General features: G+C 44.3%; 4 protein-coding genes across 5 annotated transcripts; 2 read left to right on the forward strand and 2 right to left on the reverse strand.

Annotated features, from left to right (window-relative positions):
• Positions 1 to 5,347: 5,347 nt before the first annotated feature.
• NDUFB4 (NADH:ubiquinone oxidoreductase subunit B4) lies at positions 5,348 to 7,692 on the forward strand. The gene is made up of 3 exons (XM_063148401.1): positions 5,348 to 5,583; positions 5,831 to 5,977; positions 7,528 to 7,692. The coding sequence occupies exons 1-3, from the start codon at positions 5,383 to 5,385 to the stop codon at positions 7,591 to 7,593; spliced, it is 414 nt and encodes a 137-aa protein (XP_063004471.1). The 5' UTR covers positions 5,348 to 5,382; the 3' UTR covers positions 7,594 to 7,692.
• A 3,362-nt stretch (positions 7,693 to 11,054) lies between these two features.
• On the reverse strand, positions 11,055 to 34,875 carry HGD (homogentisate 1,2-dioxygenase). Its single transcript, XM_063148400.1, has 14 exons — positions 34,716 to 34,875; positions 29,472 to 29,543; positions 26,531 to 26,619; positions 24,737 to 24,842; positions 22,559 to 22,618; positions 21,993 to 22,084; positions 21,367 to 21,401; positions 20,176 to 20,255; positions 19,947 to 20,046; positions 17,497 to 17,621; positions 16,830 to 16,934; positions 15,569 to 15,695; positions 12,019 to 12,200; positions 11,055 to 11,441 (listed from the first exon to the last, which is right to left on the reverse strand). Exons 1-14 carry the CDS (start codon positions 34,728 to 34,730, stop codon positions 11,310 to 11,312), a joined length of 1,320 nt encoding a protein of 439 aa, XP_063004470.1. The 5' UTR covers positions 34,731 to 34,875; the 3' UTR covers positions 11,055 to 11,309.
• Positions 34,876 to 42,840: 7,965 nt separating this feature from the next.
• Positions 42,841 to 54,102, reverse strand: RABL3 (RAB, member of RAS oncogene family like 3). 2 transcript variants are annotated; one of them, XM_063148403.1, is made up of 8 exons: positions 53,998 to 54,102; positions 53,722 to 53,813; positions 52,022 to 52,151; positions 49,067 to 49,181; positions 47,775 to 47,949; positions 47,104 to 47,175; positions 46,247 to 46,285; positions 42,841 to 43,650 (listed from the first exon to the last, which is right to left on the reverse strand). In XM_063148403.1, the coding sequence occupies exons 1-8, from the start codon at positions 54,041 to 54,043 to the stop codon at positions 43,585 to 43,587; spliced, it is 735 nt and encodes a 244-aa protein (XP_063004473.1). In that variant the 5' UTR covers positions 54,044 to 54,102; the 3' UTR covers positions 42,841 to 43,584. The 2 variants fall into 2 exon arrangements, with proteins under 2 accessions (XP_063004473.1, XP_063004474.1); XM_063148404.1 differs by having other exon boundaries at positions 47,775 to 47,928; positions 53,998 to 54,101.
• Positions 54,103 to 54,278: 176 nt separating this feature from the next.
• On the forward strand, positions 54,279 to 103,514 carry GTF2E1 (general transcription factor IIE subunit 1). The gene is made up of 5 exons (XM_063148405.1): positions 54,279 to 54,361; positions 62,177 to 62,654; positions 93,696 to 93,897; positions 98,543 to 98,790; positions 101,756 to 103,514. Exons 2-5 carry the CDS (start codon positions 62,207 to 62,209, stop codon positions 102,184 to 102,186), a joined length of 1,329 nt encoding a protein of 442 aa, XP_063004475.1. The 5' UTR covers positions 54,279 to 54,361; positions 62,177 to 62,206; the 3' UTR covers positions 102,187 to 103,514.
• Positions 103,515 to 108,179: the final 4,665 nt, after the last annotated feature.

Genomic DNA, 108,179 nt, shown 5'->3' on the forward strand with positions numbered 1-108,179 from the left:
ACATGGGTTTGGGAATTGCTGGGCAGTGCTAGCACAGTGCCAGGGCTTTCTCTCCAACAGCCCACCAACAACTTTGGAGGTCTGTAGGCTGGAGATGAGCAAGAGATTGGGAGGGGGAATAACCAGGACAGCTGACTCACATAACCCAAGGGATATCCCATGCCATATGATGGCCTTCTTAGAAATAAAAGTTGAAGGAAAGGAGAATGATGGGAGAACGTTTGTGGTGGTGCCATCTGTCTTCCCAAGCAACTGCTATGCCTATTGAGGCCTTGCTTCCCAAAAAACAGCTGGACATCTGCCTGCTGATGGGTTGTAGTGAATTAATTCCTCTTTTTACTTTGCTTCCATGTGCAGTGTTTGCTTTTCTTAACAACTGCACTTTTATCAAACCATGAGATTTTCTATGTCACTTTCTCCCCCAGCCTTTTCAAGGAGAGGAGTGAGAAAGCAGCTGGGTAGATGTCTGGCAGTCAGTCAAGGCCAACCCTCCATGGGGTTCTGGACAAAGATTAATTTTCTTGACTGTTCTTTCCATTTTGGTTACTGCTGATGGCAAAGAAAACAGATGATGTAAACTTCAAAGGCATTTTCATAGGAGAATTGTCAATTTCATTTAATACTGCCAGCCTTGAACAGTCAATAAACATCAGTCCTAATTAAAAAGAAGAAAAACCACTTGGGGTCTTACCTGTTAAGCTTTGGTGTGTGAGCCCATGAGGGTGTGGTTTTATGACCAGCATATTCTAGCTCAAGCCTGTGCTGCCCTACTGAGACTGGCCCCACCCTTACTGGAGCCTATTTTATATTCCTGCTGCTTGCCTTAGGTCAACACTAGCAGTCAGGAGAAGAGTCAAAGGAGCTTCAAGATCTGGCTGACAAAACAGAGGCAAGAAGGGTCTTGTTCATTCTTGCAAAATCTTTTGTTTCAGAGGTGGTTTGCAGCAGCAGCAAGGCTGTGTTCAGCAGCTGCCATAGGGTGGTCCAGGAGGAGCAGATGATGCAGGAGGTCTGCACAGGAGGACAGTTTGTCACCACAGCATTTCTCCCAGGGTGCAGCAGTTCCTGTCAGCAGGAGAAAAAACAATCACTGATTTCAGTCAAGTGCTTTGTCTGCAGTGTTTTTGTCTTTGTCCTGCATTGCTTTATGCAAGGGTGAGACACTGACTATTGGTGACTCAGGCTTTTGCTGAAGGATGTGGTTTAAAGTTAGAAACATGGCTGTTACAAAACAAAGAAAGTGCACAAATTCACCCCTGGAAGAGTGAAAACAACAAATTGCAATGCACAAGCTTCTGTGTCAGAGAATATTTTTCTCAGGAAGGGATTTAGTTATTTTCTTACCCCATGAAACAAGTGCCATCTTTCAGAAAAGACTTCCTGTGAGGATTTTGATCCTTTTGGAAGGAGGATGAGTTAGCAGCTAGAGATGAAATGCAAAGGTGTTTTCAGCATAGCAGCTGGCTGCTCGGTTTTCTAATACAGTACATTACATTGTTAATGGAAATGTTGCTTTGTACCTTCTGTTTTTCTCCCAGTAGAATTAATCCCAGCACTGTTTGCATGCCAAGCATGCACACTCACAGCTATGAGCTCTGGGGAGAGGCACAGCTTGGACCTGCACTGATAGGATCACAAAGATTCTGCAACAGGGCTGGAGGTGAACCCGCTGCCTTTGCCAAGTGACTTCACCACGAGACCACCTCTGCTCCTGCCCACAGGAGCCATCACACACCACTACAGACAGCCTCAGGAGTCAGTGGATTGGGGCAGAGACATCTGGCTGTTTGGAAGTCCTTTGGGAGAGCTGCAGGAACAGGAGTCTTCTGTTCCACTCTGTGATGCAGCAAAGAGGGAAAAAACCCACCACTTCCCACAGAGCAGCTAACCCTTCCCAGTTTGCTAATCCAATTGCACTCCTGCTTCTGCCAGGAATCAATCTGTTTCAAGGCTGCACGTGTCCTTTTATTAAGAAATAAGAGAGAGCAGGGAGGAGCAGCTTTTAAAGCAGCAAGCCATGCAGGGGCTGGGAGGCACAGGCTGCCAAGTCCTTGGGAACACTCAGAGATGAAAGTACCACAGGAGTGCCACATGGCAGTGCTGCTGGTATAGGTACTGTGCTGCTAAAGCAGCTCTCTACATACTGGTTACGAAGAGAGACACAAATCATGGAGCTGGAGACACTGAGCTCACTAAATCCAATGGTCACAAAATGGGAAGTAAAGGGAGCATATTTTTCCATGCTTTAGGAGCCACTGACCCAAGCTGAAAGCCCTGGGAGAAAAAGGAACAAGGCATATTAGGTACTTCCCTGGGAGCTGGCTGTGAATGAAGCAGCTTGGTTTTCACTTGGATTTTCAGACACATGCTTGTGAAGAAAATGGGGGTGCAAAAGCTGGAGAGATTTCTGAGATGCCTATAGGCTTGTACTTGAGAGAGGGAAATGCACCTAATGCTGTGTGTTATGGTGGGGATGCTCAAGGTACACAAACTGCAGAAACATCCAACTTGTATTTCATCCTGCTGAAAGCAAGTCACAACTCCTAATTAGCTGTTCGGACCAAAAGGAGGTCATTTATTTTCTAAGTGCTTAGGAAAAAAGAGTGAAATTGTAGGATGTGAGGAAGAGCTTGTGCTCTATTATTGCAGTGCCAAAACACAGTATCTTAAATAAAGTCAGCAGTATTATTTTGTGTATGCTTAGGAGGAAATTGTAATCCCTTATCCAACGTTACCTGAGTCTGCAGTTAGCACAGAGCAAATCAGGCCATAACTACCTCTGCACAGCAACTTACTGGGTCCCAATCAGCATAACTATCACTGTTTTGTAGACTAGAAGAAGAAAACACGACAGTAAACTTGTTTATTTGCTACTTTGTTTCCAGAAAGGCAACTTGCATTGTTTTTACATCACTGGAAACCAAAGTTCTTAATACCAACAAGATAAAAACCTCTTTAAGACAAAGCTGAAGAATCATTAAGGTTGTAAAATAACTCTAAGATCATCAGGTCCAATGATTAACCCAGCACTGCCAAGTCCATCACTAGACAGTGTCCCCACATGCCACATCTTTTGAATATCTATGGAGAAGGTTCACTACTTCCTGGAGCAGCAGCCTGTTCCAGTGCTGGATAATCCTTTTGGTGAAAAAATTTTTCTTAATATCCAATCTAAACCTTCCCTGGCACAACCTGAGGCCATTTTCCCTTGTCCAGTCACTTGCTGTATGGGACCAGAGACCAACTCCACATCTGGCCACAACCTCCTTTCACACAGTTACTGAGAGCAATAAGGTCTCCCCTGAGCCTCCTTTTCTCCAGGCTAAACAACCCCAGCTGCTCCTCACAGGACTTGTGCTCCAGACCCTTCCCCAGCTCTGTTGCCCTTCTCTGGGCACTCTCCAGCACCTCAGCGTCCTTCTTGTACAGAGGGCCCCAGAACTGGGCACAGCACTCGAGGTGTGGCCTCACCAGTGCCGAGCACAGGGGGACAATCCCTGCCCTGCTCCTGCTGGCCCCACCATTGCTGATCCAGGCCAGGATGCCATTGGCCTTCACACTGGCCAAAAGCAGTGCAAGGTCAAACCCCTGTTTTCTTTGCCCAGTGTTCACCAAGCAGAGGGTGAATCCTGAACATGTCAGTAGTGTCTGTCAAGGTAGTGAGTCACCTCTTGAGAATCCTGGAGGTTACCTGGCAGCTTGTCCAGTCAGCTCAGCCTTGGTTAAAGAATCAAAGGGACAATTTGAAGCTGAAAGCCAGAAACGGTGAGATTTGCAAATACCAGTCTGCCTGCAACATATCTCTTGTGCAACATGGAATACTGTTCCAATGTTGGGATTTTTTATTCAGTTCAAAAATTAATTAATGTTCAAGTATAGCTATAACAAAGCTCTCTGTAGCACCGAGAGTGTAAATTAATTGCCATCCTTCCTTGTGAGGGGAGGTGGAGGGGCAGGCACTGATCTCTTCTCTCTGGTGAACAATGACAGGACCTGAGGGAATGGCCTAAAGTCGACCACGGGGAGGTTTAGGTTGGATATTAGGAAAAGGTTCTTCCCCCAGAGGGTGGCTGGGCACTGGAACAGGCTCCCCAGGGAAGTGGTCACAGCACCCAGCCTGACAGAGTTCAATAAGTGTTTGGACAATGCCCTCAGGCACAGGGTGTGACTCTTGGGGATGAATCTGTGCAGGGCTAAGTTGGACTCATCCTTGTGGGTCACTTCCAACACAGAATATTCTGTGATTTCATGATCCTGTAATTTTAAGAGATTTATTTTCAGCAGTTTGACATACATTAACTACACTTTCTAAAACATAGAAATACTGTTCAAAAGGGCAGTAAACATCCCCACAGCAATGGCACCCCCTTGTCCCAGCAGACTCAAAGAGGTCAACACTCCTGACCTGTAACCCATCCTGAAGGCCATTTTAATTGCAGGGGACAGGAAAAATTTACCTGCTGGGACTGTTGTTATTGTGAGAACAAAACCCTCCCCTGACATGCCCTGAGCCACAGCAGGTGAGGCCGGGTACGGCCAAGACAGGCTGGAGAAGTGGGTACCTGGGAATCTCATGAGGTTTAACAAGACCAAGTGCTGCACCTGGGTCAGAACAACTTTGGTATCAACACAGGATGGGGGGTGAACAGATCGAGAGCAGCTGTGACCAGGGGTGCTGCTGAGTGAGAGGCTGGACATGCTCTGGCCACGGGCACTCACAGCCCAGAAGGCCAAACCTGTCCTGGGCTGCATCCTAAGGACAAGGGAGGGGATTCTGTCCCTGTGCTCTGCGAAATCCTCCTGGAACACTGCATCCAGCTCTGGGGCCCAGCACAGGAAGGACGTGGACCTGCTGGAGCGAGTCCAGAGGAGGCCAACAAGATGATCAGAGGGATGGAGCACCTCTCCCATGAGGAAAGGCTGAGAGAACTGGGGTTGTTCAGCCTGGGAAAGAGAAGGCTTTGAGGTGACCTAAGTGTGGTCTTCCAGTACCTGGAAGGGAGCTCACAGTAAAGATGGGGAAAGATTATTTGCAAGAGAATGTAGTGACAGGAGGTGAGGAAATGGATTCAAATCAAAAGAGTAGGTTTCGGTTAGACATTACAGAAAAAATCCTCTACCCTGAGTGTGGTAAGGCACTGGCACAGGTTCCCCAGAGAAGCTGTGGATGCCCCATCAGGCTGGATGGGGCTCTGTTAACCTGGTCTAGTGGACGTTGTCCCTGCCCACGGCAGCGGCGTTGGAAGAGGACGAACTTTAACATGCCTGCAGCCCAAACCATTCCCGGCTCCGGCTCCGTGAGGGGAGGCGGCCGCTCCCGCAGCGGGCGGGGCGGGGCAGGGCCGGCACCGCCCCCACGGCCGGCACGGCCGGCTCTCCAAGATGGCGTGGGCACCGCCTCCATCGGCGGCCAAGCTCTACAGGCCGAATCGCTACGTCTCGCTGCCCGCCGAGCTCGACCCCGCCACCTTCGACACATCGCCGGAGAAGCTCCGCGCCGAGGCCGAGCGCCTGGCGATCCGCTCCCGGCTCAAGCGGCAGTACCTGCTGCAGCTCAACAACCCCAGCCCGCCCGCCGTCATCGTGAGTGGGGACGGAGGGGCCGAGGGGCGGCGGGGGCAGCGCGGGGCTCGCCCGCCTCACCCGGCGGGTCCCGGAGCGGGGCCCGCTCCTCCGGCCGTGCTGGGGCCGGGGCCGGGGCCTGGCGGCGGGACGCTGCCGCCCTCCCCGTGACCTTGGTGCCCTTCCCGCTGTGCCTCGGCCTCGGTGCCCGGGTGGAGGGGCCAGTGCGGAGCCCCGCGGCCTCACCGCTGTTGTCTTTGCACCCCAGGAAAATCCCGCCTTGATCCGCTGGGCCTATGCGAAGTCGCAGAACGTCTACCCGACATTCCGCCCGACACCCAGGACGTCCTTTCTCGGAGCTGTTTATGGCTTAGGCCCCCTCCTCTTCTGGATCTTTGTCTTAAAAGCTGACAGGGTAAGTCGGCAGAGAACGCTGAACGTCAGCGAACACCACAAACACCAGGTTGTAAAATGTACATCTGCTTGGGAGTCTCATTCTGTGGGATCCTCATGCCCCTAAGAATGATTAATACATTGAAGTAGTGAGGGAAGGAAGGCTTCCTTCCTAGCGAGCCTGCGGTCTCAGAGCCTGTTACTGGTTGCAGAGTCTTGTTTTTCTGAGCGCCGTTTATTGTACCTTGGGACTATGGCCAGTCACAGGTTGCCTGATTAGGCTATTTTGCAGTCACAAAGCTCTCTGGAGCACTGAGTGACAATTAATCCTAAATTACTCTTATTTTCAGCAGTTGACATGCATTAACTATGCATTTTGAACTCAAAATACACAGGAAGCTTATGGATGGCAGACCTAGCGATATCTCTGTGCAGTTGCTTGACCATTTCTCTAATTTAGTGAAGCAAAATGGGAGGAATAATTATGCCAATTGCAGTGTCTGATCTCAGCTGGACACTCTAATAATTTGGAAGGTTTATCTTGCTTCAATTCTTAACTCCTAAACTATGAGTGTCAGAATCTAAGCAATGGTAGATCATTATGAAAAAAACTCAGTTATACATAAAAAATGCTAACAGGCAGACAGTGGCTGTTTTTAGTAGAGAATTTGTGGCTGTTGTAAACCACTTTTATTTCCCTCTTTTGCACAGAAGTAACATTTTAGATCAAATAGTAAACCATGAAGCACTAACATGAATTAACAGAATATTTGTAGGGAATATTGTTTGCCTGAGTGAATTGGAAATTTGGGTTTTAGGAAACATGCTGAGCATCTTGATATAAGTGTTCTTGAGACTTAAGTATTTTGCCATGCTGAAGTCCAGGATAATTCACTTTCCTTTATTGTGGTTCCTTTAGTGATGTTTGGGGATTCTTCTTGTTTTCCTGGTAATACATAAGGCACGGTAGTCATAGTCTCTTCTCTGAGGAATGTTTGCTGTGTGTCTGGGAAGGCAAGAGGTAAATTACCAGGTTTTAAGTAAATCTGGTTTTATCCAGCAGCAGGAATCTGGCCATTATCTGCAGTGCCTGTGTACTGTAATGGTACCTGCCAGAAAGGTACATGACTGCAGAGTGGGGTACAAATGGGTAGGAAGTGAGCCCAGGCACTTTTAGGCAAGTTATTAAGAAGTTTCTCCATAATGAGATCTCTAAGCTGGGTTATTCAGTCAGAAGGAGGAGATAGAAACTCAGGTACCAATGATGAGACACAACTAGTTTGGTGAAAAATGCCTTACAGGAATTGGTCTCTGCTGGCCTGCGAGAGTACCTAGATGTGGGGCCAGTCTGAGCAGGTCTTTAGTGGGTGGAGCTAAGTGCCTTGTTATCTTTTACTCTTAAACAGCTTGTGCCCACAGAATCATTTAGGGTGGAAAACACCCTTAAAATCCTATATGGTGCTGCCTTCATGTAGCCTGTGCTGAAATACTAGAACTGCTCTTCTGTTATCCCAGGCTGATTGGAAGTTCCTCTCTGGTAGGATAATGATAAATATTCTCTCTCTTCCACAGGATCGTAAAGAGAAGCGTATCCAGGAAGGGAAACTCAAGCCATCGCCGATCAGTATATTCTTCTAAGTCCCTGGAATTGCACTGATGTTCTTGGGAGAGAAATAAAATAAGATGCACTATGTGATGACATTTCTCTGTCACAAGAATAAATCTTAATTGCTTGTGGGTTGTCTTGCATCTTTAAAAATAATGGGAAGTGCACAAATGTAGGATCTTTATGCCTAAACCAGATGGATACAGAGAGCGTGTCTGGAACTCAGCCACTGTACTCTTTTGGTGTACATACAGAGGATCTTTTTAAACCATGGAAGTTGCTGTTGTCCAGGAAGGGTGAAGTTTAAAATTAGTAGCAGGCTAAAATGCTAAGCAAGACCAAAGCAGTTTCCTAAAGGAACTACTGCTTGCCTTACAGGTGTTTCTTTTTGGTGTCACTTTGGCTGTGTAGTTTGTCCTAACTGGATAATAGGCAAGTTGTATGATACATTTTTAAGAACTTAGGAGTCTGCCTGACTGCTCTCAATAAGTTGAGTTAATTTTTCTTTTCCCTAATGAACTACAAGCCTAAACCATGTGTTTGTTTATTGCAATAAACTTCTATTTTTTATTAGTACCAGATTTGGAAATAGTGAGCTCAATGTTGTCATGCTGTATGTAACCAGAATTTCCACTAATTCTGTGGTTCCTGTGAATGGGAGACAAGAACTGTAAGATGAGGATTTTTACTTTGACACTGACCATCTTGTAGTACAGGAGAGTACTAGTCCCCCTGTAAGAGGGCTATGTTCAAAGAAAAATCCACCAAGTATAACTGGATCTTATGCCTGCAAAGACACCTTTTCTGTTTATTCTTATAAGAACAAAAGCTTTTCCTGCCCAGATCAACTGGTATAGAGAACTCTGGAATTGTTGCTGCCAGTGTACTGAGGTATGAGTGCAAAGAAAATATTTTTGATGCATACTTGAATTTTTACATGGCCTGTAGGTGCCATCATGTTCCAAGCAACCCTCATTCTTCAGGGACTGGTTTCTTCCCAGGCACTGAGCTTCATGCCAGAAGCTCAGTCTGATACAGAAGTTGAAAAATTCCCTTTGCCTGCTGGGAAAGCAGCCAGTGTGAAGTCAGCAAAACCAGGTCTGCTGCATCCTTTCTTTTCCTGCATGATGAAGATGTAAATGTGGGCCATTTGCAGTCACTCTCCAGCAGAGTGAGTTGATGAGCTTTTCCATATAATCACAAAGTGGCTGAGGTTGGAAGGGGTGTCTGGAGCTCATCTGGGTCCTGCCCTCTGCTCCAGTAGGGCCATCCAAAGTGGGGTGTCCAGGACCACATACGTACAGGTGGCTTTTGAGTGTCTCTAGAGATGAAGACTCCATAACTTCCTGAGCAACCTGTGCTCATGCTCAGTCACCCTCACAATAAAATCACTCTCACTCTGTGGGTTCTTTTTGATGGTGGTTTTGTTGCTTGGATTTTTGTTTGTCTGCTTGCTTGTTTGTTTGTTTGCTTGCTTGTTTGTGTTTTTTGGTTCTTTTGTGTTTTGGTTTTTTTGTTTGGTTGGTTTTTTGGTTGTTTTTTGCTTTTTTTGTTTGGGGTTTTTTTCTTGTTTTTTAAAAAAATTTTTAAAGTGTTTCCTGTTGCAGCTCTTCTTGTGTGGGCCCTGAAACATTCAGGCTGTGTGGAGCTTGGCACTAATGCTTTGTACAGAAACTCGGCTAGTCAGTGCTAGGTTTTGCAATCCCATATGTGCTTCCAGCAACCCTTTTGCACCAGTTTCTGCAGCTTCTTCTGCTAGTTTAACTAAAGCAAACCTGAATTATTCTCTGCAGAATAGCTCCTAAAAGACTGTCACAAATGATATTACAAGATAAGGCTGTGGACCAGTGCAGAGAGGCATCAGTGCATGGAGAGAGTGGTATTTAAGGAAAGAAATAATTGCTTGTCTGAGCATGCTAAATTAGCTATTCTTGCTGCCACAAACTAATTTGATCTCCCAGGACCCATTTCCTCAGCTAATTGGAACTTGAGTTGCCACACATGTAAATTCTCCCTTGCAGCTGTATTTGTTTCAGCCAGCCGAGCAAATGCTTCAGGATGGGCTGTGGATGAGCACAGCGCCTCTGGTCTTTTAGGGCAGCATTGGATTGATGCTCGTGGCACCTGCCACAGCCCTTTCCTTTCCAGCCCTGTGTCTCTGATCCCTGCAGATCTGAGTATGGTGCTTGGGGAAAGGCTGCCCTACTTTTCTCTTGTTTTTTCCAGAGCTCTCCAAGCTGTTTTCTTGCTAGGAACGACATGCCATGCTGCTAGAGGTGGGGTTGATGTTTGGGGCAGTGGTGCTGGGTGCAGTGAGGAAGGAAAGAGAAGTTTCCCTTCAGATATCTAGGGTGGAGGTAGGAAAGTGAATGTGCCTTGTGGAATTTTACCCTTGACTGATGTGTTAGCACCCATATATGCTTTGGTGATGTGTCTGTATGAGAGAAATCCAAGCCTGTAGGTCACTGGATGATAATTAAGGTCCCAAACAGAAAACAAGCTCTTCCCCTCTGCCTGTGAAACATTTAGACCTTATTTATCCCTGGATCAGTCTGATTAAATCAGCTTCTCAGGCAAATTGATTCTCCCAAATGTCCTTTTCTGAATTGGCTATTTTAGACTAAACATCTCTGTGTAGATTTTATAATACTTTGCTCAAAGCTGATGCCTTTTTTTTTCCCCAAGGACCTGGTGCAGATCCAAAATTGATGATGGATGTAACTGACTGATAACTGTGTGTTGCAGGTCTACATTTCCTTCTCTTTGGGAAAATTGCTTCTCTGGGAAAGTAAGAAATCAAAATGTGGTGGCACCAAGTTTAGAAACTTCCATGTGGGTATGTGCTAAAGTACAGGCCTGAAGTGTGGGGTGCCTGGCTGTGCTCCTGGTTCCTGCTCTACTTGGGGCTTTGCTTGCTCCCTCCACCCTATGGAATTCACCAGCTGGGGGTGAGGCTTGCATACTCCAATCAATGTTGAGGTCCCCCATGGTGGCAGTTGAGCTTTTTTCCAGATACCTTCCCAGGAACAAATGCTTGGACTGGCCAGAGAAGCCGTTTCACATTTGCTATGCTGTAGATTAGCACAGAACTAGGGAGAGAATGTGTCAAGTGCTGACAAACAAGTCGATACTGCAGGATGGCCAGAGTGTGGAATAGAAACTTTCCCTCACTTAGCAGTGAAGTGCTTTGGGTTCTCCAACCTTCATGATTTGTGGTCTACTTCTCTGACAACCAAGTCTTTCCTTGGCAGCCCTCCATGGATGAACAGGTTGAAGTGGCTTGCTCTGATAGTGGGCTTAGGCCTGGTAGAGCCTTCAGCCCTGTTTATAAAGTTCTTCCCATACAGACAGCATACAATGCTTTGTCACTCCCTAGCATCTCACACGGGGTTGTATTTTCAGGAGGCCCTGTGAATGGGAGCTAGCTGGCACCTCGTGTCCACACAAGGTGCAGCTTTCACACCAGCTCCATGTGGTGAGAGCCACACAACTATTTCAGTTTCAACATGTCACCAGCTTTAATTGGGTACTTGAAAGTTAAGAGTGATGATGGGTTTTATTGCATCTCCCATGTTACTTAGGGATGATGGTTTTTGTGGCTCAGTGGCTGGTAGAAGTGCTGTTCTGTGCTGGAGCATTTTGCACTGCCCTAGTTGACTGTGCCATCACACATGTAGGTATGCTGGATTTCCATGAGTGCCTTTCCATGAGTGCCTTCACTCATGTTGCATGCAGCAAGCACTTTCCTTTACTTGCATTTAGGGTTGAAATGGCTTTTCAGAGGTTCCCAGCACTTGTAGTAGTTTTTATCTAGGCGATTTGAGGTCTGGAGGCCCCATTTCGTGACAGCAAGGCTGAGGGATGATTCAAACATGAAGGCCTGTTGGGAACAGGAAAGGTAGGTTAGGGTAAAAGGAAAATTTTAAATCCAGGCAAGGTGTCTGCTCTAGCACAAACAGGATTTGTATGCATTGTCCAGTATTTCCAGGTTATCTCTTCAGCCTGACCAACTCAGGGAGAATGCTCTTCAGATCTGTTAATGCAATAGTGGAATTAGTCTCAGGAGTGACTTTGGACTCCCTGCCTGCCTAGGAAAACCAGGTTGTTCCAAAAGCTCTAGTTCAAGGTCTGTTGATGATCATCATTAGATCTTAGGGGGTAGAGACAGGAGGACAGTCAGGGTGTTTGCTTCTTTGCCCATAGGCTAAGACAACAATGAAATTCCCAGCTTCCTGCTCAGGCAGCAGTACATGTGAGCAGATGATCAAAGCTGCCTGGCACTGGATGTCTCCAGGGGAGCTCCTGGGAGCTGAGCAGTGCTCACTGGTAAGGGAGCTGAATGCTGCAGCAGTTGGGTCCAAGTACTTTTCCAGCTTGCCAGCAAGAAGTGACAGTACTAGGCTTTAGTTTAAAAGGGGGCACTACCCCAACTCTTACAAGCTCCCTTGGCTCCTTACCATGGTCCCGTCTGCGACCCGCTCCGGCTCCAGCTTGGCTTTGCTCGCCTTCTCGAAGCAGTCAGCGTCTGGCCCGTGAGGGGTCATCATGCTGTGCAAGCTGCCGCCTCCCGGCTGGAAACCTTCCTCCTTTGCTTCATAGTGGCCTTTGATGAGCCCCATGAACTCACTCATACAGTTCCCTGCAGGAGGCAAAGAGAAGAGGCTGCAAAGAACAGTGGTTGGGAGGGATCACAGACAGGCTGTGAGCTCCTTGAAACCCATGAGCTAAGCTGGGCCAAGCAGAGGGTGGAGTGGAAGTTTCTAGACAGTATCTATCATGCTAGGGGACATCAGGGATCCTACAGGCAATGCTTGTAAAGCTGTACAGGATTTTACTTCCTGAATTCAGAAACACTAAAGAGCTCCCTGATGAAGGAAGTTCATTAGAAATCACCTTAATGAAGGGGGTTCCACCAATCCCTAAATTATGTTGTTAGACCTGTGCTTTTCCTGCCATCTTGAGCTGTGTTCGTAACACACCTGCATAAGGACTGCATGGTGTAACCTAATTTTACAGACTTGGATTAGGGACTGTGAGGCATTGGAAAGGAAGGTCAGGAATCACCCCTGTGTTACAGACACAGTTTACCTGATCAACAGTCTTATGGGAGAGTTTGCTCTGCTGCCCCAGGTTATAAGCAGGAAATTATTTTGATAATCCTCTTCTACCACCTCTAGTGCAGTCAGACACTTCACTACCTTATGCTTTTAATTCATGCATTATCTGCCTATTTCTCTACATCCACTGTATGCCCAAAGACAAGGAGCCAAATCTGTCCTTCCCTGAGGAAGAATAACTTCCAGTAGACCCTCTGAAACCACTAGAGTAACATACCACAAACGTAGGCAAGGATGGTTATATGTAATTGTTCAGTACTTACTGAGTTATGCTCCCTGTAAGGAAACTATTTAACACCTGTCATCCAAGCTTTCAGCTTTCCTACACCTGATGTGACTAAACAATATGGCATCTTTCTGCTCAGCAGTTAGTTTTTGCAAAATCAGGACATGCTTCCATAGCTATTTTATATATAGCCCTTTTTAACCACTAGTTCAATCCTTGTTAAGTACAATCCAGAGTCTGAAATGTTTAACAGCAAAACTAATTTAGCTCAAAGCAGAGTTGGCCTATATATGTATGCAAACATTCATTCATTTTCATTCCAAGTTGTCAGTGTCTCATGTAGGACTGGATAGTTACAAGGTTTTCATTGAACCCGCTCATGTACTGCACTTGACGCATTTAAACTGCAGTACAGACCCTGAGAGCTGGATACCAATTTGTCTGCAACAGAAATTTTAATATCTCTTAGGAAGACTGGGCAGGTAAGTAGGAAACCAGCCTGGAACTGAGGAGATGAGCAGAGTCCAGTCTCTTTCTTGCTTGCAAATTTCATATGTGAACCCAAACATCTTAGGTGTGCCTCTCTTCCCTGTTACTTAAATAGTGTTGTCTACAAGCAGGATGTTGTAAAGTTAAAATCTCTTAGTGGCCAGTAGGTATTAAGGACCCACCATCATGAGAATCACATAAGCACTCTCTCAGACAGAATTTATATATGCCCATGGTATAAAAAGTGTATCAGGGTTTTTCAGTCAAGGTTCAAAAGTACTTAGGAGTAATTCACAGCCTCTAAGGATGTAAATGCAGCCAGGAGAAGTCAGTATTTACAAGCTGTACAACCCCCTTAGTATGTGAAATTGTTACAGTGTCTAAGAGGAATACTTTTGAAACACCATTGCTATACTTGGAGCAAAGTTAATGAAATATAACTCTTGAGTGCATCAAAATTCTCTGAACACAGGCTTTCCACTGCACCTGAGGAGAGGAGGCAACAAAGGATTTCTAGCAAGCAAAATAAGCCCCTGGTGAAATACTTGGAGAGAAGGGACTTCAGCAGAATTGAACTTGTTGGAATCAATATGGCACTTCTACCCCAGAGTTCCTCAGTCCTGCTATTCCTCTCTTAATGCAACAACATTCTTGTCACAGCACTAATTGCAGAAGGAATTAACATGTGCAGTGTCTTGATAGTTGACAATCCAAATGTCTGCCTTACTCACTCAAGCTCTTCCTCTCCATGGCTGGGGTAGAGCAGACAACCAACCTACTCATCCTGAATTTAGTGCTCCAGCTTATGGCTTATGTGCTTGGTCAAGTGAGTAGCTGTGGCAGCCACAGCTGTCCTCATGGGTGCTCTTAGATCATCACTACATGGACAAGAGAAGGAGAGCTCTTTCTGCCTTTTAGCTCAGAAGAAGCAAAGTTGAACAACTTCATATTTGTTGTGGCTCACATCGCATCTGTGTAAAATTAGCACAACTCTGCTGATGAGCAGCAACTTCATTGTAGTTAACCAGCAGTGTGTCTCACCTCCTAGGGTGTAGGAAAAGTGTCTTGGCACTATCCCAGCCACTCAGGAGATGTGTTTTCCTGTCACCCTCATTATTGCAAATGAAAGCAGAATGACAGGGCAGGACTTTGCCTGTGGAATTTACTCAGATGATTGCAGAGCTGACTGCTATGTTTGCAAGTGCCACTAATTCTGCTGGCCTCCAAGGTGTTTGGAAATAATTTAAGTGGCAGAAGGAACTGGCTGTTAAACTGTGGTTAGTAAGTGTGCAAAAATCCTCTCAGCACTTCAAAGTGACCACAGCATGGTCACTTGATATCTTCTGGGATGGAGCCTGTTAGCTGTTGGTGTAAGGAGTGCTGGATGGCCATGCTTTCCTCCTCAATCTCACAGAGCAGGGTGTCTCATCCTCTCCCTGGAAGGGCAGTCCCATGTCAGGAACTGGATTTCTAGGATCCATTCAATGCAACATGTTGCCATGCTCTGCCAAGACGAAGCCAAAAAATTGCCAAAAAGAATCCAGATCTGCAGATGGCAACCAAATCCAAAAAATATCAACCAAATCAAAAAAAATATCAACCAATTCCCTGCCTGAGAAGCCAATTCCTCATCACTGGCTTCTTAAATGTGATCAATACCTCCATCACTGTACAGGTGGTGAAGAAGAGCTGTGGAGAGCCAATTTCCTCCTTTGCTGTAACTCTGATCCCACCATACCAGTGCCAGGTCTACACCCCTCTGGGCTTCTCACTGCTTGCAGTATGATATTTCCCTTTCTCCTGTTCTTTATCTATGTACTCTAATGAGATATTAAGCGATTCACGGCTGGGTGGCAGGACAATATCTGACTCATTTGTACAATGCCAAGTTCAATATGCACCCAGGCTCTGTGGGAGCCCCTCGAGTGCAGACACACACACCTATGCAGAAGCAATGGCCCATCACCTCTGAGTTTTCGTGAGATGCTTTAAATAGGAACATCTTTAGATTTGTCCATTTTCCAGGGTGGACTGACTGACTCCAAGAAGCTGACTAACTGAGCCAAGGACAACAAACCAGGCTGCAGCTTCCCTGCACATGCTCTCAAACAAATGGGGCCTTGTTTCTTTCCTGCAGCCCCGGGCTCAGGCAGAGCCAGGGCGGCGCAGACGTACGGTGGTAGTAGGGGGGGCGGAAGGTGTTGTTGGCCACCCCCCAGCGCGGGGGGAAAATGACAAAGTCAGCGAGTGCCACACCAGCACGGGTCGTCTTGGCTGTCAGGACAGTGAAGATGGAAGGATCCTGGAAAAAAGCAAAGCAAAAAAGCATGAGATGGAGCAGAGCTCAGAGCTGTCTGCTCAGGTCACCCGGGTGGTAAAGCTGACTGATACAGCCTCTCCCTGGCCTAAACACTTTTGTCACCTGCACCCGACAGTGTCCCTGGGGGACAGCACTCAATTCCATGCTGTACAGGCAGGATGAGGAATGGGTCTGGATGGTTCTTCCCTTGAGCAGCTTTGACAATCCTTCCCATCCTGGCCCTCGTAGCTGGCAGCATAGATGAGGAGGGTGGACAACATTGCAATATGAGGTACTGCAATTCCGGGAGCAGTCTCCAACACTCCTACCACAAAACCACACCTTTTCCTTAGCCAGCTATGGAGGACAGGAACGTCCTGCTAGAGGCATTTAGCCTCATGGCCCTCTTAGTTTACAAATGGAGAAGAAATTGCAGAGAAATTGTGGCTTGTTGAAATCTCTAGTCCAGTAAAATGATTTTCTGGGCTTTGATCCCAAACCTGTCCTTCCCCTGGCAGATTTTTCTGGAGTTTTAAACAATACTTTCGGTTGGTTCTCTCAGTAGAAATGCTCCAGTTTCCCTTGCATACCCATTTGCATTGCTGTGGACATCTCATCTCTCCCACTGGATTGGTGTCTTTTTTAGATGAGTTGCTTACATTAGTTTTGGCCTTAGTTATTTTCCATAAAATCTAGAAATTATTGCAATAAAAGCTGCCAGCTCTTCAAAATGAAATTCAGTGCTGGACTCAGAGGAACCAGAGGAAGGAGCCTGTCCAATAGCAAGAAATAAATCAAGGCAAGAATTTGAAGCAACGGTGTTTTTGCTGAGTTGCACAGTGTATGTTGGCATCAGTATTCATTCCTCCTCCAGGGCACAGAAATTCTATGCTAAGCAGCACAGAGGTGTTTAAGAAGCTGATCAACCTCCAGTTATGTCTTTGTACCAAAAAGGAGGATGTCTTCTCCTATGAAATCTTGGTTTGAACCCACAGAAAGCAGCACAAAAGATTTCACACTGTTTCTTAGAGCACAACATGTTTTTTAAGAGGTGCAGAGCCCCTGGAGCTCGGGGTGGGTTTGGGTGGTACGGTGGCCACAAAATTTTACTTTGTCTTGCCCAGTTCCAGAACTTACCGCGTGGTCAAAAGCAACAGCATTAATGACCATGAATTTTTCCAGGTGGTATTTGTATGGCGTGTAGTTCCCATGCCAAGCTACAACATTGTAGGGGGAGTAATCCTAGCAAAGCAAAGAGACAGAGGATTACCACACACAGCCTCCCAACATGCTGCACATATGCAGGATGCTGCTCTTTCCCAAGTGAAAAGTGGGTATAGTACTGATGGGAGGTACACAGGCACCTCTTTAAGCACTGCCCAGTGTTGTGAGGATGAGGTTTTCCTCGGCATTTCTTCTTGGTGAACCTCAGCCTTCCCTCTGGGGTTTGGTCTCTAAGAGCTTTTCAGTGCTCAGGCAGTGTTTGGGCAATGCCAGCTCTGGTAAGGAAACTCTGGATTTTCACAGTAGCATCAGCTCTTCATTTCTACTTTGTTACCATAAACATATGAAGGCAAAGTCACCGTTGAGTTTTTGGACAACCAAGTCTTCACAAACACTTTTTTCCAGACTGAGGATCCTCCGCTGGGAAAATGAATGACCCAAGAAGACAAGGGCTCAGTTCTGCTCCACATAAGTGAGCAGGGCTTAGCGAGATGACATCCCTGCTACTGAGCTGCATATCCCAGGCCATGCACTGGCAGTCACTGCACTTGTGTTACCTGTTCTCCCAGGGCATCCTCACCTGCTGGGCTGCAAACAGCTTGCCCTGGTACTTGCTGATCACTGTGTAGCCCCCTGGCACCTGGCGGTCCTCGTACCACGCCACGGGCACCAGGAAGTCACGCGGGTTGGCCAAGCCATTGGCTCCTGGGAAAGAAGGACAAAAGGTGACAAAGCTCTTTGGGAAATCTGCTGGAGAAGTGAGAGGCTGGTGCCATTTCCTGGCTTTGTGGGTGCCTTTCTGTGTTATGAGTGACCCAACTGCTTCTTGGCCCACCATGGAACCTGAAATAGTCATGTACTTCTTGTGCTCCTATGAGTAGGTGATTGTAATTCATCCTAGCATTCAGGTCCGTGCTCCCTTTGTGACTAAGAGAGGTCCCACCAGTTGCCTTCTGAACAAGATTAGTACGTCATCCTCAATTAAAGGCATGTAACAACCTGGAATTAAGTGAAAAATGGAGGATGAATTGCTCTCTGTTCCTGGACATCCTGCTGACAGGATGCTTACCCATGCAGAAGTTACGAGGCATGTCACAAGGGGGCCAAATGTATTTCTGAATGCTAACAAAGAGAGCAATAAAATAGTGATACCTACAGACTCAGGGCATACTGAGGGGTTGCTTAATGTGAAGAGTGCATTTTCAAAGTGCAAAGCACCATATGGGTGCTGGAGCATTCTTCTCCTCGTTAGTATTATTGTTACAAAGTGGTTTTGAATTTCTTGGATAAAAATGCAGACATTACTACCTGCTGCTAAGGTTTAACAGTCACTGCTTTTCTCCAGCTGTCACTTTTTACAAGTGAAAAGTGAAGTTAAAATAAAGTAAGACTGAAATACAAAGGATCTTGGTCTCTGAGGGGAAGGCGGGTAGATGGTGAGAAGAGGAGCTCTTATAATTACCACCTCCTGAAAAGGTTTACAGGCAAGTGCAGACTTTTTCTTTTCTCCAGAAAGTAAGCCTTATAATAATAGGTTCATGCCTTCTGGAGACAAAAAACCCCAAAAAACTCCAAACCAAAATCCAAAAGAAAGTCTAACTGTGTCTGAAAAACTAGCTAATGGGAAAACTTACTACAAACAGGCTGGGCAACCATATCAATAATCAAGTGGAGCAGGCACAGATAAGTGGGAATGGAAGAAAGCTGCAGCTGGCTAAAAGGCAAGATGCTGAAAAACACTGCAGGCTCTATATGGAAAATGGTGTGCCCAGAATGTCACACAGAAGAGATGCTCAAGTGGGGTTCCACTGAACAGCTGCAGATTGGGTTGGTTCTCCATTGAAAGAAGGACAAGCTTCGCTTTCAACATGGCCATGAGATACAAATGCCCCTGAACACAGATGTGCCACGCCAAGCTTGTTACTGATTGATAATACCACTTCATTTGCTTGAAGCATGGCTAGTCCTCTAGGTCATGCTGAGAACTAAAAATATCTAGTGGGAAAAAAAACCCCAATCCAACCTAAAACTAAACAACCAACCCCAAAACACCAGTCTGAAAGTGGAGAACTGTTAGCACTGGTTTTGTAGTTATTTCAGCTGTTACAAGAGGAGTTTCACTTCCCTTCCCTGGGACAATCTTAGTAGAAGCAACCAGGAGGTGTTTTTCTCAGCAAGATAAATTTGGAGGCCAGTACCCAAGGGCTGAGGAAGGTGACATAACCTGAGCTGAGAGCTGCCAGAAAGCTGACTGGGCAATCACAATGTGGGCAGCAGGCCTTCAGATGCTGTGTCCCCTCACAATATCTTTGTCACGGCAGCAAGAGGCTGTGCCATCATGATCTGTGACTCTGCACAGAGCAGGAGGCATCTGGTACAGAGGATCTGTGATTTCTGAGAGCTAGACCTGCACTCAGTGAAAGCAGATCCTCCCCAGATCCACCACACAGGGATGTGAATGTCTTGCTGGTCCAAGTCCTGTGCTGCTCATTTTATTGGTTTAGAATTCTCCAGAGGAAGCAGTTTCTGACATTAAAGCACTCTAGAGCTTCAAGGTTCCTCTGTTAACAGAAGCAGGGGGGAAAAAACCACTTGATTAAATCTAAAATGGGCCTTCAGGAATATCTCATTTTCAGTTGCATCTGAAATCTGCCCTTCCTTTTACCAGAAAAATTCTCTCCTATCACTCCAGTTTATGCCATTTCTGTAAGTACGAGGCATCAGTGGTGATGGCCTCTTGGGTTTCTTTTGGTAGGAACAGTTTCAGAGCCAGCAGATGGGGACACGCTGACCAGAACTGAAAAGAAAACCATAGGAAAGAGGGTGGGGGACAAATGGTTCCTTCAGTGCCAGGGGAATCTCTGGACAACTAGTGAGTCACATTTTTTTGGCTCTTCTGGGAAATAACAGTGCTGGAATGGAAAACAACTCTTTGAAGGAGCATGTGCATGGGAGGATGTGATGGATTTGGGCTTGTAATTCATGCCTGTCCCTATGGAATTCACTGTAGGTGTAACAGGAGATCATTACCAATGGGTCCCAGGTCAGGCAGCTCGAAGTGTGCCCCATACACCTCCAGGATGTAGCCTCTGGTCTCTCCAAACACCTCCACACTGAAACGCATTCCTTGCTGGAAAATGAAGAAAGATACTAGGATCCTCCCAGGACTTTGCCGACAAACCATGAGCAGCTGAGTGCAGGAGTTGTCTTGCTCCAACCTCTGGCTCTGAGCCACAGACAAGGTGCATTCAGCCCTTACCTGGATGACACAGATTTCATTGGGCTCCACTAGCATCTTCCCAAACTCAGTTGTGATGAGCAGTTTTCCTTGCTGGGGCACTGTGGAAACAAAATGCAGGCAGAGGAGCTGAAGTAGTGTGGTGATTGCCACCTTCTCTCTCCCTGTCAGAGCACCCAGGCTCCAAGGAAGAGCAATGGGCCCTTCTTGGCACAGCTACACAGGGAGTCTGGGCTCCCATGCAGACTCTTGCAGCAGAGACACGTGCACTGGGGTGAAGCTTCCTGGCCAGCTCCATCATCCCCATGTCACAGAAGGTACTTGGATGAGCCAAAGCTTTGTGGCCCCTTGGTGTAAGTTTTGCACCACAGTCCAAATAAATGGGATTTGATACATTTGGGTCCATACCTCTCTGTCTCACAATCTTCATACAAAACAGTGCATGTGCCCATCTTTGTCAGGACTGTGGCAGCGTGAGATGTCTGGGAATAACTGCTTCCCGAGGGTAGAAGCAATACTCTGCTAACATCTGCATTGTCTTCCATGACTGTTCTGGCAGAGGAGAGCTCACATTTTGACTTTAAAAACTAGCAGATTTACGAAACCTGCCCTGGCACTTTTACTTCACAGTAGTGAGGGAGGTGAGTGAGAACAATTTAATAGCTATTTGATGGAACAAATGTTCCTGTTGGTGTCCCGAAGGCATTCCTGTTCCTTACTCAAGAAAGATACAAGCAAATATCTGCCTTCTGATACCACTCAGAATATTTTTCAGCATGTGTGGACTTTATGTGTCAACCTCCACGCTTGCTGTGGCAGTCTGGTTGCCTGAGGCTGGCACAGCATGGGAGCTAAGCTGCGTGCCAAATAATATTGGGCTAAAGCAACAAAGGCATCCAACTGTAAGCGGTTCTGAAATCCTGAGGTTTATGATTTCCAGAAAACCTCTGCCTGTGGCGTGTCTAATACCAGTCTAGGGAGCCCTGGGAAATGATCCCTGAGGAAGCTGGATCACTGCTCAAAAAGCTGAGGTCTGGCACAGGAGCAGAGCTGGTGCCAGACCACCAAATCTGCATGGCATGGGGGTGAAGCCAACCCTCTCCTCCAAATCTTGGCTGTAGAGCCCCAGGCTCTGGAAAAACAAAGAGGCAGGCAGGTGGTAGCCCAGGTAGAACCACCTGGAGGAACAAAGAAGCCAAAGCATCAACTCACCAATCAGGAAGTCGCCATCGGAATTATAAAGGCATCTAAAGAAAAAGGGAAACAGTAAGGTTAAGGTGCCATAAGCCCCACGCATTTGTGCACACCACAGCCACAGCTGGGGAGGTTTGCTCTGGGAGACTGACATGGCAGAATTTCACAAATTCACAGAATATTCTGACTTGGAAGGGACCCACAAGGATCATCAAGTCCAGCTCTTAAGTAAACGGCCCAGCCTGGAAGCAGGATGTTCTCTGACCTCTGCCAGGTCCCTGCCTTTGTACTCATGGGCACATCAGCTATTGTTAGCTGGGGAGTGGGGATCATTTCCCCCCTGAGCTCCTGCAGGGAGCAGCAGTGCCTGCTGCATGTGTGTTGAATTCTGAGGAGCTCCTGGAGGACCTAAATCCAAGACACCTCCTCTTGCTGCACCCCATGTCCAGCTGCCTACTTCTCTTGGTGGTTCCTCAGGCACTCCTCCAGTGTCTGACCACAACCCGCTGTGGACATGGAGAACACGTTTGCCTGTGCACACAGGAGCACAGGACATACAGGGACGCTGGGAGCTGGACTCCAGGTGGTGGCAGACAGACAGACAGCCTGGAGCAGCCTGAGCCACCAGCGCAGCAGGCACTGACCTGTCAGTCATGGAGGTGTTGCAGACAAAAATATGGACGGCGATGCCATTGCGTCCTCGGGGCTCGCCAGCACCACACAGGGTGTGCAGTCCCTGCAGGCAAACCCGAGGCACCAGCAGTGAGCAGAAGGCAGGGCAGCAGGGGCAGCCCTCGTTCCTCCCCTCTCCCCTCCCTCTGGCTGGGCCTCACCTCCTCTCTCACTTCCCACACTGCCCCCAGCCTTCCTCTGCGTGGCCCTTTGTCAAATGCGTTGGATTCTTTTTAATATAATAAAGGTTTCTTAAAATCCATGTGAGCTGGTGTTTTCCAGCCAAAAGTCTGGGGAAAACTGAGGGTTTGGGGCTTTTTTCTTTCTTTAAGAGTTCCTTGAAAGTCAATGAAGAAAATCAAGCCCACTGCCAGTTGCTTGAAATCTGCAATCCTCTCCCCTCCCATAGATGCTCTGCAAGCCCAGTGGTTTCAAACCTGCCAGTATTACCCCAGTTCTGAGCATCTTGTGTGCCCTGCCACCCCCTAAGGGGAAAGAGAGATGGAGGATGCCCAGGTGCCCTGGTTCCCCAACTTACGCTGACAAAGTCCATCTTGTTCTGAGGGGCTTTGGGAATCTCAAAAGGTTTCCATCGCAGCTAGATTGCAGCAAACAAAAAACAAGAAGGAGGTGCCAGTGATCAGAACACAAATAGTGGTAATTCAAAAGAAAGTAGACCCCTGTCCTTCCCCTGCTTCTCCTTGCTGAGTTGTCTCTTTCCTCTCTTTCCTCGTTGCCTTGATCATCTGGTTTACAAGTGGTTTTGTAGTTGCTGTGGGTTTTTTTTTAATTTAAAAAAAATTTATTTGGGGGGCTTTTAAAATTTTTAATCATAATTTTGTAAAGTAATTGGCAGGCCTGTGTAGTGCCAAGGTCAAAAAAAATCCTATTTAAAATCTGTCTCTATTAACAACACTTTTGAGAGTGAAAAAATTCAGATAAGCCAGCTTTCCACAGTCAAATTGTTATGGTCCTGTGCTCCATGCTAAATGATTCAGTCCTTCTGTGACCCAAACGTGACATTTTTGTTTGCTCCACCTCATTTTCCCCACATCCAAAGCAGAAATAGCTCTGCCTGCATGAGCAGGAGCCATGAGCGGCACTAATTACTTCTTGCAAAGCCTATCAAGGTCCTCAGGCAGAAAGTGCCAGAGGAGTCCAAAATATTTGCTGGATTTGGATCCACCTGCATCCTCTCACAAGAAGTTCCACAGTTTATATTTGTCTGGAGCTTTTTTTTTGTTTTGTTGGCTTGTTTTTTGTTTGGCTGGTTTATTACTGTGACATTTGTTATTGGTATTTGTTTTTTCCCTGCCTCTCAATCATAGTTTCCCTTTGTAATCTCTGTTCCTGTGTGGAGAGCTTTCTTCTGTTTCAGCATTTCTTGCTCAGATGTCACCCCATATTTTTTCATCACATTTGACTCTTTTTCAGTTCTGTCATCTTTTATAATTCTGCCATTGTCCTTGGGTAATTTTAAAGGGTCATTTTCCCCATTGACTTCAATGCGCTTTGCATACGGTGCCTCCATATGGCATCTTTTTAGATGGATGAGGACTGCTGAAGCTCCATAAGTACCTGGGTGAAACACAAAGCATCTCAGGGAAGAGTAGGTGCTGTCCAGCAAACTGAACCTTGTCTCTGGCTTTGCTTCAGAGAGGATAAGAAGGAAAGCAGGAGGGTGGCTCCCACTTACTGCCAGGAAATAACTCTCCTGGGTTTGGTGGTTGCCATTGAAAGTGGCAAGAGAGGCAGTGGGCAGAGGCTTTGCTGCTGTTTCTTTAGACAAAAAAAGTACTACACATAAATGGTTTCAAATGCTTGAGAGCTGGGCATCTTGCAATTACTGTAATCATAAATAATCATAAAGGTGCTAAAGGACATCAAGGATGGATGAGGTGATAACAGAAGTCATTGCAGCTTTATCTGGGAAGGAGCACCAGAGGCATGTAAATATGAGCCTGTCACTGCTCCTTGGTCAATGGCTGGAAAACATATTCCAACAGATCCAGGAAATTATTTAGACGAATGGTGAGGCTGCCGGGAGGCTGGAAATTAGCTGATCATGATGCATCAAAGGGCAAAACCTGAGAGAAGTGAAAACCAATGACCATGAGATAATGTTGAGAGGAGAATAGCAACAGATTAGCAAAACCAAATGTTCTGCGGCTGGCAGGGACGAAATCATGATTAAAGACAATGGCAAGGCTGTAGCAGAGGAAGACAAATGCCATCTCTGTTTGAATCTCCAGAATGAAGAGAGATTTCCCACAAGGGCTGCAGAGAAATGGGCTGGCAGCCAGCAGCCTCTCCAAAAGCACAGGGAGGGAGAGGATGGATGGCAGAGACATGCAGCTGCTCTGCTGGCTGAGCTGGGGCACGAGAATTGCATGGGGGGCACTGAAGGAAGGAGAAGAGAGAGCAGATTGAAGGTGGCCAGCAGGAACCCCCAGGGGAGCTGCCAGGTAGCACAGATCTAACCCTGTGGCACTGTAGCCTTGCTGGGAAGCAGCACAAGGATCTTCCAAGATGGGAAGCAACAAGCATGGAGGGCTGTCCTTCCTTGGGGGACCGTGGGGAGGAACAATGGACAGGTGGCAAACAAGGAACCCATGGCTCCCTCAGACCTCTTGCAACTCAGTGCCTTTGCACTTCTGGTTAGTTTGACATTTGACTGAACTCCTGGCAGGACCAGGGCTCCTTCCAGCACGGTTACCTGGTTGGGGTCAGGCTCAATTTCATCCCAGTCGTGTGTCAGGTGGCCCTCCTCGAGAGGTTTGAAGGGTTTGTGGCAGACTGAAGGCAGAATTCGATACAGCCAGCTACAAACAAGGAAAACACCTGGATTAGCCTGGGGAAGAGGTTGAACCCTCTGGGTGGCTGCTGGCTGATTGAGCTCCTAGAATAACATTTACATGGGTGGCAACTGGAACAAGAGGTTTATTAAATATCAAATTAGTAATATTAATATTAAGATTACATAGCAAACAGCAGCTCACAGCCAGAGGTTTCCAGAGAGATGTCTTTTATTATGGGCTCTAAATACAAACATATCCTGCTTTATATAGGTAAATGTCTGTGTGTATTTACGTGTAATTACTTACACATAAATACACACAATTCACATTCACCCAATTGCATAGGAAAAAATAAAGATACAGCCTTTTCTGTTGATTAAATACAGCAATCTCACAGTTGGAAAAAGAAGCTTGTTTAAAGCAGCTACAAAGCAGCTCAGACAAGGCAGGGATGAGCAGTGTCCAATGGAAAGAACAGAGGAGCTCTCTGGAGACAGCCTGTATCTGAATTTGGATGGCTTACAAAAAGTAGCATCCCTTGCTTGGTTGGGCATGCCCATGCAGCAAAGGCCAGAGTTTTATGTGATGTTTCCTGCTGCTGCAGGAGGTCCCCCATGTCTCTGTCACTGCCTGGGACTGTCACTCTCTTTCCTTGCTGCCTGCAGGGGCTGTGGGCCCTGCCAGCACTGCCACTCCAGCATCCCCACACCCTGCATGCTGCAGCCAAGCCCAAAGCTGGGCTTTCAGTCAGGTGAGAGAGCAGAGGGGATCAGAAAAGCCTGAGCTAGGCAGGGCAGCCCATGCTTGTGATGTGCTAACAGTGGTGGTTGCACTTTGGGCAAGTGGGAGAGGGGAGGAGGGAGCTCTCCCTTGAGAGCTTGAAAAATTCCATCAAGGACAACTTCGTGCAGCAAACAATGATTCATCCCTTTCCCACGCACACTGAGAGCTGGCACCAGCCTGGAGAGCAGAGGCATCTCTGATGATGCATTTGCCTTTCATTTGAACAAGCAGCAAAAGGGACAGAAGAGCCACAGTGGGAGCAGCAAAAAGAGAAACCCATCTTCTGCAATCTGGTTATGGCTGGAGCCTGACAACCGGGACAGAGCTCTGGGAAGCTTGCTGCTGGCTGGAACAAGCTGTTCCCAGCACTGCTGAGGTGTTAAAGATCATGCTGGGTCCTGGCACTTTTCTGAGGCCCTGGGCAGCCCCAAAATGGGAACAGACTGATCTAGTAGCTCACTGGCCCCAACCAGTGTGCAGGAACATCCCTCAGGAGGAAAGAATCTTTCTCAGAGGCTTGGCTTTGACACTGTGCATCATCAATTGCTCACCAGTGCCAGGGCCAGGGGTGATCTCTCCATAGAAGCAGCAGGGCTGAAACCCCGATGTTGTTTCACACAGCACTCATAACCCATTCAGGACTCCGTGGTCCCTCTGAACATCCCCCTCCCTCCTCATCTTGCTCAGAAAACCACTTTGTTTCCCACCCCAACCACCCCTTGCTCAGCATTTTTTTAACCCACTTTCCCCACCAATGCCTTTTCTCTCCTCACCCGTGGTCTTCTGTCCTTGCTCCTTTCCCAGAGCACAGCAGAGGTTTTTTACCTTTCTGGGCCTGCAGGAAGCAGTGCTGGCACTGAGGCAGCCTCTCCCCTGCTCCCCAGAGCTCAGCCCAGTGCCACATCCCCCCAGTGCCGGGGTCACGGTACCTTCTCCTGTTGGTGGCGCGGGGGCAGGTGAAGGCAGAGCCCGAGAGCTGCTCCGCGTACAGGCCGTAGGGACACACCTGGGGGTTGTTCTGCAGGGGGACAAGGAAAAAGGAGTGAGGCAGTGCCATGGAACGTGGCTCTGAAGCCTCCAGCAGAGCACTGAGCTGGGCACCTTGGTGCTGTAGGGTGCTGTGCTCTCCTGGGGCTGTGCTTCAGCTCCGGTGCTCGCATTTTCTTGCTCCTCTGAGCACCAGCCAGACCCCAAACACCATTCCCACACACCACAGAAGTGCCCAAGGGAGTCAGCACAGCCACTGAGGCTGCAATAGAGTAAGCTGCAAGGGGCAGTGCTGCACAGGGTTAGAAACAGGATTATCAGGGAAAAGGAAATAATCCCCAGTGAATACAGACTGAAAAGCACACTGGTGTTGGGCACAAACTTTTCTCAGACCAAGTGTTCAGAGGGGCTACCCCAGAGCATCCTGTCTGGCTGCCTTTCCAAAAGGCTAATCAAGACACAGAGGCTGAATGCACTGAATTCTCCCTTCTCCTGCCCTCTGCCTACAGAAGCAGTGCCCAGAGCAGGGGTTTTGGTGTTTTACTGCTTCCTCCTGACACTGCTGCTTGCTGCCCAAGAGCATCAGTGACCTGTGTAGGAGCCTTTGCTTTCCTGCAGCGTTTCTGCACAGTGAGAGTCCTTCTTTGGAGTACAAAGGGGGCATTTCCCCCTTTGCAGAGCTGTGGGTACAACTAGCACAGGTTTTAGCAACCCTTATGAGTTCATAACTGGAGGACAGATTCCTCCTTTTCAGAGAACAGAAACTAAGCATTTTGATCTAAGTAGGCCACCATCTACTTGTTTGAGATCAGCAAGAAGCAAAGACATCTGAGAACTGCAGGAAACACCCCAGTGGGACAGTCATACACCATTTGCTATCCCATCTCCCTCCTGCAAGGTCTACTATAGCATCCTGTATCCTGCTGCTGAGCAGAGCAGCCATCCATACAGCATCAAACCCTGCCCTGAGAGGTGGGCAGAGGGGAGAGCTAAAGCTCTCAGTGTGTGTGTAGCCTCCAGCCCTCCAGCTCCATCTTGTCAGTATGGGCATGCAGTGAAGCAGGGGGATCAATAACCCTTGGAATTTTTAACTTAGCCAGCACTACTGCAGATGCCAGTCTTATAAATACTGCATCGGAGAAAGGATCCACTCCTGGGACTGAAAATCTTTTTTGTCTAACTTGTTTTCAGATTTTTCTATTAACTCTTTTGATACGGAGTCCACACTCTGTCCATGAGAGCACTTCAGCCAGGAGCTGGAGGAGTCTGCTCTGCAAAGTGGTGCTGCTGTGGAAATCCTCAAAGAGCACATCCACCACATCCCACTGCCTTTTCAGCAGTCACTATTATTGATCTTACAGTTTTAAGTGCCTATATCTTACATTTTTTCTAGCCAGCCTCAGTAACAGGACACTGCACCAGCCAAACTACCACCTGAACCAGCACAGCAGCTTGTCTTTCTTGTGAGCACACCGTGGGCTGCCATGCACACCTAGGGGACATTTGCATTCACCATGTCCCTGTGTTGTGTGTTAGTGTCCTCACTGGCACAAACATGCAAAATATCAGAACTGGGGAAATCCAGGAAGCTCAGGAAAAGCAAAAGGTCTCCGTTTGACCTTAATTCTACTGGCTTCTCTGTACAGATGGGGAAGGGGAGCACCAAGGGATTTAATTGGCAATTAGTAATTAATTGGTAATTAGCACCAAGTCATAGAATCCCTAGAATGGTTTGGATTGGAAGGAGGATCCTAAACCAACCTGCCATGGACAGGGTCACTTCCCACTTGAGCAGGCTGTTTAAATCCCCATCCAACCTGATCTAGAACATTTCCAGGGATGGGCTGTTCACAGCTTCTCTGGGCAATCTGTGCCAGTGTTGCACCATTCTTGTAGCAAAGAATTTCTTCTTAATATCTAATCTAAGCCTGCCTTCTCTTGGGCTAAAGGCATTATCCCTTGCCCTATCCACTACATGCCCTTGTGAAAAGTCCCCCTGCAGATCCCTTGTAGCCCCATTTAGGTACTGGAAGGTGCTATAAAATCTCCCTTGAGCCTTCTCTTCTCCAGGCTGAACAGCCCCAACCCTCTAAGCCTGTCTTCATAGAAGATGTGCTGCCATCCAAGTCCCAAGTTTACAGGAGACCCAAGGGAAGCCACAGGCAGCCTCAGAGTGTGTGCTGGTGTAAAGGAGACCAGCACAAAAGGAGGTGAGGGAGGCTTAATTCTTCAGGGTTTCATTTTTCACCTTTGGGCACCAAGAAGGTAGCACCACATTTGTTGCAATTCCTTCCCTTAAAACAGAATGGCCCCATATCATTTATTGTCATCAAACTTGTTCAGAAGTTACTTTTAAAAATTAATCTGTCAGTTTATTACTACAGATATTTATTTATGTCCCCTCCCTACAAAGAAGCTTTTTCCCTGGCAAAGACTTGTATGTCAGCTTCATTGAACCCCATTCCTACAGAAGTTGTGAAATCTGCCTCTCCTGCATGAACATATCTCTCTGCTAATCTTCAAATTTCTGTTCTGGTTTAATCCAGAGCTGGTGGCTTCCTTCTCAGTGTGGCTGAGTCACTTGTATTGCAGACTCCTTTAGGAAAAAACCCCCTGTTGCTGAGCAGAGGTAATTTAGGCAGGTCTTAACACCCAAGGTGAAACTTGGAAGCTCACAAATAACTTAAAATAGAAAGTATTAATGGAAATCTTTAGTTCTGAATTCTGCCAGCATCTTATTATTCCAGTCTTGTATAAAGAAGGCTCCTGGAAATTTTCATGGTGGCAGAGAGAAAGGAAACATGTTTAAATGAAAAGGAGCCAAAGGATTAGATATTCACTCAAGAGTGCATTTTGATAAAGCACTTAAAAAACCCTCAGTACCTGTCCCTCTGGTAAAGCTCCTGGGCAGCGTGGATCCTCAGAAGCATGTTCATTTCCAAATCCAGACATGTACTGTAAAACAAACCACACAGCTCATCACTGTTTTGAAAACACAATCAAAACCTCTCCCAACCACCCACCCATTGCTTTCCCATGCATTTTTCCAGGCTCTTTGTATGCATTAAGACTTTCTCAAGTGAACTGTTTGCATGTTGCCACAGACCATTCTCATAGCTCCTGGATTTGCTTCATTAGCTAACCGTGTGCTGGGCTGGGAAGCACAGACAGGAATTGCTCTCCTAAGGCTGCATGTCTATTTTGACAGCATTCTGCTCCATAAAGGTACTTGAGAAATAACCCAAATATCACATATACTCTCAGAGTCAAGGACAACAGGGTGATGGATAGGAAGAACTGTGCACCAACATTATGGATGTGTGCTAGCACCATTCACGTTCATTCTGACTTTGCTTCAGTCATGGGTGTTCCAAAATCTCCAGACTGCCTTGCAAATTTGTTCACTGGGTCCTCAGATTCTTAGGGAATGAAACTGGGAATCATTTGGTTGGCATGCCTTGTGATAAATCCCCGTGCTCAAAGAAAAGGTCAGGATGTAGATGGGATGGGGGAGGAAGGGAAACACAGCCAAGTTAAACTGTGTCACTGATCTGCCCTACAAAAGCGTTGTCCTGTTGGGCATGAACTGTCCACCATGGTAGTAAGCAAGGATTAATGAATTTCTGGGTGATTGTCTGGGTCTCTAGAGCAGTGAATTCCCAAGATGGAACAGACTTACACATCCTGCCATACCTGCAGCTCTCATGGTCTGAGCATGGCTAAAAGCCACAGGATAGGGTGGGTGCAGATCCCAGCTTTGCAGCACAGGGAAAAGCCCTGCAGCAAGCTTGAAACACATAAGGTAAGCAGGAATAACAGAGACCTTGGCTTTGCACTGTCAGAAATGTAAATACAGTCCCTTCAGATGCTCCAGGAAGCCACAGAGCAGCTCTGTTGAACTCTGCATGAACACAGAGGTGTTTCTTGGCAGCGGCTGGCGGTTCAGCCTCATGGCCCGGGAGGGAGTTAAATATTAATGCTGCCCTCTAACAACTGCAGGAGGAGCGGGGCTGCTCGTCAGCCTTCAGACAGCAGTGCCAGGATGGCAAAGCCCCGGAGCCCTCAGGCTTGGCTGTCACACGTCCTGGCTGTCCCCAGCACTGAGCAGCCCTGGCAGGCACAGGGGCAATCCTCAGCGTGGTATGACCCCCAGGAGGCACAGGTGTGAGATTAAAGTGGACAGACCTGGTTATAGAAGCCCCTATAACCTGGTTTATTTTATATATATATAGCATTACAGTGCCTGGATTATTCTCCCCAGGGGTGCTCAACTTGGGCAATTTGCAGCCTCCTTATAATTTTCCCAGTGTAGCAGACACTCAGAGAGCAAGCCTGAAACCTCCAGAGAAATCATGTGTTTCCCTCAGGCTCCTTTCAGCGACCTGTAAGAGAAGGCTATTCCCAGGGGGCCCAGGCTGGCTGGAAGCCCTGCTCAGCCGAACCTGAAAACATCCCGGTTTCCCTCGGTTCAGGGAGGAAATTTCTCTCGTCTTGTAAATGAATATACATCGCTAGGAGCTGCTCTCCGCTGGGTTCTGCGAGAAGCATATTGATATGCAAAGCAGTAGGTCACCTAAGCAGCCTTGGCAAATGTATTGTATTGGAACATTCTCCCCCCCCGCCCCGTTTTTCTTCCCCCCTCCCTCCTTTTGAACGGAAATGCAGCAATATCTGATGGGACTGCAGCAGTTCCAGAATTAACTGAGACTTCCACACTGCATCCTCCTTCACCGGTAACACTGAGCTTGTCCGAGCATTTGCCTTCGGGCAGCCCTGTGATAAGGGGAGGAAAGAGGGAAGAGGACGAAGAGGGAGCAAGCGGATTGTCTGGAAGCACAGCCAGCAAGGTTCCACAGGCTCTGCTGAATGCTGATGGAGGGCAGGGAGGGGACAGCCAGTGGCTCTTGGGAGGGTTTGTGCCCCTGGCAAGCGCCGTGCGCTCCCCGGCAGCCACACTGCTGGGTGAGGGGGAAAGGAGGCACGGAGATTTTGCTGTGACAAATCCATCCCTTGTCCTTCGGGCTAAAAAGCTGGGGACCCGCACATCCGAGCTGTCCATCCGCATCCCCAAAAGTCCCTTTGCCTCTGCTTGCTGGGCCAGAGGAAAGAAAGCAAACCAGCTCGGCAGCAGCAGCTGCTCTGTGCCCCAGCACAGCGATGCCAGGGGCACTTCCCACCGGGCTGGGAAGGATGCTGGGATGCAGAGCTGCTGCCTCCCCCGGCTGCACCAGGGGCTGCCACTGCCCCGCTGCCTCTGGGGGGGCAGCAGAAGCTGCTGCATCATTGTTGTGTCAAATAAATTCTTTCTTGCCAAGAAAAAAAAAAAAAAAAAAAGACGAATTCTCAGGTAACTGCATCGAGGGCTGAAAAAAAGACATTGGCAGGACTGCAGCCACTGAAGGGGAGACGCCTTGCTGGTGATTCATCACCCTGAGTGTGGCTCCAAGACTTTCGCCTAGAGATTGGATGTGGCTTTTCTTATTCCCTGTTTCATTTTCTCTTTCCCTGTGGCATACCTCCGAGAGGCTTCTCTCCTCTACATGCCCATAGGGAGTTGGTGTCAAACATTATCTGGGCTCCCAAAAAGCTGTGCCACATGTGGTCCCTGCATGCCTTGGAATCATCATGCTCCAGGGCTCTGGGGCACCGTGCAGGGACCCTGCTGATACAGGCTGGTGGGAGCAGTGGTGAAAGGGCCAGGCACATCACGGCCTCTCTCCCTTCCCATCCTCCAAGTCTGTGACATGTAGCCAAAAGTATTATTCTTAGTATTTATTATTTGTTATTTATCTACCTCCCACCTCTCATTTCCCATTTTGTGCTGCACAAGGTGCCCCCAAGCCAAGGGAAATGATCTCTTTCTGCCTGCCCAGCAGCAGAGCATCCTTCCTGGGCTGAAAAATCTGTGAAAATAGAGCCCAACCGTTCTGTGTGAAGTGGTATACCATGATTTGAGTCCCAGAACACTTCCCCCTACATCTCTAACTGGCCTCTACAGTACCTAGGTAACTTATAGAAATCTCCAGGCTGGGTAGGTTGATGGGCACTATTGTAATTGAGCAGCTGGTTTCTCTGTTACACAAAATAGTCTCTGTGGCTCTTTGTTTTCAGCCCTGCTTTTAACTACTGTTGTTATTTTGTTCAAGATCCTGTAGATTTTTATGCCAACAGAACCTTAGGTATTCATCTGACTCCACTTTGGGTTTGTTTTGTAGTTTTTCGATAAAATGAGAGAGATAAAAGCCCAGCACAGCATAAAAAATTCAGCGCAGCTCATTGATTGGAATAACTGGGATGTAAAGCAGAGTGCTCGCAATGGGTGTTGTGCTCTGACCTATAAACCATAACCTTTTGTTCTCCAGATTAGACAGCAGGCATGGGAAAAATGCATTTGAAGTCTGAACACATAGTCTGCAAAGTAATTAAGACCCTTCTTCAAACACTGCATAATATATTTCTCTATCAGCTCCTGCTGCAGGACACAGGGAAACAACATTCCTGTCTCAACAAGAAACATGGCACTTTTTATCAGCTCAGTCCAGTCAGCCCTGCAGTGTTTAACACAAATGCAGAAACATTGACATGAGCATTTGGGGCAATGAGCAGAGTGGGTCTGTCACCCTCTGTGTGGGGCTCCACAGCCTCCTGGCAGGCTGAAGCCAGAGCACACAAACCAGAGTTCTGCCCTGGTGCTGCAGGGCCAATATCCCCAGACAAAGCTGCCACCTCCCCTGACATTTCAACATCTCTGTGCTCCAAAAGTGCTGGAGATGGCCCAGGGCCAGACCTTTCCTGAAAGGACCTGCTCAGCTCTAGGCTGGCACATGACATCTGCAGACAGCAAGAGAGAGGGATGGACGCCAGGGAGTGGAGAGGAAGGGCAAACCAACAGTTTTGGAGGAGAGGTGCCAAGAGAGGGTGAAGCAGGTGAGGTGGTGACGGGGTAGGGACACATGTGACGTCCCAAAGAGGAGCTGCTGGCAGAGCAGCCTGTTCCCATGAGCAGCTCGGGGCAGACCCACACTCAGCCTGCAGCCACAGCCACAATGGCCAACAAGGTGTTAGGGCTGCTAGGAGTGAGGCAGAGATGGACATGGAAGATGCAATCACAGCCATGACATGAACCAGCTGGATCCTCATCTGGAAGGTGCAGGGACAAGGCTGTCCTGCTGCTGAAAGAGGATAGTGAGGGCTGGGAAGTGTCATGGACAGGCAGGGAAGAAGCACGGTGAAATCCTACTGTTTGAGGAGACAGAACTCCTCAGAGGGGAATGAGCACTGCAAGAGCACTGTGTAAAATAATGAGCGTTACAGAAGGTGGGGAAGGAGCACACTCATGTATCTCCAGGACCAGGAACAGGCTTAGTAACAATTACATCCTGAAAGTCCAGGGAGAAATATGATGATCTTACACAAGTTCCTGAGACTCACCATGTCCTGGGGTGAGGCCTTGCCACTCCTGCATGCTGCAGCAGCTCATGCACCCCAGTGGCCCTGGGGCAGCAGGCCCCCCACGACAGTGGTGAGGTGCTGATGAGATTCAGGACTGCAAATCTTGTGTTCCTATTCCTGAGCCACAAACCCCCCTGTCACACCCTTCTCCCAAAGCTGCCCCATGCTCTGGCAAATGGTGCAGGGAAACTCCTGCCAGCTGCCCTGCTGGGGCTGGGAGAGGAGGGCATGGCCACAGCCTGGCTGCTCCAGGTGCCCTGCAAGGGGCCCTGAGGAACAGCCCTGAATGGAGCCGCTCCCGGGGCTGCTGGGGAAGATGGCAGCCAGGATTGCAACATCTGGGCAGGTGTTGCCAGCCAGATTTCATAGGCTGAGGGGGAAACACCCCCTGGCAAACAGGACCGGAGGAGGGGCACATGCCAAAGGTGGGGAAAGGACAACTCCCACCATGAAGAGGTCCTGACCAAGAATGATTTCCAAAGGAGCTGAAGAGGGAGAGAAATGTGTATTTATAGATGAAACACAGCAAAATGCTTCATCCCAAGAAAGCTTTAAAAACACACCTTGGCACACAAAAGTGGCACAATAAAATGAAACAGCCCCAGAAAGTTAGTGTGAGCAGAGAAAGAGATTCTACAGCCAGCACTGGTGGGTTCCAGGCACCCAACCTCTTACCTGCAGGCCCGTCATCCTCTCCTGGTTATCCTCCTCCTGGAGCACACACAAACCCCGAGCAGGTATCTGGCCAAAGCAGCCTGGCAAGCGAAGCCTGCTCACTGATCAACTGAGCTGGGCTGGAGGCAGGCTGACAGTGCTGGGAGTGAGAAAGTCCAAGGGAATTTTCAACCTGTTTGCTCAGCCCAGTGTGTGTTTAACCAAACGCCCTTCTCTGCAGAACCAACCCCAGGATCGATCTGAACAAACAGGGGGTGAGGGGGACTGCGTTTCCTCATCGCCCCTGCTCCCCCTTGGATGTTAAAAAAGGGGTCAGAGCTCCCACATATGGGGAGGGGGAAAGAACAAGGTGTTTAGAACCAAGAAAAGCCATTCTGCAACTGTTTTATAAACTTCTTTTGTAAATTGTACCTCTAGCAATTTTCAGACACAACCCTTAAAATGTGTAACAAATATTTGTTCATTAATGCTTCTGAGCTGGGGGATAGAAGAGATCACATCTTCATCATGGTGAAGGCAGTGATATTTGGGAAACACTGTGTGGCAACATTACACAGCATTTTGGGGCCAAAAGCAAGGGAGAATTTTGTATTCCTGTGATTAGAGCTAGCGTAAAGGGAACTTACAAATTCTGAAATATTAATATTCTTCAAGAAAGCTGTTGCTGGGGAAGAAGTGGCAGCAAGCATTTACCTACAGAATACTAATGAAAGTAGCTCTGCACTCCAGAAGTTGCAGGGGAAAAAAACACAATTGATTTTATTTGATTTTTTTTTTTTTACTTTGAATTCCACATCCCCCTGTAAAAAAAATAAAATAAAATAAAAAGCAGCATTTTTTCCATTTCCATCACCTGCTCTGCTTATATGCCTAGCCAGGAGGAAATTTCTAGGAGGCACCCACTGAAATTTGAATGTGACCCTGAATTAATGCCCCTTCCTCTCCTAGAGCATCCTGGAAGCCTTCCCTCCCCAGAGCAGTTGCCAGCCCCTGTGACCCCCACAGCAGCCCCTGAGCTTGGGCTGCAGGAGGGGCAGGTCCTAAATCACCTTTGCTTCTCTGGAAACTGGTAGCTCCTCTGAGCAACACATTCCAGCCACTGAGAGCTGACACTTTTAGGAGCTGGCAAAATGGTCTGGCTGCCCTGAGGGAGAAAATGGGCTGTGTGAAGAGCCAATGGTTCTGGATGGGGGAGAGGAAGAGAGACTTCTCCTTGGCTCTAGAAGAATATAGACTGAGCAATCTCCAAGTTATAAGTCTTCTTCAGGTCTCTGTTTCTGCACACCAGGAAGGCTCTCTCCATACCCTGGTCTCTCCCAGCTTTGCCATAAAAAATTGCTCCAGCAGAGAGGAATTCTCCAGGACAGGGCAGAGATTGTGAATATGTTAGCTCACCTTGAGCAGTGATTCATCATTGCCAAAGAAATGAAGTACCTGGCACCTGTCACCTACCCTTGAGACTCCTTTTCCACCAGACAAGATTTAAGAGTAAAAAGTTCACCTCACTTATTTTCTGACAGTGAAAAATTACACATTTGACTACAGTTTAGCGAACTGCAGTTGCAGAGTTTCAGGGGTTTCCAAGATCCTCGTTTACTGAGACACACAGCAGGAGAGAGAACATCACATCTGAGCTTACATTTCCCTTTGGGAGCCTCCATTTCACCTTGCTCACATCTCCTTACAGGCTCCATTCTCTCGTTTTCTTCGCATGGGACAGGTAAAAATAAAGGTGCTGCTTTTTAATTATCTGTAGGCCTATATCCTGGTTGTTTTTGTTTCCTAAAACCAGACAAGGTGTTGTCACTTTACTCACTTGATGGCCATAGAATGTTTTAAAGCTGATTAGTCTGCCTAACCTTGCAATTCCATTCCATTCCATTCCATTCCATTCCATTCCATTCCATTCCATTCCATTCCATTCCATTCCATTCCATTCCATTCCATGAAAAACATTATTTAGTAAGATTCTGTTGAAATGCCACTTAAGTTATTGATCTCCAAATTATATGAAATGCAGAAAAAAAATCTTAACACATGTTGTGTTTCTGTTCTAGCCCATACAATTCAAGAGGGAAATAATAAATCCATGCTGATCACTCCAAATCATCTTCATGCTCTTCATGTGTGTGAAAATGTTTTCCAGGATTAGTTGCCTGGAGCATCCCTTCTGAGGGATGGAGGTCAGGCTGACTGGCCTGTAGCTCTGTGGACTTCCCTCCTTGCCCATAAATGTGAATATTAAGTGGTGGTCAAACACTGAAATAGATTGCACAGACAGGTTGTGCATTCTCCACTAGTGAAGCCATTCAAAATCCATCTGGATATGGTCCTGGGCAACCTGCTCCAGCTGACCCTCCTTGACCAGGGGATTGGATGAGATATCTCCAAAGGTCACATCCAGGCTCAGTAATTCTGTGATTTAGCCTAAACACTCCTTTAGTTAGTTGCAGTATAAATCTTGACTATAAATCTTATGTAACATGAAATATAGATGTACTTCATTAATATTTTAGCAACTGTATTCATTGTCATGTAACTATGAAACATGGAAACAGGATGAATTGCTTTTGCATAAAGGTCCTAGGGTGATTTCCTCCCAAACTTGCCCTAAACCAGGACAATAAACATGGGGCATAAACACAATAAATTAAGCCTGGAAGAATGAGGATTAAAAGCATTGAGTGTTTTCTCAGCTACCTTTCTGGGTTTGTGATGTTATCCAGTGCATGTCATTACCTGGCCTTTCCTCCAAAGAGATTCCAGCTGAAAGACACAACAAGACCCAAAAGAGATAAGTCAAAAAGCAAAGACATCCATACCACTGTATTTGCTACATGATGCATGTACAACTGGATGGTACCTGCATACCAGCAGCTTATTACTTGTGAACTGTTCTCAGAGGCATCTGAAGAGGTGTTCAAAGAGCTCTTCTACTTCAGAGAGGCTGCATGAAAATACCAAGGGACTTGCTTGAAAATTTAGCAGCTAGTGTTCAACATCCCAGTGATGAATGAAAGATGAGGAGGAGAATGGAAAATATTTCCTTTCAATGAGAAGTTGAAGCAGCTTGTATTTGATCCAACAGAAAAAGGGGACTAAAAAAAATTTGAATTCACAGCATATGCATTAAAAGGCATTTTGTTTCCTGCTGATTCAGGTAGTGGGGCCATGGTGTGAACTATTATTGGATCACAGCTCACCACTGTGTCCTGCAGCAGGCACTGTCAGGTCCCAAGAGTCAAGCTCTTCCCTCCTGTGGGCAAAAGACGTCACGGGTGACTGAGGCAGATCCTTTCTGATGGATTTGTGCCCCTCCTGTTGCAACAACCTGTTGCTTTTCACAGTGATGCACCCTGCTTCCAAATTGACCAACTTCTCCTATCTTCATCAGCTACAATGCATCAGTGATGTACCTATTAATAAATATCCTCATTCACTTCTGTCTCTGTGATCCCACCTTCCTCAATTTGCATCTGTTCTTTGCTTGTTAACCCTTTACACACTGCTAAATTGGACAGGAGCTCTTGAGAGCAGCTGTCTTTGTTTATCTGATAGTGTACTACTTAGTACCAGGAGAATTAACCTCTTTTTTGAACCTTTCATCACAATATAGCAAAATAAACCAACAATGTTTATAATTTTTTTTTAAATCACTGCCTACAGCAATGTGTTAAAAAAGGCTCTTTTTAATAACATGTACTTTTCTGTAGAGTGGCTCTTATGAAATATGTCCTTGTCATTTTTCTGGGACTGTTCAGCAGGAGATGCCAGACAGGTTAATTATTATCATTTATTTGTGCAGGAAAGATCATAAAAGTTGTCTGCAGCAGAAAGCACACACTTCTTGTTGCCAAAAAGCAGATGCTGCATGAATAGAAGCTGGAGAAGCCACCTGCTCACGTTGCTGTGATGTTTCTGCCTGCAAGCTAGAACCACCACTCTTAGAAGTCAGCAGAAAATTTAGTCACATTGCTTTGTTCTGTTCTTCCTCACTCTGGTGCTAATTTTGGACTGCCACTGAATTTGCAATCTGACCTTATATTCAGCAAGGGTAGCACAGTCCATCAAACCCATGTTAAGCCATAGCAGAACCAGCCTCAGGAAAAGCAGATGGTATCAGACAGAAAGATAGAAGCTCTGACCATAGTTGTAGCCTTCGCAGCTACTGGGCATCCTTGTCCTTTAAACAATTTTTAACCCAAAGCCAGCAGTGCGTTTCCACTGTGCAAACATTAACTTGCAGGTCAAAGGGAACGTAGATGTGCATGGGTTAATCACCCACTATTTCCCTTCATGCTCCTCTTATTCAAAAATATGATTGAATTTTAAGTTGGTTTGCTCATGCAGTCCAGACTTCATTTTGATCTAGTCAAGAAAGAGCACGTGTTTTTATTTATGAGCTGGTCTTGTGTTCAGCATCTTTTTGAGAGAAGTCCATGGTGGTATAAACTGAGAATAAACCTCCCTGTGCAATTTCAGTAGGTATGGAACCAGCATTTCTGTGCACAGGTAAGGCCAAGGGGCACAAGAAGCTGTACCTCAGCAATACAATGCCAAAGTAGGAAAAAGAAACCACATTTCTGTATTTAATGGTATTTGCAGCAGGTGTTGGCTAAACAGCTGAACTGCCAAAGTTACATTTCACAGTCTCTCTGCTGCCACAGACAGTTCTTAACATCTAAATTGTCACAGACATCTTTTGTGAAAAATCCTTTCTTTAGGATTTTTCCCTCTTCTGGGAAGCTGAGGCCCGAGAAAAAGAATGTAAACAATGGTTCTCTGCTGCTGTGGAATGCAACAGGTGCACCTGTGATTGGCCCATGTTGGTTATTTACAATTGAGGGCCAATCAAAGGCCGAGCTCTCTCTGGGACAGAATCAGAGAGAGCTCCTTTGTTTATTCATTTCCTTTCCTAATTTTAGCATAGCAAGCTTCTGAACTTTTCTCTCTATTCCTATTAGCATAGTCATAATGTAACATATATATCATAAAATAATAAATCCAGCCTTCTGATCATGGAGTCAAGATTCTCATCTCTCTCTTCACCCTGAAAGACCCATTTTTAGCCCTGTAACATCTAAATCACCTTCCTTACATGCATGCTGGGGAATTGTCCTCAAAGCTGTGCTAAAGCCTGCCTTTCCCAAAGCAACCAATGCCACTCTGAAAAACTCTAAACATTGACAAATCCACCTTTTTTTCCAATAACTGTTTCAGACATCATCACTCCCACTGTTAGGGAGCTGCATCTCATTTCAAGATCCATTTAGAGTCAGGACCTCAGTATTGCTGTTCATTGCAGCTTTGCCTGCACTACTGGAAATCTCTTATGCTGCTCACATGGCCACTGTTAGTGACAGAGATGCTTCCTAATTTCTCCTGTATGTCCTCATGTCCTCATATAAAGAAATATATTTTCCACACTTGCTGATCAGATGTCAGAATAAAAACAGTAGCACAAAGTGGATAATAAACACTAAGAATAATACTTTTGGCTACATGTCACAGGCCCTCACTAGATGGGAGAGCTTTGACACTGTTACTTGAAATTAAAGATTGGAACTGCTTTTATTTTTCTTCCCTTTTTCCACTTGAAAACTAATTTTTTTCATAAAATCCCTGTGTGTCAGAGGACCTTAACACAGAGTGCTGCAGCAAAGCACACCCTAAGGAAAGCTTTACCTCTGCACACTTCCTGGTAACTTGCCAGCCAGTGACAGGTTCATCAATAATGATAATGGCTTTCTGTCGAAGCAAACTAGTGCACTAAGCCACACACTTGCTCAGCCCTACAAAGGAATCAAAGTAACCAGCATCCTTGTAAGGATAGTGAGACAGAAACATGTTTCTAACAAGAGGAACTGACTAACAAAAGAAATAGAAGGATTAAGCTCCCTTTGCTGAAAAGCAGAAGCAGGTTTTCAATCAGTGAAAACTGTCTCCTTGTTATCCACTGAGAAATGAGAACCTAGACCCTGACTTCACCACAGCTGACTGATACTGACTGCAGGCTACAACTCAGCAGTTCATCCTTCATTTGTGACAAACGGAGCATATTGCAGCTGCCTCTGCAAATATAATCAATAATGAAAATTTGTATTAAGGTTGCACCCAAAATCCCATTACTGGATAGGTTTCACATGCTTAAAAAGCCAGTGGCATCCTTGCTAAGGACATACTCATATTCATTCTGATGATCCCCCCAGTCATCAAAGTGGTCACAGATCAACCAGAAAGCTCTGCCAAGCCCCTTGGGAACAGGGAAAGCTCATGGTTTATTTGCTCTACATTTCACCTGCATGGGAGGTTCAACACATCTCACATGTACCTGCACCAGCCACCTTCACTGACACCTCTGGAACACAGCAGCTGGGCACACATTTCTGTCTGGGAAATAACACAGAGACACTGAGTAGCTTGAATCTAAAGGGACTGGGTAACAATGTTCTGATGTGAAATGTGTGTGCACGTAATACAAACAAGGGACAGAGAGGACCAGAGATGAAGGAAAACAGAGAAACAGAATTTCAGTGGTACAGCAAAAGAGACAATGCATGGCACAGAGGAACAGAGAGGAAAATGGGAAAAAAGGGGAAACCAGAGAGCTGAGCAGGAAACACAAAGAGGAGTCTTTGTGACTTCTTGTGATACAGAGGGGTCAGACAAATGGGGCAAATGGGAAGAGAAAGAGGGATAGAATTTGTGGGAACAGGGAATGAGGTATAGGCAGACAGAGGCAAGACAGACAGAAGGGTGACAGGGCATGGAAGAGGTGTGTGTTTGTGCAGAGAAAAGGAAGGTAAAACACATAAAACAAGTGTGACATAGAAAAGTAAGTTGTCCGGTGTCACATCCCTAAGCTTGCAAGTGAAACATTTTTGGACAGCTGAAACAGGTAAGGTGGAAAAGCAACGTAACTAACTCCAGCTGCTCACATACTCCTGGTTCTGACAAGAAGCTGGAGCTCCCTGCACAAATAAATGTAACATCATCCACATGCACAACTCCATTACTCATCACCTTGTCCTAAGAAGGAAAAAATATACCTAATTGTGGTTACCTGCTGAGATCTAAACAAACAACATACTTACTCTGGGCTAGAGGCCTATTTTAGAACACACAGAGAGGTGAGCTGCAGCCGGGGGTTTGGCACTAAAGGTGAAGGAGGGAACAGCACCACAGTTTGCTTGGTCTGCTCTACAGCTCCTTAGGAACCTGAGGGGGCCCAGACCTGGTTCCCTAAGAGTGCACCTGATCTTAAGAAAACAATTCCAGCTTTCATTGTCAAAGGATCAGAGACAGACACTGGGGCTGTCACGAGCTGCACAGCTCACACATGTGCTCTTTATTATGAATATTTTGGTACCTTGTTTCTTCTGGTTGTAAACTAACAACCTATTTCACACAAGCACCTAAAAACTTATTGCATTCATGCTTACAACTACTCCCAGACCTTTCTGGAAATGGCCTAAGGAAAAGCAAAGCATCCATCTTTTTAATAAGTTTGACTGGTGCCCCCCGCTGTCACTTTTGTGCCTGATTAGTGGCAGTAGGCAGGTTTCCATTTATTTCCAAGCAGCTGCCAGAAGAGCTGCAGGCAGAGGTAATCCAGAAACTGCAGAACTCTGCTCCCTGTCAATTTCACACTGGCATTTTACTTTCTTCTATCCCCATTCATTATTAATCTCTATTTATATCTAACTCCAGCTCTTAGTTGGCCTTTGCCAGAGGCTTAGACATTAGAGGTGACTGTGAGGAAGGTGTGGAAAGAAGGAACAGCTATAAATCAGGCTTTTACCACTCCATGGAATTCTAGCAAAATGAGAAACCGTGCAAAGCTTGGGCTCTTTAGGAAAACAAGACCCTGTGCAGAAGATCAGACCAGATCAAGTCTCCTTTATCCTTAGTGCTAACTATGTAAAGGAAACATCTGTATAACAGAACTCCCAGTCATGCTCAGTTTTTACACAGCTTTATATCCCTTCTAAATTTCTATCCATTCTAATTCAGAGGATGTTCGTACATTCCATGTTTTCTGAATCCACTAAGTCCTCAAGCTCAGTAGGAGCATGTCACACTTGTTTCAAATAAGCACTGTATAAAAACATACTTTTTCCATCAGTTTTCAATGAATTGCCTTTTAATTTAATATAAAAAACAAGACACAATCAATTATGAAAAGATAAACAGGAGAACCTGATTTACTTTGCCCTCTCCAAAGTAAACAATTTTAATTTAAGCAGCAGAACTAACACCAGTTGTTTTCTACTAATGATTTTCTTTTTAAGGCTTCAAATCTTTTTTCATATCTTGCCTATTGCTTTTATCCCTTTTGGATAGGGATGAACAGTGTGCTCTAGGTGAAACAACACTCCATTCATTTAATGAAGGCATTCCATTATTTTCCAGACCACTCCTTACCCATCATTGTTTTGCTCACTTCTTTTGGTCACTTTATTGTACATGAGAGGCCCACTCAATGTCATCTTTCCTTTAGAAGTAAAATGAATGCAAATCATTGCAAAGACTGTCCATAAGTTTTCCAAATGGAGACAAGGATGTCACATATGTGTGCTATGTATGATGAAGTTTCCCACAGCAGTGAGAGGCATTCAATTTATTGCACAGTTTCCCCAGATGTTCCCATAGATGCAGATGGTCTGCAATCCTAAGCAATACTCTAGGCTCCTGATTAGGTTTTTGAAAAACCTTTCCAAGTCTTTTCCAACAACAGAAGCTTCAGCAGGCTAGCCAGCTGTAATATCATTTTACTGTGCTTGACAGAAGCATTACTGTCTTTGAGCATCCAGTGGGAACAGGACTGTCTTTAGGAACTCAGAGAAGTTGTCTTCCACTTCTCCAGCGCTCAGTCATAATGAAGGCTCTTCAGTGTTCCTCCTCCAAACCTCTTCCTTTCAGAGAAGCCAGGAATCTAGAGGCAGGAAAGACAAGTTGTCATGTCAGAACCAGCAGGAGCTCCCTCTAGCCCACACTTGGTTGTTACCAAGCCAACTGCAGCATCTCCCACCTCTGCCATCTCCAGAATCAGAGCCACAGTGCTTCAGCTGACTGCTCGAGGAGCAGCTCTAATTAAACACTGCACAGCTCCACTATGGCTCATCTGTTCTCTGGGGCTCCTTAAGAATTTTGGCAAGGGAAACTGAAAGCCTCAATCCTAACATAGTTAATGACAGATTTCAAAGACAGATTTCAAAGCAGATTCAAGTGCATACAAGAATTTCTCCTCCATTCATTTTTAAAACTATAAAACAATATAAACTAAGTCCTATCAAAGAGCTGTTGAGGCTTTATGCCTTTAAACCCAGGCAGCAGCACTTCAGTGGTAGCTGAAAGTACAGTTTTATCAATGACTGAAAGCTTAAAGAAAATCATTGAGACAGAAATGGCTGCAACAATACAAAGGATTAGCATTCCTGCTTTTGCAGCCCATCTGCAGACACTGTTTACACAGTGACAATGGATGTTTACAAAGAAAATCTACTTGAAACCATCAGAAGCTTCTCTGGCCTTAACAGCATTTCAGACAGATTTTCAATCCTATGCACCTGTGAATCCACAAAATAAAGTGATATGCTGCTTTCCAATACTGCATATCTGCCCTACTGGCATCACAAAACTATTTGATTACAGGCCAGAGTAACTTTTACCTTACTCACTACAAACAAGCAGGAACAGCAGACCCTTGTAAACACACCCTCCCAAAACAATTCCACACATTGACAGGAAATACAGTCTATTAAAATGGAGGGAGTCAACCAAGCCCTACAAATCATGCCAGAAGCACAAGGGCATGTATGGATGGTGGGGACAAAAATATAATCTACAATTTGCAGCAGATTGCTCAGGTTACACACTTCACTAGTAAGCAGAGAGCTGAAAAGCTTCCCCAAAATAAAAGTCCACTAAAAACTCCACAGATTAAATTTACTTGGGGTTTTCAGGCCCAAAACTCAAATATGCAAGTTATTCACTAAGGTACTAGTTTATTCACCTCTGAAAAGCAATCATCTCTAAGAATAAAATCAGGCAGATTTGGTACAAAGGTTCACCTCATGAAAACTGCTTCAGGAATTTAAAGAGGAAAATTGCAATCATTATAACTAAAAAGTACCTGAACATCATAGGTAAAAAGTTATCTGCTTTAGCATTTTTTACATCAAAATCACTAATTAAGAGGAACAATTATTTATTTATCACATATCTGATTAAAGTCATAGCTATGAACAATTTGAAACTTATCATTCTTTTCATCTTGAAGAAGTTTATAACAGAAATACCTCAAAACACGAATAATTGTAGGAACCTATTGTAGAAAACCCACAAACACATTGGTAAGAGTCACATTTAGTAGATAACTTCAAATGGTAACATTAAGAGGTTGCATTGAAGTCTCCATTTCCAATCTGGATTTTGTCTCTTTTAACATGATTGCTTGCTGTTTAAGATTTGTTTTGAGCTTTTGAGCTCCTGTCAGGGAAGCAGACAGTCATCAGCAGGCTGCAGTCTGTGGCACACAGCCAAAAGGAATGTATAGTTAATCCCTGGCTAGCCACTAAATAGGATCAAATGATAAAAATAAAAATCTTACATCATGCATCAAAGACAACCAGCACACAGGCAGGTTTCTGCATTAAGATATTATTCCCATGAAAGAGAAACTTCCTTTCACTAGAATGTGGGGAGGAGAGGGGAAGATAAAAGGCATCATGCAGAACTAAAAGAGGCAAAAGCCAATTTATTTTCAAAAGGCACTATAGCAGCACTCAAAGAGAGGAAACATTTTGTAACCTGTGACTATCTCCCCCCCACATCCCAGGGGCTTTCAGCACAGCTACCTCTAACAATGTACAGGTGAGACTGTTCTCCAGGGATGCTTTTCATGGTAATCTGCAACACCTTTACATAAGGTAAATGCAACTTCACTACTCCCTGCATGGCAGACTGCATGTGGGGAAGTGGGGGGCACAAAAGCTGTAGTGGCCTGCCCAAACCAGAAGTCATTTTGCTGGTACTTCCCCATCTAGCTGAAAACAGTGAATTCAGTCCTTTAGGAATGAATTACAAGCTGATATCATCCTGCCACTTTCCTTGTGGCTTCACTGAGTCTCTGGAAACTACCCACATTAAACATAAAATCTCATTCCAGCTGTACAGAAAAACCCTTTCATTGACCTTCAGGATAGCATCTATGGCCTTAATCTGCAACCAAAGCTGACAGAGCGGAAAGAAATCATATCTGCCCATTCTACCTCACTCTTCCAACTTGTAGTATGTTAGCATACTTAAGTATTTCACGGCCAATCACTTTACAGACAAATACTTCAGCTGACAAAAGTCAGCCATTCTTCTGTCTAGTCTTAACAGCTGTGCTCCCAAAGATACAAGAATGAAATTACCAGCACAGATTGCCATTTAGCTTGCATGAAGCTGTGTTTTAAAGAGGACTATGTCAGCAGTTCACATTACACAGGGAGAAATGAAACAAAAGAGGAGGAAAAGTGACAAACCTGATTGCCATCTCTCAAGACGTATCTCTTCTCTATGACCTGGGAACAACAGAGAATGAGCTCAGCTTGCACAGCACATGCAGAACCTCAGATTGCAACCAACACTTCACACATGAGCACTGAACTCAGCGCTAAGGGACGAGGTCTGACCCCACACCTCTGCTCCAGGCCTACAGCTTTAGTGCAGTGCTCCAGCACACACAGCAGTGGCCACCCACAGCCATCCTTACACAAACTGTCTAAGCTGTCTAATCATCCTCAACTTCCACACAGCCCTCCTGGGTAATGGAGGTGATGGTTTGTGTGCCTCCTGCTTCAGACTCGGTTACTCCCATTCCCTCTGCAGGGATACTGGTTCCTACCACTGCACAGTAGCCCCACTATGCTATCTTTGCCCAGAGGATGCTTAAAACAGAGCATTCCCTCTCTCATTTGCACAGTAGTACATTTGCCTAATGGTCTCTTTTTCAGGAAGGGAGAATAATATTCTTAATTAATTTCTTGATTCCTAAAGGTTGCTTTAACTAGGATCAACAGAGCTAACCAGTCTTGCATCTCCCCACATTACTACCTCAGAATGCTGCAACCCCTCTGGCCTGCCAGACAACTTCAAAAGCATAAGCAGAGTGTCTTTTGTGAGTTCTTTTTCACTGCTCTATGCAGATCAGGAACTAAATCTTCAAGCAGATCAGTTATCTCCTGTTGGGTTCCAAAAGCAGATCAATCTTTGGCCCTCCCACACCTAGCTTGAACCAACTCAGAAAGTGGAATGTGAAAGGAGCAGCTTAAACTGCTGTTCATGCTCAAATCCCAACATTTGACGCACAGGACAATAAAACATCATTTCATTGACTTACCTTATCAAAAAACCTGCTTAGTTTGACAGCATTGGATGAACCTGCAGCCAGATAACGAGGATTGGTGCAGTCCTAGAACACCCAAAAAGACAACAACAAACCAAGGAAATCAGTGCAAGGAAGCCAAACACAAGAAAATGGAACATACCCTTTCCCTGACACACACCATCAGCAAGGGAAAACAACGGATCTGCTGATTTCTGCTCCACAGTCACTTCAGAGAAAAGACCAACTGCAGAATTCCAAACAACCCCTCATGCGCTCAACATATTCCTTCCACCACCAGCTGTGCAGTCAGGCAGGGATTTGCACAGGCCCTGAGATTGGGAGTGTGTATACAAGCACTGACACAGCACATGTGTATTTTTACACCCACAGATCTATATAAAGTCATCTTCATGTTTCATTCAAAGACAGTCTATGTCAGAGCTATGAACAAGAAAAAGAAAATTTAACTCCAAGCCAACAATTCAAAGCTTAAGGGACCTTACCTAATACCCTTTACATCTCCTAATAGTGAACAAAGATATCTGTTTCAACAAGCAAGGGGCAGAGCCAACAGAAATGTGGAAAAATCTCCAAAAGCCAAATTTTTGTTATATCATTACTTACTAAAAATTGGACTCACTCCTATACAAAAGAAAAACAACAAAGATGACAAGGATACAAACCAAATTTATCTCTTCAGCATTGAAATCCTCAGCCAAGAATGCTGTTCTGGTCAAAACTTCATTCCTCTTAGTTTCTGGGATCTGATCCAGTTTGGTTCCTATCACCAGCAGTGGGATCTGGTTATCACCAAACTGTTCACGGTCATAGTCAACGCTGAGGGAAACAAAGACAATCCTGAAGGAGGCAATGGCCACGTAAGTGGGCACAAGCACAACATCACCTCCCCTGTGCCTCTCAAAACCCAGTAATTTATCTATTAATCATCATTTAATCTAAGTTAAAATATGCAATATCTTTACATTAAGGAAGAGCTTCTGCACCTAAGTCACTACAAAGGAATCCAAGCTTCAATCACTCTCCTTAGCTAGAATAATCACTTGTCTGTAATTTTTTACCTAAACCAAGCTTTCTAGCAAATACCAACAGCAACAACTTCAGCAAGAATTCTAGTGGCTGAACATCTGTCCTTTACAGAAGTTAAACTTCTGAAAATTAAAACAATTGTGAAGAATCTGTCTGTGGAGACACTGGAGAATTTTGCAGTTTATACAATGCAAATCCTCTTTCCCATTTCCTACATTTCTACAGAACTGTTCTGTGTACCAGAACAGACAGATAAACAATTGATATTTTTCCCACAAGAAGCCACTCCTCACTATTGCCTTCCTGCTCACGTGTGAGGTTCAGCAATGATTTTAAAACCTCCTTGACTAGATGGATGACAGGAGCAAAGAGGTGCAGGAGGAAATCCTTGACAAGGTGTTGGAGAGCTAATTATGAACATGCTGTTTAAGCAGAGTTTTTAAGCTCTTTTTGCCATGCTCCTAAAATAATTCCCCCATCACCCAAACCAAAAATGTATGAAGTGAACTTCCTCAGTCTTGGTGCATGGAGGGAATGCCTCTTTGCCCAGACACATTATTCCATGACATTTCCTGTAAAATGGCATCTCTCAGTGCAGACAGAGAAATCTTATAACTGGGACTGGACCCACTCTCACAGAGGGCTCAGAAAAATAAAGGATGCAGTAAACACCTTTTCCCTTAAAGCAAGGTCTCTGCCACCCAGTTTGGGAATCTGCTGTCAGAACTGCCTGATATTGCCTGGCAGTATGAAAGAACAAGAATAATCAACAGACAACTTTCTTTGCTATTCCCCATTTCTTTCTTTCTTCCAAGTCTAACCACATGTACTTTCCTGTGGAGACCAAGCACCCTTAGAGAGGAACAAAAACTTGTACAACTGCTTGGAATTACCAGGTCTGAGCTCTGCATGTTTGTTTTTCACTCACCCATTTGTCACAAGAACTCCTGTTGGAGCAACATCTCTGTTGAGTGCTTCCAAAGACCAGCGATACAAATTCTGGGATGATTTCTTGTTGGTCAAGTCATGCACTAAAATTATCCCTGCAGGGAAAGACAAGACAGCAAGATGCCATTTAAAGATACATATTCTCCTCCTTATCTTACCAAAATGACACCCACAGGTTCCCAGATAGCTGAGAATGAAGGGATGTATAAGCAGTTCTGTTACAGTGAATAAGTAAGGCTGAAAATATCAGGATGCAACAGGTTTTTAAAAGCTGCTTATCAAGAATTGGCTAAGAGCTAGGAGAAAAATCACATGAAAGCAGGAAACAAACAACCATCTCAGGCTTTAATCTGCAAAAGGCTTGCAGGCATTCACTGATTCTGTCTACTTCTCATGACACTGAAATTCTATATTACTGCAGCAGAAAATTCAGCCTTTCTCTGGTAAACATAATTATCTTTTATCCCACCATCTATAAAGTCTGAAGTCTTTTTCTTTGTTTTAAAGGAGTTCAGAGAGAACTACTGCTTTCCTGCATTTTTAAGAATTAATTCTATATATTTTGGGAGGTATCCAAAGGGGAGAAAGACACTGACAAAATTTCATAGTCCACTAAATGGCTGGTAAAAGCATGAATAAATAAGACTTACTGCACTTAAGATTAAGTTTCTAGCATTTTTCATTACCATGAGCCTTCAAAATGTAAATTCTGAGACAGAGTCAAGCTTCCTAGCTGTGCTATTAACAGACACTCACTTCTGATAACCACAGTTCCAACTCCTGCTAGCAAATTTCTTCTATTTATTCACACCTTCTGCAATATGTGGAATGTTCCCACTTCCTCCAGACTTCAAACTACCATCAATTCAAGGACAAAATGGAATGATATCCCTTATCTGCATCAGGATTCATTCTCAAAACACTTCACAGCCTACAGGTAGAAAAAAACTCACTGATTTAGTCTTTCACCATAACTTCCAGAGGTGCCACCCACTGCTATGAACAAACCACATTTCCACAAACATTTTCCACTGCCCCACATGACTGTGCACAGGCTCTCCCACGAGAGTTCCCAGCATATCACAGCTGTAGCCCTATTTCAAGGCATTTATCTCAGTAACACTATAAAAAGGCAACTCTGCTGCGTGCCCACCCCCAGTGCAGAGAGAAAATGCCTGATACAACAAAACTTAACCTACAGCAACAGATCCAGAGGCAGTGCTGCACAGCCAGTGAGAAACACTCCCCACCTCCACATTCTCTCCCTCAGTTATGTCTTTGATTTCCCTATGTGCTTCACCTAAAACCTGCACAGTTAGCTGCACCAGCAGGAAAAGGCTGTCAACATCCATAAAGAGCAGGCAGGACCAAAGACTATTCAAAGAAATGCTCTTCCCACAACAAGGTGTGCAAGGCCAAGCCTCACTGCCCAGTCACTGTCCTCAGCTATCACAATCCCCACACCAGGTGGAGAGCCAGCCAAGAGGAAGATCTGTGGATAATCCAAAACCAAAGTGTACCAGCCTGGTCAGCAGCCTGCTCAGCTGCTGCCACAACCAAACACTGACTGGCTTCCAGACCACTGCAGGCCCAGAAAGCACAAGCAGTCAGGCAGAAGGAATGCATTTATCTTCTCTTCTTAAATCAGGTCAAGCAGAGGCAATTTGTGAGACAAGCTCTAATGGAGAAATTAATCTAATGAAAGAAACAAGACCCAAGGTTAACTACCAAAGTCAACACTCCTCATATGCAAGCTGTCTAATTAGTATCTTTTGGGCAGTGGAGATAAATAACTCTATTTTAATGTCATCAATTATAAGTCAGATGCACAAGTCCAAGACTTCATTTCCTAATGGACTGTTCTAAGGTATTTCCAAGTCTGACCCACACTCCTTGGCACACTGTAGATTTGGTATCAAAAAGAAATCAATTTTTTTTCATATACCAAAGAGGCTTGCTTTGGGGGCACAACTCAACTCAATTCTCATGCACAGAAATCTGGTTAACAATATAAGCAAGAGGTACCTAACACAGTTTTCCCCCTGAGAAAAGAGGAAGAAATAACTAGTTAGTCACAGGCCAAAAATGTTTATTGTGTGGCTTAACATGTTACTGAAAAGTCTTCAAATGAGGGGGCATAAGCAAAGAGAATCAAACAGAACACTTGAGCCAGATTTTCAGCAGCAGTTCTTACTCTGATACACCTCTATTTTTAGTGAACTCTCCTGGGATGACAAAAAGTAACAACTGAAATACTGCACTGTTATGTTTATAATCTCTTATTTGCTCTTGTTAGAGACACAGATGAACTACTAGGCCTTTAAGACAATATCTGAACAGAAGGCACAAAATACTGCTTCCTACATAAGCAGCAAGTTGCAAGATTCAACTCTTAAAAATAAGTTGGTAAGCTAAATGAGCAGAGGCAAGATGATTATCAGCATATGGCAATTTTATGGGACACAGTTCAAATTTGCCAGGGTAGGATGTAACTGTCAAAGTTCATAAAAACTGAAAGAATCATTTTTCTGCTGTAAGTTTAACAACCGAACAGACAAGAAAATATAAACAAACAAAAAAAATCTTTAAAAATATAAATCATATATCTGCAGTATATCAGACCCAGAAAGGTGAAGGTCTGATATACCTTCACTGCACCTCCAAAGCCTCCCTGCTGTGCCAGCAGCACAAGGCTGAAGGGAAAGGCTGATAGAGCTCATCTGCACAGGTTTGCCCGAAATATCTGCTGTTCACAACTGAATCCATAAAATTCTGCCTACAAATAATATCATTTTTCCTGTATAAATCAGAAAGGAGAACAATGTAGCCCTCAGGCAGGCTGCCTGGAACTCTGCCCCAGAAGCAAGGGGCAGCTCTTTACAGAAACCATATTTACACCAAGTATTAAAACCACACTTACACCAAGCAGACTTACCATTCAGCAAATTATAGAACACAGCTCGTGTGCTTTTCACACTGGTGGCACTGCCCACAGAACCTCCAACATCCCACAGCTCAATGTAATAGGTCTTCTCTTCTGGGGTTCCTTCTTTGTAGTCATGGATCTGATGAAAAATTCACATCACACATAACCACAGCACCCTGCCACAGGAGTTAATCCACATGGCACAGCTGGAAGGATTATTGTGCTTGGATAGAAATCTGGAAATTCTCATGCTGACACTGTTTCAAACCTCTCAAGTGGAAGAGAGATGGAATGAGTCAAGCAGCAGCCACTGGACAGCACAGAGATGGAGATCACCATCTCATGCGAGAGGGAGCCTGGTGAGTGAACAGGGAGCATCTCAGTGTTAACAAACCCAACATCTCATGACGTGCTCAGACAGTGTTTTGCCAAAGCAAATGGAAAAATTAAGGTATTGACTTCTTACAGTTGTTAAAACCCACATGGCAGCACTGCAAGAATATTAACACAGGTGACAGACCTGGATTCCAACTAACCACATCTTTTTCCTACCAAACTCTGACATCTCAACTGAATTAATCAACAACTTCTGCCCCCAGATCTGCTGAGTAGTTTTGCCCACAATCTAACAGGACTGCCATGTTCCTCTCCTCAGATTTTGGAAATACCTTTCTAACCTAGGGCAATGCATTTCAAGGAGAATGCAGCAAAGAATGATGAAGGGAAAAATCATTTATCAATGTCCCATGAGGGCTGGAGGCTGGGCCAAAGAACTGCTGGATGGGCATCCTCATTCCTCCCAGAGCAGGTCCTGCAGCAAGCAGTCAGGAGCAGCAGCAACCCCATGGTCACAACTGTCTCCAGATAGCAGGTTAGAAAATCACCACTACTTTATTTGGCAGTGAGATGCATCAGTAGCATTTCACCAAATGTGTACATCAGTCACCAAAACTTACAGTTGTTTATACATTTTGGCAAACAAAGGAATAAGTGCTCACTGGCTCACTGAGTGACCCAGTTCTCTTCATTAATTAGTATTCAATCTTCTATTGGTTATTGATTTCTCACTTCTCATGCTATGTAGCTCACTTTTTCAACCTTTTTTATTATCTTTTTCCCAGGTAGGGAGAGTCATATTAATTGTCTGTTAGTTTCTTCTTCAACTCTGCTTTCTCTAACATGTCTTTGTGGTTTATGAATTCTGCATTCCTGGTGTCCAGCTCTCACCAATAAATTTCTCCTGTTCATTTCCTCACTCAGATCTAAGAGCACTGAAGCATGCCAGGCCCTGAAGTTTAATTTGTTTTTCGAACACATGAGCATCACCCAGACCTTTCCTGTGTTCCCACAAGCTAAACGAGTGAACAGTTTTTCCCCACTGTGTTTGGCTGACAATTTGGCTGTTCCTTGCCTGTTTCTCAAGGAACTGGCCATCCTGTGATTTGTAACACGCCAGTGGCCACTGCAGCAGGGAGCAGAGCTACGGGTGACAAATGTCTTGTCTGACAGTGGCAACCCTGGAAGGTCAAAACTTGCTTACACAAGTGCTTGGCTCACGTTTGACGCTACTTGCATCAGATGAAGCCCTCAGCAAAAGGCATGACCAAAGTACAGCTCTGTCTGGGGCGGTAAGCCATTGAAATAAAAAGTCAAGGCCCTTCCCTTACACGTCAGCCTCAGTGCCACCAAGAGGCCTGCATGTCACCTACTCGCACATCCACGGAGCAGCCCACAGTCCAGGACGGGTTTCCCAGCACCTGGTTGTGGCACAAGAGGTGAACGAGGGACGATTTCCCGACACCTGCAAGCGCACAGAGAGAGAACAGCTCCTGGGGGCGGTGCCAGGGTTACAGGTGGCGAGGCCGGGAGCAGCACGGAGTGAGCGCGGGCGCTCCCGGCCCCTCAGCGGTAACGGGGAGGGAGGCGAGGAGCAGATCGCCAGGAGCGGCCCCAAGACGCACGGCCTGGGGACACCACGGACTCACCGGAGTCGCCCAGCACCAGCACCTTGACCCTGTCCAGAGCCGCCATCTTTACCCCGCTTAGCAACAACGCCCGGCCACAGGCGCGCCCGCCAATCGCGGCGCGCGTTCTTGCTGCTTCTCTCAACCCATTGGCTGCCTGCTCCGACGGCCAGCGCGTTATCACTTCTGATTGGCTTAGCCCCGGCAGGGGCGGGAAGGCGCCGTTCCGCACGGGCAGGCGATTGGCTCTTTTCCGTGTCGCTCGGCGGGGGGGGGGCGGCGCGGCGCAGGCGCGGGCGGTGCCGGCGGAGGCGCGCGGCGGTGACGCGGTGGCGGAGCCGCTGGAAGCGCCGCCCGGAGCCGGGAGAGCTGGAAGCGGCGGCAGGTCAGTGCCGGCCCCGGGAGCGCGGGGTGCCTGCGGCCCGCGGAGCCCCCGGCCCGGCCCGCGGGGCCCCCGCTCCCCGCACCTTGTGCCCGTCTGGGCCCCTTCCGCGCCTTGGCTCCTTCCCACCGCTTGCCGTTCCTCCTGCGGTGTTTGTTGAGGCTTCTTTGTTTTATTAGATTTTTTTTTTTTTTAAAGAGGTTCTCCTGACCTCCTCTTGCCCTAGGGAATCGTACACAGTTCGATGTTTCAATCTGAGCACATGAAATGGGCAGGGAGCGGGAAGCTGTGCAGGGACTCTCCCGCTGGCTGCGTTGAACTCATGTGCTGTGTGTGATTGTGAGGGCACGCAGGGCTGTGGGCTTCTGAGGGGGAGCTCTGCCAGAGCCGGCTCGGCCCTGCTTGGCTCATTCCTCTGAGCCGCCTGTGGAACCGTGCCGTGTTCCAGGTCAGCAAGGTGACGTTTGCTCGGTGGTTTTTCTTTTTTTTTTTTTCTTTTGTTACATGATTACATTATTATTATTATTATTATTATTTCATTCTGTCTGGCCTCAGGAGCGTGCTGGTTCCCGAGAACAGCAACATAGTGGCACCGAGCTGCGTTAAATGGGTCCGGCTATAGGCCTGTGCCATTCCAGGCAGCTCACAATGAACAAGGAGGATCAGCGTTCTGGAAAGGGTGTTCAGCTAAGGTGCATTTTCTTGAGGTCTAGGTAGCTTAATTTCATCCACAAAAGGTGGAGTTTTTTCTTTCATTTTTTCCAGTGCAGTGGCATCCTCTCTTGCGTGATGGTTCTGTTGCTCCTCAGAGTTCACCGCCAGCTCGCTGAAGTGTTGAAAAACATAGCAAAAAGGGGAAAAGAAAATATTTTTCTACCTTTAAGCGATCAGTTTGGTGCACTGGTTGTTGTGAGGGCAGAGCCATGTGCCTGGAAAGGAGCACATGCTTTCAGGCAGGAGTGAGGCTTGATGGGAATTGCATTCCTGCCTTCCACTTCTTGTGACATACAGCTCACTTGCTCACAGGATGCTTTAGGGGATTCTTCTGAACAAGAAACTGTGTTAATTAAAGCTAATCTGCTGTCTTGTTACTTAGTTTCTTTGTTTCTTTATTGCTTATATCCACAGTATATACCCACTTTTTAGCACTCTCATGATGCCCTAAAACTGTACTGGAGCCAATACTTCCGTAACTTTTCATTGTCTTTGTGGAATTTCCAAAAGGCAATATTGCTCATATCATCTATCATGATGAAAAGTGGTGTTCAAGTCTTATTGAATCCATAACATGAAAAGCAATTATTGCTTTTTTCCTGTCAGAAACATAGAAAGGAATGCTGGGGCTAAGTTCACTGTGCTTTGGTGTAATCATGACCTCCTGGGCTTGATATGTGAGAGCAATGATCTTATTTTCTTCCATTTAAAGAAGCCCCCAAAACCTTACAACTTCATTGTGTGATGGCTGATGCTTACATGTCTCCAAAATAACACATTTTCTCCTGGTAGGTTCAAATCAGTGTAAATTTTAAGAGGTTCTGGTATCCATAATTAAAATTGTTCACATTACAGTTAGGGTAATTTGTCACCATGTGGGGGAAGCTCCCCACTCATCTACATCCTTAGCCATGCATTCTTTTCTCTAGTTTTGGCTCTAGTCTGGTAACTTAAATGATTCAATTCTTGAACTTTTCCCCTTTGACCTCTCTGAAACGTCCCACTTTTTTCTTTTGGCAAGTTAGTTTTTCCCTTTTTGTCAATTGATTCTTGTTGCTACATGAGTAGTGGACTGCCAGAATTAAGACAGAAGGGTGTGGGGCTTGTGGCAGAAAGCAAGGAAGGAAAAGAAAGACTTCCCTGGGGGAGGGAGGTGTAATTTGACGTCAGCTGCAACAGGAAATTTCATCCATTTGTGTACATGCACACAGGTGGTCCTGTAATTTCCTGACACCTTGCTATTGTTTATGCTGGATTAAGATTACAAAAGTGATTGACAATGACATCCTGAGCCTGAATTGTTCAGTTTCTGCCTGGTGTGGTCAAACCTCGTGGCCTTATTACATCTGGCTCTGTGTGTTTTTACTTGTGAAATGAGAGGAAAGCACCCTCATCTCAGCCAGGCCCCTGAGCCTTTCTGTGTGCAGATGCAGCACAGCTTCTCATCCTGAGTGAAGAAAACCCTTTGATACCTGTGGCCTCCTGGTTTCAGTTTATGGAAAGCCAACAAGAAGGGATTTCAGTGAAAGCAGATTGTTCTTTTCTGCCCTTATACTTCAAGGCAGGTCTCACAATGAAAATACACTTATTTCTCATCAAGATGTAGTGCAGGAGAAAAACTGAGCAGCAGTGTTCATCAACTCTCCAGGGAATGAAACTCAGTAAGCTCTTGATAAAATGTCAGAAGATTTTATTTTACAACTGATGTGGGATAAAGGCAGTTCTGGGCTCACTACAGAGAAAAGCAAGTGAAAACAGGACTTGAAAGTGGAAGATTCTGTGTCCTTTTCTGGAAAGGATGAATAGTATCTGAGGTTACATTGTACAGACATTGAAAATATTGATAACATGTTTTCCCACTGCAGTTCTGAAATTTATGTCTTCCCTTCCTGTTCTCAGGAAGATTCAGGATTGCTTCTCTTAGCTTAGCCTCATCATCTTCTGAAAAGCAGAATTTTAAAGCTGCTTAGAGTGAGAGACCACAAAACTGGGATCTGGTGTTTGCAAGTGACAGCTGGAGCAGGATGTGGCATGCTCTGGCTGCAGGAAGGCTGTTGTACATTCACAGCAGAGGGGATTCTCTTACTATAACCTGATGCTGATTTTACCTGAAGAAACTCAGGTCACCACTCACCATGTCAGTGGTGTAAGTAAATAATGTTTTCTCCCCTTTCTTGAAAATCTTGTGTCAGAAGCTTGAAGAAGCATTTTCTAAGCCGGTTTCAAAGATTTAGTGGGAAAGAGCACTAATTAAATAAATGTGGGGGAAAATAGGAAGGACCTGTGCAAGTGTTAACAGTGTGTCTGACAGCCTACAGCCAAACCTGGAACTCCAAGTTTTCCTCCAAAAGAGATCTGGGGTGTTTCAAAAGCTTCTTAGATCCTTGTGAGTCTGAAGCACTCTGCTTCCTTTTTAAGATCCTGCTTTTAAAGCTCCTCTGTCAAATATATTAATAGTGAGACCATTGCATTTTCTGGATAAAACTAACGTATGTCTCAAAAGTTGCATGTTGAAACAGGAAGTTCCACATTTGCAGTATTGGATAAAAATTCATATTAATTCACTGGCTGATGTAGGTTTTCATATTTTCTAGTACTACTTTCATCTACATTGTGGCTTCTAGGTTACCACCCTTCTAGCACTCTTTGTCTCAGTTTGAGTCAGGAAAAGCAGGAAGAAACACAGATCTAACTTCATTAGCACAATTCCTGTTCGAGTTCATTGGAATTGGAAACTCTTGAAATTGTTGTACGTGGAAAAGAAGAGTTCAGTTGTTTTGATGTTGCATCAGGAAGGACCTGAAAGTGGAGGTGTTTGCTCACTTCAGTTTTTGGCTTCTGTGTGGTCTCTGATCCCATCATACCAAAGGGTTTTTTGCAGTCACTTGCTCTTTCCCCTGACACCCTTTCTGGCATCTCTGGTTATGCTGAAGGCCTCATACATTTTACTAAACCTTAGGTACAATCTTGCAGAAGGTATCCTTATTTTCTTCACCCAGCAGATCTGATTGTGTCGTGTAACTGTAAGTCTCTTTTTCCAGTGTTGCCTTTTATAGACACATCAATATTAATTCTTTCAATTACAGCAATTTAAAAAACCCAACAGATGTGTGTTCAGGTTTGCTGTCCTACTGTGTTAACACAGACAGGTCTGCTTTCCTCCTGCACCCATAATACTGAATTGTATTAATGTGATTACCCAGAACAATTCCCCAGCCAACTGTCTCTTTTAATAAAGTCCATGTTTAAATTTGGAAATTCTTCTTTTGGCTGTTTCTGAATATGATGCTGTCCAGTGTGCCTTATCATTGATGCTGGAGGTGCTTACTGGCATAGCTGAGTATCCTGGCCATTGTATTTTTTTTGCCTGAAAATGTTCCTTGGTGTCCATAAATGATTAAGGTCAGTTCAGACATTATTATGAAACAGATGCATGCCCATTAAAACCTTGTTAAAGGTGTTTCCATATTTTTTTGCACATGTAATTAATTCAGGTTTGACTTACTGCTTCAGCAGAAGGTGAAATCGCTGCTAAAGGATGCAATGGTAAAGTCCCCTGGGTTTGAATTTTGTGAGCTGAATCAGTGTCCTTTTGGCCTGGTGAAAGATGGTAAGAATTTGCAGTTTAGGGATTAAAAGCCTTGGATTCTTCATGGGCCAGGCATCAGCTTGGCCTGGTGAGATCTGGCAGCGGAATGCACTTGCTTTTGGGTTTTTATTCCCTCAGAAACGACACTAGTCAGTTTTTTGTTTCACCCAAAGACTGTTTTCTGCAGGATTTAGAATTTAAAGTGTGTTAATCCACTTTTGAAGTGGAGGATAACAGGAAAGAATAGTTTCTGGTGTTTTCAGAATGCCTGTATTTCCATATATCCCCACCTGGAAAGAAACAGTATCACAGTCAAGATGTCCTCTGTTACCTGAGAACACAGAACACTTGGACATCACTCAAAATCTCCAGCAGAATAGAAGAAACTGTGTTAAAACTCCTACTTCCACTAGATGAAAAAGAATATTTTCTAGTGATTGACACTAAGAAATATTATTAAATCTCTGAATGTTGCTGGAAACTCTTAGAGTTGGTTTTATTTATTGGCCCCCTGTAGGTCTCTGTTTAAGCTGTTTGAGTGCATTATTCAGGAAATTGTACTTTAAACCTGTTTTGGAAGTATCTGTGGAAATCTGTAGCTGTCTTATCAATGCAGAGAAAGTGCTTTCCATCAGCTCTCAGATGAGGTGTCCAGAGTGACATGTGCTTATTTAAATCACTTTTCTCCTTTTTTTTTTTTTTATTTCAACTGATATCTGTAGGTCACTGTGTCCCTGCAAGTTGCATCACCAAGTTTTCTGCAAGGAAGTTGTAGGGAAAGTGGATTGTTGAGGAGGGAAAGTTATGTGCTCTTCAGATCAGCATTTAACAAGCTTTTGACTTTAAAAACTTTGACTTTTTAGCCCTCTGGGGTGCCAGATTTTATTTAAAATTGATCTTTGCATTTATTCTTTACTGTGCTTTAACTCTGGGTAAGAGTTAATCAATTAGAATAAATCGAGGCTTCCCTCCAGCTTCTGCATTGGCATTGTTTCATAGTGTCAGTATGTTGCTGACAGATACAGATACAGTCAAAACCAAGATTTGTCTTTAGGTGACTGAAAGACTGAAAATATACCAACAGAATGATGTTGATCTTCAGAGACAATATCCTGTGACAGTATTTAGATTTGGTCTGACTTAGAGATTCCCAAATAGTGCATGGCTAACTCTTGGTGGGGCATCATTTATTGCTAACACTTTTACCTTCAATGCAAAGCTTTCTAAAGCTCTCCTTTGTGTGAGATGAGTCACTGTGTCTCTGGCATGCAAGAGAAACCTGGCTGACTCTGGAAATACTTGTTTCATGGGTAGTTTGTGGTGTGATAGATGTGTTTTAATTGAATTTCCTTAAAGGGAAGCTGTAGCTGGACATCCAGGCATTGTTTGCTGGGAGCTATTCTCAGCCTGCACACCAGCAGTCAACAAATGTCATTCAGTAATTTCAATTTGAGCACTGCAAATACCGTTTGGCTCTAAGTTAGAGGGGAAGAAAAGCTCAAGCAGGGAAGTGTTCTAAAAGAAAACCATGAAGGTGGTGTTTTTCTTACCCAACAGGCAGAAAAGACAGGATGATCTTGATTTAGTTACTGTGAAGCTTCACATTCCACAGCCTAGTTGCTTTGCAGTGATACTGGCCACAGCCCTTGAGAGGAACATCCCTCCTCAGTGGCAGCAGAGGGTAGGGGTGGAAAAGGAGTAAAGCTTCAGTGGCTAATGCTCCACTTTTTTGAGAGGATGCTGTTTATCATAAAAAAAAAAAAAATCCAAGGAGACTACTGTGATAAATAATCACAGATCTTTGAGAAGTCTTAGCTGATGGAGTGAGTCAGCAGCTGCTTGGTTGCAGAGTTGGTGATCTCAGAGGGATGTCTTAGTGTGGGGAGTGGACAGAAGTTGTGTGATGGTGTACATGAAGAGGTATCAGTGGTTTTATGACAGTGATGAAAAAAATAGGATACTCATCCAGATCCTTTCTTCTGCTGTCACTTTTTGCTTTATTTGATAGGTTTGAATACTGGGGAGATGCATATACAGTGTGTGAAACATCTAATGGAAGTGAAAATTAGGATGGGCAGAGTTTTACGATTTAATATATTAGTTCACAGACAAAAATTGCATAGCAATGATGAAAAAAACAGAGATTAGGGTAAGAGGGGTTTTCTTCAGTGGAGGGAATAATTTCCATAAGAAATGGTTGCTCATGTCCTAAGCTAGCATAGAAAACTCCTACTGAAAAAGATAATTCAGTCTCATTTGATGTTAGCTGGAAGTGCAACCTTCTGAATGGCTATTTCAAAAGTATCTCTAATACTTTCTTCTTCTCTTCAGTCTCTGGTGTTTGTGAGCTAAATCTGGCAGGGGTGACAATGTAAGGAATTCCTTGCATATGATTTTATGTATGTTGCCATGTATGTCATAGGCATGACCATTTCTGCCATTTGATGTTATTGTGAAGAAAACTAAAGTGAAAATAGAATACTTAGAAATTATTGTCTTGTCACAGGCAGCCTGGTAAGTGGTGGTAAGTAACTCAAAGGATACTTCATGGAATACTTTCTTCTTTTTTAAACTTCATCACTTCATATTTGCTGTCTTGACTTTTGCTTCATTTATTATGCTATGTTATTCATGGGCTTTTGAGGTCTGAATGTGGGACTTTAAATGAAGGTTCAGTCCTCTGTAAGGACCTCTTTGCTCATATAAGAACAAGGCTGAAGCAGTTTGTGGTGTAGCAGTTGGGAGTGCTAATGGTTTTCATGCTGCAGTGTCCTGGTTTGAAAAGGAAGTGAGTTTTTTGGGAGTGTGGTGGTCAAACCAGTAGGTGCTCAGATTTGAATATTGGCACCTGGTGTGGCTGCTGAGGACATGGATATGCCTCTGAGAACCCAGGGGGTTAAAAGCAGAGAACTCCTGGGGGGAAGCTCTCTTGGTTCTGGTGGATATGCAGGTAGCTGACTGAGGTGTGTTCATGGGCAAGGATCTGTTCTCATGGTGCAGCTGGGAGCTTTTGCTTGAGTGCTACCAGCCTGTACAGCAAGCTGTGCTCATGGTGCATCTCTGCCCAGGGGTGGCTGAGGTGTTAAACCTGACAGGGCTGCTTACAGTGGGACCGAGTGATGTCAGCTGAGGGCCCCAGACTCCACTCTTGGGCTGGCTGTCTTAGGACCTTTCTTGCTGTAGCCATTTTTTGCTTTTCCCAATTTACAGGTCTCAGCTATCCCAAAGCTGCCTTCTGGAGGACAGCTTTCTTACTCAAGCTGTGTTGGCTGTGACTCGATATCAATGAAATCTGCTGTATGTTTTGGTACTAATTTCTTGTGTGCTTTTAAAAAAATTTTGCTTTGAATGAGAGGTATAATTTCCTTCTTCTGTAGCATTATTGACACCTAAGGAGACAGTAGGAAAGGGAAATGGTAAACACTCCATCCTTTTCTTACCTCTAAATAATATAAATAAGAACTTTGGAAGTTTAGAAGATAGCTAAGAATCCATCTGCCTGTTTTTCCTTGCAGTATACATGAAGCTCACGATCTGGACCTGCTATGACTGACCCCGACGTCCTCACTGAGGTGCCAGCAGCTTTCAAGCGCCTTGCCAAATACGTGGTGCGCGGCTTCTACGGCATCGAGCATGCCTTGGCTCTGGACATCCTCATCAGGAACCCCTGTGTGAAGGAGGAGGACATGCTGGAGCTCCTCAAGTTCGACAGGAAGCAGCTCAGGGCTGTCCTCAACACCCTCAAGGGTGACAAGTTCATCAAGTGCAGGATGAGGGTGGAGACGGCTCCTGACGGCAAGACCACGCGCCATAACTATTACTTCATCAACTACCGCCTGCTGGTCAACGTGGTCAAGTACAAGCTGGACCACATGCGCCGCCGGATCGAGACCGACGAGAGGGACTCCACCAACCGTGCCTCTTTTAAATGCCCCATCTGCTTCAGCACTTTCACAGACCTGGAGGCCAACCAGCTGTTTGACCCCAGGACAGGTAAGGGTAGGCTAACAGAGTGCTCTAGCTGAGTGCTGGACTTTAAGGAGACAGAGCCTTGGGAAAATTCTGTTTGAGTTTAGCCAGAGCTAGGGGGCACTCTGTTTCTGCAGGTGGTAAGTGTTTGAGCAAAATACTAAAGGAGTGTATGCAGGTTTATACAGATGAAAAGGAATCTTGGTGGAATGCTTTTGAGTGTCAAGCAGTGGAGAAATGGAAGTCTTATTGAAGTCACACTGAAGGGTGAATAAGGCAATCTGTCCTTGTTGGAAGCTGTCAGGGCTTCTAGCTGGTCAGAGTGACCCTAAAAAAAGTTGGAAAGTCTCTTTTCCCAGCCTGGCACTTGAAGAAACAGTCAGGGCTCTTCAGTTCTTGGTCTCAAGGTTGTTTATTGTATCTTATCTATAAAATTCTTTCTCCTGTCCAGCTGAGGTCCGTTCAGCAAGACAGTCAGAGGCACTCTGCCTGCCCCCAGGGCAGTGTTATGTCTTTATACTAAAATCTACATATACAATGTTTACAATTACTTTCCACTACCTATCACCTATGTTAGACAGTGAGCTTCTACTCTAAACCAATCTAAAAGTGCCAACATCACAGCAGAGGATGGAGGCCAAGAAGAAGAAGGAGAAAGGCAGGACACACCCAGATCCCTCCATCTTGCCCCTTGAACTCCCATTCTAAAAACCCCAAAATCGACTTTTTCACCTTGTGATAAATTCACTATCATTCTACTTAATTTGTCATGGCTTGCACATCTTCATCTAAGGTTGGTAACTTGCTCCATGGGTCATAATCAAAACCACAGGCATTTTTGGGCTCTGCCAGGGTCTCTGAGCCCCCTGGCAGGGGCCTTGGCTGCTCAGGACAGCCAGAGGGATGTCCTGGGTTCCGACAGGAAGCTGATGGCTTTTCAGTATAACCTGGTCTCACCAGTAAGCTGTAAGACTTCCAGATAGTTTGTAGAGAGGGCATATGTAGAGTTGATTTTAGTTGGTCATGCAAGAAGTGAGTTGTTGCTGTTTAATATTCTCTAGCCTGGTGCACTGTACTGCACAACCTTGTTTCCTGGTGCAAGGCAGTCTCACGAAAGTTAAAAGAAATTAATTACGGTCTTGTCTGTGGTTGGGAGTAAACAAGATTCTTATTCATGTATAAGTCTCAGTGGAAGTGTGTATCTGTCTCATGCATATAAAATGAGAGCCTTTCTTGGGTGTCATTGTCTACTTTCTGCTTCTGTGCCAGGGAATAAAAGGAAGAACACCTGCACCTGATGAGACTCTGTTTTGCTAGTCTAATCTGGGATCATTCTGGGGGGAAGGCAGGGAGGCTAGGTGTTAATTTACTTTTTAATTTTTTTATTTGGAATTCTGTGTCCTGATTTTACTTTCGGAGAAGAGGACAAAAGTTAGGAGAGCTCTCAGATACGTTGAAGTATGATGTTTAGCATCACTGAAGCTTTTAATCTAGGGTTACTCATGTTTAATCTGCCAAGTGCAAACACTCAAGAAATGTTCAGCATCTCATTTTCCCTTTTTCCTGCCTCCAAAGTTAAAAAGCTGTGAAACTCCTTTTACTTGAGCAGCTATGCAGAATCCACTAAGTCAAGTAACAGTGGCTGATGAAGTCCAGTGCAGCTCGCTGAGTAAAATCGCTTCCTTGTGGAGCACCAAACCAGCAGTGCCAGCACAGAATTTCTGTGCTCACCACTGAGTGTGGAAACTCTGTGTGCCCTCCACATTTAATTATCATCTGTGGTGGCTGCAGTTGTGTGTGCTGGCTGAAGGGAAATGGTGCTTTTGCAGTTTGCAGAGGTGAGGAGAGAGCAGAGAAGCTGTGCAGAGAGCACACGCAGTGGGGAGTGTGAGGCACTGATCCCAAGGGGACCTGTAGCACTTAGCAGAGGCCTGTGGCCATTGCCTCCCAGCCTGGTGGGCAGTGAGTTCTGAGAGCAAGGAACTGCCTGTCAAGGAGGTGCTGAAAGTAATAATGCTGAGATTTGGCTTTGATACCAAGGCCTGTGCTCCAGGAACTGATAAGGTCAACCAAGGGTCTTCCTGCAGTACAGGCACTGGCTGTGTCCACAATGTGAAATCATTCACTGGCACGTGAAGTGTTTTATGTTCTGATGGAGGAAAAGGCTGAGTGCTGTTTTCTCAGCAATTCCCAGGAGTTCTCTCAGTATTTGTGCAAATAACAAGATTGTCAGTTTACCTCCAATTACTTTCAGTAAGAACATACCTGCCTAGAATTTATATATATTCTGTTTCTCTTTATATTATTTTTAAATCACTGATAGCTTCATCTAGGTCGTGCACATTGATACTGTTGTATGTCTGCTTTATATTGCAGTGGAATGTGTTGTCTCCATGTTTCCTGCTGCCCTGAATTCTGTATTGGAAAAGACCTGAGAGACTCCTGGGTCTTTCACAGAGGAAGCTTGAGAGGTCCAGGCATGCAGAGAAACAAGGTTATTAGACAGTGAAGAGCCATGCTTTTCCAAGAATGTCTTTAGCTCCTGTCAGTGCTAAAGATAAACCTCTCCCACTCATGGAAAGTTGTGGCAGTACAACTGTTGAAGGGTAACTAAAAGCCACATAGCTGCAGTCACAGTTGACCTGAACTGCTCTTAGACTGCAGCTATGTTGATATAACTTTGTGTATTAAAAGGCCTGCAGGACCAAAATCTGTTAATCCATGGAGCAGGTAGGACATGGAAGGCATTCTCTGCACCAATCTGGACCAAGCTGCACTTAAATTGAGAGCTTTTTGTTAAAAGATTCCCTCTTTCACTACCTGCCTTTTGTCCTTGTCATTCAGAGAGGGGTGTGATTTAGATGTCCTGTGTTTTCTTCTGCTTTGCTTTCCTCTTTCCTGTCTACACCTCAAATGCAAACTCTGAGCAATTGTTGTAGAGTTGGAAGAGTTGCTCTTACACTTCCTTATTAGTGTGGGTGAAGAGGTTTCCAGAACCACTCCATTACTGTGGTCATTATTCTGGAATTTGTGAATCAAGAGTGCTTATGAAGAGCCTGTTCATAATTTGGATTTGTAGAGCTCTTTAATTTTTACCACAGCATGTGTGTCTACCTCTTGGGTTTAGCAGACCTTTGTTTCTTACGGGTCAAGTAGTCCTCTTTTGGCTCTGTTCTTTACTCCATCTCTGAATAATGTTGAAATAAACCAAAGTGTTTATTTTTTCATCAGAAAATGTGATTACTGATGGTTTTGGAGGGCAGACACAACTCTGCTGAGAAAAAATAATTGACAATGAGAAGGATGTGTTTTCAGGACATGTAGGTACAGATGTGCTTTGACTGCTGTTCAGTTAACTTGGAAAAATATTTTTAACAGAGTAACATGTTTGCCAGTAGAGTAATTTTAAACGTAGGTTTTAAACAGTAGAAGTGTTACTTTCAGAGTGTGTTCCCTCTGTTTTTAAAAGCATTATAAGATTTTTTTTCTCCATCCCTTCTGCCATTGAATGTCTCAACCCAAAAAAAGCTCCAAAGGCTTTCTCTGTTGTCAAAGGTTGAACAACTCTTATCTGTTACTTGAAGGAAGTTCAAGGACAGGATGTGAGACAGAAAGTCAAGATGATGCCAAAAACTGGAGTTTTTCTGCTGCTTCAGCTCACAAGGAGATCTTGTGAAAAGTGAAAAGAAATGCGTGCTGTGTGAAGTGTTTGCTTGGTTGGATAACCAGTGAGTGAGTGCCTGTTAACTCTGAGCAAGGCATGCCCAGGTCAGGAGTTTCAGCCCCATCTGTTCTACAAGAGGAGCTTGAACAGATCCTCTGGCTGCCATACTTTCTCCTCAGTGGTGTTTTTCACTGTTGCCTCCAAAGAAGCTACTTCAGCAACCCCTGGTTTTAGAGGCAAACAGCGTGAATACAGCATGATTTTATTGTGCAAAAATTTGCAATGCAAACTTGTAGCAAACTTTAGAGGAGCTTTCTGATTGAGGAGTTTTCCTGTCTCTGGGAATTGGTGTAGACTGGGTTGTTACAAGCTAAGCAGCCACTTCTGTGGGTGTTTTATGATCTACAGGTGGGAAAACAATGCTGATGAATGAAAAGTGTCACTTCTAGCTTTGTTTTTCAGGTAGGGTGACTGAGAAACAAAAAAGATTGTTGTTTTCCTGGAATATCCTAGTATGAGCACTTGATCCTTGCCATTCCCTTGTGCCATCATCTGCTGTCTGACTGTACTCCGGCATTTCCTCGTTCTGCACATGAGCAATAGTTTGCAGCTGCTGCTGTGATGAGCTCTTGGGGAGATGGAAAGTTTCAGCTATTCCCCTGAACAAGATAAGGGCTGTCTCTGGAGGCTGGGGGTGTACAAGGAAAGAGTTTAGTTGAGGAGCAGTAAGAAAAGCCATCTGTGGGATGTGTGATGTGAATAACTCTGCTGAGGTCGGTTCTGCCACACCTGGGCTGACAGTGGACACTGCTGTAAGGGAACACTGGGTTTTCCTGTTTCACCTAGACATAGGATGTTACATTAGTCTCTTAAACCTATGAGAAGAATGTTCTTCTCTGTGCTTTTCATATAGAAACTTCAGAAATTTGGGTTCTGCAGGCCAATCCCGTGAATCGCAGATCAGCCTGAACATCTCGGTACCGTTTTGTGGGCGGGATGTTGGAAGGATCGAATCCGCCCACGTGCGTTCGGTGCAGTGCGGGGGAAGGACGGCAGGAGCTGCCGGCAGTTTCTCACCCGGCAGAGGGCTCTGTCTTTGCTCTCTCCAGATGGGCTTGGCTTGCTTCATCTATGGAATGTCACAGCACTGGAAATTATGTTCATGGATGTGTGTTTCTGTAGCGTGATTAATTGGATCTGGCTGGAGAAGGTCTCTAATGTATCCTACTCTCATACCTTAATCATATTTGTAAATCTAGTGTAGCGTTGGAGTTCTGTCAAATTCAAGGTCAGTTTGAAAGAAAGTATGTGACTAGAAACTGCAAAAGGGAGAGTGAGGTGGAAGTGAAGAAGTGGCAGAAATGAGATTCTGCAGTGCATCACACTGGTATTCAGCCCTGGATTTTCTTAGCTATTCTAAATACCAAACTGTGTTAGGATACTCACCAGTGCAGCAAGTGAATTTGATGTTGAAAAATGTAAGGCTAGATGAAGTAGTTATTCCACTGCTGTCTTCCAAAAATTATATTTGCAATGTATTTTTGCCCAGTTTTTGTGTTTCTTTCACTTCTGTTACTGTGAAGAAAAATCTTGGTGTTACCAGTATGTTGTAATAACTGGAGTTGATCTCTCATGTCCATCTATACCTTGTGTCCTCACCATAATATTCAGTTAAATAAGGTGTGAATAGTAGTGGAAAGAAAAGGATGCAAGACCAAGTGGGTAATGTGAATCAGAAAGGTGATGCTGGTTGGGATGTTCTCAATCACAGTTGTAATCGCCAAATTATTTTGTTGCTTTTTGAAATCACAGCAGTTAATTACTTGTCTGCTCTTTCTCCTCCCACAATTTGCTTGCTCTTGGTTTGGTAAATGATTTTGTGAGGATGTCTAGCTGTTCCTATAAATGCATTGTAATGGTAACATACTGTGTATCTGTATGCCTTTCTTATTCCATGTACTGATAAGAAATTTAATTTGGGAAGAACAAATTGAAGGTGACAATATCAGTTTTATAGAAGGAAAGACAACATCTTGAATATCATTTTAAGCCACTTGTTTTACTGTCAGCCTCTCACAGGTCCTTTGTGTACTTCCTAACAGAATTGCACATAACACATTCAGAGACTGGTTTCGTGTACCTGTCATAAGGCACTTAATGTCACATTCAGGCAGCCTGTGTGCAGCTGAGCACTTGGATGGTTTGGGCCCTGTTTCTGAGATTAGAAATTTGACTAGGCTTTCATTTTTTTGCTTTGGTCTTGTGTGCTGACTTCTGGAGCTACTGCCTTTTCTCCTGAGTGTTCAGCTTCTTACTTCATCCCCAGTGAGCTGTTCAGAGCACATCTGTCTTCTCATCTTCTTTTGAATTCCCACTTCCTCAGGCAAGTTCTGCGTTAACTTCAAAACTTCCTCATCTGATTCAAATTACTTTTGAGCCTGTCCTATCTATTTTGTTAATTTTTTATTATGCTTCCCCTTTTCCCTGCTTTTTTTGCCTTACTCTTTCTTGAGGAGCTCTTGTGTCCATTTCTAGTACATCTCTTTTTGTATTCTGTCCCTTCCAGCCACTAGAAAAAAAAATAAATCACATGGAGCTGTTTATTCTATATATTCACACAATGTAGCCAGTCCTGTTTGATCTTTATGCTGTTGTTTCTTGTCCTTTGAGTTCATTGATTTTCAGACATTCTGGGTAGCTCTGCCATGTAGTGCCGTGTATGTGCTAGGTGATGCTACCACTACAACAATTTACAGCTTTTAACCAGCCAAAATGAGGGCTTGGCAAGCCTTAATGTAAACAGGCATACTGAAACTTCCCTTGAAAAAGAATGGATTCAGAGCAGTTCTGCTTTGAACAACTTCAAGTTCTGTGAAGTTGTGTGTTTTTGTTATCATTGTTAGCTTTCCAAGTGCATAAAAACCCATCAGTGTGATTTTCCTTGACTCTACAAGCACATTTTGTTTGTCTGTGCTGCCACTGAGAGCTTTTGGCAAACACCAGCAGAAGGAAAGTGTCCATGTTCTGCTTAGTTTTACTATTTCTATTCCAATTCCTGGCAAAATCTCCAAGTGTATTCCTGTCAGCTTCACTCTGCTTCAGCTTGATAAGGCTTGGAGCCACAGGGAAAGGAAAACTGAGAAAAACATATCAGAATTAATGCATGTTTTCCTCAAAGTAAGAATACTCTGTAGAGTGGCTTAAAGGTTACATCTGTAACTTGAACCCATTCCCTGCGGGTTGGGCACCCTGTCTGGAAAATAACCAGCTGGTCTAGCCATGGATCTCTCAGCTTGATGGGGAAATAGGTGAAGGTAGGGTTGGAATCTAAAACAGCAGCCAAGAGGATAAGCTGCTGCCTGATCACTTCCCTGTCTTCCACACTGACCTCTGGCTGGAATGCTTGTGGTCTTAGATTAAAAAACCTATCTGATAAATGCATGCCCTGACTTACAATATTGATGCCTTTTTGTTTGTTTGTTTTATCTGTGAAGGGCATTTTATTATTTGAAGTACAAGAAGTAATTGCCCTTCAAGTAAAGGTTATCACTTTAACTTCTCTTAGCTTTGCAAATTGAAATAGATTGCAGCAAGATCTCTGTGAAATCTGTGAATATTGCTAAGCCATTTATAGTGATGAAAGCTGAACTGCAGCATTCCTTTCTTGTATTCTAGTGACTTGTTCTTTTGAAACTGCATCCTTGGTAATATTGTCTGTGAAGGGTGTTACTCTTTTAGGCATGGGCATCATGGAGAATCCTGTAACTTGTGTTGCAGTCTCTCTGCTATTGGATGCAATTCAAGGGTGTAGTATGTTGGCTTGGTTGGTATTTTGGTGTAGTCTTCTCAACTGAAAGAAAACTCACCTATCTATGGTTCCCACTGGGCTTCCTTTGGATAATCCCTCTGTCCAGTTGTGTTTTCTTGGCTTAGTGTCTGGCCTAATTTATGCACAGTAGGACCAAAGGAAGAACTCTATCAGCTCACACCTGCTGGGGTTGTGCATATGAGCTGCAGCAGGAAAGGCTTCCTCTCTTCCAGTTTATAGTGAATACATGTTAAATCATCTGATGCTTCTGAATTAACAATAATTTGATGTGTGTCTCGTGCAGTCCAATTTTTGAATGTTTAATTTACCTTTCCAAGAGAAATGTCTTTGCTTAAAAATTGTGTTACAGTCATTTTAATTTAGTTGAGATAAAAATGATCTGCACACTGAGATGAATGAGCAACGTGGTATTCCTCTAGATAATATAAAGTTGTTCTTAAGGTGCTGCTGGTTTTTTTGTAAACATTAAAGGTTAAATTGTTCCCCTTCTCCAATTGCAAATCCAGCTCATCAGGAAAGGGAAACTGTAGCATGAATGTAGGTTAATGTCGTTATTAAATGCTGAAGGAAATTTGGTTGATATCTTAAATTTTCTCAAGTTTACTGCCTACATTATGGTCAAGAAATAAATCCATATAGGGGCAGTTCCATATACACATTGCAATCTGTGATCAAGTTGCTATTTCACAGCTGAGTTACAGCACTGCTTTGCCCTTAGAGCACCTTGCATGCCTCATTCTCCACTGATAACCTGCTGTGGCCTCCTGGCAGAGCTTATTAACTTGTATCCTTTACAGTGCTCTAGAGAAATGTATTTTAAACTGCTGACTGGGCCCCTGGACTCTCTTTGTATAGCTGTGCTTGGTTCTTAGCCAGAAAAAAGCTGCTGTCTTTTTGGCTTTCAGTGTAAGATGAGAGTGATAGTGCTGGGTGTGTTCTCTCCCAAAGTGCTGTCAGGGTGCGAGCTGGAGCCTCAAGTGTGCCCATCCTGTACTGATATGTGTTTTCCAGAGCACATTGCAGGTCAGGCATGGAGCTTGAAGAAAGAAAATCTGTCGACCCATGTTCAGGTAAGTGATTTTGCCACTTGAGGAATGAGCTTTTTTGCAATTTAGAGTTATCAAGGTTTTTTTCCTTGAACAATGTAAGATTTGGGAATGCAGAAAGAGGAGAGTAGAAGTGCAGACAGAGATCATGGGGTCTCAAGTGCAAGGCAAGATGCACTTTAGAAGATAAGTAAACAGTCCAGTGTTCAGTGTTCCACCTCAACTGTGCTCTCCTGAGGGAGGCAACAATAACAGAGGCATGAAACCTACTTGGTGAAGATTTGCACTTCAAAAGGATTGGCAAGGCTTTTAATTCTCTCTACCAGGGATGGCCAGGAAGGGCATTTCATCAGAACACAGCATCCTGTCTTCATTGATTAAAAGAAATCTGGGTGTCAGAAGGGAACAGGCAGCTGCTTTGACGGAAGAGGAGAAAGCTCAGTAATACAAATCTGTTCTGAAAATGCCAGTCTAAAATTGCATCATGGAACCATTCTTTTTCTCTTCACAGCCAAAGATTTTCTTTTTCTTGGGCTGTTTAATAGTTTTATTCTTCCTTCCTTGTTTCTTCTTGGAGACTTAACATGAATTAACACAACTGGCTAATAATCTTTGGTTGGTTTGGAACCAAGATTCTTTGGTTGTGCTTACAGGTAGAGCTAAGGCAGGCTGTCTTTTCTGGATTCCTTTTGCTGTTAGTCTGAAACAGTATGATCCAGTTTGCTGACTTCAGGCTGGGGAAAAGAGTTAAACCACTCTGCTTCTGAAAACAATCCTGTTGACAAGTAGATAAATGCCTTTAGAAGTTTAACTGCATGACTGGAGTATCTAAACTCCTAGTCCATGATTATGGGAATACTTGAATACGGTAGTTTTAAGTTGCAAAGAGATTAGCAACTTCTGAATGTAATTCAGTGGAGCTGAAAGAAGAGATACCTTTTTAATTTCCATAATAATTGCACTGAGCTGCTGAAATGGATTAAAAAGGGGTTTGTTTATCTACCCTGAAGCCTAAAAAGCGATGAGGACAAGGATGTAACTTGACCATAAAAGACAAAAGATTAGGTGATTTGTGAATCTTCACTCAAGCTGAAATGGAGAGGTGGCAGTCTCAGTGGTTCTTCCTACTCTGTGAACAAGATCCCATGAATATATGATTGTTGTTGGGAACAGGGCACATCAGTTTTAAAAACAAACAAAACCCAACAAAACTCATCTGAATATTCTTTTTATATGAGAAGACAATAAGAGCTGGAATTAAATTGGCTGATCTGTGTGTCTGTGCAAAAATATTGGTGTAAAAATGTCAGAGAAGCAGATGAAAGAAGAGGCAATAATTCTTGCCTGCTGTATGTGATGCTTTATCAGCTAAAACTTTGGGCTGCTTCTGTGCTTGACTTGATCCCTTTTTGTATTTTATGGAATTTAACTCAAGGAAATCTGTGTGTTTTCAGGACACAGTTGAGCTGCTTAGTATCACCCAAATATTTTTATGTGATAACCGAACATCGCGTGTCTAGGCTGGAATGTTTTTGTTGAGGATTGAGTTCCTCAGTCCTGCCTGTGGTCCTCCCTCTCAGCCAAGGGTCTTGCCACTGGTAAATGCTTTGGTGATTCATCTTAATCTGCCTGGAGCTGGAAGTTAATGACCCACAAAAGCAGTAACTTGTAAAGCTGACAGGAACTTGCTGCTTTCAGGCAACAAAGGCTGCTGTGCTTCTCAGCAGTTTAGTATTTGCTTCCAAAACACGATCCTGGTCTGCATCTGAATCTGTAGTACTCATTCAGGAATTGGAGTGTTGAGGATCTGCCACCTTGTTCTCAGGACTGCAGTGGTTACAGTCTAGTGAAGGAAAAACTGCTACATTTGTGGGACCAGAGAAGATGTGGCTGAGCCTGAGTTTGACCTGTGCCCATCAGCATGCAGCTTTTAGCTCCTCCTTAATGCTCCTTGGGTGACTGTGTTGGTTGGATACCACAGCTTAAACTGGGCATGAGCTCCAGAGATCCCCCCTCTATCACATCCTTATTTGGCTTTATCAGTTATTACTTAGGTTCTCTGACTTCCAAATGGGAAAGGTATAACACTTTTTCCTCACTTGCTTGATTTGCCTGGTTGGGCTGACAGTTTTTGAAGCAGAACTTTTTCTACCAAATATTTTTTGCAGAATACCAGTTCTGTGCAATTCTGAACTTCTGTATCCCACATGAGTAGGACCAATGCTTCACGAATACCAATGAGTCTCTGCTGGACTTCAGCACCGTTCTGAAATTTTATGTTTATATTTAACTAGATGACAAAATTATAAATAAATGTTTACAAATTTCTGAGATTCTTCTTTGTTCAGCTGTTCTCTTGGATTAAAAGAGACTTTGTTACCTTGTTAAATAAATAATTTATAACCTGCTTCTCCCTCTTCAGAATACAGGTAATGAGTTTTATCTCAGATTCAAAATCATTTGAGCACTGCTGCTCTTGCATCTGTGAAAGGAAGGAATAAGAGCTTGCTTCTCTTAACCCCTTTTTATTTGCATTTTAGTTTATTAGCTCACTTCTATCATCTCTGGTACATTTCTAATAGCAAGATGACAATTTGCCTTGGAGTTGTGCCAGTTCTGCTTGCTCTGGTGGAAGCATTTGTGGCACCAAGCATGAGTGCGTGCTTAAGGAGAGGGAAAGCAAATGCAAGTAAACAGCACAGCAGGCCTGCTCTTTGAAACTCCCTGTGAGGGCTCAAAGATTTGCAATTAATGTCCCTATGCTTGTTTATAATCAGTTTTGGAAGAGCATTAAGACCCTGTAAGCTACTGAATGCTGAAAGACAGGAAATCGGGTTTGGAAATCTGAGAATTAATTTATGTAGTTGTTGTTTGTTTTCGTCTCAGATCACTGCCTGCATCAGAATTTGTGCAATAAAAGATTTTTAATATGTAGTCACTGATTTTTTATTAAGGCTATATAAAGTCACTTTCTTTAATGTAATGGCAGTGTTTGCTTACAGGTATGCTGTACAATTTCATAGTGTCAAAACATTGATTCCTCGACTTGTGATGACTCTTCATTTAAGATCTTCTGTCAGCTGTGATGCAAAATCCTTTAATATATTTTGTGATACACTTTTTAGGTTGCTGCAGTTAAAACTTGGAATTGATCTCTTAGAAGTTTGTTCTCTTTGTTTGAGAATATCCTGTATGATATAGTTGCAGGCAGAGACACTGATTTGGATTGTCTGCATGAATCTTTGTAGGTGCAGAGTCTGAATGGTGATAGAGGATATTGTTTTGAAACCTATTCTGCCAATCCAGAAGTGCCTTTTTAAGGCTCACAGCCATCATCTGTAAGCAGTATGGAAAGTAAAGTGCAGGTATGGAAAAAAATGGATGCTTTGGACTTCACTAAACAGCATCTTGTTGACTAATGAAAATTTATGTAATTCATACAGACAGTTTTTTATTCCAGTTGTGTCTTCTACCGAGGATTTCCCACCTTTTCCAATTTTGACTTGTTAGTACATAGCATATGCACCTAAGAGTCTGCATTCAAAATCTTTAGGAGAAAGTATGAAATTGAAATGAGCCAGGACAGACTTTTGAAATGCCCTCTAAGGCTAACAGTAAGTAATGGGTTTTTTTCTAAAAGTGGTGTTCTGCACCAGGTGTGCAATAATTTTGTGATTTATTTATCTGGACCATGTTTCATTAGTTTGCTGATAAGCATCTAGAACAGTTGAAGACTGTCTCTTCTCCCAACCAAAATAGATTGCTTCCTGTTTTTCTCATTATCCTTTATCTTATCTCATTATCCTTCTCTAAAACTTAAACTTTGGCTCACTTTTTTTTCCCTCTTATAATTCATACTCCTGATCAGTTCCCTCCTTATGGGTAAATTCTCTTCCATGCTTTAGCCTCCACCAATATCCGGTTTTCCTGAATGTCTTATGGAGTACAGCCCCTGACAAAAGGGGCTGAGTGTCAGCTGTCCTGCACCCTTCCCCAGTCCTGAATTCCACTCACTGGATCTCTGCCATCAGAGTTGTTATTTTTCTCCACATTAACTCAAGGTAAACGCTATTCCTCACTGGACTGCAAGAGATTAGATAATGTCTTTGGAAATAGGAAGGAAGAGAAAAGGCCATCTGCAGCAGTCTCCAAAGTGGGATGCATGCAAAACAATCCATCAAGGTGGGAGGAGTACTAAGGAAATATTTTTTGTAACATCAATAAAAATCTTCTAAAACAGTTTTTCATCTTAATCTTGTTCCTAATTCTATTTTTGTGTATGCTTTATAATATATAGCATATTATTACAGTCTTACATGTATAATTTAAAGATAAATATTCTTATAGTTTGCTCAAAAGTTTGTTTTACTGATGGCTTATGCAATCAAAAAAGTGATCTGGAGCTTCAGATTTCCTCTTTTCTCTTCCAAAGACAACTTCCAGTCCCTTGCCCATGTCAGGATCTTATTATGGAAGGATCTTATTATCTTTAATCCAGAGCATTATGATTTTGTTATTTGTGGGTTAAATCAGACTTCTGATTTGTTTATAAATTTGAAACGCAGTGTTTGTGCTCTTGAGAAGACTCACATGGATTTTAATAAAGCACCTTGATCTCCTGCTGACTGCTTTTGTCAAAAATCTGAATGTTTCTTCTTCCTTCCACTGGAATCTTTGTCTGCTTTCCTTGACCCTGAAATAAACTCCTTATACACACTGAATACACTGCTGTGAAATTGAGAGTTTTCTGGCATCTTTAACCAGTCTCACGTGTTTCTGTGCATCACTTTGGATGTGCATCAGATAAAAAGGACTGCTGTGACTCTTACATGAACAAGCGGAAAGGCAGTCCTTGGAGCACGCACAAGAGGATGCCACTAACTTTGTAGTGCTGTTCTACATCTTCTGCCCAAGGAGAATTGACGCTATTCCAGTTTGGGATTGCAGTGTAACAAGTGTTTGCTTTTGTGCCTGCTTCCCATGAAAAGCTCTTCTCTTCTTAACATGTTGCAGCTGAGTAAGGTTATGTGGTTTGAGGTTTTGCTTTTGTTTTTGTCCTCTGTTAACTTACTTTGTCATAGCTCTAAGGAAGAACATCCCTGTGTGTTCAAATGGAACCAGAACAAATTGCTTCATTCTTCAGGTTGTTGTGAGTGAGGCAAAATTATTTTGGAAACGTTTAGGAAAGTTGGAGCTTTTTGTTAAAAGAAAAGCCAGCAAAAGTGATAGGATCTTGGATTGTGTAAGTAAGGAAAGATGCTTATCTGTGTGGATAGGTAATATTTGATGGAAACTTTCTCTGCAAAAAAGTATGTTTAGTATAGGAGTAGAGAAGTACTCAGAATATTGTTTCTTAGATTTTTCAAAAATGTATACATGCAAAAATTTATTCAGGATGCTAGGCAGAGTAAAAAGTCTATTGACGTTGGACTCTAGAAGTTACTGCGGTGATGAGCATGAAATATCTAAATAGAATTTTCTGGCTTGGGTTTAAGAAGGGTGAAAAACTGATATTAAAAAAATCAGGAAATTAGCATTGTTAAGGATGATTTTCAACTTTATTTCTTTTGTACATAAGCATTTGACACAATCTGCATATGCCCTTTCTTCTCAGAAGAAATACAAGATATTGTTTTTCTTCAAATGAGTTTTCTGCCTTTTATGCTTTATCAGATTGTGTATGCTTGCACTAAGCTGCTCTTTCATGTATAATGTTAAAATATGCTGGCACTCTTAGCTGCTAAATTAATTAATTAAAAAGAACTAATAATTGTGTCAGTAATGTTCTTCTCTGATGGCAATAATTGACAGTATTGCAGTGAGGTCTTGTGAAAGTATATATAAATGTAAATAAAGTGCATGGGTAGATGTATGATGTGTTCCTAATTGCAAACAACTTGGTGACAAACCTAGATAGAGACTCTGACTTCAGGCTTCTAAATTATCATCCTCAGAGAAAACTTGAAAGGCTGGGATACTGTTATTTTCTTTCTGATGCCACTATCTAAAACTGTAGAACCTTTCATCTGCCTGTGCTTCAAAATATGATATTTAGAGTGGCACTATTCATTAGTTAATTCTGCTAAAGTAAAAGGAAAATGCAGCTCAGGAAACTGATGCAGATAACTCTTGTATTCTTTTGAAGACTTTGGAAGGAAGCCAAAATTAGTGTCAACAATGCTTTTGTTTAAAAAAAAAATACTTGCAAAACATTAGAAAATGTTCCAGTAATACAATTCAGTAAATGGGAGAGAGGGAAAGGGAGTCTTTCCAAGCGTGGGTACTGATACTAGACAAGGTATTAATCTTCCTAATTTTAGGCATTTACAGAGCAGACATGGACACTTGAGGAATAAGAAAACTGCAAACAGAGCATCCATCTTTCTGTTTGCTGCCAGTGAAGGGAGCCCTGCAGACCAGTAGCCCCTGTGTTCTTGTCTGGTTTTAAGTGTCCTAAGTTCAGTGGAAGTTCTTCCTGCCTGTCATGTGCACCATGGGAATGGCAGTTCCATTCTGGACTCTGGAACACCTACTAAACTGGCAGGAGCTAAAGCTAAGCTCACATATGGTCTGGTGTGTATTAAACTTCTGTGTAGAGTAACCCAATTCAGAAGAGACATTGAGCTGTGCTACAAAAATAACAGGGTTTAGTTTTCTTCAAGAAAGCTATTCATTAATAAAACTTCTTGTTTGTGAAATCAAACTCTATCCCTTAGGATAGTTTTTGTGGTAGTCATTATTGTTTGGCTGTGCTTTATATTTTGAGTTGCTAAAAGCATGAATAGCAGACAGATCACAAATATCATGGCTCAGATTCTGTACAGTGTTTCAAGTATGAAAGTAAAATTCCTCGTGTGTACTTTGTTGTCATGACCCCTGAAACCATTTTAAAGTGTGAAGGTTCAAGCATGTCACTTGTTTGGGTTTTTTAGTGGTCATTGCCTGAATGAATTCAGGTTGGATTAAGCTCCCTTCCAGCTTTGAAATCCAGTCTGCCAAAGGGAGAGGATGTGCCTCAAAGCATACCTTGCAAGGGAGTGTGCTAGGAGCAAGAGAAAAGAAATGTGAGGATTGAGAATTTGTCATAGGACTCAACCTGGAGTTTTTTACTCTTCTTTCAGCCTGCATGTGTTGGAGACTGGGAAAAGAGGACAAGAGCGTCAAGAGATGTTCAGTGCCAAGTCAGACATAAAATCACCTGTTAAAGTAAAACACACAGCTGGGACTTTCAACTTGAACAGGTTAGCAGATGGTCTGTCAGTCCATGTGTAAGGCACTGGTGCAAGTGTTTGCTACAGTCCCAGCAAGAAAGGCATTCAGGCTCTGTGGGGTATTGATTAAAATATCAGTTATTGGTACTAACAAGAAGGCAAGGGAGAATGGATAATCGTACAGGCCTCCAGAGGGGTGTGCTTCCTGGTGCCTTTCAATTACTGTGACCCTGGCTCACTGGCTTCCAGCATAAACATAGTCTAAAACTGGCAGTCTGTTGATTAAAATGTACAGGAGAAAGCCTGAAACAAGAGACACAGCATTTGTGAACCAGAATGTTGATGCAGAATCAGATTTTCCAATGAAAGATGTTGTTAACAATTCTATTTATTAAACAGCCCTCAGTGGTGGGAGGGAAGTTCTGTTTCAATTTTTCATACTTGGTTTTTAATTTTATGTTTGTGGCTTTAAAACCATGTGTGTTTTTGCTTTGAAAAATAGATACAAAATTGGGAATGAGTATACAGTAAAATTATTTGCATTTCAGAATATGCTGAAGTTTATTTTCAGATACAGTGCAGGCCTAGAAGAGATAGCCATGTCATCATCCTTCTCTGAAGCTGGGTAAATTTAACCTTCATGGCTGGCATATTCCAGGCTTCTTATCCTCAGTTTTTCATAATACCCTAACCTAAAGGGGTTTTTTACCCCGAATTAAAGCTGTGAGTAATCTTTTTATGTATGTGTGAAATGAAAGAACAGTTTGTCACTGTTTTCATTACTGTAATACCCAAAATTTGCTGTTCTCTACCACCACCTTCTTAAAACTAAACAAGTCTGTCTTCCCAATTTTTCCCTAATGAAACATGTATTAAGCTGTATCATTTGGTTCATTTGGAATTTTTACAATTGGTCCCTAGTTACAAGTATGGATTCTGAAGCTGCACCTGGTTTATCAGGAGGAGATATTCACAGGGAAGAACAAAGTAGGATAACATACTGTGGAGAGTAACAGTCATAGTCATGCATGACTTAGTTATTAATACAGCAGCCAGATTTTCTCTTCCTTTCTTTGCAGCACAACAAGTTTGGTTCCTGGCTTTGTCCTCATAAACCTGAGGTTCTTTGCAGTGTGCTGCCAAAACAATTACCCCCTTCTGGTCACCCCCTTCCTTTTTTCTTTTTTTTCTTTTCTCTCTCTCTCTCTCTCTTTTTTTTTTTTTTTTTTTTTTTTAATTCTGCTAACCCAAATGCCATATTTTCTACCAATCTCTACTGAATTTCTTTATATTTATTCCAAGTATTTCTCCATTTGGAATGGCAATCCTGTCTCCTAAAGCATTGATAAGCCCTACTCTTTCTTTAAATTGTGAACTAAATTCACAAAATTTAGTTACCTGACACTCACTTGAAAATACTGTGATCAGGGCCTTGCTTCATTCCCACCTGATACCAAATTACTGATGGCTACTCACTGAGAATATTGAGAATATTTTTGAGTTGTGCATCCTTCTTATTGTCATTTCACCTGTAGCCTTTCTCCCTGGTGAGGATATTTCTCAGGAGAGTCCAGCATCAGTTTACATCACATCTAATACCTGTTCCTCAGCATTTGCAATTATGAGATCTCCAGGAAGACAAAGCCAGGATATTCAGAGTGATGCCAGATTGGAGGACAAGAGTCTAAACTGATAAATGACCTTTTCACTTTGAGCAAGACTTCCCAGAGATGTTGTGCAGTCTCCACCCTGGGGAGGTTTCAAAGCATCAGTAAATAAAGTTGTGAGCAGTCAGGTCTGATTGCCCTCATTGGTGCAAGAGGCTGGACTGGAGACAGGCTAAGGTCCATCTATGTTTCTATTCTTTCTCAAATCTGATCTTTTTACTCTTTATGTTTGTCCTCCTGAGATTTTGATAGTTCCTCTTATCCCAGAGCCTGCTTTCAACAATTCCCTGTGTTCTCTGGGGGAAACATCATCAGATCTTGCTGATGGTGTATCACAGATGTGTAACTTGTTTTGCCAGCTGTACAAAGCCTTAGGTTCCAGCTGATTTCCTTCTTTTCTTTATTACATCATATCAGTTCCCACATACAGTGTTGTCTACAGGCAGTTTGCTGGTGACAGCAACACTTGTGAGCAGTGACACAGCCACAGGACCCTGTCATTGCCACCTTCTGGACTGTGCTTCTGTACCTGCAGGTGGCAAGCATGCAGTTACAAAATGAACCTCCTCACTGCCCTGTGCCTTCATCAAGCCTGTCTTTCTCCCATCCCCCCAGCTTCCTTCCCCATGAGATGTAACATCTTGGTGCTCCTTCTCAAAGGAAATTATTTAATCTAGTCTGTGCTACACCAGGGATGTGTACACTAACTGGCACAGCAGCACAGCTCACTTGGGCCAGTGTCTGTCTGTGAACACTGCATAGTTTTAGTTTTTCAGTGGTGCACTGAAGTGATCAAAAAAGCTCTTATGTTGCAATTTTGGGCAGACCTCAGAAAAAGTAGGCATGCATATTGCCATCAGTAACTGGTCCACATCCATCACTTGCCCCTAGTTCTCCTACCACCTTGGCCTGTTCATTTAACCTTATCTAGCTTGCCCTTGGAACTGAAAGCCCAGCAGGTGTTCCCTGTCTGCTGGAGGAGAAGAGGTGCAGAACCCTTTTTGCTCCCTGGGATGCTGTGTGTATCCATCTGTTTCCCATCCATGGTGGCACTCAGGGGTGTGTGACTGGACTGCACCTCCCAGCACAGCACTTCCAGGGGAAGGCTGCCCTTCCTGCCATGCTCTCTGCACTGGAGGGAGCAGGGGCTGGTTAAAAATAAATTTGGGAGCAGATGGTGAGGCAGATTATTGTTCATCCTAGGGTGATGATGATGATGTGCCAGCTAACTGCTGGTTGTCTATCAGAATTAATCAGAAGCTGTTGTGGCACATGATCAGTGAAGCCACTGCTCTCCCTGAAAAAGGGAAGAAAGAGCAGAGATACAGCTCTGTAAAATAAATTGTTGGAAAAACACTTGGTTTGAAGAAGAAGTTTCTAATGGAGAAAAGACTCTAATAAGCAAAACAGGAATGTTTTTAGGATTTGAGTTTTTTTAAAATGTGCTAACACTTTTATATATCTATAGGTATGCTTTGCTTCTGAAAAGCAACTGGGAAAACTTGGTCACTTTCTTCTTGCATTTATTTCACTGGAATTGTAGATAATCTGAAATAAAAAGATTTAAGAGGTTTATAGGACCCTTTACGAGCACTATCTCTATTGCTAGTATGAAATGTTATCCATGAATGCACCTGTTTTGGATTTGTGATCAGTGTCGAGGGAGAGGACTTGACACTTGCTGTGCTCAAAAAACTTCACAAATGTTAAATCTCTATACTCACAAAACAGACAAGGCAAAAGCTGAAACCCACTGAGCTGAAAGGCAGTATCAGTTCTGATGCTTTAGCAATCTGAAGGGTAGTTTAGCCCTGTTACCTTCTTTTTCACTCACGAGGTTAATGAAATGGTTTAACAATTAGCAGTGATGGATCACATTAGGAAATAAAACAGGAAGTGCATTCTTGATTATTGTTAATTAAAAATAATGGTAATTTTTAATTACTTAGTCCACTTAGATAACCTGTCAGTCTATTTTGTTAAGCTACTAATGTGTTTAACCAAATTTCTTATTTTGTGTATTCAGCTTCTGTTGTCCAGGCTATGTCATGGCATCTCCTTTCAGAGTCCACCTAAGCTGATGTCTAGGGTGTAATTTATGGAAAATCTATGCTTTGTTTTAAAAGGTGGTATGCTAAGTGTTTTTTATCTAAGACTGTCAGGTCTGTATAGTCTATCTGAAATAGGACATTCTCCACAAATATAAAAAAATACAAAAATTTGGATGAAATTTGCTATTTCTTCACATTTTAATCTGCTCTTCTTTTATACTTTCTATTAAGCAGGTAGTGCTGTTTTAGGTTATACCATAATCTGAGGGCTCTGTCTGTATGTAACAGGGAGTGTTAAGTCAAGGCAGGGCTGAATTCAACTGCTTTAGCTTTTATTTTTCAGATGGTCTAATTTGATATGTTAAAAATAAGATAGAATGGCTAAAGAGAGGTGGGCCTCCTTACTAAAAATTTGCAGGTGTCAGACTTTCTGTTGCTTTGTCTGGCATTGCTGTGAGCTTCATCAGCCTCTGTTTTTAACAGTTGCATCAGTGAGATGGCAGATCACTTGTGGGTTATCTGCAACAGCAGCAATCTGGAGATCAGGAACCCTGTTAAAATATTCCTGATACTAACAAGTCATTTTTGTTTTGCTTGGTATAGAAAATGGTGAGAATTAAAATAATTTTTTTTTACTGGAGTGTTTCTGTACTGGAAAACTAGGCTCACTGGCTTTGTTTCTGATCAATTCTCCTGTGTGTTGCTGCAGGAAGGTCAGGCTCTTACTATTTGGCATCTATAGCACCTGAAAAATCCTTGTTATTTATTATTTTTACTAAGTGAAATAATCTCAGGAACCTGTTTATTTCATCGCCCTTGCCCTTCCAAACTGCTGCTTTTGGTATGCATGTTGCTGGAGTGAGAGGATGGTTTAAAGGAAGTTGTGTGCACGTGGGGTGGCTTGCTCTTTAAATCTTTCTGAGCACTTGGATGCTGGTAAGGTGAGTTTGTACAAACCCTGCAGTGCGGAGGCGCCTGGCTCCATGGGTGAGCATTACTCAGTTTCACCATGAAACCCGTGATGAGAGACTGCAGTACAGAAGGCAAAAATCACCCTTAGCTCGAGAGATATTTCTCCTCTAAGAAGAACTGTAATTGAAAAAAAGCACCTTCTTTCCAAGCAGGTAGCAGAAGTGAGAGTGCTGGGAATTTGCTCTTTGAAGTGTTGTTAGCAGAAATTCTGTTTATTAACACGAGCCTGTGGCACCTGGGACTGTTTCACCAGGCCTCGCTGTTGTTTTAGTGCCTCTCACCTGTGGAGGCCCATGTGGTTCCCACTGCATGAGTCAAAAGAAAAGGACAGAGAAGGTAAAAAATACACATCTCTATTCTTTCTTTCCTGAGGCAGTGTGGGAGAGAGGTACCCAGACCTCAGTCCAGGCTTCACAAGAGATCCTGCCCAGTATAATGGGCCAGCACTTGAGCAGCCTCAGCATTTTCTCCTGCATGTTTCACCTGGTGTCCTGTTATTCCTTCCTAATTTCTTTTTTCAACATTTTTGTAGTCCTAGTCTGTGTTAGTTTCCCTTTATGCTCCAGGTTCCCTCCTGGCATCTGTGCAGTTCTTTCACTTAGAAACTGCCAACTTATTTCTGTCCATGGCAATTCTGGCACTGTCCTGCAGTTTGGAGCTCAGCTCAGTCCCAGGGAGCCTCTCTTTGCATTTATTCTCCCTTACATTTCATGAGAAAATGGGGTCCTCCCTGGCAGCCTCTGGCAAGCACTGCCCAAGCTTTCAGGGCTGCCCCCATTACTCTAATGGCTCTGCATGGACAGAGGGAGGAAGGGTGGTTAAGCACTAAGTGCTGTCTTTGGAGGAAGCTTTTCCATCATCACCCTTCTTTGTGTTTCTCTTCACTGTCTTCTGCCAGCTCTGGCCTGAGGCCCAGGTTTTGTGCAGGTGGGAGCTGGCTTGGCTGTAATCCTTCTCCAGCCAGGAGAGGTGGCCCTTCATGGAGCACTGCTGGGACTGGTTTCATGTGGCATGTAGTTTTCACAGGGAGCAGGGGAAAGGTGTTTCCTTTGAGAGTAAAGAATAAAGAACTTCTGCTCAAAGGAGTATCTAAAAGGCATAGCATTAAGAAGAAAAGAGAACAGTGGGTGGCTTGACTATCCAGAAGAAAGTCTCAAGGAACAAAAAAGAATTCATGGATATTTCTGTTTCCTTGATGGCAGGTAAGAAGTGAGGCTTCATGTGCTGAAATGTGAGAAATACAGAATGGATCAGTAGGTTGACAAAAATACCGTGTAAGGCAGCAGTTAAAAGGTGGCATTTCAGGCAAAGGGTGTGTGCAGAAGTTTCTTCAGGAGATCTGTTACCTTATGTATGGCTGAGAATCCAGGTTAGTTGAGTAGAAAATGCTGCCTTGCATCATCCTTCACATCACCAGCAGAAAGTCAGCTGAAAAGCAGCATTCATTCTCATTACATACTGATGTATATTTTGCAGTGCTGGGGCACCTTCAAAAGCTGCAAGCTAGGAGCATGGTCTCTTCCACCAGTAAATTGTTGGTCAGTACTGCCCATAAATTATTTCAAACCTGTAGGAAGGAGGGTAGTGTGATGTCTGTTCTGCTAAGTCTGTCTTTATTCTTAAGTAACCAACATGGGAAAAACCTGCTTTGTTTGTTGTGAAGGGCCTCCAAAACATCTTGGAAAACAAAAAGTGAAAAGTGGACTTAAGAGCAGCTTGTTCTCGTGGTGTTGGCCCATTCCATTATGTGCTGCTGTTGAAACTAAGGCTGGAAATACCATGCAGGCTTGGAGTCCTGCTTTAATTCCTCTCTCTTGCTATTTCCAGCTGCTGCCATCCCAAGCACTGGTATGGAAACACACACTTCTGATATTGGCCCCGTTAGCCTTTCAAATGCTGCCTTGGGACCATGGTTTAAGGATTTTGTTCTTGCTCTTTGTTCTTAAATAGATTTCTGGTGTGTACATGAGCAGATTTGTATGAAATGCAAAGTCTCAGCATCCACTGTGTGTTCCCTTGGGTGCCCTTCTTTTTAACTAGATTTTATTGTAAGGCAAAAAAATGACATTTTACATTTTTTCTATTAATCTGTATTGTTCTCTGTTGGTGGCTCTGGGTGCTGATGCGGGAGATTTTTCTTGCTACACACGAACTCTGATTCTGAATTCTCTGAGGAGAATTTGAAAGGAAAGGATTTAAGTTGTTGCCATTTCTGAGCAGTGGAATTTGAAGCCCTTTTGGACTATAAGTAGCATAGTAGGTGTGCCAGAGTTCTGGATTTCTCTGTTCAGGGAATGTCTTGTATGATACTGAAGGGATTTGGTAGTGGCAGTGAACATGGAAGAAAAGATCTCAGAAAATCAGAAGTACTGCTGTAGTTTAACAAGTGAATCTCAGGCATGGGGAAAGTATTTAACATTTGCCATTGCCTGAAACAGAACAATGTAGAAGAAGCTTCTGAAACCTTCTGTTTTTCTGTCCGCAAACACTTGAGATTTTCAAGGAGAAAAACGCTGGCCTTATGTATTTGAAGGTGTTGCCAAGGGTGTCTTATCTTGGCAATGCCTCCTTCTATTGTTAACAGCAGGGTTCATTTTGTGCCGAGAGGGTCTGCAATGAGTGCTGGACACTATTCTTAGCCATCTGTAATAACATTCTAGCACCACCTAGAATTCTTCCAAATTATGCCTAGGATAATGTAACTGCTGGAGTAAAATCCGCTCTGCAGCTTAACAGAGGGACCTTCTGTTTCCAGGACTGCCAGTCCCTCGGTTTTTATACATTTACACACTGCTCTCTGGAAGAATAAATAGTACATGAACATATGCATTGGCTAAGTGAAATTTCCTTCTGATTATAGTGAGGCACTATTTAATGGCAATTATAAAATATGTTTCTTTCATCTTTTGCTATTCCTGCTGTGTGTTGAAGAGTATGCCTTTATCTCTTTTGTTGTTAAGTTACCCTCTTGCTTTTATTTTTTAAACAAATTGATCATTTTTTTCAAGTTAGTGAGTTGCAGTTTTGAAATCTTCTGAACACGTTTCTGGCAGAATTACCTCATCTAAATCAGAAATAGTGCTACTGCATGAGTGCCCTTAAATGAGGTGGCTGCTACATCTATTACAAGAATAGAATTTTTGAAAGGGAACTGATTGACATTTATCCCAAATGAAATGTTTACTCTCTGTTTAATACCTGCTGGGCAATTCAATACTCTGAATCTATATTAAACATGTTTAATATTAAAATGTTTAAGAAGCATTATTAAGGCTCAAAATAGGTACTTAAAAGTCAGAGCTGTATCTTGGTATGCATGTGTTATGAAATGGCGAAACACTGGGTTTTCCACTTACTAAATTCATAGAATAAACCCTTTTCAATCACCCATTTTCAAAGGCTGATTTGGAGGGTAGGAGTATATATGACTCCATCCCAAACCTGTAGGTTGGGGAGTTGAATGCTGTTCCAGGAACCTGGATTTTACTCTCCTGTCTCCAATATACAGTCCCATTTCATACTGAACAGCAGGTCAGTGAAGACAAGCTGTTGGAAGGTGAACAGTCATTACTCATTCTCTAATTCTCAGAAACCTATAATAAAACCTTATGGTCTGATACTGAGAAGGATCAGTCTCATAGCTGTTGATTCAGTAGGATTTTTGCTAGAATATGTACAGACTTGAGAAAAACTGGATCAAACATTTGGGGCACATAAAGTTAAAAGGAAGGGGTTTTTTTACTTCATTGTGAGTCTTGATCTTATTTGTAAACAGTAGATTACACAACTTTCTTAATAATTCAGACATTGTGAAAAAATTAATAGACATTTAAATCTTTCTTCAGATCATAGTATTAGTTACATTATTTGTTCCTAGCCCCATTTTTAGCTGAAGTACCACGCTTGACATTTTCTAATGTGCACTCCACATGCTTCCTCACTCATCTGAGGCAGAACAGTGATAGAAAAGATGTTTTAGCAAATTTCTGTTTAGGATCTGACAATAGGATATGTCCAGCAGTGTTAGTATTGGCTGTTGCTGTGCCTCCTGCCCATAATGGTAATTGTATGTACCTGGTATTAGGTGTTCAGAAAAAGAATAGGGGCATAGAGAAGATGCTGTAGTTCATGAGGCTGTTACTAGGAGAGCTGTCAGTTTTGGGGGCAGGATCTGTATTTAGCAGTCTGCATCTGCTCGGGTGCAGTGCTGTTCAAGGAGTGCTGTGTGCTTGGCTCCAAACTGCAGCCACTGCCCTGAGCTGCTCTGGGCTGCCCTGCCCATGAACCTTTCAGTTCTCTGCTTTCAGGTATCACCCACGTGTCTGGATTTGCCCTGACACTGTCTCTGACCAAGGCTACTCATCTCAATTGCAATATCACGTATCTTCTTTATAGTTAGAAATTATAAAGCAAATTGGGTGAAGTCTGATGTGTTTTGGATTTCAATGGCAAAAATGGATGGTTTATTACAAAAGTGGGTCAGCGAATCTTCCCCAAATGCTGACATTTTCTACACATGGCCCAGTGTTTGTTTTCATGCCATGAGTTCTGACAGCAGGGTCTGTTCTGGGCTATCCCAAACAGGACTAATATAAGAAGTTAAACTTTTTGTGTCACATTTCAAGAGAGTACTGCAATCAGCCCTGGGCTGTGGAGTGGCCCCAGGAGCTTTAGATCCAGTGGACCATGAAACCTGTCTCAGAAAGATGAGATGTGGCATTACATTTTATGTAACACACTGTGCTCGTAACTGGCTCTTTTATTGCATGTGTAGAATCACTGAATTACTTGCAAGGGAGAATGGTGTATTGCTGTGGTGTTCAGGAGACAACATTAGTTGGTGGATTTCTCTTGTTTTTACCTAAAGCAGCTGCATTTTTGGAACTCACATGTGGATAGGAATGTGCTAGGGCCTGTGGGTTTCCAGTACAGTGAGGAAAGAGGGATGGGGCCAGAGAAGGCGGCCTGATGAAATTAACAGCAGACTCATCTTTCTGTGTGGCAGGAATACATTTCCCACTCAGACACACTGGATTGCTTTCTCGTTGGGAAGGTGAGAACAGTTTGGTGAGGGCTGAGAAGTCTGTTTAAGTTTGGGAGTCACTAAAGGACAGCAGCTGCCACAGTCTAATCTGCGTTATGATTAATCCATTTAACAATCAACTGTTTTAACAATTAGCTCTGTTACCTTATATTAAGGTCATTAAAACTCTCTTTGCTTTCATTTAACCCCTCGGGTTGCCACTCCTAGTAGGTTGAGTGTCCCTGTAGCCTAATGTAGTTTATGTAGTGGTACCTGATGATCCAGGTCTGTTGTAGCCACTTGGCCTACTATTTGTGTTTTTAATGATTCAGCAGAGATGTGCCTTTAGGTGCTGCTGTAAACAGTCCTCTAAATCTTAAAAATCAATGATAAATGAAAGGAATTTAATTATTATTTGTACTGATAGCACTGTCTGTTACTTAGGTTGCTAAGCATTTTCATTTCATGAGATTGGCTCATTGGTGGAGAGCAGGCATAGGAATTGTTCTGTGATTTTTGTTCTGTTCAAAACTTTGTCAAACACTTACTGTAGTCTGAGTTTTTCCCATTCTATGCATCTGACTATGTTTAAATTGCTTAGGAAAATTTAATTAAAAACAGTATTGAAGAATGGGCTGATGAGAAAACAGAAGGGGAGACCAGAAAAATGTATATTCTTTTGCCTCTGTAATATTGTTCTAAATGGCAATATTCTTTTCAATGCTGTGAAAAGATCTTCCATCTCTCTGGCTTGAAACAGGAAATTTGTTTGATGACCAGGGCTCGAATCAAGAGGCCAAATTAGCTGATCTAAGAGTGTGGGGCAGAGAGGCACAGGAATGAGAAGAGGCTGAAATTGGAAAAAGAAGTCCAGGAAAAGAAGAATGAATGGAGAAGTTTGAGAAGTGAGTGAAGCCCATGCTGAAAAAGCAGGACAGCAAGGAGAATAGGACCATCAGTGAAGGAAAAACCCAGAACTGGGATGGGAAGCAGATGGGAAGAGCTGGATAGGAAAGTTTAGGTGTGGGGCTAGCAGGTAGAACAGCAGATTCCCACAAAGCACCTCTCTTTCACGAAGCTAGAGCAGCACCCAAGGTGTTTCCTTGTCCTCCTGCCTTTGTTGGAGGAAGCAGGCTGGCACAGCATCCTGCTCCCCTGCAGCACTAGCAGGATGTCATCTTGCCTTTGGTGAGTCGGGGGGCAGGGGCCTGAGGAACTGAGGGCTCCAGGGCTGCAGATGAACCATATGGCTGCTGGCACAGCATCCCATGGTGGGAGGCATTTGTCTGCCTTCCTGGTGGTAGGGACCTAGGAAACTCCTGTCCTTTCCTCAGGGTCTTTATACTCTCATTTTAACATCAGCTGAAGCACTCAGAGTTAAGGAGTGCTGAACTAAAGCTGCCTCTGCATCCTGTAATGTTTTTTCTTTGACGTAATTCCTCCCTTTGAGAAAACATGCTTTGCTCAATGAGAGAGAGGAATTTACTTATAGAATGCACTTTTTCTCTGGCTTGCTGCAGAAAAAGGAAAAATGCAGTGTAAGAGTCAGGGAATTATTTAACTAAAGTGACTGTAGAAGCTACAGGAACATGATCTGATCCTCCAGGCTATCTGAGTTTGTGTGAGGTTGAACTAGTCATTTTAAGCTTTTCACAGGCTCTCATTAGCCACTGAATCTAACTCACTGGAGATGTCCAATCCCAGAGCCTGAAAGAAGAGTGGTAAGGATACTGCACGTTCTGTTCTGAAAAAGAAGTTCCAGAAAAGCATCTCAAATCAAGTACTGCTCAAATCAGCAGATACTTCTGAAATTTTGCCATCTGTGCCTCAGCTCACTCACCATGTAATGGTAATAATGTTACTTCTAAAAGAAGATTGTGGGAGATTTTGAAAATAAATTAGCTTAATGTTTTGTGATGCAGTCAAGAAAAAAAAAATTGAATAAGGGTGAAGGCTGGAGGAATATAAAGGAGCTGAAAGATTATGCTATGAACTAGTGTCATGCACCTACCCTGTAATGCAAATGTCTGCCATTAACATGGAGTTCATCAACTGGAAACTACAAAGGAGAAGGAAAGATACAAAGGAAAAGAAAGATCTGGCAACATTGCTGGGTCTTGTGATAATTGAGGCATCACTTTCATGATCTCTTACAATGTGATCTTAAAAGGTCTCAGTGGCTATCAGAGAAGCACTAATGCCTTTGAGCCTTTGGGAGAACTCATCTGGACACTTGTCTATACTTACATCTTCAAGCAGAACGGTGAGAGCAAACTGGAGAAAGGGCCAGTGAGGCTGCTAGCAAAGTCAAAGGAATGGGTGGCGAGTTTTAAAAGGTAAAGAAGAATGAAAAATGCAAAATGAAGATTGAGGGATGAACAAGACAGCAGTTTGTAAATACACCTGAAGGATTAACAGCAGGATGGAAACCTGATGAGATGAGGTACAGTTCTTAGCAAAACAGTCATTAGGTTTGAGATAAATGGGAATTAAGTTGAGGTTGAAAATCAAATGGTTTTCTGAGAGAGTAGTGAGAGTCTTGGGCAGCATCCCAAAGGACAGAGTGGAAGAGCCCTTGTTGGGCTGGAGGTGAGGCTTGAGCCCTTGGACAGCGGGGTAAGCAGGGCCTGGGCTCAGACTCAGGAGTCTGTAGCCAGTTAAATGTGTTCACTGTAGCAGATGCTGCTTGCACACTTGGACATCCTGCCTTCAGTGCGTGTGGGTGGTTGACCTTTTCCTTCTCTCAAGTGAAATCAAGTCATTAGGAATTATCTCTAAATATTCTGGCCCAGTACTTCAGAGCTTCAGCTGCTTTAATCTTAGTAAGCCTTGGGGAGCCAGATTACCAGCATATGTGCCCCCCAGAGTCCAGGAGCATATGAGGAGATCTCTTTCAGATGGCTGGTTTTTAACATGCAGCCAGAGAGGTCTGTTGAGTGCCTGAGCATGTGTTCAAAGAAGGGGATGTATGTGCTCTCTGGTAGCATTTCCAAGATGCAGAAAAGCCTCATGTCTGTTTGCTCCAGGATATCTGTTAGTCCTGGTTTATGCAGCATTTTGGAATTGAAAAACTCTGTTGTGTAAGGGCTGAAGGAAAAAATACATTGTTGGAGTGGAAACATTGCCGTTTCCAGCCTTTGGATGGCCTCCACTTCATGTTTGTCACATGCAATTCATATCTGAAAGGAACGTGTGTCACTGCTGATGTGATGTGCCATGTCATAAAAGCTTTGGTGACATTTTCTGACCTCTTAAAAACTAACGAAAGAGGTTTGCAACTTGTAAATGCCATCTGCCATGGCAAAGCAGCTTCCCAGTTCTCTAATCACATATGCCTCTTGTGAAATGCTGCATCACCTTGAAAAAACCAGCATATTAATGGAGGAAGCTTGTCGTTTCACTCATTCCCAAATTCTTTACATAATTCATCTATTAAATTTTCTTTTGCTTATTATGAACCCTGAGGGGTGGAAGTTGCAGCAAATCCATGATAGCTTTAGGAGTTCTGTTTCATTAGAGCTGTATTTACGTTCTGATTTTTTGGTACTCTGAATTGGAACCATTCTCCCTATGATCTTAATCTTTTGCAGATACTCATGGGGCTCACAGATGGAAGTGTGAAAAGTCTGAGCTGTCTCAGGAACATGTAACAGGACTTGGGGGGTGTGTAAAAACTGGGGAGTGTTCTTCATTAACCTGTGTTTGTTCCTGTGGTCCATTAAGGCAACTGAGATGTGCTAATTATTTTTAATTGATTCAACTTATGTCACACTGATAGCCTCAGATGTGGGATAGGGAGACCAAATGTTGGGTTCAGTTTTTGCTGGGCTGACAGCTTATATAATGAACAGTGTGGAATCAGTAGGGACAGTTTTTACAGCCTGGAAAAAAAGAAGCAAAGTGTTTCATGCTTGGATAGGAGAGAAGAGCACTTTATCCACTTGTGTTTTACTTTGCATAGTGCTGTTGTTGGCTGCTCTGGCTTTTGCATGTCAATAAGACAAATTTTCTAAAGACAGGATTTATTGCAGGAAATGTGTCCATATTGTAGGGCACATACACAGCATGCATTAATTTCTGAGTAACAATGAGCAAAAGCTGCTTCAGATGGTGCCAGAGTACAAAACTGCATCCCTACAGACTGGTGAGAGGCAACAGATCTCCCTTCTGCCAAAACCAGTGCTTTTTGTGTTTGCTGAGACAAGTGTGAGCATTGTCTAGCCCTCACCACCAGCGCTGAAGAAGTTAGGTCTGTTTTTATCGCTGTATTACAGGCAGGGAAGGAGTTCTGCTGAAAAATGAAGTGACAACACTAGCAAGTCTGTGTAAGCAGCAAACCAAGATCCCAGAAGCCCTGGCTTGCCAGCCTGTCTCAAAACATCATGCCCAAGTGCCCTGGGCAAACCCTGTTCTTCTGACTGTGTTTGTCCGTAGCATTGGTGACATAGAAGGCTTCAATACTGATTCTAATTCTGATTTTTATACATAAGATTATCATTTCTGTGGCAGGACCTATCCTCAGGCTTCTTATTGATAAAAAGATCTTGTAATTTCTTCATTGGGGTATTGAGAGGTGAGGCTAGATGTTCATGGGTGTCACAGAATGGATAAATAAAAAATATCACCCAGGGGCAAGAGAAATGAAGAAGCCTGTGAGCATCACTCTGGATGTCATGTTCTGAGGTGGCAGGGGTATATTCTCAGTCCAGCACTTGCAAGACAAAGCCATCACAGTGTTCTGCCCCCTCCTAGCAGAGCAGATGGAAAGGTCCCACTGTGCATGTACCGCCCCAAGGGTCCTGCTCACAGATGGAGTGATGAAACCCAAAAGCTGCTGTGCAGGAGTTCAGTGGGGTTTTTGTAGCTGCTTTGCCATGTAGCCATTTCAGTCTGACCTATTTTTATAGATCCTGACGAGGTCTGCAAAACAAACTTATTTTTAACTGCTGTTCACATGATTCTTATCTTACCATTTGTAATTTTAAGAAGCTAATATGGGAGTTGGGTGGGATAGGTTTTTGCATTGGCTGCTCTGCAGTAATGACTTTTTTGCCTGGTTTGGTCCTGAAACAGAAAGAGAAGCCATCTCTTTTTTGCAGTAGCTGCAAAGTGACAAGGGTTAGAATATCAGTTCCTGCAGGCTGGTTGGTGCAGTGTAAAACTGCACTGTTTTATTGTGAAATCAGCCTAGTGGTGTGGCCTGGGAGACAGCAGCACAGGCACCTGAAACAGAAGATATTTGAACTCCTTAGAGGATGCTGTGTAGCTTTTTATCACAGCCCAGTCATAGCTGACATTTAAAATGTGCAGCAAGGAGGGAGGAAGATTAGGAGATGTCTCAGCAGAGGTATTGCAGCCCATCTGGGCTTTTCAGAGCGAGAAACTGTACCCTGCTGGGTATCCCAGGCTGGTATCAAAATACTTCCTTTGCTGCCTGCTTGAATAATAACCAGGTACACCGTGTGTGGGAAGGGGTTTTTGGGGCAGAAAAACTCCTTAGCATCCAGCTAAGGGAACAGCAAGGCACTGCTGTTGGGAAGGCTGCATGAGGAGCTGGGCCTGCTGCTTTCCTTCCAACACTGAGCATCTTCTCTGGTTTTAGGAACTTTCCGCTGTACGTTCTGCGAGACTGAAGTGGAGGAAGATGAGTCGGCCATGCCCAAGAAGGATGCAAGGACACTGGTGGCGAGATTCAACGAGCAGATTGAGCCCATCTATGCCCTGCTTCGGGAGACAGAGGATGTTAACTTAGCCTATGAAATCCTGGAGCCAGAACCCACAGAGATTCCTGCTCTGAAGCAGAGGTGGGAGCGTGCAGGGTCTTTCCTCACTGCACTGCTTCTTTGTAGAGTGTTCCTCTGCTCTGCTCTGTGGGGCTTTCCCAAACCTTGTGCAGGACTTAATTGTACAGCACCAACTATGCAAACAGCTGACAGATTGCCCCAGGGCTGTGTGGTTTAGAAGGAGACAGGGGGCTGTAACCATTTTTTACTAAACAGCCCGCTGCATGTATTTTTCTATGAGGTGGGATGCTTGAATTGCCTGCTGCTTGCCACGCTGCAGCTGCTATGCACACCAAGCCCTTGGCCTAATAGTTAAAAAATGCAGCTGCTTGATAAAGCTCTGAAGGTGCCACCTTATGCTGTCTTCTACCTCTCAAATACTTATCTGTCATCTGTTCCTTTTGCTTCTACCCAGCTTTTGAAACGAAGCTATCTGCAATCCACACCTTCTATTTCAAATCCTCATATAATAGTATTCTAGTCTGAAGACATTACTTGTAATAAGCAGTTTTTTCCTTCTTATTTTGTCCAACTTGTTACACACCTCTTCTTTTCAGGAGAAGACCATGTTGGAATCAAAAACTCCTTAAAATGTTCTTACCCATGGGAAATGACACTTTCTTTCAGAACATTCCTAGCTTTACAAAAACAGATGATGTTTAAATAATGCAAAAAGATGTGGGGAGCTGTCAGTTTTGTCAGCTGTGGTGAAATGTGATGCACTTCTGTATTTAAAAAAAAATTAATTATACACATGGGGGAAAAGAGCTGTACCATGAGGGGAAGCATTCCCACAGTGCCTTGGGGTGCTTGGCTTTAGTTAATAGGAGAGCAAGCAAGATACTCTTTTTTTCCTCTCAGGCTAACCTTGAGAAAGAATGTTCCTCATATATTCATGCTAGACAGCTTCTAATTAATATAATAAAAATTCTTTGTCTATTCATAGTCTTTTTCTAGCCAAGAAGGTAGCTATTTTTCCTCATCATTCTGATAGAAAAACAGAAGCAATATAAAGAGCAGAAGAGATTTTTCCAAGGTCACTCAACGTGTCTGTGGTGATATGGGAAATTCTTTCAAGCTTTTATACCCAAGCTGAATCACTAGACTTTTCTTTAAAATCCCTTTTTTCAGTAGTTTAAGTAGTAGAACTGGGATAACCCTAGCAAAAAGAGAGTAATTTTTCAGTCTTCCCTTTTTGTGTACAGGAAATTATCACAGCAGAGGCCTGGTGCAGTCCCATGATTAAATCGCAGCACCCACTTACTTGACTCTTAAATACTTAAAAAACATTGTAAATGATTAATTACTCTGTGCAAGGAATGACAAAATAAATAGGCAGCTTTTTAAATGCTTACTTGAACACAACTTGCTTCAGCACATACAGTGATTTAATTATTTATTAACTCTTATTAATTCAAAGCAGTTAATTCCATGAAAGCGCTGCTGTGAGATTTTTTTAAAGTGCCAAACCCTGGATTATTTACCCTCTCTGTTTTTATGGAGTCTTGAGAGTCGAAATCATTGACAAAACTGACATTTGGTGATTGTGAAACAAACCAAAAAGGTCACAAAATGCCTGCATCTTCTCTTTGCAGTAACTTGGGCAACTCCATGTGTTTTCAGGAGAGTTACAGCTCTAGGTGGCCCCACTGGCATTGCAGAACTGTCATTCACCTGCCCTGGGAAACTGGGTAGATCTTCATTTATGTTTTCCTAAGAGGCTGTTAATTTTCTTAATCGTGGGAGAGCATGAATTAGCCCCACAGGTTTCAAAATAAACCTGTATTACTTAAGCCCTTCTCCATAGTTTTTGAAAAATTATGGATTTTATTAACCCTTCTATTTCATTGTGTCAAAATAGCATGATGTCAATTAACAAAAAATCTTCACAGAATTAATTTTCTGTGGTCATGCTGTCAAGAACCATGGGTTGTCTCTTATGAAGTTGAAACTCTTAAGAGCAGCACAATGAAAATGTGTTTTGTTTTATCTCAAATGTGGCAAAAAAAGAGAATTATTCCCATTATCCAAGACCTTTCTTAATAGTCTGGGCAGGACTGAGATGAAAATTTCAAGTTGTTTGCCCACTGCACAGCGTGGTTTCTGTGGGCCATACCTCAGCTGTGTCAAGGGCTATTTATGTTGCCTTTAAAGGCAGCTAAACCACTCATTAAGGGATTTCCATCGAGGTGAATAAAACAGACTAAATGTAGCCACATCTGGGCCACTGAGCTGCCACAGTTCCTGCCTGCAGGGTGGCCATGTGAAGTCTGGAGCAAGGTGGGGAAAAAGTAGTTCATGGATCTAAGAGAGAAAGAGAGATTTAAGAGATCCCTTCATCTGCTCTGTGCTGCCTGTAAGGCAGCTCCCACACCTGGCCTTTTGTTGGTGCCTGGTCCTTGGTGTCTAATGCTGTACTTTGGAACAGGTTGCTCCACAGTAAGTTCTCTTCTTGCAGAATGAAGTGTTCCCCTGCCCAGGTAGTCTTGGGGTAGTGCTCACACCTACCAACAGTGACATCAATTAAGGCACACTTGCAAAGCTCACTGGGGTCCAAAATCAGTCAGAAAGTGTCTGGATGGCTCCAGCTCAGTGTAGGACATTGCAGTAGATCACATGAAGTAATTAGTACTGTAGGTGTCTCTCATAAGTGTTACTTTCATTTTTGAAACGTTCCTGACGTCATGGAATAAGTGTTTTGCTGCTAAATGGTTCTGTGTAGGAAAAAAGTAAATTTCAGGCACACTCCCAGAGGCTTCTATGCAAAAGTATTATTAGGTAGTTCCTGGCACTATGGAGGGTTTAGTGTCACGCTGTAGTCATGGGGAGGGAGAGCTTGGGGGAGAGCTGCATTGTGCATCCTGTGAGGAAAGTGGATTACATAAAATCGTCAGGGAAACGCTGGTTAGAGATTTCTATTGTGTGGGAAGCAGAGTGGTGCTTTTCACAGAGCACATGCCTGTCTTGGGGAGCTGAAAGGTACCAACACTTGAAATAACTCGCTGGGGAGAAGGTCTCTGTGTGGCTCCTTGGGTTACATAAGCAATCCCTGTGCATGAGCCTTCTGCCCAAAATTCAAGGCTGCTGTGAAGCTCTCCTAGCAGAGCTGGCTCTGCAGGATTGCTAAGGACACAAGACATGCTAACACAGATGCTGTGAAGTATTTTGTTAACAGATCCCAGCCATTCCACTACTGAGAGCCTGTGAGTAGCTCTCGATCAACACTGTGGCTGAACAAACCAATATTTTTTATTTGGGGAAGAGCAATGTTCACCTACCTGTGTCATTTCCCCTCAGTTTACCCCTAAAAATCCAGCAGAATTGGCTCATCAAATAGTGGTAATGTCCTTACTGAACTAAAAAACCCATACATTAGTCAGGTCTTCTCCAAGTGCAACTTTATTTTAAGCTTCTTGGTTGGAGAAAAGGTCATTGGGTAGACAGCAGCAACTGAACCATGCTCACTGATGACAACTGTCAGCTCAGCTGGCATCCTGGAGTATTCCTGATGGATTTAATCTGGACAAGAGAAGGAGTCAAGGCAGGGCTGTTCCTCATGAAAAGCTGTAGGTACCCCTGGCAATTTGATGATTGAAATTATATGATCTGCAGTGGATTTGTTTCTCTGAAAAGATGAAATCTCATTCTGAAGTAGAGGAACAGTCACATTTGGCTTTCCCCACTCTGTATACATAGCAGCACAGGCCAGGGTGTATTTTAGGCTCGTAGCCATCATCAGTGTGCAGAAAATATTTCACCTGATAGCCTGTTTAGATCAGATCCAAGCAGGAATGGTTTTCTCCATCAGTCTCCTGAGCTAGAAGGAGCCCTGCAGGGAAATGTGCAGAGAGCAAAGGAGGGCTGGGCTTTGACTGCCATACCCTCCCTCCACATGGGTCAGCACCTTCATTTCTCCACTTTTTTCACAGTTAAGACAGTTCTTCTGTCTCCTCCTGCACTGCATCAGCACACAAAGCCTTTTGTACAGTCCCAGTCCTCTGGTTTGAAGGTGCTTTCACCTCTTTCTTCTCTGCCTGGGCTCCCCAGTCCTCCCAGGGCTGCCTCTGTGGATAGTACCGATCTCCTGTGTAACACAGGAGAGGTGACTTCTCAAGTGCATTGTCACTCACAGTTCAAGCAAAGGTTTGAATTGTGTTTTTCATGGTGAGTTAACTCCTTCAGGAGTCCTGTGATTAATAACAGTTCACAGCTCTGAGCATGCTGAGTCCCTGGGCCTACTATCTACCTTGGTTAGACTTCAGTGCTTTTTAAATGCAGGATTTGGCTGCTGTGTGAAGGCCAAAAAGAGGCTTTTCCAAATACCAGACTACTCTTTGACAGTGTTTTTCTGCTGTGGCTTTGGTTTCAGGGAATTCTGGCATGTTATGCCTATTTTAACCAAAGTGCATTTGCATCTCTAGTGCTGCCTCTTATTTTCAGTGTCTGTGGTGGGTGTTGCCATGGCCCTATGTAGGGTTTCCCAGTAGAGATCCACAAGTTTCCCAAACCAGCAAGCTGGCACAGAAATTCCTGGCAGCACATGTTAGAACTGAGAATGAAAGTTCTTAGTGCAGATCATGAGGGATAACTAACCATCACTGAAGTATTTTTGTCTAAGGAGGGGCTGGTTCTGAGAGCTGTTTTTCTCTCTTTAACTTCCATGTAGCAAGGAGCGTGCAGCTGGTGCTGGTTCAGGAGCAGCAGCTGGCCTTGCAGGGGGACACCATCGGGAAGCCTGGACCACAAAGGGGCCATCGTACGAGGACTTGTACACCCAGAACGTCGTCATCAGCATGGAGGACCAGGAGGATCTGAGCCGCTCTGCAGGCGAAGGAAAGCCAGCCAGGGAGAGACCCATTTGGCTGCGGGAGAGCACCGTGCAGGGGGCTTATGACCCCGATGAAATCAAGGATGGTAAGAAATGCACAGAGCACAAGTACTGCTGGGCTGGTACAAGGCCTTTACAGTGCTGTCCAAGCCATCTTCTGGTGTTTGTGTACAGCTGCTGCTCCCAACACTGGAGTGTCTGCTCCCCTCTGCTGTGCAAAGCACCTGTGTGTAGGCAGATGGAAAAATTCCTTAGATCCAGGATGGAAATCTAGGTCAGTAAAGCTGAGCTGTCCATGAAATTTTGTGGGGGCTTCTAAAATGTTAATTAAGTGTTATGTCTTCCACCTTGAGAGCTTATTGCTTCTAGATGAAGGTCTTTCAGTTTCATCTAGAAAGCTGTCTCCCTAATAGGTCACTGCTGAAAAATAACATTTATTAATGTTCAGTGACCCTGAAGGCTACTAAATCTACCAGCACTGTTTATATGCTCCCGGCCTTCTTGATAATTGTTTCTCAAAACTTGTTATGTATGAAGAATACTCAGAAATACAGCTTCTAGAAGTACAGTAGGAAGGTCTGTCACCATGACAGGTGAGTCTTTATTCCCTTCTGTTTGTTTCTCATTATTTCTGCTTTTATTTTCATTCATCTTGGGGTCAGGTTATCCACAGACCAATGGTCAAAATCTTATAACCATTAGTAGAAACATTCTGCTTTGGTATGTGTGCTGTTTAAGATTCCATGCCAAAATTGGAAATGGGGACCTTTTATAATTTTTACAAGAGTGAGGTCAATAGATAGAGTAATTTTAGGATTATGGATTGAAACTGTTGATGCTCTAGGAAGAAAATATGGCAAAAAGGAGTCATATGTGTGAGTATGTGACCCTGGAACTCATGCCATGTTCAGGAGAGGACTGGAATATTTAGTTGTAGCAGAAATGAAGAAAATAGATGTGATATAATGGTCACAAGATACCTAAAGAACTTGTTCACATGTAATGCTGTCAAGTGTATTATGGATCCCAAACCATTTTTCAAATAGATTAAGCAAAGTGAGATGATTGAACAACCTGCTCCTGCAGTCTGTAGCAGATGTTGTTGTTACTCACCAGCCATGGTGAGTTCTCACCCCATTTTTCTGCTAGACATTCAATTCACCTGTAGTTTTAAATCAACTCCTTGAGACAGCTTTTGATGTACACAGCATAAATGTTTCTCAAGAAGTCACTGAGGGACATGGGGGTGGAATATCTCCTTACAGGATGGTGGCATCACTGCTTAACCTCCTCAGCTACTGGAGATCAAAGAGGGAGCTTGTGAAAATAGCCTGAACAGGAAGGACAGGACAGAAACTTGGGACCATTGACAGAAAAGATTCTCCGCTTGGATCTGGCAGAAACAGTTCTTGCAAGCAAGAGACAGCCCCTCTGAGCCACAAAGTCAGCCTTTGTGGAGCTAACTCTGGCTGTTGTCATTTCACAGCTCTCAGTGTGATGAGCTATGATATTATTTCACAGAAATGCTCTCCTACAGCCTCTTCTGTTCCACAATCACAAGCAGTAAGTTGAGCACACAACTGCCAACACGATGCCTTTATTCCTTCTTTCTTTCAGGAATTTGGCAGTGCTCTAGTATTAGTAGTTGTAGCCGTCACCTGTTACTACAGCTTTGTTTACAATGAAAACAGAATTCTGGTGAAATTAGGTATGGTTCTCTGGGCCTTTATTTTACCAGAGGAAAGGAGTGACCACAAACTGCCCTGGAACTTACTTCCTTCACCTTATTTTTTAATCTCAAGGTGAAAAATGTAACTAGCACATTTCTAACTGGGGAAGGAAAAGACTTGGGAGCTGCCTGCCTGGATGTGGTGCTGAAATCATGAGGGTCTGTGTCTTGGAGGAGTGGGCAAGTGGCTGCCTGTATGAGGGCAGAATGCCACCACCTCAGCTCCAGCAATTGTTCATAGGCAGCACCTTTTGGTGTAAGACAGAAACTTTGCTACAGGGAGCCTGTCCTGCTTTTTAGGCCTTATTTTTTTTCCTCCTCCATATTTAATTTTTTGTTCTGCTTTTTGTCTTGTGGTGTTTTTTAGATTTGGTTTGTTTCTTTTTTTCTGATACTCCCTGTAGTTCTTTTGGTGCTAGGTGGACTGACAGCCCTCTCACTAAAGGTAGGATTAGGAGAGGTTTTCTGTGGAATGCTACTTTTTGAGCAGAATTTTACCTTTAGAATCCCTCAGCTGCAGACATTGTGCCTACCAGAGCCATATTGAAACCTCCCAGCTGTTGTTCAGCGAAGTTTTCTGAAAGAGGAGCACAGGCCAGGTGTGTCAGCTGGGACACTGCAGTCCCCTCCAAATAAGGGGTGCAGGTAGGGAGCTACAGGGACGGTCTGGGCTGTGTTTCACTTGGAGAGCAGGCACTGGTTAGTGGTGTTCTGCACAGCTGGGCTGCGGGCTGTCAGCTGCATCTGCTCCATGGCAGCACCATCTCCCTGTAAGGAGCTTTTCCCCTGTCTGCCTGGTGTAGGTGCACCTCTGAGCTCAGCAGGAATGGCTGCTCTAAATGTTGTTTCATAACACATGATTTCCACATATTCTTTGTCTGCCTGGATCAATTTCTTCTCTGTGTTAATCCTTACAGGCAGGGAGCTCAGCAGGTTAGGGCCTGGGCTTGGGGTCTGCGTTTTAAGGATTGCTTTGCTTTCTGCTCCACTGTGATGCCTCAGTTTGACGCCTCCCTGGGGAAGTCTTTTCCAGGTACCTGCCCATCGTGCATTTGTTGTCTTCACTTTCAATGTGCTTCTGGTCAAGGCTTCCAGCTGGGAGCCACACTGACTCTTGGCCTCCCAGCTCCTAGGAAATGTCAGTACTTGCTCTGCCGTTATGACTGTCTCTGTCTTTGAAGGGAGGAGGAGTTGGCATAGAGAAAGGATGTGACTTTGCCAGCTGAGCTCAGTGGCAGTAATTACTGAAGGTTTCGAAAGCTCTCAGGGCCATCACACGGATCTCTGTGAGGAAATGCTCATTCCCTCGTGTCCCTTTGCAGGGGGCCGGGATCTGGATGCGTTCCAGGAGCGTGAGGAGAGCCGGGCAGCCCTGGATGACAATGAGGAGGTGATGCGTGCCCTGCTCATCCACGAGAAGAAGACGCCTTCCGCGTCCACCGTCACCGTCAGCGGCGCCGCTCCTCTCTCGGGCGGCAACGCCAGCGACTCCGAGAGCGAGACCAGCGAGTCGGAGGAGGAGTCCCCTCCCCGCCCCGCCGCCACAGCCACCGCAACCTACGCGCTGGAGGAGGAGGAGGAGGATGAAGAGTTCGAGGTGGTGGCAGAAGACCCCACTGTCACGGTGGCTGGGCGCCCGCATTCCTACAGCCAAGTGAGCCAGCGCCCCGAGCTGGTGGCGCAGATGACGCCGGAGGAAAAGGAGGTTTACATAGCCATGGGGCAGCGCATGTTCGAGGACATGTTCGACTAGCTGTCCCTGCCAGGGCATTTTTTTAAAGGTGACTTTTTAAGGCAGAGACTCTTTAGCAGAACAGAAGACTGGAGCGCATCTTCCCTCCCCTGTGCACAGGCAGGGTCACTGCAGCTCAGCACTGCTAATCTCAGGCATCCTGCTCGCCAGAGCGGGGGAGCAGCAGAGCTGCATGTGCCAAAGCACACAGGGGAGAACGAGTCTCAGAAGTGAGGATGCTTGCATGGTAAAAATCTGCTTCAGGGTGCCCTGCACAGGCACTGCTTTAACCTTCTCCAAGGCCCTAGCAGCTCTTTCTCCCGATGGCTTTAAGTTGATTTTTGTTGCAGATCCCAGTGAAGTCCTCATCCCTGCTCTCAGGGGACATAAGGGCTCCGTAGTTTGAGCAGAGCCCTCTGCAGAGGAGGGCATATGTAACATACAGCTGCCTGTGCTCAGTGAGGGGAGAGGGGAGGGAAATATTTGTCTGCTGATGGCAAGCTCGTACAGAGCTTGTAGCTGACCCTCTGCCCGCAGCCACTGGCCACCAGAGTGGCTCTTTGTAAGCAGGCCTGTAGGCAGCAACCTTTTCTTGCTCCCATTCGCTCCCTGCTGGGACTCAGCACCTCAAGGTCAGGTGTAACTTGAAACAGGCAGAGCGAAAGCCTTGGCAAGCACACGCAGTCAGTCACTTCTTGTCAGTGTAACAAATGCCCTCCATGGATCTGAGCTGCCAGTGCTCTGACTTGCCAGGAGAAACCTTCATTTTCCAATATTGCTGCCTGTTGTTTCCGCCTAGCCCTGTCCATGAAGACATGCAGACAGTTCACAGTGGGCAGAGCTGCTGTCAGGCAGTGCCAGAGAAGTAGCATAACTAAGTTTTATCTGCAATCTCACCAGGGCTATATGATTTTAAAAGGAATTGTACAATTTTGAATTCTGCTTGGCACACTCTTACCACAGAAAGACATTTATCAGTGCCTATAGAGCAATATAATGTTTTTAATGTTTTTCTCTTTCAATTGAAAATGTTGTTTTTTAAAAATCGTTGTGTTTTCCTACACAGTGCTACAATAAAACAAAATTATAAAAGAGTTCTGTGTTCCAGAGTAGGGGCAGCATTATGTGCTGTTCCACTTATATGGGCGGTACAAATTTGCTGCTCACTGAGACTGTAAATCTGTTTTATACTAACTATGCTTTCTATGTTCTGCTAACCTTGTAATGCCTCCTTTGTGGTTTGATTTTCAGCTTCTCAATACTCTGAATCCCCTCTTTTTTAAATAGTGTTTTGAATTTTCTTTTAAGTCATTTTAAAGAGGAATAAATAAACAGAAGCTTCTCCCCTTTTTCATGTTTCAGTTTATCTTGTGCCTAGTTGGGAATATTCTTTGCTTATCATTTTGATTTATTGGATTCAAGAAAAAAAACAATAATTTAAGGTCTGCTTTGAGAGGACCATTTGAAATCCCACTGCACATTGTTTCTCCTTAGCAGAGGTTCCTTGAATGCCTCCTGGAACCTCCTGCACTTCCAGGATGGATGTTTCATTGCATCAGTGCTGTGTACAAAGCAGAGGCTGCTTTTGATCAGCACTTCCATTTCTTTCCTCCTTCCTCAAGGGAAGCATAGGCTGATGGTAGAGGGCTTGCAGACATGGTGCTACTGGTTAAAATGGTGTTCTTATGTAGACAGGCTTCCAAGATCTTGTATCAAGCTTCTAGATATCAAGTCACAGAGCTGATAAGTCAGATTCAGTGATCACCTAGCAGAAAAAACCCATGCTGTACCCATTCTGTCTAGATTTAATCTGGCTGAATTCAATATTATCACTGGAGAAAAGCAGGTAGATTTACAAGGAGCCAAAAAAAGAAACTGAGAACTAATCCTGAATACAGAAAACTGCTCGTGCTCTGAACTCACCAGGGCTGTATACTGAGTTTTCAGTTTGCAAAATCAAGTTGTAGGTTTAGTAAAGATGAAATGAAGAAATAATCAACATAAAAATCTATAAAGTAGTGGTTTTCTTAATAAACACATTTAATTGTGGTTTGTGCAGCTGTTGAGGTTTTTGTCATTCAGCAAGGCAGGTCCTGCCCATCGGGAGGGGCAGGAGAGCGGTGGTTGTGGGGTTTGCCTTCCATCTCTCATGCACCACATGCAGCCCTTGGGAGGACTGGAGAGGTCAAAGGTGTGTGAGCAGATGCCATCATTGTTTCCTGCCCTCTCCAACAGTTCCTGACATTAGAAAGGATGGCTGCTCTGCTCTGTTCCAGCCAGTTCAGGCTCCTGAAGGACAACCACACGCTGCTGCTTTCCTGTCATGACAAGCCTGGCTTGAACAGAACACACAGTTGATAGTGCCCTCTTTCTCTTCCTGCAGTGGAACAGAGCTCTGCAGGCATGGCAGGAGGGAAAAACAGCCTCTGCAAGCAAAGCCAGGCAGGTTGGTGCTAATGCAAGGGATAAAGGCATCAATTCTGAGGGAGGCCCAGCCATTTCCCCTGCCTGCTAGACCACATGTGCTGCATTAACTCTAACCCAATAACACTGCCAAGCCTTCCTGGGTGGATGTTCTAACTCTGTTCAAACCACTTTCTGCATCTGCTTCCGGCCTAAAGTGCATTTTATCTGATGAGTGATACCTGAGAGTTGAAGAAGTGTTTGGACAACACTGTCAGGGATATGGTGTGATTCTTGGGGGTGTCCTGTGCATGGCCAGGAGCTGGACTTGGATGATGCTTGTGGGTCCCTTCCAACTCAGAGTATTCTGTGGTTCTGTGGATGTAGATGAGGGCAGGGCACTGGAGCTCCCTCTGGAAAGAGAACTGTGTTTCCCAGGCTGCTCATACTCCTCTTCCCAATGGTCAGAGGTGTCTCCCAGCTGGATGAGAGCTGCCTCTTCCTGCTACCACTGCAGGTCAAGAAAACTGCAGTGGAGTTGTGCTCCCTGGCCCAATGCAGAGCAGGCCAGAGCAGATGAGCTAAGTTGTTGATGGAGGGAATGTGTACTGTCAACCCTGAAGAACAGAAGCATTACAGTATTTTCTACTAAACTTCCAAAAATTGGCTTCCTCCATCCAGCTCTTCCTGTGCTGCTGCCTCCTTCAGGCTTGGATTAAACAGACTTGCTCTGTGAGAGTCAAGGGATTTGAAGATCCCCTGGAGGAATCCTAGAGGGCAGAAAAATAGCATCACCTCCTTCCTGAGACATCTGGGGAGCTGTGCCTCAGTGATGCCTGCAGCGCCAGGACATGCTGTGAAGTTTAAGAGGGCCTGGCAGGGGAAGCAGCCTGCTGTGCTTGGGTTTCTGTCTCCCACTGAGCCTCCCTAGGAGGAGAGAGAAAATTGTCTCAGGAATCAAATGCAAGACAAAGCCTTCATGGAAATGGAAAGGTTATGAGCAGGTGGAAGGACATGTCAGCAGCAGGGTGAGGCAGCAGGCAGTCCAGGGGCGGGCTGTGGGGGCAAAGCAGCAGCAGCCCTGTTGCTCTGGTGTGTGTCAGCAGAAACAAGGGAGGCTTTGGGACCTGTCCTTTAGAGCAGGGATGTGTCACACTATGCTCCAGGTTATTGCTCTGGGCTGTCCAGGACTGGTACTGCTTTATCCCACTGGAAGCCTTGGGCTAGGTAACCATGCCCCAGGCTTGTTCACAGGAGGCTTGGGAATATTGATCCAAGTGTGGACAGCCAAGGATCCCTAAGCATCACAATATGCTCCAGTTTGAAGTGTATTGACTGTGAGACAAGTCTCCAGCAGCAGAGGAGCTGGGGCTGAAGAGTAGCTTCTCTCTGCTCAGCTGCTTCCAGAATAATGATCAATATTTACAAAGTCCAAGGAGATCATCACTTGTACAGCCTTGATGGGAGGTGTAGCCAGATGCTTGGATCTGGTTAAGATGTGAATCCACAGAAAGTCATGGAGAAGCCACTGCTAAAAGGAGAGGCAGCCCAAAGCATGGGGAGCAATGTCTGAGTGCTGGTGCTCTTGGAAAGCTGCCTGCCTGCCTGCCTGCCTGCTGGCAAGCAGGGAGCAGAGCACCAGCAGCACCAGACTGTTCCAGACTATAGTCCTGTCCCTGTGGCAGAGCTGTTTTATCTCTCTTTCAAAGATATCCAGGGAAATCTGAGCTTTTTCCTGTTTGGGATACCTAAATGAGCTGTCAGAAAGCAGTTTCTTATTTACCAGCATTTAGATTGAGAGAGAGAGAGAGAATGTGTCTAATTTGTATTCAAACGAAAATCAGACTTTGGAAGCACCTGGTATCTCATTAAAAAACATTAAGGACAGTGAGTATTAGTGCAACCATCCTGAAGCAGCAGACAGTCTCTGAAGAAGATGCTTTCAGTAGAATAGGTATTTTTGCTTAAAATATGTTTGTGACCTAAATATAATTGAATTTCCATGCCTTTGAACAGCGTGATGCTAATGAGGCAGGCAGGGGTGGCAGAGAGGAGGCTGAGGCAGCCGCATGGGCAGCGGCTCCACTGCAGTGTCTGCGCTTGGCCCCGGCTGTCACAGCCACCCAGGGCTGGCCTGGCAGCAGGAGGAAACCTTGGGCTGCTCAGCCAGAGAAACGGGCAGGGATCCAGCCAGGAAATGAAGGCTGATCAAGTGCTGTTCCATGAGCATTAATGTCTGTGTACAAAAAAAGGTACATCTGGCAAGGAGGAAAAAATCACATCTCACAGAGATGTGATTAAAGCCCTGACATGCTGCTTGTGCTTATTTTTCACCTGGAATCTGTATTGCCAGCCTCTGCCATCCCGTTACTCGCTGGAAGAAGGAGGGTGAGCAGTGGTAATTTTGCAGTGAGCTAAAATTGTGCACAGAGCTGAGAAGCCTGGCTCAGTTCCTCCTGGTAAAGAGATACTCCTAGTCTTAAGCATTTATTTTCTGCACTTTTGACAATGGAAGTCTGCCTGAGCCAATGCCAAATTTGCCATGCTCGGGTAGCACAGTCCATGCTATTGCTGTTTTCTCATGGCATGCATTGTGGGGGGACAAGTCTGTCAGACACCACTAATGTCTGTGACCGGCTGACCCAGGTGTGCTTTAGGTTGCAGTGTCAGAACCAGCCCTGGCCCACGTGTGGCAATGATGGCTTCGGTCATTTTGGTTGGATTATCAATACCTGCTCTTTGCAAAGGTGCTGGTTGTTGTTCTCCCATCAGTCAGTGCTGATGGGCTGTCCTAAATTCAATCTGTCTGCAATCACACACAGGTGTCAATTTAAAGTTAAGCTTCAAGCCCTTTACAACCACCACCACCAAGCAGCTCCAGCTCGTGCCATGTCCACTCCTGGGACCTGTGGCTCTCTCATTCCAGGTGCACCATGCAGGTCCTGGCCATGCCTGCCTCAGCCTGTGCCACACCCCAGCAGAGAGGTTAATGAAAGGTAGGTTTGTGTCCTCTCCAGAAGTGAGCTCTGGCTGGGCTTAGGCCCCTGAAATTCCTGCAGTGGGTAGGAAACAGGCATCAGCCCCAGGCTGGTCATGCATTCTTTGCTCCTTGAACTAGATGCGATTTGTTAGGACTGGGTTTGATTATTTTTTTAAACCCTTTTCTTGTTGTTCCTTGGGAATATTTTGAGTTTCTGAATTTCTCATGTTTACCTACTGCTTCTAACAAGAAAAAAACTTTTTTTTTTTAATGTAAATGAGGCTGTAAAATCTTGGTAGAGAGACATATCTGCTCTCCCCACCCTGTCACCACAATTATTTTTTCATTGCCACACAGTGCTTTCTTCCCAGAAGATGTGTGCTTTCAGCATCTCTCAGCCCTTCTGGTGATGTCAGGAGATGAAAACTATTCCCAGTACAACAGAGAAGAGTAGAGGGAAATGGAGTTAGAGGGAAATTTGGCCTTAAGAAAATGGTGCATCATGAGAGAAATTTCACTCTGGCATACTCTCCCAGGCCACATGGGTGCTGTATCCAAGCATAGAAAAATACAATGTGATGAAGAAGGACTTGGCTTATGGTGCATTTACCCTGGTGTATTCCCTTGCCTC

The sequence above is a fragment of the Melospiza melodia genome, chromosome 2 (genome assembly GCF_035770615.1).
Source record: "Melospiza melodia melodia isolate bMelMel2 chromosome 2, bMelMel2.pri, whole genome shotgun sequence".
NCBI classification, from domain to species: domain Eukaryota; kingdom Metazoa; phylum Chordata; class Aves; order Passeriformes; family Passerellidae; genus Melospiza; species Melospiza melodia.

What these genes read in the sequence shown, in the direction of transcription:
- NDUFB4 (XM_063148401.1), top strand. Translation starts at nt 5,383, where the DNA reads ATGGCGTGGGCACCGCCTCCATCGGCGGCCAAGCTCTACAGGCCGAAT. An exon ending in CCAGCCCGCCCGCCGTCATC is followed by an intron (nt 5,584 to 5,830) that starts GTGAGTGGGGAC and finishes TTTGCACCCCAG; the next exon opens with GAAAATCCCGCCTTGATCCG. An exon ending in TTGTCTTAAAAGCTGACAGG is followed by an intron (nt 5,978 to 7,527) that starts GTAAGTCGGCAG and finishes TCTCTTCCACAG; the next exon opens with GATCGTAAAGAGAAGCGTAT.
- HGD (XM_063148400.1), bottom strand. An exon ending in CGATGGCGACTTCCTGATTG is followed by an intron (nt 20,256 to 21,366) that starts GTGAGTTGATGC and finishes TTGTTTCCACAG; the next exon opens with TGCCCCAGCAAGGAAAACTG. An exon ending in GGGTCGCAGACGGGACCATG is followed by an intron (nt 11,442 to 12,018) that starts GTAAGGAGCCAA and finishes TGTTCCCAACAG; the next exon opens with GCCTTCATGTTTGAATCATC.
- RABL3 (XM_063148403.1), bottom strand. Translation starts at nt 54,043, where the DNA reads ATGGCGGCTCTGGACAGGGTCAAGGTGCTGGTGCTGGGCGACTCCG. An exon ending in GCTGCTCCGTGGATGTGCGA is followed by an intron (nt 52,152 to 53,721) that starts GTAGGTGACATG and finishes ATTTTTCATCAG; the next exon opens with ATCCATGACTACAAAGAAGG. An exon ending in TAAGCAGGTTTTTTGATAAG is followed by an intron (nt 46,286 to 47,103) that starts GTAAGTCAATGA and finishes TGTTGTTCCCAG; the next exon opens with GTCATAGAGAAGAGATACGT.
- GTF2E1 (XM_063148405.1), top strand. Translation starts at nt 62,207, where the DNA reads ATGACTGACCCCGACGTCCTCACTGAGGTGCCAGCAGCTTTCAAGCGC. An exon ending in GCTGTTTGACCCCAGGACAG is followed by an intron (nt 62,655 to 93,695) that starts GTAAGGGTAGGC and finishes CTCTGGTTTTAG; the next exon opens with GAACTTTCCGCTGTACGTTC. An exon ending in CCCCGATGAAATCAAGGATG is followed by an intron (nt 98,791 to 101,755) that starts GTAAGAAATGCA and finishes GTCCCTTTGCAG; the next exon opens with GGGGCCGGGATCTGGATGCG.